Source organism: Pseudophryne corroboree, chromosome 1 (assembly GCF_028390025.1).
Source record: "Pseudophryne corroboree isolate aPseCor3 chromosome 1, aPseCor3.hap2, whole genome shotgun sequence".
Taxonomy (NCBI): Eukaryota; Metazoa; Chordata; class Amphibia; order Anura; family Myobatrachidae; genus Pseudophryne; species Pseudophryne corroboree.
Window position 1 is genome coordinate 852,137,133 of NC_086444.1, and position 144,179 is coordinate 852,281,311.

General features: G+C 43.0%; 2 protein-coding genes and 1 pseudogene across 3 annotated transcripts in view; 1 reads left to right on the forward strand and 2 right to left on the reverse strand.

Moving 5' to 3' along the window:
• Positions 1-25,840: 25,840 nt before the first annotated feature.
• Positions 25,841-112,767, reverse strand: FGF5 (fibroblast growth factor 5). 2 transcript variants are annotated; one of them, XM_063919958.1, is made up of 3 exons: positions 112,574-112,767; positions 83,843-83,946; positions 25,841-27,036 (listed from the first exon to the last, which is right to left on the reverse strand). In XM_063919958.1, exons 1-3 carry the CDS (start codon positions 112,590-112,592, stop codon positions 26,686-26,688), a joined length of 474 nt encoding a protein of 157 aa, XP_063776028.1. In that variant the 5' UTR covers positions 112,593-112,767; the 3' UTR covers positions 25,841-26,685. The 2 variants fall into 2 exon arrangements, with proteins under 2 accessions (XP_063776028.1, XP_063776027.1); XM_063919957.1 differs by lacking the exon at positions 112,574-112,767 and adding an exon at positions 111,147-111,973.
• Positions 105,130-105,248, forward strand: LOC134944840 (5S ribosomal RNA; annotated as a pseudogene).
• An 18,347-nt stretch (positions 112,768-131,114) lies between the features above and the next one.
• The window catches only part of LOC134913127 (uncharacterized), a 14,478-nt gene continuing 1,413 nt past the window's right edge, over positions 131,115-144,179 (reverse strand). Inside the window, exons 2-3 of the mRNA XM_063919959.1 lie at positions 134,931-135,066; positions 131,115-133,701 (exon numbers count right to left, since the gene is read on the reverse strand). Of these exons, the coding sequence (XP_063776029.1) occupies positions 132,841-133,701; positions 134,931-134,999 (930 nt within the window). The 5' untranslated portion in view covers positions 135,000-135,066 and the 3' untranslated portion in view covers positions 131,115-132,840. The remainder of the gene's footprint in view (positions 133,702-134,930; positions 135,067-144,179) is intronic.

Consider the following 144,179-nt stretch of genomic DNA (forward strand, 5'->3'; position numbering starts at 1 on the left):
TTAAGGGCGGACACCAGCACCAGTACCTGATTCACTTGCGGCGGGATGGACACGGTGGTCCACACAGCTGCGGGGATGACGTCGTTTTGTCCCATACGCTATTGGGACTTTCTCAAGAGATTCTGGTAAATTGGGCCTGCATATGCCTGAAGTACTATATTACATAAACTGCACTTTGTTTAGTCATTTATTTTTCATTTTAGGAACTCCTACTTTATTTTTGAGACCTAGAAGAGAGGACACATGATTGCTTTGCATTCATTTCATTTTGAAATGAATCCAATCTTCTTCCTTTTTCATTTTGTTTACTCTTTTCTTTGATATAAATTATCTTTTAAAATTAGCTATTATTTTTTTCTTAATTTTAAGATTTACAGTATGAGGACGTTTTTGTGAAATTAATGTCCACCCTGTTTACATCTGGGATTATTATTTGTTGTTTTAAATGTATAATTGATGCCACCAGATAATCTTTGTAAGTATGGATATTTACGCATTGCGGTGCCACTTTTCCTGTATTTTATTGTTTTCACAGGAATTTAGTAATGTTGTTAAAAAATTCTTTAACTTGAAGGGGCGTAGCTTGCTGGCCGAAGATGGCGGACGCATTGTGAGGGAGCTTCGCTCTGAGTCCCAGTGTCTTCCCACTTATCTCCATTGCATTAGTGTAGGTGAACCCGGCTGTGCCCGAACCTGCTCCCCCTCACCTCCGGGAGTCGGAGGGTGTTCGTGCGGCTCTCCTATCCTGCTGTTTGGCTCTGAACGAGGTGCGGCCTGCTCCACGAGACTTCTGGCATCCTAGGCCTCAAGGGTGACACCCGTTATGTGGTATCCGTTGGGAGACCTGGGAGCTGCTCCATACCCTGCTTCCCCTAAGGACGCTGATACTTACCTCTCTCTGCCTCCGGGAGCTGCCTGGTGAGCTGGGGAGCGTAGCCGTGTCATTTGGAGGTCCTGGTCTGCACGCTGCCTTCTCCGGGTGCTCTGGTGTGCCAAACCCTACATGTCTCTGGAGCAGTGTGGGGAACAGGTACCTGCTTTCAGTGGTCTGTAATCGGAGTGGCTGCCGAGACTGGTGGGATCCCTGCTGTTTACACAGGTACAACTCTCCCACTGGGAGGACTGCTTCACTGCGCTCTGTGCCTGGAAAAATAGACTGGGTGAATCCTGCTGCAGCACGGCTACGGAGGGCTATAGGAGAGGCCTTACTTTTTACTGCTACCACGCTTGCCTCTATCCCCTGTGCTCAGCAATTACTCAAGCACGCTTATTAAGCAGAATTTTATCTTTTTACATTTATGAAAGTGTCCCCTACACATCTCTGCCACTTTCATTTGCTGAAAATCCAGGAGGTTATATCATAGCTCTCACAAGGTCATCTCCTGTAAGAAGTGAACTTTTCTGTGATTAATATGTTTTGGTAACACACTTTGGGATCTGTCGTTTCTTCTCAGTATTTAGCTAAAAGACACAAGCTCAATGTCTATAGTATTCAGCTTCAGCATTTAATATAACCCTATTATAACCCCACCATTTCTGGGGGTTTTTGTTCATAATGCCTCTCGCTTATAGGGAGAGAAACCTCCATGGTAATTGCATAACCTATTTGTAGGAAGGAATCGCAGCACCGCTACCAACTGAATCAAGGGTGATTTATTTTTATATATATTTTATATATATTTTTCAGTTAAACTTTCTTTGTGTCAACCCAATTTGCACCACCTTTCCCTTCCTTTTCCTTGCAAAGGATATAGAACTGCCGTTCTTTGCTCACATATATGCTTTGATATTAGACACATATGGGTTGCAGTGATAAGAGCTGGTAGAATACTCACCATATATTTTATAAATATATATTTTCTCCATTTCTCTGTGACATAAATATCCGATACATCATTATATTTATGTGTTCGACACTACATGCATATGAGTTGTAATAGCAAGGGCTCTTAATTTCCTGCCACACACTTTTTACTGACAGGATTTATTTTTGACACGAGGACTTGAGACAGAGTATTCATTATCTGTTCTCCAGTACGCACTGTCTTGTCAACCATACATTGTTGCAAAATGGTGGACGCAAATATGTATCAAATCACATTAAGCACTGTTACTGCAGTCTTGAACAGTGGACTGGTGTAAAGGGTGACTGTATGTTACAAAAACTTAAAAATTCTAAATTTAACAATACACATTGTTGTTTTTCCCCCCACCTTCTCCAAGGTTTTCCCTTTTTCCCTTTTACCCTTTGAAATAATATAGGAATTAATACCCTGGAAAGGCACCTATCACACCGATTAGTGTTTTTTGCAGAAATAATAAGGGCCATTTAGGCTATAACGCTATAGGATTTATTACCACTCTATAATCTCCAAAGGGAGCATGACAGTAGCTAATCAGCACTGACAAATTCTAGCAATATTTCACTCAGCTTAATAGATTGTATTAATTATTTTTGCCTTTTAATTTAAGGACTTTGACACCATGTAGATATTCTAGTCCCACAGGCAATTTTCTCATTTTTTGCACTTTCAGGCTATCAGACGAAAAATTATGCCTGATTACTGTGATTTATTTTCAAAATATGGAAATAAAAGTTAAATTTTAATAAAGTACAATCAATTCAAAAAGAGTGCGCCACACACTAAGCCCATCTTTTATTGTTAGGCCCACTAGTGGCTTACACTAATAACCTCTAGACAAAACACTATAACCCATCTTAGTGGCGCACCTCCAACCTAAATTTATTTTACCAAGGACCTTCCTCGGTCCTGATTATAATTTTTTTCCTTGAATGGTTGGTTATATATTAATACCTCCAAATTAATTCCCTTACACCTGTGCAGTGTCCCTCGGACTTTGTGTCCTCTCCCCAAAAAATCATAATGCCTAAAGCCAGAAAGTCTGAGCCCCCTGCAGACCTCACCACGCTCATATCTAAAATGAAGTCTGAGCCGAACAAGCCTGCGTCTGTGTCCCAATCTGCTGCTGCTTCAGATTCGGAGGAGGAAATGCAGTCTTCTGATACATCCATGAAAGACTGTATAGCCTCCATCCTTGCTGAGATGAAATCTCTCAAAAAAGCCTTTCATTCTTAAATTCAAAAGGTTATAACATGCTTAAAAGAGGAGATCTCTGAATTAGGGACACACGGGAGTGACTCTCCTGTTTATGTGGTAGCTGCTTGGTGCAGCAATCTCATAAGAAGCGCCTGTTCTTCTTACCAAGGAGCTGAATTAGGGACACATACTAATGATATTGAGCAAAAAGTTGATGAGGTAATTAATTTCAGCATGAAATGGAATGATTGGTTTGTGTTATGCAGGAGGATATCCATTTACTATAAAACCAGCAGGAGGATATTAAAAATAGGGCCAGACTCAATAATCTGCACATTAAGAACATTCTGGAGACTGTTGAGCCAACTCAAATGGAGGACTTTGTTTCTTTCAGCACCTTTTGCCTGATCTTCCACCAGAACTTTTGCTACTAGATACGGCACATCGTTCTTTGAGGCAGAAGCCTTCATCTACATCTCCGCCGTGGTATTACGGTGCTATTATTATAAGACTAAGGATAAGCTCCTGGTGGCTGCCCTAGGAAAAGACATATGTCAGTTTGAATCATATAACCTGTTGGTATTCCAAGATTTGTCTCCTATCACTCTTAAAAGGCAATTTGACTTGAGAGAATATACCCAGATTCTTCGAGACAATCAAATTTGCTATGGGTGGGGTTACCCCTTTGCTCTGATTGTACAAATATATGGAAAGTGCTTGATGGGGAGATCTAAGGATGAGGCCAATCATCTCATTCGGAAGCTAAACCTCTCCCTCCCTGTGAAGATTCCATCTTCATCTTCACAAGCTGAGCCTACGTCTCAATGTTCCTCAGGGCCTTCTTTACTGCAAAGAGCCCCTTGATGCTTATGGTCAACAGTTCCTGTCCGCACCTCACCTGAGTGCAAAGTTGGCTTGACTTTCTCTTGTATTTCAACGGTCATAGGGTTTCTATTCTTTCTTTTTGTGTACTTATGTTTATCTTAGCTGAATCTTAGTATCTAGAGTCTGACTGTGTTTATCATGTTGAATATGTTATGTCAATTTTGCCTTAATATATCCCCTCAGGGGTTCCCTGTTACAATATTATGCCACCTAGAAGCGGTCTACACCATGCCCCCCACCGGGTCTTTACGGCCTGTCTTGAGCATCTGGGGAGTTCTTCCCCTTTAGTTTCCCCTTATGGGTGCTCAAATATGTTGACCCGCCCTACTTGGCTAATGGGCCTTTGTTTTTGTTTTCTTTTTTCTTTGCGCTTCTCTTCTTGTCTTCCTATCTCTCTGCTACTTACAATATTTTTTCGGTTTCCTCTTTCTTTTTCTTTTCTGTACTCTTCTTTGGAGGTCCATTGTGTGGAAGGGGAGGACCTTTCTCGCATATTACAAAATATATTGATATATCGACTAATATAAGCATGACCCATAGTTAGCAAGAAACGATGGGTCATGCAGCAAGTATAGTAGGGATGGTGGTAGTGAGATAAAAGGGGGTGGAGAAGGGGGGAGGGAAAGTTCAGCCAGTAAGGGTATTTACATGGGTTCTAATAAGGGTGTTAAGAAAGGTATTGCTAAAGCATTAAGTAATAACAATTATGTGTCATCATTACAGCCTATAGAAAATGTTGTACAGGACTTAAAGGAAAATACTTATGTCAGGGCGGTGAATTTAGACAGGAACATTGGGTTGACCAAAGAGAAAAGTAAGGTGGGAAATACTAAATACGGTGGGGTTGGAGAGGGAGCGATAAGGACAGTCTGTATCAGTAACTCTACGGATGCACTAGTTAACCAGGATGGGAAATCTTTAGGAAAACAAACAAATAAAGGAACCGATAAACTAAAATTTATGCTTGCAAACGCAAGAAGTACCGCAGGTAAAATGGGGGAATTGGAATTGTTAGCATCAAAGGCTGAGTATGACATTATAGGTATTACGGAAACATGGTGGGACGACTCTCACGACTGGGTTGCTAACTTGGAGGGGTATTCTCTTTTCAGGAGGGACAGGGCTAACAAAAGAGGAGGAGGTGTATGTCTTTATGTTAAACCATCACTTAAACCATACCTAAAGGAGGTTATCTATGAGGAGACTGGCGATAATGTGAAGTCACTATGGGTTGAAATCTCAAGTGGGGGAATTGATGCAAAAAAACTAGTCATAGGCATGTGCTACAAACAGCCGGATATTAGCATACAAAAGGAAGAACAACTATTGCAGCAAATCAAAATGGCTGCGGGTTTGGGGGACATCCTTGTGATTGGGGATTTTAATTACCCGTATATAAACTGGAGTAACGATTCATGTGCTAAAGCGAGGGGCAGCAGGTTCTTAAATATGTTTGGGGATCACTACTTGTCTCAAGTAGTCGAGGACCCAACTAGGGGTAAAACAACCCTGGATCTAGTAATTACTAATAATGTGGACATTATATCAAACACTAAAGTTGGGGAGACTTTGGGTAACAGTGATCACTATATGATCACATTCGACATCAGTTTCAGGAAACATAGCTACAGGGGTTCCACCAAAACTTTTAACTTTAGGAAGGCTAATTTCAGTATGCTTAGATGTGCACTTAATGACATAGAGTGGGAGGTTCTGTTTAATAACAAGAACACTTCGGAAATGTGGGATGTTTTAAAAGGGTTGCTGGATAGTAATATTCATAAATTTATTCCCATGGGCAGTAAACGCAGGAGTATTAAACTCAAACCGATGTGGCTTAACAAGAAGGTTAAGGCAGAAATGGATAAAAAAAGCGGGCTTTCAAATCATTTAAATCTAATGGAAAGGAGGAGTCTTTCAAGTATTACAAGGAGTGTAATAAGAAATGCAAAAAAGCAATAAGAGCAGCTAAAATGGAAAATGAAAAGCAAATCGCTATAGAGAGTAAAACCAATCCTAAAAAGTTTTTTAAATACATAAACGGTAAAAGGTTAAAAAAGGAGACTATAGGTCCATTAAAAGATGAATTAGGAGAATTGATAAATGATGATGAAATAAAAGCGGAAATACTGAACAAATTCTTTTCATCAGTATTCACCAGTGAAGAACTGATGGTGGGAGTAGAGCATAACAATTGTGACAGTAATGATTCATGGTTAGATACTTGTTTAAGCGAAGAAGTAGTCCGGGAGAGACTAAGCAAAATTAAGATTAATAAATCACCTGGCCCTAATGGACTTCACCCGAGGGTTCTTATGGAGCTTAGTTCACAACTAGCACAACCCCTATACTTGATTTTCAATAGTTCAATTAGATCAGGCATGGTACCGAAGGATTGGCGTATAGCTGAGGTAGTGCCATTATTTAAAAAGGGGTCCAAAAATCTTCCGGGAAACTACAGACCAGTTAGTTTAACATCTATAGTGGGGAAAATATTGGAAGGAATTCTAAGGGACGGCATACAGGAGTATCTACAGTCCGCTAGGATTATTAGCGAGAACCAGCATGGGTTTGTGAGGGACAGGTCATGTCAGACTAACTTAATTAGCTTCTACGAGGAAGTGAGCAATAATCTTGATCAAGGAAAAGCAGTGGATGTGGTCTTCCTAGATTTTGCAAAAGCCTTCGATACAGTTCCTCACAGGAGACTGATGATCAAATTAAAGGAGCTTGGCCTAGGAAAAACTATTTGCACATGGATAAGTAGCTGGCTGGATATCAGGTTACAGTGAGTAGTGGTCAACGGGAAGTTCTCAACCTGGTCCCCAGTAGTCAGCGGAATACCACAAGGGTCCGTACTCAGACCACTACTGTTCAACATATTTATCAATGACCTAGAAATAGGCCTGGAAAGCACAGTGTGAATCTTTGCAGATGATACTAAACTGTGTAAGGTAATTAATTCAGAATTGGATGTGGAGTCCTTGCAGAATGATCTATCTAAACTTGAACTCTGGGCGTCTAAATGGAAAATGAGGTTCAATACAGACAAATGCAAGGTTATGCATTTTGTGACTAAAAACAAACGTGCATCCTACATATTAAATGGGGAACGCCTAGGGGAAACAGAGTTGAAAAAAGATTTGGGGGTATTCATTGATAATAGACTTAATAACCATACACAATGTCAAAACGCAGTAAAGAAGGCAAGTAAGGTGCTAGCGTGCATTAAAAGGGGAATTGAGACGAGGGACTCGGATGTAATCATGCCACTGTATAAGGCAGAGGTTCTCAAACTCGGTCCTCGGGAGCCCACACAGTGCATGTTTTGCAGGTAACCCAGCAGGTGCATAGGTGTACTAATTACTCACTGACACATTTTAAAAGGTCCACAGGTGGAGCTAATTATTTCACTTGCGATTCTTTGAGGAGACCTGCAAAACATGCACTGTGTGGGCCCCCGAGGACCGAGTTTGAGAACCTCTGGTATAAGGCATTGGTACGTCCGCACCTGGAATATTGTGTTCAGTTTTGGGCACCATTGTATAAAAAGACATCAGTGAACTCAAAAGTGTTCAAAGGCGAGCTACTAAATTGATTAAAGGCCTAGAAGGTCTGGACTATAAGGAAAGACTTACTAGGCTGAATATGTATACACTAGAAAAGAGACGCCTAAGAGGAGATATTATTAATATCTTCAAATATGTAAAGGGACATCACAAAGAGTTATCAGAGGAATTATTTATTAAAAGAACACAGTTTAGGACACGTGGGCACTCACTGCGATTGGAGGAGAGAAAGTTCAGAACGCAACAGAGGGAGGGGTTCTTCACTGTTAGGGCAATCAGGATGTGGAATTCCCTGCCAGGGAAGGTGGTAATGGCGGACTTTGTAATTGGATTTAAAAATGGAATGGATAAATTTCTGAAGGAAAAAGCTATCCAAGGTTATGATACTTAAAATATCAACGTGGTTAATCCGGGGGTAACATGAGTTATAGTAGCTAACTAGTCATAAAACATTATTCAGCAAGTATGTAGAATCATCAGAACTTAAAACAGGTTGAACACGATGGGCAATTTGCCTCTATTCAACCTCAAATACTATGTTACTATGTTACTATAAGAACTTATAATGTTAAGGGGTTAAACAGTCCACAAAAAAGGACTAAATTATTTATCTTTTTAAAACAAGTAAAGGAGGACTTAGTGTTGTTACAAGAGACACATTTTAGGGGCTCTGCTCATCCTGAATTGCGTTCCAAGCGTTATCCTGTTGCTCTACATGCATGCGACCATATGCATAAAAAACGAGGTGTGGCTATATTAATAGCGGCCCATTTACAACTAGAGTCAGAAAAGATTCTGAGGGATAAAAGAGGTCAATTTCTTATAGTAGTGGGTAAACTAAATAATGTGTTCATTACCTTGGTCAATGTTTATACTCCAAATGTTAATCAAGTTTCCTTTTTTGCTTCTTTAGATTCTAAACTTTTGCAAAATAGGAAAGGTGAAGTCCTGATGGTAGGGGATTTTAATGCAATTCTTCATCATAGATTAGACCGCTCTCACTCCCTACCACCTTCTCAGACTCATAACAGTAATAGAAATTCTAAAGCTCGACTGTCCTTACTTAAGAACCATTTATTATTTGATTCCTGGAGAGTCTCTGAGGATTATACATTTTTCTCCCTAGTGCATAAACTCTATACTAGAATTGATATGATAATGAGTGGAAGAGATTTGACCTCTAAGATTCAAAAAATTTCCATACATCTGATATCCTGGTCAGATCACGCTCCAGTACCTTTAATAATGTCGGGTTTAGCTAGCAATTCTTCTCCACCGTCTATGTGCCTTAATGATGCTCTCCTTCAACAGAAGGATGTGGTAACCCAGATTACTCAGGTATTGACTGGTTATGTTGATATTAATCAGACCTCTGATGTAAGTGATATGTCACTTTGGGAAGCACACAAAGCGGTTTTAAGGAGTCACTTTATTCAGATTGCTTCGAGATTAACTAAAATACTGACTAAGGCGATTTTAGATTTGACTGAGCAACTCCATCACTTGGTATAAATCCATAAGTCATCTCTTGATCTACTTGATTTGGAACGTCTACTTAAGGTTAGGGGAGTACTGAATATTTTATTATCTCATAAAACTGAACAATGTCTCAGCGGCTTAACCAACTATATTATGAAAAAGGGGATAAGGCGGACAGAATTCTGGCAAGAAAATTGAGAGCTCAAATCTCTTCTAAGAATATTCTATCAATTAAAACTAACCAGGGAAAATTGACTTATGATCCTGATAGAATCCTTAAAGAATTTGAGGATTTTTATAAGACATTTGATATAATGCTGATATTAATGCGTCTCCCTCTTCGACATTATGTGATGGGATTGATTCTCTTCTTGCCAAGTGTAATTTGCCCAGATTGAATCCATCCTTGATAACTCAGCTAGGTTCAGACATAACTCTTAAGGAGTTGGAGGACCCCCTCAAACTCTAGAAGTCGGGTAAAGCCCCCGGGCCTGACGGCTTTTCTATATTATACTTTAAAAAATGTAAAACTCTTTTATTGCCCCATTTAAGTAAACTCTTTAATGAATTTCTTAACAGTAATCCCTTATCGTCATGCATGCTTGAGACTCGAATTGTCTTAATCCATAAACCTGGGAAGGACCCTAATGTGTGTTCAAGTTATCACCCTATCTTGCAATTTTAGCTATAAGATTGAACTCAGTCCTTCCACAACTGATCCATGCTGACCAGGTGGGCTTCATCCCAGGCCGACAAGCTAGAGACAACACTCGGAGAACAATTAACCTTCTTCATGTGATTAATAAACTCAGGCTGCCTTCAATTTTTCTGTCATTAGATGTAGGGAAGGCTTTTGATAAGATCTTATGGCCTTTTATGTTTGCCACTCTGCACAGGTTTGGCCTGGGAGGAAGCCTACTAACTGGTATTAGAGCATTGTATTCCAACCCTTTGGCGAGAGTTAGGGTAAATGGTAAGGATTCCAATTTGCTTCAAATACGTAACGGTACCCGATAGGGATGTCCTTTATCACCCCTAATATTTGCCATGACGATCGAGCCTCTGGCGTGTATGATACGCTCTAATGTTGACATTAAGGGAATTATAGTTGGAGATGCTGAAAATAAATTATTGTTATTCGCAGACGATGTCTTACTTACTCTTTCTTCCCCCCACATTTCTATTCCCAATTTGTTTCAAACTCTATCCTCTTGTTCCATCTACTCGGGTTATCAAATTAACTATGCCAAGTTAGAAGCTCTTCCATTGCATATCAGTGAGGACACTAGATCTTCCTTAGAAAAAATGTTTAATTTCACCTGGCGCACCAAGAAAATAAGGTACCTGCGCATTTACATTACACATTCTTATGGGTCTTTATATAATGGGAATTTTCCTGCTCTCTTTTATAATATTGAGACTGCTTTATGTATATGGAGAAACCAAACAATTACTTGGTTTGGTCGTATAGTTACGATCAAGATGAATGTTCTAGCCAGATTGTTGTATTTAATGCAAACTATTCCGGTTTGTATTTCCTCTGAGGTCATGAGCCGAATGCAGAAGCACATACTTAAATTAATTTGGTCTAACAAACCCCCTAGACTTAAGATTTCCATTTCAGTCAGGAATCCACTTAATGGAGGTAGAGGTCTAACTGATAGACGAAAATATTATCATACTTCTCCTGGTTTCTCTTCTAATCCCATCTAAAAATTAGCAGGAGGTACGGGCCTGCTCTCCTACTACTAAGTTTACTTACTCTGTGTGGTTCTTCTGCATTCGGTACTATGCTCTTTCTACACATCCGTCTCCTATTACCCCTATCTGCATTCACATTCTTAATTTCATTTACCCATACGTCCTAGGTTGGTCTTTAATTTTATTGAAGGTAACTCATGGCACTCCTTGGAGTCTCTTACTGCTGAATTTGGAATACCTATCTTTTTTGAATATTTGCAGCTTCCCTCTTTTTCAAATTCTTTGCCAAAATCGAAGGTTATCGTCAACTTACACCTCTTGAGAGATTATGTATTTACTCGCCAATACAGCAAGGTATTATATCAATACTCTATGGTTTATTACATTCATCAGATTCAAATAGCGTGCTTTCACATGAGCGTAAGTGGGAACTTGAGTTGAGCCCTCCGCCAGAGGAGGATGTATGGGAAATCATTAGACAGAATGTTGCACAGCCCTCCATCTCTTCTTTGATTAAGAAGAATTCATATAAAGTGTATACCAGATGGTATCTAGTTCAGCTGAGACTTAACAAGATTTTCCCTGCATCCTCCCCACTGTGCTGGAGAGACTGCGGTCAAATTGGTGATTTTATGCATATTTGGTGGAAATTTCCTAAAATTCGTCCTTTTTGGAATCAAATTGAATTCCTTATAGGGAAAATTCTTTTGACTTCTATTACTCTAGGCCCCTGGATGGCCTTACTGGGCTTATCATTATCTAATCTCACTACACACACAAATAAGCTGGTTCTTAAAATATTACATGCGGCCAGGTGCTCAGTGGCCAAATGTTGGAAGAGCCCTGAACCCCCACCTTTACATATGGTAATTTCTAAAATATGGTTTATTTCAACAATGGAGAAAATTACTGTATCTTTACATGATATATCTGATAAATATAATAAGGTTTGGGACCCAAGGTTTGTATACTCCAAGGTCCCTATTCCTAGGACTTTATCTGTTACTCTCTGAACATGGTTTGAAATATGTTTTTGTTGATTATGTTTGTTACTGTATATTTCCTTTTTTGAAGGAATGTAATGTACCCCTACTTCAACTGTTTACATATTTGCTAAGTAAGACCCTAAGAGATCAGGATAGTACCTCATCTGGTTGTACCAACTGCTTTCTCTTGGTGTCCTCAGTTTTATTAACCAATCATTTTGACTACACATGATGGATCTCCCCCCTTACTCCTTTCCTTTTTTTTTGTTTTTTTATTTTCTTTCCTCTTTTTCTTTCTTCCTCATTCTTAGTTCTTCTCGTGATGCTTTGTTTTGAGTCTTTACCTAATAAGTTTATATAGAAAAATTGCATTGAATGTGCATGATATATATATATTATTGGACCATTGTCCTGTGTATTCTCTGTTTTGGATATTTTTTTATATTCCTGTTTGTCTAATGCTAATGTTCGTTCTCAGCGGCCGGCGTCTCTTCTTCCTAACCGGAAGTGCATGAAACGCGTCGATACACGAAGTTCCCGTCACCGCGTCACCCGGAAGTGACGTCCCGCGGCGCCTCATCAACTTCCGGTTAGGAAGAAGAGACGCCGGCCGCTGAGAACGAACTGACCAGTGTGAGATCCACAGACCAGAGGACCCAGAGGTAGGATAGGGACAGCTAGTACACCTGCCGGGGACCTTGCTATTGTGCCTGGAGGGTCCACATTAAGCTGGAGATCGGGACTTTTTAAAATTTTCAAAAAAGAGCTTAAACATTACAGGGCACCTTGAGTTTACAACTAACCCACTGTGTTTAAACCTGTTTTTCTTTTTCAGCATTAGACAGTGACACATTATCAAGCGCTCCATATACACATTAAATATACTATTTATATCCAATGGAGCTGCTGGTTTTATAGCGCAGTACTTTTTCCCATATTCCTGTTTGTACCTGCTCATTCGGTGTACTGCAATAAAAACTAATTCTTGAAAAAAATAAAAAATTCTTTAACTTTCTGTGTTTTTCTCCAACTAATTCACACTGGAGTCTGTCGCCATAATATTTATTTTTAATACTGAAAAAGTATTTGTTAAAGCAACAGTCGCACACAGACACTTCAGTTTTATTTACTGGGTACAATGTAAAGCATGTTTCTGATTGATGGAAGGGTTATTATAGTGAGATATGTGCAGGAGGGACCATTGAACTGTGGATGTAATACACAGCACATGCACAACAAAAACCCATTACTTGTGGAAAACAGATATACATGTAACAAATCATACATAACTAGCAAATAAATGCCATAAATATGTAACATTTCAAAACTAGGGTAAAGTACGCCCCGTGCCAAATCAGCACACAATTGGCACAATTAGGAAACTATAAATACCATATGTGACATGGGGTCTACTACGCTTGCCCGGCTGTCGGGATCCCGGCGCCCAGCATACCAGCGCTGGGACCCTGACCGCCGGAATGCCGGCAGTGGGGCAAGTGCAAAAGAGCCCCTTGCGGTCTCACCGCACTCGCCACGCTGCGGGCATGGTGGCGCACCCAGATATTTATTCTCCCTCCAAGAGGTTGGGATCCCGGGGCCGGTATGCTGAGCATCGGGATTCCGACAGCCAGGATGTCGAGTGCCACCCCGTAACATGTATTAAACTTCAAGATGTACTTGTGTATTCAGTTCACTAAAGAAAGAAAAACAAAAGAAGTCTGGCATCATGAAACAGTAAATGTATTCCCCCTTTGGCATAGAAATGGTACAATCCACATATCAGTTACAGTTAGAATGTTATTTGACATTGTAGTCTATATGAATAAATTGGTCAGCAGGAAGGGCCACATTGTCTGACAGGACCTGTAGAGTACAAATTATCTGTCATTGTTTGCAGAGGGGTATTCAATTAGCTCCAACATTTTCGGAGCTATCGAATTCACCCCCCTGCGTATTCAATTGCGGGCCATTTTCGCCCATTTTTAAGGCATATTCTCCAATGCCTTTTCACTTCTTTTTTTGCTTAAAAATTTGCAAAAACAGCCAGCGTTTTTGCTGGGGCAGGTGTAAATACACGTGGATTCGCCGATCCACATGTGTTTTGCTCCTGCTGAATTTTTCGCCCAGTCAAAAAAACGTCCCTGCTATTGAATAGAACGAATGACCATTTGCCCCTAAAAAATAGCAAAAAGTGCAGACTTTTAGGCAAAAAAACTGGCCCTAATTGAATACACCCCTAAAGGAAGTAACTCAGTGGTGGGTAATCAGAGCACATGTGTATTCAGACGTATACAGTATTAACTACCTAGATTAAATATTATATTGGATATAGTTAATGACTTGAACTTATATGTTCATAATAGCGGAGTGTGTGGAAAAGAATATGAAACATAGCTGAGGTCTATTTGCAGGTGGGTGCATTTTTCATATCCCTCAGAAATACAGTTTCCAAGATATGAAACATCTCAACAATCCCACATCACAAATGCATGACATTTACACTCATACAGTAGTATAAATAGCAGAAAGTAATATGGAAAACCCATATTCTAGATTATCATAGCGCAGGGGATTATGCACAATTATGGGGATTTCAATTCAAAGTGAGTTGAACAGTTCAGGGATGACCCCAGCCTTAATGATCTAATCAGCCAATTGGCAGGGGTTTGGATTACATCATCCAAGGCATGATGCTCTGCTGATAAAATGTACGAGCACCTTTTGTTCTGGGTTCAAACTGAGGGATAAATGATGCATTGAAGTTTAAACTGCTTTTACCTGTATTTTCCTTACACTACTTCCAGACAGATTTTATGTGTGTTAATCTGTAAATTTTTGTCTTGATTTATTTTAAATTTACTTGCATGTATGTATGTATGTACTTTTGTAACCATTTTATTTGTAACATCCTTTTCTGAATAGCTAAAATTTTAAACATAATTCCAAAATTACACCGACCTTACTAGATATATTAGTCACATTTTCAACTGATATCTCTTGAAAATTGACTCATTCTTTATCATTCTCATCAACAGGGAAAATCATCTACTACTCTTCAGCAGAGTATTACAACCAAATGACTGCTTTGTGAAAATATATGTTTAGGTATATTGAAAATGAATGCTACAGATTATCTCTACTGATTGCACTGACATACTAGTTAGCTAATTGGGTGATAAGAATTCTAGCATTGCCATAGGCATAATGCATCTGCTTATGCACATGATGTGTTGTTTTGATAAATTGGAATTTTATCTCTTGAGTATAGGCATGAGTATAGGAATGAGGGCATGACTCTGTTAAACATTAGTTGGTTGGTATGATAGCTTGTTTTTTTTTTAAACTATTTTATTGCTAGCCATTGCTGGGGGAGGTTCATTGGAGTTTGGGTGTAATCATTGTTTTCACTTGTTTGGCAAATTATTTAAAAAGCATTAGAGAGGCTTGTGCTGAAATAGAGGCTTGTGGTGTCCATAAATTCTGAGCACATAAATTCAAAGGATAGCTAAAATTTTAAACATAGTTACGACATTAAACAGACGTTAAACCAAAGGAAAACAGAAGGAGAACATACTACCAACAATCTGGAATACTGAAGAACTGCTTTCAAACAAATGTGAGTCCACTTACTCTACACATCAAACTACTCCAGTCTGAGTAACCTGGACACTTATAACCTAAATCTGTGTTAGGAACGCTGCAAGATCTTTCAACTTGATCTACAACTACTCAAAATTATGTTTTTAGCTTACCAAAAACATCTGAATTCTCAACTGTACCAATGTGATTTTGCTTTAACATATGTTCTGCCTGAATTACCATTGCTTTTTCCCTACTCTCACAACCACTCTCAATTCTAGCAGTCTACTTTCAAGCTCAATTTATGCAATCTTATCTTTTTTACTTAAAATTTTACTTGTAACTCAATAACTGTCAACTAACATACACATTTACCAACACCGTACATTTACCTGAACTCCTGCAATTCTACTGCTCTGTCCATCATGGAGTCTCTACTCCTTTTTCCTCTCTCTCTCTCTCTCTCTCTATATATATATATATATATATATATATATTATTTCCCCCTTCCTTCTGCCTCGATCCATCCCCTCTAGTCTTCTACATCTCCTACTATCCCCCTCCTCTGCTTTCCTTCCCTTCCTTCCTTCCTGTCAACCCAACTTTCAGTACTTCTGCCCCGCCATGGTCCTACTACCCTACCACTCAGCCCAGTTCCCTCCTTCCATTCTCTGTCACTTCACCTCATCTCTATCTGCATCACACTGCATTCCCTTCCTGCCCTCCTCGTGCAGTTTCCCTTCCTAGCTTAGAAGCCCGCATCAACACTATGCCTACTATAGCCCTTCCATCTAAATTAATATTACCTCATTCCTACTTCAGGCCTGACATTTGCATCTCTCCCTCAAACTCACACCCCTATCCTGTGATCCTGTCTCCTATGAAATGCCAGATCTGCTTGTAACAAACAGGTCCCCACCCATGACCTTTTCATCTCCAACTCCTTGCATCTCTTGGCCATTACAGAAACCTGGATTATTCCCTATGGCACCACTTCTCCTGCTGCTCTTTCTGCTGGTGGCCTCACAGTCTCACATACACCCCAACCCAGGGGTCGTCAAGGTGGTGGTGCTGCTATCCTATTACCTTTTAGCTACTCCTACCAACTCATACCACCAGAATCATCCCTTACATTTTCTACATTTGAGGTCAATGCTATATGCCTCTTCCAAACTGTCCATCTTCGATTAGCTGTCAATTACCGTCCCCCCTGGCATTCCCTCCAAATTCTGTGACAACTTTGCTTCCTGGCTTCCTCACTTCTGACATTCCCTCCATTATCTTAGGTGACTTCAACATCCCATTGATATCCCCACAAAATCCCCTGCCTCTAAAATCCTTAACCTTACATCCTCTAGTGTAAATGGCGGCTTCTTAATTGCGAGGACGGCTAAGGCACTGACGCTGACTGCTTCAACAACCAGCTCCTGACAGTTGTCCTCTAAGTCTCCACCCTTTTGCAATGTCATTGGTGGGCAGTGAAAAGTTTCCATTCACAGCCTGGCCCCGTTCTCTGCACTGGCTCACTGGCCCCATTCTCTGCGGCAGGACACTCTTGGTGGGGAGGGTGGAGGTAGCTTCAACTGCTCCTTCAGCTTCCCGCTCCTCTCAAGGGTACCTCTGCTCTAGAAGCATGACAGGCGCTGGACTCTCTGCAGCAGGTAGTCGCTCTGCCTCTTCCTGGCTATGTCACTCCTTCTCACGATGACCTCAGCACCCACTTCACACCTAGGGCTCCTTCCTTCCCCTCCGTGGCAAGCCTCAGATAGGAAGAGCCTGACTGGTCAGGAGGAAAAGGGAGGAGTGGGGAAGAGACGGGATTGGGGCCCCTCCTCCGACCGGACTGCAGACTGCTTTGCTTCCACAGCAGCAGGCATCAGCAAGCTATACAATACCGGGACCGGGACGGATGGTCAGCAGGTGGCGCAGCAACGGCAGCATATAATGAGTTACTCTCATTCATTATAATGATGCTGGCTTTGGGCTCCTTTATTGCGCTGGGCCTGGGTGCTATGCACCATCTGCACTGGCGGTAGTTCCGCCTCTGCCCTTCACGGCTTCTATGATTATCGGCAGTCCCTACACTGCATGATAACAGTCCCCACTTGGGCCATGGGGGGATAGATTTATTACAGCGTCTAAAAATGAAAGTGCTGTTGCCCATAGCAACCACAAAGATTCTGTTAATCTGTTTATCCTTTTCAAAGATGCAATATAGAACTGATAGCTAGAATCTGATTGGTTGCTATGGGCAATTCCACTTTTTAGTTTTAAGAGCTTTAGTAAATCTACTTCCATGGTCTCTTGCACAGTGAAAAAAAAGGCATTTTATCCCTAATTGCTCATTTTAATACCATGTTTTGCTTCTTAGACATTCAGAAATGTGGAGAATTGCCATTAGATAGTTATGTAAAAAGATGCCTCATCTGACCTGACCTCCATCCAAAAGCTCCTGTGAAAAGATGGCTTTCTGCCATACCAATCTATGTGCAACAGCAGGAACAGCAGCTGGGTGACAACACAACAGGGAGCATTTGGTGCAGTGTCGTGGTTTTTGTTTGCTTAACCCATGACTTGAACAGTATACAGTATAAATTAAAGAAAAGTCCAAATATTAGCGAGTCTCACTTTTTATTACTGAAGGGACAACATTCCAAACTGAAAACCCTTTGTAACAATGTATTACATATCAATATGGCATTTCTGTTTGCTTCTCCTCTAATTTATAGAATTCATGTCTAAAAGGGTAATGTTTTATATTTTCTCTATGTGATTGAAGATTAAATGTATCCTAATGTGATTATACTGAGACATTGATACCGTTCATCTCACGTTGCATTCATAGGAAATAAACTTGAGTTGACATATAAAAACTACAGTACACTCTGGATTATGGGGGTCATTCCGAGTTGATCGCTAGCTGCCGTTGTTCGCAGCACAGCAATCAGTCTAAAAATCTGCATTTCTGTGCATGCGTATGTACCGCAATGCGCACATGCGATATACAGGTACAAAGTCCATTGTGGTTTTGCACAGGTTCTAGCGAAGCTTTCAGTCGCACGGCAGAACGCGGGAAGATTGACATGAAGTGGGCATTTCTGGGTGGCAACCGACCGTTTTTAGGGAGTGCTTAGAAAAACGCAGGCGTGTCGGGGAAAACGCAGGTGTGGCTGGGCGACCGCTGGGCGGGTGTGTGACGTCAAAAGCCGTCCCTCCATCGTTAGAATCAACGCACACAAAGAAAAACTACAGGGCTGGTCTTGTTTTGCACAAACTGATTTGGCAGCCGCCCTGCTGCACAAGCGTTTGCACTTCTGCAAAGCGAAAATACACTCCCCGGTGGGCGGCGACAATGCGTTTGCACGGCTGCTAAAAGTAGTTAGCGAGCGATCAACTCGGAATGACCCCCCCATGCTCAAGCCATTGGTACCCACTCTGCATATGGGTTCTATGCCTCTGTGCCTGTGTGCCCACTGAAACACTTCTAATTCATAATCTCAATTCTACATTGTTACGTTAAGTTCCAACGTAAATGTATTGAAATAGAGAGCAAGTATCTTCCTATATTTCAGGAAGCCTTGTACACTAATGTTTTATATATATTTACAAATGTTCATGAGGTGCTGCACTGCTGATACTTGCAATAATCACTTCTTAGACCAGAATATCGGTACAGCAGTCACTGAGAAGTGACTATTGCAAGTACAGTATCAGGAGTGCCGCACATCATGAACATTTGTATGTATACTTCTGTGAAGACACCCAATCCAGTATGTGTTAAGGGAGAGCTGGACTCATTTGGTATATATAGATATATATATATATATATATATATATATATAGGTAGCGGTTGCGGTCCGGCACTCAAAGTGGGGATACAGGTATACTTGCTGCGGTGCCCTCTGAGGATCTATAGCAAAATCCAATATAGTAGCAGAGGAATCAGCGGCACTCAGCAGACTTGTATGATTTGTCCCTGAAGATGGGGTGTAGTCCCCGAAACGGCGTAGGACCGTATTAAAGACTCTTTTACCTCAATACCAAGTCTGCTGAGTGCTGCTGATTCCTCTGCTACTATATATATATATATATATATATATATACACTGCTCAAAAAAATAAAGGGAACACTAAAATAACACATCCTAGATCTGAATGAATGAAATATTCTTATTAAATACTTTGTTCTTTACATAGTTGAATGTGCTGACAACAAAATCACACAAAAATGATCAATGGAAATCAAATGTATTAACCCATGGAGGTCTGGATTTGGAGTCACACTCAAAATTAAAGTGGAAAAACACACTACAGTCTGATCCAACTTTGATGTAATGTCTTTAAAACAAGTCAAAATGAGGCTCAGTAGTGTGTGTGGCCTCCACGTGCCTGTATGACCTCCCTACAACGTCTGGGCATGCTCCTGATGAGGTGGCGGATGGTCTACTGAGGGATCTCCTTCCAGACCTGGACTAAAGCATCCGCCAACTCCTGGACAGTCTGTGGTGCAACGTGGCGTTGGTGGATGGAGCGAGACATGATGTCCCAGATGTGCTCAATTGGATTCAGGTCTGGGGAACGGGCGGGCCAGTCCATAGCATCAATGCATTCATCTTGCAGGAACTGCTGACACACTCCAGCCACATGAGGTCTAGCATTGTCTTGCATTAGGAGGAACCCAGGGCCAACCGCACCAGCATATGGTCTCACAAGGGGTCTGAGGATCTCATCTCGGTACCTAATGGCAGTCAGGCTACCTCTGGCGAGCACATGGAGGGCTGTGCGGCCCCCCAAGGAAATGCCACCCCACACCATTACTGACCCACTGCCAAACCGGTCATGCTGGAGGATGTTGCAGGCAGCAGAATGTTCTCCTTGGCGTCTCCAGACTCTGTCACATCTGTCACATGTGCTCAGTGAGAACCTGCTTTCATCTGGCAAATTTGCCAATCTTGGTGTTATCTGGCAAATGCCAAACGTCCTGCACGGTGTTGGGCTGTAAGCACAATCCCCACCTGTGGACGTCGGGCCCTCATACCACCCTCATGGAGTCTGTTTCTGATCGTTTGAGTAGACACATGCACATTTGTGGCTTGCTGGAGGTCATTTTGCAGGGCTCTGGTAGTGCTCCTCCTGTTCCTCCTTGCACAAAGGCGGAGGTAGCGGTCCTGCTGCTGGGTTGTTGCCCTCCTACGGTCTCCTCCACGTCTTCTGATGTACTGGCCTGTCTCCTGGTAGCGCCTCCATGCTCTGGACACTACGCTGACAGACACAGCAAACCTTCTTGCCACAGCTCGCATTGATGTGCCATCCTGGATGAGCTGCACTACCTGAGCCACTTGTGTGGGTTGTAGACTCCGTACCATGCTAACACTAGAGTGAAAGCACCGCCAGCTTTCAAAAGTGACCAAAACATCAGCCAGAAAGCATAGGAGCTGAGAAGTGGTCTGTGGTCACCTCCTGCAGGACAACTCCTTTATTGGGGGTGTCTTGCTAATTGCCTATAATTTCCACCTGTTGTCTATTCCATTTGCACAATAGCATGTGAAATTGATTGTCAATCAGTGTTGCTTCCTAAGTGGAAAGTTTGATTTCACAGAAGTGTGATTGACTTGGAGTTACATTGTGTTGTTTAAGTGTTCCCTTTATTTTTTTGAGCAGTGTTTATATATATATATAAATATATATATATATATATATATATATAAACTGTATAAATTGCCTAAACATTTTGCAAAGATCATAGGACCATATAGGTCACTTTATATTTTAGGTACGTCATGGTTCCAGCAGTCTGTTTTAATGGGCCCAGCTTGTTGCTATAAGTGCCCAAGGGTGTAGCTACCATGGGTGCAGCGGGTGCTGTTGTTACAGGGCTCACACCAACCACATCCATGGCCCGCCTTCCTCCCTGCACCCAGTTACACATCACACTGTGGTCAGGCCCGACTACAGGGGGGGGGTCAAAGGGTACACCCTTCCCGTGCCCCGATGTCCAGAGGGACCCCACGGTTCACATGGGCACAAAACGGGACACCCACGCCTAAATATGATCTACATGCCGGCTGTGTGTCACCACGCAGCTAGCCCCAATAAAACAATGAAACTATATCCCCTTACCCCCATGACCCCCTCCCCGGCAACCCCTGTAACGCGATGCGTGCCATAGCAATGAATGACGCTGCCGTTGTGGTATATGTGACACTGCTGGTTCCTCTGCCCTTCTCCCTACCTCACTGCTGCCACAGCTGCCGAAGAGCAGAAGGAGCCACAGGTGAGATCATACTTACAGCACGACCTGGCTGCAGACACTTTCCCCACCACTGAGGCAGCCAAGTGCAGTAAGTGTGTAGGTGTGTGTGTGTGTGTTTAGGAGAGGTAAGGAGGGGGGGGGGGGGGGGCTGAGACCCACTATGGAATTATCTGACATGTACCCAGGCAATTTTATGACTGGACACCGGCATTTTTACAAAACCTTTAGGTGGGCCCAGAGACCTAAGTGTACCTGCCAGGTACCAGGAATTATGTTGCGGCCCTGACTGTGGCCCCCAATGCCTACTCTCCTCACTTCACCAAGGCAATATGTATCTGCTGCTTGAAGACAGGGCGGTTGGTGGCTGCCGCAGCTTGTCTGGGACCTCCTCCCGACTCCCCACACCCAATCACTCTGCAGAGTCCATCCCAGCTGCCTGCCCTACTGGGATGGACTGATTGTGTAAAATTCCCTGGAAGACGGAGCCAGATTTGACCAAACATGGAAGAAAGGGGCAGATGTATTAAGCCTGGAAAAGTGATAAAGCAGTGATAAAGAAGTGATAAGTGGAAGGTGATAACACACCAGCCAATCATTACGGGTTTGAAAAATGACAGTTAGGAGTTGACTGGCTGGTGCATTATCACCGTCCACTTGTCACTTCTTTATCACTTCTCCAGGCTTAATATATCTGCCCCAAAGAGTGGAAGAGAGCTTTGGAGCCCTGTACAATGGAGCTAATTCATGTTTGTATGCAATGGCCAATGGGGATAATTCAGAGTTGATCACAGCAGCAAATTTGTTAGCAGTTGGGCAAAACCATGGGGGTTATTCCGAGTTGTTCGCTCGTTGACGATTTTCGCAACGGATTGAATAAGGCAAAAATGTGCATGGTATGCAGCGCGCATGCGCTAAGTATTTTAGCACAAAACTTAGTAGATTTACTCACGTCCGAACAAAGAATTTTCATCGCTGAAGTGATCGGAGTGTGATTGACAGGAAGTGGGTGTTTCTGGGCGGAAACTGGCCGTTTTCTGGGAGTGTGCGGAAAAATGCAGGCGTGCCAGGATAAAAAGCGGGAGTGTCTGGAGAAACGGGGGAGTGGCTGGCCGAATGCAGGGCGTGTTTGTGACGTCAAACCAGGAACGAAATGGGCTGAGCTGATCTCAGTGTAGGAGTAAGTCTCGAGCTACTCAGAAACTGCTAAGAATTTTCTATTCGCAATTCTGCTAATCTTTCGTTCGCAATTCTGCTATGCTAAGATACACTCCCAGAGGGCGGCGGCCTAGCATGTGCAATGCTGCTAAAATCTGCTAGCGAGCAAACAACTCGGTATGAGGGCCCTTGTGCACTGCAGGTGTGGCAGATATAACATTTGCAGAGAGAGTTAGATTTGGGTGGGTTATTTTGTTTCTGTGCAGGGTAAATACTGGCTGCTTTATTTTTACACTGCAATTTAGTTTTCAGTTTGAACACACCCCACCCAAATCTAACTCTCTCTGCACATGTTGTATCTGCTCCCCCTGCAGTGCACATGGGCCCTCATTCCGAGTTGATCGGTCGCAAGGCGAATTTAGCAGAGTTACACACGCTAAGCCGCCGCCTACTGGGAGTGAATCTTAGCTTCTTAAAATTGCGACCGATGTATTCGCAATATTGCGATTACTAACTACTTAGCAGTTTCAGAGTAGCTCCAGACTTACTCTGCCTGTGCGATCAGTTCAGTGCTTGTCGTTCCTGGTTGACGTCACAAACACACCCAGCGTTCGCCCAGGCACTCCCACCGTTTCTCCGGCCACTCCTGCGTTTTTTCCGGAAACGGTAGCGTTTTCAGCCACACGCCCCTGAAACGCCGTGTTTCCGCCCAGTAACACACATTTCCTGTCAATCACATTACGATCGCCGGAGCGATGAAAAAGCCGTGAGTAAAATTACTTTCTACATAGTAAAGTTACTTGGCGCAGTCGCAGTGCGAACATTGCGCATGCGTACTAAGCGGATTTTCACTGCGATGCGATGAAAAATACCGAGCGAACAACTCGGAATGAGGGCCATGGTTTTGCCCAACTGCTAACAAATTTGCTGCTGCGATCAACTCTGATTTAGGCCCAATGTTCACACAATGGAACGATTATTGGCAAACTGCGCGTGTGCTGCGCATGCCTTGAGGTGTGGCACTGAGTCACAGAGTGATTGACAGGAATTGGCCGTTTGGTGGTGTTAACGGGTAGTTTAAGGGGAGTGGTTGGAAAAATGCAGGCGTATTATGGACATTTTCAAGGTGTCCATCTTCTGATGGCTGCGTGATTCCAAGTACAAATACATGGAGGTATATTTTCTAAACGTCGATTTTGGTTGTCAGTCGATTTGCAGTTGATTTTGTATGACAGATATTTACTAAAGTCAAAATCGACTCAAAAATTACTGAAATAGAACTTTACACTTGAATAGAACTACAATAGAACCTTCAATACTTTATCACAGCGTTCAATTCCTAACCCATATTTACTAATAGTCCATTTGAAAATCGACTCAAAATCGACCACAATCACCATTTTCAATGGAACTATCAGAAACAGTTCTATTTTATTTTAAATAATGTGGAATTGACTGAAACCCAAATATGTTTGGAAATACATGGGAGAGAAGCATGTGGGACACTCTGGCTGCATAAATCATGGCATTTAAAGGCACAACAATGATTTAAATAAATATTGGATATGCAAATTAGTACAAGAATGAAGGCTGGGTAATACAGTGCATGTGGCCAATATGAATACTTCTGTATAATTTTGCTGATTTTGGGTCGAATTTTGATCAATTTTTATACATTTTTGGTCGATTTCTGGTGAATAGAACACATTTAGAACTTCTAATGAACTTACATCACCCAGTGATTTTAAAATGGAACTCAAAATCGACTTTTCGTAAATGAGCTATTTGGAATAGAAACACTGTAGTAGATGTTGTGGGGATGTTGGTTCTATTCTGGTCGATTTTTTTTAAAAGACTCAAAAATCAACTTTTAGTAAATACACCCCATGGTGTCTGAGTCGCTTATGCTGTGGCTAGTCTGTGTAGCCATAGATCAAACCTTAGCTTCGATGTTCTCTATAATTGCTTATTGTTCGCTAATGTGTACACAATTGCGATTGAGTTGGTGGTGAGTCCGGGGGTGTCTCTTTTCATTCCTGGATGGCAGCTTCACTTGCTAACATTAGCAGCTCCATAGCCTAGAGCACAGGTTCTCAAACTCGGTCCTCAGGACCCCACACCATGCATGTTTTGCAGGTCTCCTCACAGAATCACAAGTGAAATAATTAGCTCCCCCTGTGGACCTTTTAAAATGTGTCAGTGAGTAATTAATACAGCTGTGCACCTGCTGGGTTACCTGCAAAACATGCACTGTGTGGGGTCCTGAGGACCGAGTTTGAGAACCTATGGCTTAGAGCAGAGGTTCTCAAACTCGGTCCTCGGGGGCACACACAGTGCATGTTTTGCAGGTCTCCTCACAGAATCGCAAGTGAAATAATTAGCTCCACCTGTGGACCTTTTAAAATGTGTCAGTGAGTAATTAATACAGCTGTGCACCTGCTGGGTTACCTGCAAAACATGCACTGTGTGGGGTCCTGAGGACCGAGTTTGAGAACCTATGGCTTAGAGAATCACAAATGCCATTACATTTACGTTCAAACATGAATTAGGTCCAAGTTGAAAACAAATTGTGGAAGCTGAGCCCAGGACTCGAGGGGGAAGAGGGGAGCCTTTGAAAACTCGGGACTATGAGATAGAGGGGCTTTGAAAATTTGGTACTATTGGCTTTAACAGTCTTGCTCTGTGGCCCGCTAACTTTCACTTATACCCCTGTAAATGTCCCTATTAGGATCTGCCATTGACTTTAAATTATTAATGAACTCTTAGATCATGACTTCATTGGAAAGGCTGACAGTGACAAACTTAACCAAGTTTTTTTTGTATTTTATTGTATTCCCATCATTAACTTCTTTAATAATTAGCCTGATTCAGATGTGGTTGGAGTTGATATCACTGCTGCTTCCTTGGAAGCAGAAGTGATAGCGCTGTATGGTAATGCAACAGGAGGCATCTATTACAAGCAGACACAATCCTGCTGCAGTAGTGATCTGACTTGCGTTCTAGGACACAGGCGGCATTTGATAACTGGACTCACCATCGAGCAGCTTGTGACATCCATGGAGTCACTCAGGCTGCCCATCGCAAAGGCCAGGAAATCTCCGTCCAGTGATAGAAATCCATGAGCTCTTTTCTCCCTCTAAACAGCGGCAACACACCTCAATTTTTACAAGTGGAGGCCGTCTGTGTTTTGCGCATCCCTGTAGCAATAGCTACGGGATCTGAATCACCTCCAATGTGTCAGTTGTGACTTGTCCCCTGTGGTATAAATTCCTGATAAAGGAATAGGTGGGACTATAGTGGCAAAGTGACCTTTTGCTACAGTACTAGTGCCTATTTCATGATGAATGTGTGTACTGATTGATCTGATCATGAATATACTAGTGTTGTGTACACAATGAGAAACAAACACTCTCACTTTTCACTACCAAATTTATTGCCAGTAGAAAAACCACTTATTGCAACAAATGTCATCTCCCAGCAATCCTGCTACAAGACTTAAATATTTCAATCATCCTGATTATTATGAGACTTTCATCGCAGAAATCTGTATAAACAAATATGTTGTGCTAATTTTAATAAGAGATATTTACTTGAGTCTAGTTGGATTTTTTGTGCAGCTTTGTTAATGATAAACAAATTATAATTTTACCAAATCTTTATTTCTTTTCTTTTCTTAAGTGTGCTATATGAAAGTAATGTGTATTTAGAGCATTTACCAATATTTTTAACTAAGAATTGTATATTAGGGCTGTAATAGTCAGTCTAACCTCCCTTGCACTGTTGCGATAAATATTACATTACCTTAAATTATCATATATGTACGGTCCACCACCTTATCAAACTTTAGTGCATTGCCCCTACTCAGTCAGCTCATACCCACCGTTATCATAAAAACAACCTTTCAATTAGCAATTACAAATGGAAATTCTCAGACCAATGACGGGCGGGGCACAACCCCTGTGCTGAGCTGTAGTACAAGCACACTAGCAATGTATCTCCATCATTAACAGCAAGTCATGTTTATCCAAAGCGGAACTTCAGTCTGTACCTAACAGGGCTGCTGTTTTTCTTAGGTGGAGGCCTCACTGGTTTGGGTTTAAAAGGTGCACGTGGTGTCTTTTTCTTTTCAGGGACTTTAACAGTGAAGGAGAGTTCAGGCGGCTCTATGTATTTGATCCTAGGGAGGAAGTGTGTTGATATGTGTTGAGGCTTCACTCGTGGGCTGGATCCTTTTTTGGCTTTGCCTCTTTTATTAAGTGCCACATACCACCTCCTGCCACTCTTTTCAGTTCTGTAGGTAGCTGAGGCATAGGTGTTGTAGCTGTTTTCCTGATACCTCTCCATAAACTTGCAGTCATCTGTAAATTTGGCCTGTAGAACAAAAGAAAACACAAATTACATGCAATTACAGCATCAAACAAATGAAATCTAAAGCCAGGTACACACTAATGATCTGCAATCTCACGATGACTACCAATACAATATATTAATATATTGGGTGGAATTCAAATATTTGAAAAGTCGGTTGGGTGTCTGTTTTTCCTTGTCTATTAGATAGGAAAAAACAGACTCCCAACTGACTTTTCAAGCATTTGAATCTCCCCCAATGTGTCCACGTACACACTGCATGTTCTTCCGTATAATGGCACAATGTGTATGGTTAATGTAATTGCACCGCATTTTACGTCACATTGATGAATTGCGTGGACATTCTACTTGATGGTCATGCAGAGTGGTTGCAGGTACCATGATTGCATGACAAATTGTGCAGCTTCGGTCTGTTCTAGCTATGGTGAATAAGAAGATGCACACTACCGTGACATTTAAGTGTGCCTCCTAACAGCCCCGATTTTGATGGGGCAGCCCCACTTTTCAGACACTGTCCTACCATCCCACATGCGGGCCATACTGTCACGCTGTGTGTGGGGAGGTTTGTGAGACCCCCTCTCACCAACTGCTCTGCTTATTATTATTATTACATTTTATTTATAGGGCGCCACAAGTGTTTCGCAGCGCCATACAAAGGACAGTACAGGGAGACAAAACATAGCATTACAGTAATTAAATAACAAAAATGGAGTGCAGGTAACAAAGAGCACCACAATTCTCAAAACATAATACAGCTTAGATGTAAGTAGCAAGGGAGTAATCATAGTACTACTTGGGGCTGGCGGCCATGGATAGAGAGGAGCCTTTACCAGTAGGAGAAAAACCAGGTAAAGATGGTCGCTGAGTGAAATGTGTCGAGAAGAGGGCTTAGACAACAATAGTGGGGAGGGGTGACAGACAGATGACATGAGGTGCAAGCAAGCAGGAGGAAGCCTGATGGCAGTATGCAAGCAAAGCAGAGATGTTCAAGGCATGGGGCAGGGGGATGGAGGAGCAGCATTGGAGGGGTACGCTTTGATAAATAGGTGGGTTTTTAGTGCCCGATTGAAGCTTTGCAAGGTCGGGGAGAGTCTAATGGAGCGGAGAGTCTTAGCAGAGCGAGTGGTGAATAGATGCCCAGCGCATGTACGCAGCATCTATTCACAGGAGAGATGAAAACATTTGGCATGTATTGCTGGAACGGCATTTGCTGTGAGACCACGCCTGCTGTAATAAGGCCATGCCCCTTTTTCGGGTAGAGGTTCCGAACTGCATCACCCTAAAGTTGGGAGGTATGTTTTAGCTAAATATGGCTCTATTTAGTGTAAACTGTTTTTTTTTTTTGTAGTTATTTCCCGAAGCCACAGTTTGTCTTTTTCAGCAATTTGAATGCCTGTTTAATTTCCACAAAAAGGCCTCTATTAATACATCCTGCCAGCAAATGAGATGGTGGAAATGTATTAAAAGGTATTATAGTATTTAATGTGAATGTGGATTAAGAGAGGAGAGGGCCCATGTGCAGGATCCGTGACAGGCACCCTCCTCTCTGATACTGGCCACAGCACTATAGACTATGGCTTTGTGCCAGAGCCTACTGCGCATACACAGGTCTCCGGGAACATGATGCCAGCTCCTTGTTCTTGGGTCAGCTCTATTGCTTATGCGCAAACCACTAGAAAATATCCGCAGCATCATTTTTCTGGTAATTTCTATATGCAGCTTCGGCCACCATGGGACTCTGGAGGGGCAAGTATAATTATATGGATGCAGGGTATGGAGTGTGGGCCCCCCTGGACACAGAGGCCTGTGTGTACTGCACACCCTGCACCCACTATAGATACGTTGATGATTTAATGTATGACAACCAATGCTTTAGCTGTTATTTTGATAATAATAGTGATAGCACCAGGGCTAGGTGGTTTGAGTCTTTTGGAGACTTTTTGTAATGTCGTATTTAGGACATATATTATTTTTCTGGATTGTCAGGGGATATGTTATATACTCGACTACAAGGGCTTTATAATATAATAGTCACTTAACGGTGTATAATATATTTGAAAATTGGGGAATATGTTATATGCAGCGTAGTTGGGACTTAAAATATGTCAGTCATTTAGGGGCTGTCTGATAGATCAATTTGGTCTATATAATATGAATTGAATTAGAACTACTGTATGCTTGTATAGTATGTTGGCCAGCTGGGGGCTTTATAATATAATATGCTGGGCAATTAAGGTATAAGTAACTTGCTAGACTATTGCAGCTGTATAATATATCAGTCATTTGGGAGGGGGGTGCTGTAAAAATGTAGGGAATTCAGTATGATGGACAAATGGTAGCCGGGGCGAGCGCAAAGAGTTCTTGTGGGATCACTGCGCTCACCACACTGCAAGCTTGGTGGCTCACTGCGCTTGCCACAGGTTCAATTCCCACTCTATGGGTGACACCCATAAGTGGGAATAGTTCTGTTGCGCCGGGATTCAGGCTTGTGACATTATCTATCGGCTGTCGGGATTCTGGCGTTGGTACCCTGACTGCCGGGATTCCAACAGCCGGCAAATTAAACACATCCTTGTTATATACGTGGTAATCTGACCTGCCACACAGTATGCTTTTGACATTTATCATCTCATCTTGCTGCATGCACTACTACAATGTGTGCACTATGGGGCTGATTCTGATATTAGAGCAAAGCCAAAAAAGCAACTGTGCACCTTGGACAAACCCTGTTAAACCATGTTGCCCTACAAGTATGGTAGATTTAAAATGTGCAGAGAGATTTAGATTCATGTCAATTGTAAACTACAGTGTATAAATGAAGGTGACCAGTATTTGTGGGCTACATGGAAAAGCAGGCATTTGCAGCAAGTTTGTGTTACGCACACCAGTGCTAACAGGAGTATACCGGTGTATGAACAGAGAGGGAAGCGAAGCAAACGAACTCACAGACAGTATAATATAACATACACAGGAGGTGATGGAATAACTAATAAACACAAAGTGAACGGAGAAGCCCAAAGGCTCAGGAATTGGGTGTCTCCCTAGTGTCAGGAATGCTCAGATGGAATAGAGCGGACAATGAAGCGATGTGTAGTGATTTAACATGTGGAGCACCTGAAATGATGTTGCTAAGAGCAACAGAAAAACCCCCAAAGGGTTACCAACGGGTGTGGGAGTAAACTCCTTGGTCAGAGATAGAAATATAGACACAAGGAGAGTATCCACAATCCTAACCCCCACTTGCAGGGCACAGGTTCAGCTTACTGCCACTAAACTGACACCTGGACGCCCTGCACAGTGAGGGAGGATTAAGCAAGCAGGTCTGAGAGTACAGCCGCAAACCTGCTGGGTTCACAGAATAGCAAAAGAACCCCAGCAGGTCAAACAACTGACTCCAGTCTTACTGCTAGGTCCGGATTGGCAGAATGAAGTACCGAATCCCAAGGCCTATTCGCAGTAAGCAACAAGTAAATACAAAGTCACACAGTACTAGCTAACTCTCTGGAACTGACTAACAAACAAAGATTCATCAGCATTTGCCTAGCCTGAGAGGATGGTTTATATAGCAGGTGCTGTCCACGCCCCACTCAGACCTCACAGACTGTGAGCACAAAACCAGCGCCGGATTCCCTGCCGTGCACAGAGCCTGTAACCACTACACAGTAAAAACCCGGACCGGAGTATCAGCTGCGCTCAGGTTACTTTGCTAACACTTGCCTCCCGGTTGCCATGGCGAAGTGGCAGCACAGAGCAGGAGATCCTAACAGTACCCCCCCTCTGACGAGGGGTCAAAGAACCCCTACCACCGGGTTTATCGGGGAACTGCGAGAAGAAAAAGCGTATCAGTCTGGGGGCATGAAGATCACAACTGCGCACCCACGACCGCTCCTCCGGGCCATACCCCTTCCAGTGCACCAAAAATGACAGCCGACCCCGAACCATCTTGGAGTCAAGAACCCTTTCAACCACAAACTCCCTCTGACCCCGTATCAGAAGAGGAGAAGGTCTTCCACTGGAAGAAGGATTACTAACCGCCAGTTTTAAAAGGGAACAATGAAATGTTTTATTGATACCCAATGAAAGGGGCAGATCTAACTGAAATGCCACCGGATTGATAACCCTGGTGATCTTATAAGGGCTGATGAACCGGGGGCCTAACTTATGAGATGGCTGTCTCAACTTCAAATTCTTGGTGGACAACCAGACGAAGTCTCCTAATTTGAAGCTGCAGGGTCTTCTCCGCTTATCAAAAACCCTTTTGGTCACTAATGACACAGACACAAGGGCTTTCTTCACTTTCCTCCAAATACCCCTAAGGACCGAAACAACAGAGGAACCACCAGGCGTGGAATCCAGGGGGTCAAAAGAATTGGCCTTAGGATGATGCCCATACACACAAAGGAAGGGAGAGATCCCTGTAGCAGAGTGAGCCGCGTTGTTATAGGCAAACTCCGCCATGGACAGATGAGCAACCCAGTCAGTATGACACTTGGAGACATAACACCTGAGGAACTGCTCCAAGGACTGGTTCACCCTCTCAGTCTGCCCATTAGACTGTGGATGGTAGCCTGACGACAAGCTCACAGAAATCTGGAGATCAGAACAAAATGCCCTCCAGAATTTGGCCACAAACTGGGATCCACGGTCAGAGACCACATCAAGTGGCAACCCGTGGAGGCGCACAACATGCTGCATAAATAACTCAGACAGGCATCTGGCCGATGGCAACCCAACCAGTGGAACGAAATGCGCCATCTTCGAAAACCTGTCAACGAGAACCCAAATGGCTGTCATCCCCGAGGATTTGGGCAAGTCCACCACAAAATCCATGGAAATGTGGGTCCATGGCTTAGACGGAATAGAGAGTGGATGTAATGGGCCGACAGGAACCCCTCTAGGAGTTTTATTTCGGGCACAAACGTCACAAGCCCGAACCCACTGATCCACATCCCTAGCCACCGAGGGCCACCACACCGCCCTAGACAGCAACTCCCGAGTTCTGGCAATACCCGGATGCCCTGCCGACCTCTTGGCATGGAATTCCAGGAACACTCGCTGTCTTAACCTAGGAGGCACAAACAAGAGACCTACCGGAAGGTCTGGAGGAGCCTGCTCCTGTGCTCTAAGGACTAATGACAAGAGGTCCTGGGTAATGCCCACTTTAATACATGATGGGGACACAATGGGCAATGGCTCCTCGGTGGTCTCTTGAACTGGAGCAAAAGTCCGCGAGAGCGCATCAGCCTTGATGTTTTTTGACCCAGGGCGATATGTTATCAAAAAATTAAAGCGAGCAAAAAACAAAGCCCATCGTGCCTGCCTGGCATTGAGCCGCTTCGCTGACTCTAAATATGCCAGATTCTTATGGTCGGTGAGAATTGAGACCACAAACTTAGCCCCCTCAAGACAGTGTCTTCACTCCCCGAGTGCATCCTTTATAGCCAACAATTCCCGGTTACCCACATCATAATTCATCTCGGCAGACGAAAATTTACGGGAAAAGTAAGCACAGGGATGAAGGCGATTATCAGACACCCCCATCTGAGAGAGCACTGCCCCAATACCTATCTCAGAGGCATCCACTTCTACCACAAAAGGACGCTCTGGATCTGGGTGTCGCAGCACCTTGGCCGAGACAAATGCCCTTTTGAGACGGGCAAAGGCCGCTTTGGCCTCACAAGACCAGTGAACAACATCCGCCCCTTTCTTAGTGAGTGCCACCAAGGGGGCCACTATAGACGAAAATCCAGCGATAAACCGTCTATAAAAATTCGCAAAGCCCAGAAAACGCTGAAGCGCCTTCAAACTAGTGGGCTGCACCCAATCCAGGACTGCCTGTACCTTAGAACCCTCCATTTGGATACCTTCTGAGGAGATAATATACCCTAGAAATGCAATTTGCTGGACTTCAAACTCGCACTTCTCCAGCTTCGCCCCAAGCTGGTGGTCTCTGAGTTTCTGGAGGACTAAGCGTACATGCTTCCGATGTTCCTCCAGGGAATGAGAGAAGATTAGGATGTCATCTAGATAAACAACTAAGAATCTATCCAAATATTCCCTGAGCACATCATTCATGAATTCCTGGAAGACTGCCGGGGCATTAGAGAGCCCAAAAGGCATCACCAAATATTCATAATGCTCTGATTGGGTATTAAAGGCAGTCTTCCATTCATCCCCCTCTCTTATTCGGATTAGATTGTAAGCACCGCGTAGGTCAATCTTAGAAAAAATGGTGGCAGTACGAAGCTGGTCAAACAAAACCGAAATGAGAGGCAGTGGGTACGAGTTTTTAATCGTGATACGGTTCAATTCCCTGAAGTCGATGCAGGGTCGCAATGAACCGTCCTTTTTACCCACGAAAAAGAACCCCGACCCAACTGGGGACTGTGAGGGTCTGATAAATCCCTTAGCCAAGTTCTCCTGAATGTACTCTGCCATAGCCTGAGTCTCAGGACGTGACAGGGAGTACAACCTGCTCTTGGGAAGCTTAGCATCCGGCAACAAATCAATGGCACAGTCATAGGGGCGATGGGGAGGTAGTACCTCCGCAACTTTTTTGGAGAACACATCCGCAAAATCTACATAACATCCTGGCAATCCTGGCAAACTTAGCTGCGAGAGCCTGACTGGAAGGCTCAAGCAACTCCTGAAACAATCACTACCCCAACTAAAAATCTCCCCAGAGACCCAGTCAAGTTGAGAGTTATGGGCCCTTAACCAGGGTAACCCCAAAACCAATGGGGCAAAAGAACAGACAGTCACATAAAAAGACAATTTTTCAGAGTGTGTGGCTCCAATAAACAAAGGAATTTGGCTGGTGCAGAAGGTAATTTTACCCTGGGACAATGGTTCCCCGTTTAACCCACAGATCTCAATCTCTGATGCCAAAGGTACTGAGGGAACAGAGTGTTCCAGGGCGAATTGACGGTCCATGAAAACCCCATCGGCCCCACTGTCAACAAAGGCCTCAGTCTTGACAGTTTGACCGAGGATCTCCAAAGTCACCGGAATGAGAAAAGTCTTTTTGGGAAATTCTGACTTCTGGCCTGACAGGATATTTCCCATCACCCTCAGGCCCTGAAGTTTTCCGGTTTTTCTGGGCATGATACTACAACATGACCTTTATTCCCACAGTACAAACACAAACCCTGCTGTCTCCTCCGCGTCTTCTCACGCGAGGAGAGGCGGGTAGCCCCAATCTGCATAGGCTCCTCGGAATATTCCTCAGAGTCTGAGGTTCCCTTGGGAAAAAAGGAAACTGCGGTCTCCCTTTCAAGCCTACGCTCTCTCAGCCGTCTATCCACCCGGATGGATAACTGCATGAGCTGATCTAAGCTATCAGGCGAGGGATATTGTACCAGTTGGTCCTTTATCTGGTCAGAAAGGCCCCTTCGGTACTGGTTTCTCAGGGCTGGGTCATTCCACTGGGTATCATGAGCCAACCTCCGAAACTCCGTACTATAAACCTCAGCTGGCCGTCGCCCTTGCATAAGAACCGTAATCAGAGCCTCGGCTGAAGCCATCTTGTCAGGGTCATCATACGAAATGACCAGTGCCGTAAAAAAAGCATCCTTGTAGCAAGGAAATCACCATGCCCACCCGCTGAATCTCCGACCCAGAAGACTGGGGCCTAAGCCTGAAATATAGCTTACAGCTTTCCTTGAAACAAAAGAACTGCGAGCGATCTCCAGAAAAACGATCCGGGAGATTTACTTTCGGCTCCTTAACCCCTGAACTTGCCGCTGCTGCTGCGGGAGCTCCGCTAGCGGCCTGCGGGGTGTTCATTTTAATGGACATCTCATTAAATTGTTGAGTCAGGACCTGCACCTGATCGACCACCTGTTGCAAAGTATTTTGAGGGGTATGCTCCATATTCCCACAAAATTTCAACAGGAGTAAGGCTGCTGAATATGTTACGCACACCAGTGCTAACAGGAGTATACCGGTGTATGAACAGAGAGGGAAGCGAAGCAAACGAACTCACAGACAGTATAACATAACATACACAGGAGGTGATGGAATAACTAATAAACACAAAGTGAACGGAGAAGCCCAAAGGCTTAGGAATTGGGTGTCTCCCTAGTGTCAGGAATGCTCAGATGGAATAGAGCGGACAATGAAGCGATGTGTAGTGATTTAACATGTGGAGCACCTGAAATGATGTTGCTAAGAGCAACAGAAAAACCCCCAAAGGGTTACCAACGGGTGTGGGAATAAACTCCTTGGTCAGAGATAGAAATATAGACACAAGGAGAGTATCCACAATCCTAACCCCCACTTGCAGGGCACCAGTTCAGCTTACTGCCACTAAACTGACACTTGGACGCCCTGCACAGTGAGGGAGGATTAAGCAAGCAGGTCTGAGAGTACAGCCGCAGACCTGCTGGGTTCACAGAATAGCAAAAGAACCCCAGCAGGTCAAACAACTGACTCCAGTCTTACTGCTAGGTCCGGATTGGCAGAATGAAGTACCGAATCCCAAGGCCTATTCGCAGTAAGCAACAAGTAAATACAAAGTCACACAGTACTAGCTAACTCTCTAGAACTGACTAACAAACAAAGATTCAGCAGCATTTGCCTAGCCTGAGAGGATGGTTTATATAGCAGGTGCTGTCCACGCCCCACTCAGACCTCACAGACTGTGAGCACAAAACCAGCGCCGGATTCCCTGCCGTGCACAGAGCCTGTAACCACTACACAGTAAAAACCCGGACCGGAGTATCAGCTGCGCTCAGGTTACTTCGCTAACACTTGCCTCCCGGTTGCCATGGCGACGTGGCAGCACAGAGCAGGAGATCCTAACCGTTTGTCCAGGTGCACACTTACTTGCCTTTTTTGTTTTGCTCACAACTCAGAATGAGCCACTACTGCATATTTACATTTTTATTTCTGTAAAATAGTCTATTAAACACACTGAAAAAACTAATTACGGGGATTTGTAAAATTCACTCTTATGCTATCACTACTTTTATCCCTCAGTTAGGCCAGAACTCACAAAACCACACACACGCACGCATGCATGTGCACACACACACTCTCACATACTCACTCGCTGACTCACTCACTCACTCACTCACTCACTCACTCACTCACACTTTATTTGATAATCACAACAACTGTAGTGTGTTTAGCACAAGATCATTGATAACAGTAATTAGAAATGGCAACAGAACCTGTCTTGTGCTCTTTTCACAGTTCAATACTATCTGCAAGTATTCCCCTGTACCTCTAGAACATACCATTGACTCATGATTTTTCTTGTAGTCCCCCGGTAAAGTGAGTGTATCTCCCACATCCTGGCTACTTCCTAGTGAAATGGGCAGGATAGGGAGGGGCAGGGGCAGGTCAATATGAGGCAAATAGTGTCATTTTGGCCCAACTTCTCGTCTAAAGCTGGTTTCACACCTGGCTGACTCATCGACCATTCATTGACTTATCTGATGATTGTTAAGTGCATACACACTTATCAATCATCCGCCCGATTTCTCATGCCTGATGTCATGACTGGGTGGTCATTTAAATGTGCCCGCCCAGTTAAGATGTCGGTCACTGGCAGTCCCTGCAGCAAGTGTACGGGCACTTGGAAGACCGCATGTACACACAGCCAGATGCACCAATATAACTGTAGATAGATTGGCTATTGGCTGTGCTGCAGGGCTGATACAATATGTTTGTGAACGACGGTGTTCACAGACATATTGGGTATATACAGTACAACTGCCTGTGGGCTCGTAATATATTGGCTGTTTGATTGGCCTATTTATTGCTCAGAGTGTACCCACGATTCACAGGATTATGCCCTGGTAGGGAAGTGGCTTAATGACACAAATCCCCAGGCCCCCATCAGTGACCAGCTGCAATTCGTCTTTGGGCTTCTCCCAGTGAGGAGCTAACAAAAGTAGGCAAGTATGGAACAAACCCATGTATGAAATAATGCACATTCATTACTCTGTAACTAGAGCTTTGTGCTTATATTACTTGCACATTATTGTACTTCCACAAGCATGCAAAAGCTGCATGTGGCTGCCAGGCCTTGTTGGGAAATGTAGTTTTAAAGTAGCTGTGACCACAGGGATGACATATTTGCTTCTCTGGTCCAGATACGTTTTCAGTCACCCTCTAAGCTTTTGTATTACACAATGTGGCAGGTGTACCACCTCAGTCAAACACTGGGAGTAATTCAGACCTGATTGCTGCTGTGCGTTAAGATCTGAACTGCGCCTGCGTATACACTGCAATGCATTGGCACGTTGGACGACTGCACTGGGCATCGGTGCCTAGCGATGGATGGTGCAAAAATATTGAACGCATGGGCGTTCGCAAGGTGATTGACAGGAAGAGGCCATTTATGGGTGGCAACTGACCGTTTTACAGGAGTGTCCGGAAAAACTCAGGCGGGACCAGGCGTTTTCAGGGAAGGTGTCTGACGTCAGCCTCGCCCCCGATCAGCTTGAAACATTCGCAGCGGCTGAGTAAGTCCTGGGCTAAGCAGAGACTGCACAAACTGATGTTTGTGCAGCTCTGCTACAAAAGCGATCGCACACCTGCACAGACCTTTTCCCCTCCCCCTGTAGGCGGCGACTATCTGATCGCAGGGCAGCAAAAAATGCAGCCCAGCGATCAGGTCTGAGAGGTCTATTTACTAAGCCTTTGATGGAGATAAAGTCACTGGAGACAAAGTACCAGCCAATTGGCTCCTAACTGCCATGCCAAATGTCCTTGACACTGTCCTCGGAGCAAGTGCTGTATTGTGCATGGGTCTGGTTATAGTGAATATGTGCCCCCTTTCTAGAGACAAGCAGCCCTGTGCAGAACAGCCCAATGTTGTGGGTTTCCCTGTTTTATTGGCAACTGTCCAGGATGTCCTAGCTTGGTCAAAGCTATTTCTTTAGCAAGGGATCTGGTCCCCATGCTTATTGTCACCCTTCTGTATTGGAAACCTGCCCTAAGCTATCAGCTTGTTATTCATTTGTGGTTGGTAAGTGGTGCTATGATGCTTTTATTTGGTTGATTTATATAACTATGTAAAGCTGATGCTGTTATCATCTTCATTAATTGCAGTACACCATTTTGTTTCAAAAACTGTGCAGAAAATGGGAAAACTGACTTAGATTCAAGATGATGCCCATGTTCGATACATACCCTAAAAGATAGCCCACCTCACCCATACCTCACTGGAGTATTCAGTTTTCCCATTTCCTGCACAGTTTTTGAAACAAAAGGGTATACTGCTACTCAGGGGCGTATCTACCCATTGGCCAGGATGGCACTCGCCAGGGGCGCCAGCCGAACAGGGAACGCTGCCCGATGGTGCCACCCTCGGCCAATGGGTGGAATCCCTTAAGCCATAGTGTCTGGCAATACCTGCTGTGCCGAGCTGCCTGTGCATTGCCTGGGATGGAAGGCGGAGGATCGCTCAGCAGGCAGGAGCTGGCGCCGGTGTCCGGCACCACAATGCACTATGGGGAAGAAACTGAAAATAAACTACAACTCCCAGCAACCCTTGCTGTCGTGAGCTCCCGGCGGCAAGGGCCGCTGGATGCTGTAGTTTATTTTCAGTTTCTTTACGTAGTTTGGTGAAGTGCCGGACACCAGCTCCTGCCTGCAGAGCGATCCTCCGCCCTCCATCCCAGGCAGCACGGCACAGCAGGTATTACCAGACATTACGGCTATCTACTGGGATGTTATGGGGTGGGGACTAGGACTATGTGCTGTGTAGGGAGGCTATGTATGTGCTGAGAGTGGGGGAGACTACTAGTATGTGCTAAGGGAAGACTACAGCTATGTGCTGGGAGGGGGGATGGAGACTATGCCTATGTGCTTGGGGAGGTGAGGGGCTATGGGGGTCATTCCGAGTTGATCGTAGCTGTGCTAAATTTAGCACAGCTACGATCAGGCACTCAGACATGCAGGGGTTAGTCCGCCCCGCATGTCAGTGCCACCTCCCCCCCACAGAAATGCAAAAGCATCGCACAGCGGCGATGCTTTTGCAACTCAGGAGTTACTCCCGGCCAGCGCAGCTCCTGCCGCTGGCCGGGAGAGCCTCTTCGCTGCCCCGGGTCGCAGCGGCTGCGTGTGACGTCATGCAGCCACCGCGGCCCGCCCCCCAACGGTCCGGTCACACCTGCATTGGCCAGACCACGCCCCCTAAACGGTGGCTTAACGCCGCTGTCCAGCCCCTTCCACCCAGCGACCGCCTCTGCCTCAGAGGCGATCGCTGGGCAACGACGGCCTTCGGCCATCTGGCATGCGCCGGCGCACTGTGCAGTTCCAACCCGATTGCTGCGCTGCGATAAACTGCAGCGAGCGATCGGGTCGGAATGACCCCCTATGTGCAGGGAGGGGGACTATGGATATCTATGCTAGCAGGGAACTATTGTTATGTGATGCAATGGAGGTGGGATTACTGTATGACTGTGTTGGGAGAGGTGGAGATTACGGCTATGTGCTGGGGGGCTACAGCTATGGCTTGGGGAGGTGGGGGCTATGGCTATTTACTGGGAGGGGACTATGGCTATGTGCTGGGAGGGGGTGGGGACTATGACTGTGGGGGCATATCTGGCACTGTGGGGGCTTATATAGCATTGTGGGGCATATGTGTATCTGGCACTGTGGGGGCATATGTGTATCTGGCAATGTGGGGGCATATCTGGCAACGTGGGGGCATATCTGGCAACATGGGGGCATATCTGACAACATGGGGGCATATCTGGCAATGTGGGGGGCATATCTGGCAACGTGGGGGCATATGTGTATCTGGCACTGTGGGGGCATATCTAGCACTGTGGGGGCATATCTGGCATTGTGGGGGCATATGTGTATCTGGCACTATTGAGGGCATATTTGTATCTGGCACTGCACTATTGGGGTCATGTGTATCACACCCCCAATTTCATTGGCCACGCCCCATGTGGCCACACCCATTTTTTTTGCTGTGCGCATACACACAGTACCACTAAGAATTTTTTTCTACTTGCACCACTGGGTAGTGCGCTGTACTGCACTTCTTTGCACTACTATTTAATTATACTACCTGGTCTTGGGTGGCATTGCCTCCTCAGCCAGGTCAGGCACTGCTGCGGTCTCCTCAGTGTTATAAGAATTACTATGTGGGCATAATGTGTAAAGGGAACTGCTACTGTGTGGGCATGATGTGTATAAGGGTTACCACTGTGTAGCATAATTTGAATTGGGGAAACTATTGTATGGTCATGCCCCTTTCCCACAAGATCATGTCCCTTTTTTGCACATGCACCTTCCCTATTTCAAATTTGGATGGCGCCAGTCCCTTACTTTGCCAGGGGCGCCCAGATACACCCCTGCTGCTACTTTTGAATCACCCTGTATATATTTTTACAGCAATGCTTATGGATGTTTTATATTTACATCTCCTTAGAAGCAAATGTGGTGCTGCATCAGGTCTAATTAGGAAACATCTGTAGAGGCTGTGCTGCACCTACGTTTTCATATTCTTCCTGTACTTACACATGAATGATACCGATCTGTTTTTCCAGACAATTGAAATTGTATCTGCAACTGATGTGAATATGTAAATATGATTTCACTTTCGGCTATGTGCATTGCACATCCCATGAAAAGACATACTTCTATTTCCAAGACAGTACCCTAGTGTGTTTTTGTGGCAAAGAATTTAGACTGTATGCGAATAAATAAAATCTCTGTAAAATGCTGTGTATTATGCTGGTGTTATACAAATTAAGGATAATAATTATATGTAAAATGCCAGTGGTAAAGTAAATGAGTGTAATAGGATGCTATCCAAAATAAGAGGAAAGAGATGAAATAATTTTATTTGAAGACTGACTCAATGAAGACTCTGCATCTCTACTTTGTTTTCTATGGTGTTATCTTTGAAATTTCCGTTAAAGAGTGTTGCACATTATGCTGGTATTTCTATTAGCAGGCTTTTTTACGATTTTTTTGCCCGTTGTTTGCTTTGTTTTTTTGGTGCAATTCAATTAATGCCCTTTTTGTGTAAAATTTACCTGTTTTTGTGTGAAAAGACACAGGATCCTGGATAATATCCCAGATCCATGTGATTTTGCAATTGTGTCCGTGAGAAAATGGCTGATAATGCCGGCTATCTGCGTCAACTGATTTACCCCTTCATCCCCAGGATCAATTAGCTGCAGTAATTTACCGCTGCTAATTGAATTCCTCCCTATGTATCATAAGGTATCATGGGCTACATATACATACACCATTACACGCTTTTCAAAGGGTATACAGTTCATTATCATATAGACTGACACACACGATTTGTACAGCTCCCAAGTATGTCACCTTTTAATATAAAGTTGTAGTTGTAGGATATATTTCTGCTCATTTTGCAGTGATTATGTAGTGCTAATTGCACAGGCATTCACACTAGCTCTAAGCTGTTTTTATTGGAAATACTGAGGCTCGTGCATTCTCTGAAGTGTAAGGGATACTCTCTCTAATTTGTGATCATTAAATGAGAAAATATAGCGTGCTTTGCAGACTCATCTGTATCATGTTGCTTTGCTCTGCATTCTGTGGCCCATGGCCAAAAGACATCTGCCTTCCAGTTTTTTGAACAATGATAATGTTCACATGTGACGACCTTCATCCTCTTCATTACAGACCCTCATTATAATTAAATCATTTAATACAAGTACCTTCAATTTGTTTGAAATTTTTGAATATTTATTATCAGTAATTGCAAAGAAACTACTGTATGCAAAGTTTGATTGTTATCATAGCTACATTTTTCTATGTGAAATAGAATATTACAGTCATCACAAAGACAAAGAAAACTCATTGTGCGTATTCCCACACTGCTAAATGGAAAATAAAACCTTAAAAAAACATAAATATAAAAAGAACATCCTTTACATATTGAACAGAATGAAATATAACTTAACTGTGCAAAAATCAATGGCTTGTAGTAAAAAAAAACAAAGCACTATCCAGAGAGGTCATGCGTAAACCTATCCCTCTAGCAATACAGTGTCAGCCCCCTCCCCGGTATCAGAATTACAATCATGCAAACCTCTAAGTTCCTATTCTTTTGAATTGCGACTAAGTGCTAAATAATGTGTTGTTATTAGGTCTGGGCATGCACAAATGGGTAAGGCCGTACATACACAGTAAACAATTTGGGTTTGTTCATTCTGTTCCTCATGCATTCTCTAACCAAAAGGCTGTAGCAAAGGTTTAGTTATGTTTGATTCATAAATCAACACCTCTGTTTGGTAACCCAGTAACTGGCAGTCATTAAGGAACCTGTAACTAACACGTCCTCATAGTCAGGGCCGGACTGCCCATCTGGCACTTTTGGCAAATGCCAGAAGGGCCGGTGAATAGAGAGCCACGAAGGCCACGTGCAGCGCAGCTCCCGGCTCTCTGATTCGTCCCCCGCTGCCTCCGCCACCGCCCATAGTGCCCCATTGCTTAGCAATATGGGGGGCGTGCCGCAAGTAGTGATGAGCGGATTCGGTTTTACTCGGTTTTACTCGGTTTTACTCGGTTCTCAAAACGGCATCTTATTGGCTCAGGGATGTCACGTGTTTTGGATAGCCAATAAGATGCCGTTTTGAGAACCGAGTAAAACCGAACCTCGCTCATCACTAGCCGCAAGTCCATGCACCCTGACCTCCCCAGATTTGTCACCTTCTGTATTGGTCCGTGTCACTGAATGCCTTCTGCCATTTCATCTTGGATGTCATCTCGCCACCTCAAACTAATATTTCCAAAACAGAATTAATTATATTTCCACCGGCCAATAGTAGTTACCAACCTGATATCTCTATCACTGTTGAGAACTCAGCAATCATCCCTACCCCACAAGCTCGCTCCATAGGTGTCATTCTTGACTCTGAACTGTCCTTTGTTCCCCACATTCAATCTGTCTCAAGATCATGTTACATACACCTAAGAAACATATCCAAAATACGACCATATCTTACACAAGACACAGCAAAAACTCTAATTCATGCTCTCATTATCTCCCGCATTGATTACTGTAATAGTCTCCTGACCGGTCTTCCCAAACGTAGGCTCTCACCACTACAATCCATTTTGAATGCAGCTGCGAGGCTAATCTTCCTCGCTAGATGTTCATCGTCTGCAGATCCACTGTCAGTCCCTCCATTGGATATCGGTATTCTACTGTATTAAATATAAAATACTTTTACTGACATACAAGGCTATTAACCAAACTGCACCAACATACATCTCTTCACTCATCTCAAAATATCTCCCTACCTGACCTCCACATGATCTGTGTCTCTCATCCACACGTATTACTTGTTCACATTCAAAATTACAGGACTTTATCTGGGTTTCACCCACTCTGTGGAATGCCCTTCCACGCACAATAAGACTCGCCTCTAGTCTCCAAACCTTTAAACGTTCCCTGAAAACTCACCTCTTCAGACAAGCCTATCAAATTCCAGACCCACCCACATAACCTTCAGTGCTTCCCTATCTAATTACATCCTCTCTGTACAGTATACATAACATCACATATCTTGTCTTTCTTTACTCTCATACCCTCCTGACACTTGGCCAACTTTGCGGGGTATCATCATACAACCCATTAAGAACCTAGTAATCTGGTGGACCATTATGCAATAGGTAGCATCTATCCTTGTGTATCAATGCCTATTTTCCTATAGATTGTAAGCTTGCGAGCAGGGCCTTCCTACCGCTATGTCTGTCTGTTTTTACCCAGTTTTGTTCTATTACTATTGTTCTAATTGTAAAGCGCAATGGAATATGCTGTGCTATATAAGAAATTGTTAATAAATAAATAATAAATAAAATAATTGCAGTGTCCGTGCACCCCTTGCAGGTGGCGCACGCAAGTATGCCAGGGCTGGAAAGAGGCCTCAGTCCGTCCCTGCTCACAGTGCATTTCAATGTGCATCTCTTTATCCCTTATGACATACATACATAAGCGTATGCCTGCATTACACTTTTGAGAACTGCCTCTGTAAAATCACTTGTTCTTTCTGGATTTTATGTCTATGTGGAAATATGGTGGCAAAAGTAAGATATTCACTTTCAGACCTGTCTGCGATCAAATTAGGACCATCTCATTCACTAATTCTAACTATTCCATTTTTCTCTGAAGGCAGTGGTGCTGGCAGCCTTGAGAAAGAGCTGTCTGAGCTCGAAATGCGTTGGCCTTCAGCGGGAGACATAGACCCCGTAGAACATTTATCAGACAATTGCGGAGCGTTTTCTAGTGGCGCGGGGGGTCCGAAGCCTCCATTACATTCTGCTCACTGACCATTTTCACAAGGTATAGTTATAACTTCAGTGGGGCAGATGTACAGAGCCTGGAGAAGTGATAAAGCAGTGATAAGTACAAGGTGATAACACACCAGCCAATCATTTAAGGGTTTGAAAAATGACAGGAGCTGATTGGCCAGTGCGTTATGACCTTGTACTTGTCACTGCTTTATCATTTCTCCAGGCTTAATACATCTGCCCAGTGGATTTTGAAATGAATTGTTGTTCCATTTATCACACTATTCTACGATTATCTCTCTGATGTACACGTTTAGAACCCATCATCATTTATATATGCTTGGAGATGCATTAGTTTTATTGAACGCCTTACTTTGTAAGCAGCACAACTTAGTAAGTTTTCCATTCTTATTGTGGCCATTACGTGGTTATTAATATAATATATCTGGATGGTATATCCATCCTTATTCTACCATACTGTATTTTTTGCATTTCTCCTTGTTTTATATGACTCTGTGAAGTTTTGAATCCTCCAGTGATGTTACTTTTCCATATTACATACATACATTCCATATTACTTTTCCATACATATTTGGACACTGACACAATTTTCCTAATTTTGGCTCGGTAACCTGCCACAATTGATATGAAATGAAACAATGGAGATGCAATTGAAGTGCAGACTTTCAGCTTTAATGCAAGGGTGACCCAGTGCCTTTGGAAGCCGTGCATGCCCATTCCATCACACTGCCTCCACTGTGTTTTTTACAAATTATGTGGTATGCTTCGGATCATGAGCCATTCCAAGCCTTCTCCATATGTTTTTTGTTCCCATCATTCTGGTACAGGTTGATCAATGTTTCATCTGTACAGAGATATATGTTCCAGAACTGTAATGGTTTTTTTTAGATGTCTAATCTGGCCTTTCTTTTCTTGAGGATTATGAATGGTTTGCACCTTGTGGTACGCATGGATAATAATATCCCTACCTACCTTCACTTGTTTGGATGTTGGGAAGTGTTTTTTCTTTACAAAGGAAATCCTACTATCATTCACCACCGTTGTCCAGGGCTTTTTGTGTTGCCAAGCTCAACACTACATTGTTTTTGCTCTCAGAATGTACCAAACTGTTGATTTGGCCACTGCTAAGGTTCCTGTTATCTCTCTGATGGACTTTTTTGTTTTTTTGGCCTAAGGATGTCCTCTTTCACTTGCTTTGAGAGCTTATTTGACAACTGTGGGTTCACAGCAAGCGCTTCCAAATACAAATGTCACACTGGGTATCAACTCTACAATTTTTGCTTGCTTTGATTTTTATAAATAAATAACAAATAAGTAGACCAGCCCTGTCTATGAAACAGCTTTTGAGTCAATTGTCCATTTACTTTTGGTCCCTTGAAAAAGAGGGGGCTACATATTAAACAGCTGCAGTTCCTAAACCCTTCTTCCAATTTAGATGAGAATACCCTCACATTAAAGCTGATAGGCTGCACTTTAAAACCATATTCATTATATAACTGTAACTTAAATTTGTTTTGGTAAACAGCTAAAATGACAAGTGTCAGTGTCCAAATTTATATGGACCTAATTATATAGCTATATAGATATAGATCAACACATTGTGGTTTGGCACTCTGGATGAAAAGATTGAAACAGGGATCCCTTCCTTGTAGGAAATATAAAGCATTTCGCTCTAATATGGAGCTAGAAAGCCCCTGGAGAAAGAAACAGGCTTCTCACTCCATGAATTTTGGCATAAAAAGTGTATTAAATATTACAGGTGCATAGTCAACATTTCAAGGTCACGCAGGACCTTTTCATCATGACATGCAACATATATATGTATATACGGTATGTATAAATATTTATCCAGTTTATCTCATAAAACTTAAGAGAATGCTATGTTAAATATTTCTGAAAATAATTTATCTCTTGATTTGATTTTATATCTCCATTCGGATATCTCCTGACAACTTACATAAAACAGAAGTTAAGTTCTAACACTGAGGTCAGCAACCACTGGTATGCAGAACAGTTTTAAGTGGAACTCGACAAGGTTCTAAAGATTTACCAGCTAGGACCAATCTGCAAGTTTCAAACTTAAATAGCAGTTTATTTATTCAGTTACATACAGCAAGCAATATTAATAAGCCTAAATAGAACGATTTACCTATAAGGTCAGTCATTGCTCTTGCCACCTACCACTAACGCTTTGATCCTATCAGTACCATTACTATCAATTAAACAACACACACACACACGCACGCACGCACACACACACACACACACACACACACACACACACACACACACACACACACACACACACACACACACTGGCACCCTGAGCTTAACCCAATTTTAGTAAGCATATAAACAGCAAGGGGAGAATTCTATTTATTCCTATTAGTTCCATTATTATTTCCATCCATTTGACAGGAACACAAAGATTAAAGTTTCAAAATGGCATGGGTTAAATTAAAGTAGATATGTCAAATGGGTTAATAGGAACATTATAAATTTATACTGAAGAGTTACGCTTTATATACCAACCTTAATAAAGACATACATCTTGGTATACAGCAACACCAACCACAATGTACTAAAATATCTACTACTGTAAAGATGTGATTATTAAAGAGCCAAACCTTTCCTAGAGCCTATTGATCCTTTGGCATTCTCAAAAAACAACATTATTCATTGTATTTGTTAAATTTTTTTAAATAAGTAAGATCAGAATTGTGAATGTAAATGTGGGTCGGTTTTTAATGAATGAAAAATAATTTATTTTATTTGCAATTAAAATGTTGATTTTGTATATCTTGCATATCTTTATTTTAAGACATTTTCCTTTCCATTGACACTGGGTAATCAGCACCAGGTTATGGAAATGTGTTCTTCAGCACAAACCCCCATCTACTCAGACACCCCAACTCTGAACTTTAGCAAAGTGTTAAATACATTTGTTCATGCGTACAGACTTACTGACTTATTTACATTAAATAATTATAGTTCTAAAATCTGTATTGGTATGAACAAAAAATAATATTTAGAACTTTTGTTCATATCAGTAAATACAAAGTAGTGAGATTTCAGATAGCAATTCAGAGTTTAAGGCTCATACACACGGTGAGATTCGGGCTATGCCTGATTCTCACCATGCGTCAGGGGCTAGGGCAGCATCGAAAGCATATAATGAGTGTGTTTGCAATACTGATTATGTGCGATTTTGGCTAAGTGTAAATTTTGACTTTCTCTTCTATAGAGATAGTCAAAATTGGCTTGCCTGCACAGTCTAGCTAGGCTTGCGATGCCGTCCGTGCGGGACCGCGCATTGGCATCGAATCGGGATCGCAAGGTGACTTTCACCTTGCGATCTGCACTAACTTTTCTTATGATTTTGACTATATAGTCAAAATCGTAAGAAAATATCTCACCGTATGTACACACCATTAGCTTCTATGTGTAGGAAAGAGTACATTTACAGTACAGTACAGTTAGGGGGCATTCATGTCTGTCTTATTATATGTACTTCTCTTATATGTGTCACTGTTTGTGGGGCCCATTCCTACCATATTCCCCAACCTGTGGGCAAGTGAGCATTATACCAGGGATATGAAAGACAAAAATAAACCGACACCTGTTCAGCAGCATAAATTCCATTGGCCCTCTGAGTAACATCAGCGCATTATAGGATTAGCTGTACTAAATGTATTTATTCTCTTTAAACATCCGTTTGGTTAAATTCAATTTCATTAAGGAAAAAGCATAAAATTGTCATAAAATACCAATATGCTTATCGGGATTAGGCAATGTGTCTTCACAGAGGGGGCTATGTAACTGGATCATAGGAAAGCGGAGAAAGTCTTTGAATTGGAGAAATGAGATGTTGTTTGAGAAGATGCAGATTTCAGTGATCAAAAGAATGAACCTATTTGTTATCCTGAATGGCTTAGGCACTGTATGTCTTAGGCACCATATTTTCTACGGTGACTGCATTGCTGTGCCAGTCACCATAGAAAATACGGATTACATCATATTTTCCACATTTTTCATGTTTAATAATTATTTAACAAGGGTATACAGAAGCCAAAACAGCAAAAAAACAGCTGTTCTTCATTAGAGAAATAATCTGCAAAATATTTTACACATAATAAGTGCTAAATATAAGCATAAGTGTCAGACTACTGTACTCCGCTTTACATTGTGTGATGGTACATTTCAAGTTTAATCATACAAGAAGACATATCATAGTGAAACATTTGTAAAAAGCGGCTACTCAGGTAACAAAAATCATTCAATGCATAGCAATCGATCTGTAGGCACACTTGCTTGGAAGAAATGTTTTGTGTGAATTTGTTGACTCACAATAAGGAGGACAGCTTTCATTGGCACATAAAGTTACTATCAGCTTTTTGACGTTTGCCAGATCACATCAGGGATCTATCCTTAAGTTGTGGAGTAGCTTCAGCTGTCTGTAGGCAAGCAGGAAGATAACATTTTACTTGTTAACACAACTGCAGTTGGTGTACGGAAAGCACTGCAATGCATTTTACCTTCATATTCCATATCTGAACATTTTATTTTGGGGTTTACTGTACCTGTCTTTTAACATTATAACAAAATATCTCTCATGAAACAGTTCTTTTTAATGTACCGTGTGGCTTGCTCTCCTCATACGAGGGATGTGCAATACGTTTCTGAATGTGCAGTGCATGCTGTAGGTAGAGTAGATACAATCTGATTTTCTTGTTGTGAACTTTAATTTCTGACTAAAGGTCTTGTGAAATTTGAAGGCACAGATCCGTATATAAGCAGCATTGCATACTGAAGCAGTAAGCATTTCCATTTCCTTCACAACCTCATTATGGAGCTCAACAGAGGCCACTGGAGAGCCATGATCTTCTATAATTACAAGAGTGGTCTGTGACAGGAGAGTTTTCACCACCTGCAAACTGCTTTTGGGGAGGAAGCACTGTCCTGGACCACCGTGTTTGCAGACATTCAGCGCGGGAGATGGTCCCTGGAAGACGAGGATTGCAGTGGCTGACATGTGTCCATCATTATAGAGGATAATATTACTGCTGTGTGGGCTATAGTTGAGGTGGATGCCAGAGTGACCATGTCTCAGTTAGAAGGAGATAGGGATCTCATTGGGATCCACCTGCTTGATACTCTATGAAAAGCTTGGTCTGAGCAAGGTTTTTGCATGCTGGATGTCCCATCAGCTGACTCAAGAGCAGAAGGAGGCTCAGGTGACTTGGTGCAGCAACATGCTGGCCAATTTTGATAGTGGTCACTCAAACTCTGTCTGGGACATAATCTGTGGCAATGAATCATGGATCTACAGTTCCGACCCCAAGACCAAACAACAATCACCCCAGTGGACCCCAATTGAAGGTGTGCTGCCATAAAAGTTCCAACGTGAGCCAAGCAGATGGTGGCTGTTTTTGTGGCCATGATTAGTCATGTAGCTACCATATGACTCATGTAGCAGTGCACCATCACTAGGGACTGGTACACCAACCAATGCCTGATCATGGTGCCCTTCTCCATCACAACAATGCCCCAGCCCAGAAGTAGGAGATTTTCTGGCCCATGATCGCATGGGTATAGCTTTGTCATCTGCCATACAATCAAGACCTGGCCCCCTGCGACTTCTTTGTGTTCCCACAAATCAAGTGCAAGATGTGTGGGATTTGTTACTGGAAGCTGCAGTGGAGACCACCATCCAGCATGTAGATTCCTGTTTCGGACTGGTCTAGCTGCTTCACCAAGTGGTCTGAGTACTTTGAAAGAATATAATTTTCACTTTGTTTGTAAATATATAATACTTATTGTGCATCCAGAAACTTATTGCACACCTCTCATACCTCTAATGGGAGGCAGTAAATTTACCTGCTGTCGGGATCCCGACTGTCAGGATACCAACGCCGGAAACCCAACACCCGGTGAAATACCGGCGGTTGGAATCCCGACAGCCGGCTGCAATCCCCACTTGGGTGGTGGTCCACGCCACCACCGCAGGAACTGATCCCGAAGCATGGCAATATCCCAGCTGTCGGGATAGCGGCATTGGTCTCCTGACCACCGGGATCCCAACAGCCGGGATATCATACTGATCCCCCTCCAATAGCCTCCTAGAGCTACCTGTGGCATCTAGAGCTTTGATATTTTTTTCCTAATCTCTTTGCTACTAGGGTTACTCTCCCATTGCTCTTAGTGTATAGCAGTGGTCTTGCTTTAATGTCACTTTGCTTTTTTGGGGGGTACAAAGATCCACAAGACCCATATTGAGTGAGAAAGGATTATTGCTGGATGTCTTTCATGTGTGCTTTAAATGCTTTCACCAACTTTTAAAGGACATGAGGAGAGAGTTGATACTCTAGACCAGTGGTTCTCAAGCTGTATGCCGTTGCACCCTGGGGTGCCTCAGGACACTTGCAGGAGTGGCTTGGATTGGTGGTCCAGGCCAATTAAAATTATTTATGGTTAATGTCATAGGCAAAACCAGTGCTGGTGGCTGTTAATCATAACATATGTGGACAAACAGAAGCAAATCTTATCTCTCACCACATAATCTAATGATGACATATAAACACAGTCTAATTAATTTAATATCATCTTCTAAATTTCTCATTAAGAAACTTTTGGACTAGGGGTGCCATGAAAAAAATCTGATCCTCTAGGGTGCAGTGATTCAAAAAAGTTTGGAAACCACTGGTCTAATCTGATCTTATTTAAGACATGATTTAAATAGTGGAAGACTTCTTCATACCAAATAATATGTATTTCCTTCCTGTACTCCAGTTTAGCAATGACATGTATTAGTAAATAAAAAAAGGAAACTTTACCAGGAGATTGAATGTATCTGCATTATACCTACAAACTATGGGGTACAGTTATTAAATTGCGGGTTTTAGAAGTAGAGATGTTGCCCATAGCAACCAATCAGATTCAAGCTATTATCTTCTACTAGGTGCTAAATAAACAAGTAGAGTATGATTGGTTGCTAAGGGCATCAAATGCACTTCTAAAAACCCACACTTTAGCAAATATACTCCTCTGTCTGCATAGTGTTTACAAGACTTGTTTATAAATAACATTACATATCATTTATTGGTAATAAAAATGAGGACAATTGCAAGGATTCATGAAACTCATAGAGTTAGCTGTTTAGAAATAATTAGACCATGAAATAACTTGCTGCCAAGCCAGAAAGAAGAACAGATGTCATGTTTGCTTTATCTTATTGTTTAGACCTACAATCATTAAATATTTGGGTCAAGTTTCTCAATTATTTGTGTTGCTTCTGATGAGCAGAGGAATTACACTTCTTAACCTTGGACTGTAACCTGTCTAATTGGAATCCACTTACAGCACTCTGCTTTCTGTGATAATTAACCAGAAGGTGGATGGTTTAATCTAATTTTATCTAGTGCCCTTGACATAAATCATTCTGCAAAATGCATAATTAAGTCTTTAAAGTATTCTTTCTGTAGATCACTGGTGGTTTAAAAGGATATCATTTTGTAGCTTAATGTACATATTGTTTCTTCTAAAAGGTAACATGTTCTAGGGCACATTCTGCGTCTGCATTTCCTAGAAGAATTATAGATACTATGGTTAATGCTGTTTATAATCCAATGTTAGTTTATTGGCATGCTTACTAATGATGACTATGAGTTGACACATTTCTAACAATTTTTTTTCTTATTTTATTTTATGAATTATTTCAGTGGTGGAGATTTAGTAAAGTGTAGAGAGAAGTAATTGTGGAGATTTATTAATGCTTTCAGAGAGATTTAGGGGTCTATTTACTAAGCCTTGGGTGTTGATAAAGTGGATGGAGATAAACTACCAGTCAGTCAGCTCCTATCTGCCATGTTAGAGGCTGTGTTTGAAAAATAACAGTTAGGAGCTGGTTGGTTGTGACTTTATCTCCATCTGCGGTTTAGTAAATAGACCCCAGAGACAGATAAAGTACCAACCAATCAGCTCCTGTTATTTTTCAAACAAAACCAGTAAAATGACAGTTAAGAGCTGATTGGTTGGTATCCCAATAATAATAATAATAATAATAATAATAATAATAATATCCCCCAATATCTCCAAAATGTGCTCAGTCTGAAAAGTTTTAAATTAGCAAAATTATTTTCCTCATATCTCCAAAAATTATTTCTAAAGATGCAGAATTGTTAGTCTCCAGTGATAAATATATATTGTGATGACATGCCCCTTTTATAGGCTATCATGCCTGCACAACACATGCAGTTTATTAAGTACTTTTAGAATTCCTATTGAACGTACTGGGGGAAAAATAAAAAAAAAACCTATATGCATTTCCATTTGAAAAGGCAAACACACAAACTGTCTCATAACACTTCCGATATAGGGGGTCAATGACGATTTTCGCAGCGATCAGGTTACTACTATGCATGTGTATGCACCGCAATGCGCACGCACGTCGTACGGGTACAAACAGCATCGCTGCTGGGCAATGCTTCTAGCGACTAATCCATTCGCACGGGTGATCGCAAGGAGATTGACAGAAAGAGGGAGTTTATGGGTATCAACTGACCGTTTCCTGAGAGTGGCAGGGAAAATGCAGGTGTGTCCAGGCGTTTGCAGGGCGGGCGTCTGATGTCAATTCCGGGACCGGACAGGCTGAAGTGATTACATGGGCTGAGTAAGTTCAGACCTACTCTGAAACTGCAAAAAAGTTTTTTGTCCCGCTCGGCTGCACACTTGCAAAGCGAAAATACACTCGCCTGTGGGCGGCGACTATGCGTTTGCACAGTTGCAAAAAGTAGCTAGCGAGTGATCAAATCGGAATGAGGGCCATAGTTGGAGAATAAGATGGCAACATCTAATGTGTGTAACTGTATCCCTGCATCCCTATCCATATACCTCTTTTTTATGGTTAGTACATTTACTTTCTTTTTCTACAAATAAATATATATTTGAAACTCGGTGGATTTGCCGGACTTTATTTGAATGAGTAATCATTAGCCACAGATACATTGTTTGTGCCCCAATAATATGTGTTTAAGTAGATTTTCTGTATCTGAAGTATACTTTCTGTTACATGAAAGGACATTTTTTTTTATAGCAGAAGAGACGCATGTTTGTGTACAAATACTGTAGTCAACTGTGAATCCTTTAAATGTTTCTTCTTCTTTTTTTTGTAAACTGTTGCTTCTATGCTGCATGAGCCCAGACATAGAATAGGGCAAGTCTGCCGCTTGTTTCCACCTGAATGCTAATCTCGGGAGAAGCAATCTGGACATTATGTAAGGTCATATATATGCATCACAGGATGTTATGCACCACATATGGCTGCTGAAAATCAATACTGATTCAAGTGCTCATACCACATGTTTCAGTTACATTACACTAGCTCTCAGACTCTAGCTAAGTAATCCTACGGTATGCGGTCAGTATATCCACAGTGTCTAGTTAGACAGTTACTACAGTAGGGCGACACCATATGGTCTACATGCATTAGGTCGACATGGTCAAAAGGTCGACATGGTCATTAGGTCGTCCTAGGAAATGTCGACAGTGCTTATTGTCAGCAGGTTCAAAAGGTCAACAGGTTCAAATGGTCAACATGCCAATGGTCGACACACTTATGGCCAACATGAGGTCTTTTTCCCTTTTTTCTACTTTTTCATACTTTTCCATTTACGTGGACTATGATTGGGAATAGTAACCTGTGCCGAGCGCAGCGGAGTTGGAGCAAGGCACTTTGCCTGAAGCATGGAGAGCAAAGCACGTGTTGAGACAACACAAATGACACACAAAAAATGCAAAAATGTTGTGTTGACCATTTTCCTGTGTTGACCATTTTCCAAGTCAACCTTTTCATGCGTCGACCTTTTGTACCTGTCATCCTTTTCCTGTGTCAGCCTTTCATAGGTCGACCTAATGACCATGTCAACCTTTTGTCCATGTCGACCATTTCACTGTCGAACAAATGGTTTTGACCTAACGATTGTAGCCCTTGTAACTGTAGCAGAGACGTCTGGTTGGCTGAGGCCGGCGAGGCAGAACCTTTCCTGTCATACTAACGTTTGCACCAGAGTTACCCCTATATAAAGTATATGAAAAATACAAAGAATATGTTAGAAATATCTTCTTTGCATTATTCGAATAATTTTTATAGTCAAAACTGTGGAGTAAAAAATCTAAGACAGATGAAGCACTGCCTCCCCTGCCTATCTTTTACTTTGGGTTTCATAGGGCTCCACGGGGAGAACATGGGGGGTAGTAGGTGGTGGATGAGGGTCCGGGCACCAAACAGTTAAGCCTTTTGGCTTCCCAGAATGCTCGGTTCCTCTCCCCTACAGCCCCCCCCCCCTCCATACTCAGGCAGGTCAGTTTTTTGTTGGTGCCAGAAGGAAAGCTGGTTGCACCTTTACAGGAGGCTGCTATAGCAGCCCTTTGCTTTCAAAATTATTATTATTTTTTTTCCCCTTTTCTGAGATTGTCTTTATCACTACAGCTCCATCACCCCCCGCTGGCGCCGAAACTCCTGCATGGCCAATGCCAAGATGGGTACTTGCGGCAGGGGCTGCACACCGTGTCTAGCACAGCTCACTGGGGATCCCAGGATTGCGTGGATGGCATATGGGGGCAGGTAAGAGGGTCCCATCTTAAAAGGACCCACATTTAAATTGCAGTCCGCTGCATGTCCAGGGAGACAGACTATGGCGCTGGCGTGGACACTGGCTCTGGTCAGGGATTCCACTAGACCACCGGGGCATATAAGGTACAGATTTTTAGTGTATACACTAAATTTATAAAAGCCTTTAGTACCTGGGGTGGAAGACCAGCAAGGAGGTGGCACTTAACCTGTAGCCCCCTCCCCCAGCTTTGGGTGTCAGTCTACTGCAGATTTCCTGCCCTTCAGCTGTAAACAACACTCCCGCCTTCCCTCAAAGACCAGGGAAGCCATCCTCAGCATGCAGCAAGCAAGGTCTCCGGGAATGCTGGGCTCAGTCTCCCTGTAAACATGTCTGTAAGGAGCCATGGTTTTTACAAACACTTATATCCTACCTAATTTTAAAAAAAGGCTGAGTAGTTGATTCAAGTGCCCATTGCAGTAATATTATTGTGTATTTATCTGCAGTGTATGTGACTTGTGCTAGTTCTGCTGTCTGATATATCTCTTTTTCTGATATATATATATATATATATATATATATATATATATATATAAAAAAAACTTTTTTTTGTCACATATTACACTGGGTTATACAGTTACTGTTGCCACAAAAGAGTGTGAGTGCAACACACAAATTTTGCAGTTATGTCTAACAAGGCAAAAGGTCGCAAACAGTCAGAAACCCCATTATTGCTTTCATGTAATATGTGCTTTTTGAGGTTATCTGCACAGGATGTTGTACAAGATGGGCTATGTGTTAATTGTGATACACCACCTATGGAACCTCCCTGGGCTTCCTTTACACAATTATTGGGTACTCTGGTGGACAGACATACGCCAGGCATGGGTCCCCCTAGGCCAGTACTAGCACCAGATACAAATCCACCCTGGGTGGAAACTCTGGTGTGTTCAGTTCAAAGTCTGGCACAGACATCTATAGTTTTACAAAAGATGCTGCCTGGGAACAAACAGCATTCTAGACTAACTAGAAATACACGTACTACATCTTCCTCTCAGTCCACTATTATATCAGACTCAAACAAGTCATCTGAGGAGGAAGGTGAAGAGAATATTCTCTATGTCACGGATTCATGTGTAACAGAGGAGGAGGCTTCTATTACTGTAGATGTACCGGCATTAATTGATGCATTTAAACAAATCCTTCAGCTAGCTGAGGATGAACCTGCGTCTGTCGCTAAGAAAACTTATGTATTTAAACGACAGAAAATAATCAAATTGTAATTTCTACATTCTGACCATCTGATGGAAAGTAAACAGGAACATTGGAACATCTCTGGTAAAAAGTTTCATCTGTCTACGCTAATCTCATCTTGCTATCCTATCCCTTCGGGGATTGTTCGAGGTGGGAGACTCCTCCTCCAGTGGATTCTCTTACCCAATGTTTGGTAAAGACATCTACTTTACCTGTCACTACCTTTAAAAGAAACCACAGATAGATGCTTTGAATATTGCCTCAAGTCTATCTTTTCACTGACGTGTGCTATAAATGGGCCTACAGAGACAGCCTCATGGGCAGCAAAAACTATTGTATCTTGGTTACAGGCAATACAGGAAGAATTGCCTGTAGATAATGATATATCAGAAGAGTGCAGAATTTATTTTGATTATATCAAGAAAGAAACTTCTTACATTGGTGAAGCGCTGTCCAATGCTGGTGTGTTAGCAGCAAAAGCATCGGCAATGTCAGTGCTGGCAAGACGCATTATCTGGTTATGCTCTTGGAGAGAGGATTTAGATTCCATGAAAACTCTGGAAGTACTACCCTTTCCACTAGATGTTCTGTGTTGAGAATGTCAAAGTCAAAAATATTACATAGAGAGACCATATAAACTGCACACATATAAGTCGCTATACTTGCAAATATGCGCAGCGAGCACAGCAATATATGGAAACACACGCATTTGCTCGGACATGGCACAGAGATGGATTCGGCACTTGTTTCATACAGTACATGGTTATAATAATGAACAGCACCAGACACCAAGGAGATTTAGAATTGGCTAATGAATTAATGTCATGGATGTGTATCATTCGAACCGAACCAGATAAACACATCATGTTTGGTATTGAAGCAAGCAGAATCAGGTGTGGGTTAGTTTGAGGCCTGTTGTGTTGTTGTGGGACATTGCAGCGGATAGATATGATTATATGTATAAAAGCTAAGATCATATTGTTAGAACAATATGATGCTCAAGACAACCTTTTACTAAGTTTTCAGGGCTGAACCTGATTAGCATATACAAAGAGAATGGTGACTCAGTACAAAGGAGAAAGAAAGACCCCTCCCCCAGGTACTGGTCAAACAGGAAGGTAGTGGTCAGGTGTGGCCTCAGAGAACAGATGTAATGTAGCTACACTCACAGACACACACACAGCTACCTGGCACCAAGCAGCATGGCGGCTGAATCCCCAGGACATCTTCCAAACTAAAGGCTAAGTATTGAACCTCACATGGCTAGATAAGGAAACAGATAGATTGCTTTCTGGTTTAAATAGGATATTGTAACTTGGTTGTGTGATTGTTGGGTGTTTGTGGATACTCTGTGAAGTCCGTGATGAATTGGAACAGTATACAATCTGTAGCATAATATTTGTGGTATTTGTTTGCCTATGGAGATTTAAAATAGATTGTGCTGGTTAGTTATAATATATATATCCTGTTAATCATAAATACCACCATGCAGTTACGTTTGTGTTAATTACATTGTGATCTGGTCTTGTGATGAATATGCTCTGGTTATTGAGATACTGAAGTTGTTTGGGATGTGAAATTATGAGATGGTTCTAGGAAGTTGGATTACATTGTGAAAGGTGTTTTAGATGGTTTGGAATTGTAAAATCAGAACATATGCATTGTTTTGAGGCTTGGACATTTTGGAAGAAAATGGAGTCTTGTGTTTTCTGCTATGTGATTGTGGTTTAGTATAGAGTGCCATGTGTTTGGACCTGCAAATCTAAAATGGCTGCTGCTGGATGTCTTCCCCTCCCCCTTTCAGGCATGTGGTGCAGTCTTTAGAATTATGGGAGGTTTCTCAAAATGGAGTCTAGCTTCCATCCCATGCTGTATTCAGCATTGACTAACTGCGCAGCGATTGTCTCTCACATGTGTAGTTTTATCTGCAACCATGTTGTCTCTTATTTAATGTTATCATTGTCTTACTGTGAGCCAATTTCTCTCATCTCTCTCCGTCTCTCTCTCTCTCTCTCTCTCTCTCTCTCTCTCTCTCTCTCTCTCTCCTCTTTTCTCTTATATCTCTCATAGTATTATAGTATTGTATTGTATTGCATTTAGGTCAGTGTAGTATTGTCTTTTTGTATTTATTGTTTAGTTCTGTGGTTAGGAAGTCTTTGTTATATTGTAGTGTATCATTTGTACTGTTATCCCCTTTTTACAAGTATATTAGATATAATACAGTTAATAGGCCTTGGAACCTAAACCAGTATCTGTGTATTTTCTATAGTGTTAAGTGTTCACTTGAGCGTCGGTGACGCTCAAGCAGCTTTGTAGTTAGTCAGGTTACACAAGGTTGCACTTACACCCTGTACTCACATTAAGGTATTCAGTGTATTTCATTGGTATAAGGTTTTATCATAAAGGTATAGTGTTGTGAGCGTCTGCATCGCTGGTGACCTCCTCGTGGTCTCGAGCGTAAGCTACGCCATAGCGAATCATTACCCTAGACATAACCAATAACGTGTCCTGTGATCGCTGGGCCGTGAGCGAACGTGACGCTTGAGCGTCTCGCCTACGGCTGAGCGATCGTTACGCAACTAGCGTACCATTACGGTACTTCTTAAGTAAACAGCGTACAGTGTTCTTAGCTTCATAAAGGGTTGTTATAAGGCAAAGGAATTTAGCATTGTCAATTGCGGGCTCGTCCTATACTTCTCATATCTGCACTAGGTAGATCAGCAGACATTATCCCTCCAGCAAAGGGTGGGAGGTTGTCTCACAGTGCTGACGGGATAAGCGTCTGCTTCGCTTAGATAAAGAGTGCTGAAGGAACCCGGTAACCGGAGGTAAGAACAGTACGCTATTGTCTTTGAAAATCTGGTTTTTATTTCAATTTGGTGCCAACTACACACTCAGGCCTAGAATAACTTTAGGAGTTTTGAATGATGACTTTCTTTGTGACAAGAGGCCGCATGGTCTGTCCACCATTTTGTGTGACCCTCATGGAGGTGGAAGGGGGAGGAGCAGCGGCCATTTTGGGAAGGTCAAAATTTTTTTTTTTTTTTCTGAGCGGCTGGTTTTCAGTTGACTCAGGAAACAATCAGCCATCCACTGTCAAAAAGAAATCATCATTTAATGAGGTTTTTTTTTTTATGCATTTATTTAATCTATATCATAGTCAATCATAAGTAATAGTGATTGGTACTTATATGTAATTTCATATGCGTGTGCTTACATCAATGTATGTTATTAGATTAAATTTAGAATTGCATTTTCATCTGTGTAAGTTTCACATCTCACATTCCTGTTTGCCAATTTTATAGTTGATAGAAAGTGCTAAAAAGAGATTTGCTGTTATTTCATAGTAGAGGTGATAGTTAAAGTATAGAACAAACACACGGTTTGTCTGAGATACAAGGCAGTCAGTGTGGATTGCGGTAGATGATCAGGGATCACCTACATTGATAAATAAATATATTGTGTTACGGTGGATCCTTTGCATTGCGTACACGTGTCGCTAACAAAGACTAGCGTACGCAATCCAAAAGGCAGACGCACGCAGCGTTCATTACGCAACGTAGCGTCCGGTTACGCCCACGAAGCTCAAGTTGTGATAAAGTGAAGTAACGCACAGCGGTAGATAACGCGAAGCGGTAAATAACGCAAATCTATTTTTAGAAAATCTGAAATTTAGTTTAACAGATCCTGCTCCTAATTGGTAACACTGTTGGGCTAAAGACAAATTTCTGCGCAGAAATAGATATAGAAACAAAAGTGTACATGTGTTGAGTGAGTGTGTTTTGTATACAAAAGTTTATATAACTTTAAGGTGGAACCAAAAGGAAAGCCGGGTACTCGTCAAGGGACATACGTGTAAGTGACATATACGGTGGCCAGGGAGGCATCCCTGGTTAAATAATATTTGAGCATTAGAGTATAGCGGACCATAAGGTAACAAGACCAGGAGGTCATAAGGTAACAAGACCAGGAGGTCATAAGGTAACAAGACCAGGAGGTCGTAAGGTAAAAGGTCCGCTATAAAAGTCCAGTGGTGTTGGTGCAGAACCCATATAGGCCATACAAGCTCTGGCTGAAGGAATCGCAGCCGGAAACATAGATTCCATTGATCTTTCGGTACATGACAAGTAGTGCTCGTATACTGAACGATTGGACCGCACGTTATTGTGTGCAGTAGTTAGTAATCTGACCTAATACCATTAGAGTAAAGTGGTCACAAACGCTATCTGTACATTCTGACGTGATTTGTGTAATTTTTTATTTTTGGAAGGGAAGTTCGCTGGTCACTCAGGAACTATCTAACAACCCCAACTTTACTGGAAAGAGTAAGTGTCCTGCGGGTAACCCTCATATGTTCCAGTAAACTAAAGGTTCACAGGGGCCCTAGGTTGGGTCCAGCAGCTCTGGCTACAGTGATTGCAGCACAGGCCAACGTGGGCGAGAAGTAAGTGGGGTACTTGATAAACCACCACCGCCGGCCTGCCCAAGGACATCTTGGTTTGTTTGTAAGGGTTCGCTGAAAGCCTTGATATTCAAGGAGGAATAGGCAACGCCTGCAGATTATGGGGGCCATTTGTTCAGGTAGGGGGCGATCAACCTCGGTTCGGGTTGATTCAGAGAACCGATCCATCGGGTCGGCACGATATGTGATGTGTAAGAAATATGGAAATCACGCTGAAGTTTTATGTGATGAATGGGAGAGAATGACTGTACAAGACAGGGACAAATTCCCAAGAATAGGTAGCTTCAGTCCAGTAGTGTTACAAAATTTAAGGAGGAGGATAAGTCTCATTGAACCAACGAAGAGACAAAATAAACATTATGAATATTTACAGTTATGGCAACAGGAAAGTGAATTACAAAAAGAGTCTATTGACTTTTCTGACTCTTATCTTGAGAGGAGAGATATGGCAGCAGGAGAGGAGTTGATTGCGGAGAGAAAAGCACAAAGGTGGAACAATAAAAACGCTCTTAGCAACTGTAATATAGATTATAAGGATAAGTGTAATAAATGTAACCATGATTATTGTAATACTGTTGAATGTACAACTATTAACCTGTGCAAGCTGCACCCCATGTCAAACCTCCCTCAGGAATACAAACAAGAAAGTGAGCCCAGAACGATGTCAGCACCTCTTCCAGAAGCCATCCTACAAGACATCCAGGTGGACACGACCAAATTGGTAAAGGCAATAATCAAACCCCCTAACGGAGGGTCAGGTGAGGTCGTGTCCACAGGTACGTACAATGTTTTATATCACGCACAAACAAATGTACCCCATATTATAAGACCAAAACAAGGTGATGTGATTGAGTTTAGTCCTGTCAGGGTGATCACAGTCCCCAATGGGAAGACTGACGATCAGGGAACCATTCCCGTCAAGGACAGTGCAATGCGCCATCCCTGGTCCCGAACAGAATTGAGATCAATCATGTCTGATTACCCAGATCCTAGGAAAGATCTAACTGTATGATCAAAGATTCACAGAAGGTATATCAACTCCCTAGACAACGACATAATCATGGTATCCAAGGAATCAGGTAGGTACAGGGAAAGCGGTTGATGGTGATGAGCATCCAAGCGTTTGAGGAGGCATCAAATCAACCAAAACCCCAGGCCATTGGCACATGGAGGAACTTAAGGATTTGTGATCTGTGCAAAAGAGAAGGGCATTGTGCTAGCAACTGTAATAACCCACATAAAGTTAGACCCCCTAGACCAAGAAATGAGCAAAATTACAATACACACCATTATAATCAAGGATCACATAGGCAGGAAAGGTGATTATTAGGAATGGAGGCAAGCCTGAAGTAACGGTTAATGAAGTGGGAGGTCATTCACTAAAGACACAGGAATGACCAGGTGAAAAGTTGTAAATGTATTTGTGAAAAATGTTTTTCTCTCCCTCTCTCTATCCCCATCTCTGACGATTATTGGTAAGAATTCAAACATTGCATATTCGCTTGGTCCTTGCAGAAGTCTACCAAACCCCAGCATGACCTATCCACCACAATGTATTCTGGCCAGATACAGACAGTGGAATAATGCAAGTGCTGGTGGGGAGGGACTGCTCAAGGAAACCATTAGACACGTAGATACGACAGCCAAATAGTCTGACAATGTTTTCTTAATGTTGACAATGTTTAAAAATGCTTTGTTTCTCTTCTCTTATTGATGGTTATTGTCGAGTTATGTAATGTATATATGCACATGAATTGTTCTCTATCTCTTTTGTTTTTATTTTCTCTCTCTTCTCACTCATGTTTCCATGATTTAAAGATGGTATGTCACCCCTCAGTTGGACCAATGGTAATGCCAGATTTTTGCTCCTTACAGAAAGATCGTCGGTTAGGAAGGAATATTGCATCACCAGAATGATCGTTTTTGAAGACTGAGAGACAACACCTTTGAGAGGACAGCAGAACAAGAAGAACAACAAGACGAGAGAACTTATTATCGTAACGAGTTCTCTCCCCCTCAAACTGATTTTCTTATGCCCCATTTACAAATTTCTTCTTTTCTCCTCCTGTAAGATGGACTTGCCCCAAGAGACTGTGATATGGATTTTTCCCGTTAACCATGATGTTGACCAGAGCAGTCTGTTTCGGTGAGAGTACCAGTGAGGTCGAGAAAGGATCCAGAAAGGTCCTGATGACTGAGACGGAGGTGTAAATTTCCAATAGCAACCCAATCACCAAGCAAAGGCGAGTACCGGGCACGATCTAACAACCATGTTATTTGTAAACAACTGTGATGGATTGTTAGCTGAAGAAAATTGTATCTGTAGGCTCTGTGATAATCTGGTTGAAGATGGATGCATAAAGAAATGCCAATCTAGTTTTAATATCCATATAGACCGGCATCCATTGAGTGACTATCACTCCTTAGTGGGTAACGTGTTAAACCAAACAGATTGTTGGGTATGCTCTCAAGTACCTCAGGGTCATAGTAAATCAGGGCTAGTACCATTTCCTTTAACGGTAGGGGAGGTACTTGAGCTAAAGGGTGGGAGACCGGTGGACCGGAGGTTTAACATCTCCAGCCCTCCTAGTTTGAAGCTCCACCAATACCATGTGGATAGGTCCCTCTTATGTTTTAACATCTCCAATCCCAGAAAACCGGGAAATTGGGAAGTGCCATGGAGCAACCTTACCATGACCTTTTCACACAGAGCAGATAGAATGCCTACAGATACAGAGCTCGTACGCCACATAGCCAGTAGAGGAAAATCTTTCCGGTATCGATATACCTTAGGAAATAGGATTACTAGAGTTGGAGAGGTATCACCAGGATACTGTGCACATATCGTACAAACTGATACGTGTATTAAGCAGATGGAAGAATTAGGGTCAGGAGATTTCACCTGGAAGGTTTGTAACATGGTCATGTCCTTCTCCGTCCCTTATGTTCTCCCCGATGACGCATATTTCATATGCGGGAGAAAGGCGTATGAGCGGCTTGCCCCAAACCCTGAAGGATTGTGTTGTATTGGAAAAGTACTACCTGAGGTAATGAGTCTAAGGAGTGAGGAAACCGTAATTAACCTGGATTTGATTTATGACCCAATGATAGAAACCAGAATGTGATGAAAATGCGATTATACGGTCCGTTTCTTTCACCTGTTTTTCTGCTTTTCTCCCAGATACAAAGACCCCCTTGGACGAGGAAGCTGACGAGACGAGATGTATACAGACAACAGACAAGCACCAAAGAAGAAGATTTGACAACTTTAAATATGGACACTTGATGAACTTTGCCATGGATCCCCAGTTTCCCTAGTATCTTTAAACTCACGCTAGCCCAACATTTTTGTAAATCTGATGGCTCAGACAAAGCTATTTGCTCATGCCTAAGGAGCAATACAGCGCAAAGAAGACGACTCTCAACAGATACCGAACACAACCTCAACGACAGATGTACATTTCCCTGACATAGAATATCATTGCATTCTCCATAAGTGTTCTTTATCTTCATCTCTACAACCCTCAGGTAATAACACACATAGTCGACAGGGAATACAGGCACAGATATCAGCAACCACATACCTCCCCCATTCATGTATCATCAACTAAAATGTGCTCCCCCATTTTGTTACAACCACAGCCGAAATGAGCTCGGTAAAGTTTGACAGCCCATCCACAGACCCTTAGTACGGGATAAGAAGGAATTCAAATGTATACTTCGCAATACCTCGAAGCTTGATGTACAACACGTACGGCACGATGATACATGACCCCCCCCAAACATGGATTCATACACACATGCTTCTGCTTTCTCACTAGGTCATACCCTCTTCACACCTTCTCCTCTCTCCTCCCTTACCCAACCATGGAAATGTATTAACCCCTGACATATATTTTTCTCTTTTTGAAATGTTTTAGGAAGTGGCAGTTATTGGTGACTGCCAAAGGGTGGACTGTCAAAGTCAAAAATATTACATAGAGAGACCATATAAACTGCACACATATAAGTCGCTATACTTGCAAATATGCGCAGCGAGCACAGCAATATATGGAAACACACGCATTTGCTCGGACATGGCACAGAGATGGATTCGGCACTTGTTTCATACAGTACATGGTTATAATAATGAACAGCACCAGACACCAAGGAGATTTAGAATTGGCTAATGAATTAATGTCATGGATGTGTATCATTCGAACCGAACCAGATAAACACATCATGTTTGGTATTGAAGCAAGCAGAATCAGGTGTGGGTTAGTTTGAGGCCTGTTGTGTTGTTGTGGGACATTGCAGCGGATAGATATGATTATATGTATAAAAGCTAAGATCATATTGTTAGAACAATATGATGCTCAAGACAACCTTTTACTAAGTTTTCAGGGCTGAACCTGATTAGCATATACAAAGAGAATGGTGACTCAGTACAAAGGAGAAAGAAAGACCCCTCCCCCAGGTACTGGTCAAACAGGAAGGTAGTGGTCAGGTGTGGCCTCAGAGAACAGATGTAATGTAGCTACACTCACAGACACACACACAGCTACCTGGCACCAAGCAGCATGGCGGCTGAATCCCCAGGACATCTTCCAAACTAAAGGCTAAGTATTGAACCTCACATGGCTAGATAAGGAAACAGATAGATTGCTTTCTGGTTTAAATAGGATATTGTAACTTGGTTGTGTGATTGTTGGGTGTTTGTGGATACTCTGTGAAGTCCGTGATGAATTGGAACAGTATACAATCTGTAGCATAATATTTGTGGTATTTGTTTGCCTATGGAGATTTAAAATAGATTGTGCTGGTTAGTTATAATATATATATCCTGTTAATCATAAATACCACCATGCAGTTACGTTTGTGTTAATTACATTGTGATCTGGTCTTGTGATGAATATGCTCTGGTTATTGAGATACTGAAGTTGTTTGGGATGTGAAATTATGAGATGGTTCTAGGAAGTTGGATTACATTGTGAAAGGTGTTTTAGATGGTTTGGAATTGTAAAATCAGAACATATGCATTGTTTTGAGGCTTGGACATTTTGGAAGAAAATGGAGTCTTGTGTTTTCTGCTATGTGATTGTGGTTTAGTATAGAGTGCCATGTGTTTGGACCTGCAAATCTAAAATGGCTGCTGCTGGATGTCTTCCCCTCCCCCTTTCAGGCATGTGGTGCAGTCTTTAGAATTATGGGAGGTTTCTCAAAATGGAGTCTAGCTTCCATCCCATGCTGTATTCAGCATTGACTAACTGCGCAGCGATTGTCTCTCACATGTGTAGTTTTATCTGCAACCATGTTGTCTCTTATTTAATGTTATCATTGTCTTACTGTGAGCCAATTTCTCTCATCTCTCTCCGTCTCTCTCTCTCTCTCTCTCTCTCTCTCTCTCTCTCTCTCTCTCTCTCTCTCTCTCTCTCTCTCTCCTCTTTTCTCTTATATCTCTCATAGTATTATAGTATTGTATTGTATTGCATTTAGGTCAGTGTAGTATTGTCTTTTTGTATTTATTGTTTAGTTCTGTGGTTAGGAAGTCTTTGTTATATTGTAGTGTATCATTTGTACTGTTATCCCCTTTTTACAAGTATATTAGATATAATACAGTTAATAGGCCTTGGAACCTAAACCAGTATCTGTGTATTTTCTATAGTGTTAAGTGTTCACTTGAGCGTCGGTGACGCTCAAGCAGCTTTGTAGTTAGTCAGGTTACACAAGGTTGCACTTACACCCTGTACTCACATTAAGGTATTCAGTGTATTTCATTGGTATAAGGTTTTATCATAAAGGTATAGTGTTGTGAGCGTCTGCATCGCTGGTGACCTCCTCGTGGTCTCGAGCGTAAGCTACGCCATAGCGAATCATTACCCTAGACATAACCAATAACGTGTCCTGTGATCGCTGGGCCGTGAGCGAACGTGACGCTTGAGCGTCTCGCCTACGGCTGAGCGATCGTTACGCAACTAGCGTACCATTACGGTACTTCTTAAGTAAACAGCGTACAGTGTTCTTAGCTTCATAAAGGGTTGTTATAAGGCAAAGGAATTTAGCATTGTCAAGAAGAACTATACAAAATAGTGGCATCCTTAGTGGCTGCCAAAACAGTTTTTCTCCATTCAACTACACTACGGCCTTAGAGCTCTAATTTCGTTCCTGTCATCCACAAGGAAAAGCCAAAGGACAATAAATTGCCTCAAGGTCTTTGATGCCCAAGACTAAGCAGCCATGGACAGCAATGCAACCCCCAACAAAACCTCACAAACCTACAGCCTGACGGGACTCCCCCTGGGGGACCTCAGGATGGGAGGCTGACTTCTTCACTTCGTACAAGTCTGGATCAAGACCACTTCCGACATATGGGTGCAAGAGGTAGTCTCTCACAGGTATGCCATCTCTTTCAAAGGACGTCCCCTTCAGCAGTTTGTCACATGAGTCTTACATAAGACACAGAAAGGCTCTGGCACTACAAAAAGGGGTTCAATCACTCCTCCAATCAGAAGTAATAGTGTCAGTTCCTCAGGTTAAAAAAAGAAGGGACTATTATGCAACCCTGTTCCTTGTACCAGAGCCGAATGGGGCATACAGGCCTATTCTCAATCTCAAATCTTTCAACAGATTTGTGAAAGTTTCAAGTTTTGCATGGAAATCCTACGCTCCATAATTCTAATATTTGAGCCTGGGGGTTTCATGGTGTCGTTGGACATACAAGATGCATATCTGCATATACCTATTGCATCTTTCGCATCAACAATAACTGAGGTTTGCGATCCTAAGCCAACACTATCAGTTCCAGGTGCTGCCGTTTGACCTGGCTACATCGCTTAGAATATTTACAAAAGTCATATCAGCACACCTGCGTAATCAGGATGTCCGGATACTTCCTTACCCGACGACATACTGCTCCTGGCCAAATTACAGGTGGTATTGCACAGCCAATACAGACAACGATAGCCTTCCTACACAGTCACGGATGGCTTATCAAATGGAAAAAGTAATTCCTCATACCGTCACAAAGGATGGTCTAGCCCTGCTAGACTCCCAAAATCAAAGACTGTTTCTACCAATGAACAAAATATCAAACTGAGGGACAAAATACAGCAGTTCCTTCACCGTCCTCAGGTGTCAATCCACTCAGATATGCGAGTCCTTGGCCTGAGGGTATCTGCGTTTGACATGGTAGAATTTGCCCAATTTCTCTCTTAATGCTAAAACAGCGTAACATTTGTGGTGACGCCAGCAGTGCACTGCTATCAAGATCTATGTCTCTATTGCGGTCATGCTACTTATAAAACAATGATGATGTCATGTCCAGTTAATTAGACATACTGTTGTAGATTCGCATTATGATCAAAGAATAATTAAAAGGCTCACATCACATGTTTTGGCTTAGACTGCCTACATTTCACAACATAAGGAAGGCAGTAAATATTGTTCCTCTTCAGCCTTTTACTGTGATCGTGTAAGCCTCATGGGTAGGATTAGTAATGGACAGGTGGCTGCAGAATCCATAGAAGGAAACTCACTGCATGACATTTGCCTTAAAAAAACAAATATATGATTTATAGTGACAAAAAGTGATACGGCAAATATGGAGGATTTAACTAGTATAAAATCAGCAAATGCCTAAATGTTTTTCCTGCTGTTAACCAGCACGCTCTGCAAAATTCTTTTCCTTATTGTAAACATTGCTCAGCATTATCTAGTAGGATCGGTCGTAAATCTACAGGTTGGTTCTGTACCCTATTCAGAAATATAAACAGCGGATGCAAAATCACAGACAGTTTCATTTAAATGCAATATTTAAAATCACATGTTTCACTTTTAAAAATAATGCATCCCACCCTAAGAAATAATAATATTCTTTGCTTAATGAATTCACTTTAGTGACAGCATCGCTATTCACTTTTTCTAAGTATATAAATAAAAGGAGTATTGTATACACACATACACAGCGTTAAAAAAACTGTGCCAAGTGTATTTAACAAATTTAATTAATTAATTCATTACTTTACAAATTACTTGCTAATAAAGCCAAACGTATTATTGTAGTTTTGAAAATATACTCACACTTCTATTTATAAAGTATGAAGATAACACTGAAAAATATAGTTATATGTAGATATAACCAATTAAGATTACAGCCGCAATAAACCTGTGTACACAAAAAGACTGTTTTCAAGACATATTTCAGTGTAAAACATTAAATCCCCAATACAAAACGATTGTCAATAACATAAGTAAAGCGGATCTCCTTTATTTTGCATTTTGCTAAATTCCTTCTCTCAAACTAATAGGGAGATTTATCAAACCTTGGGGAGAGATAAAGAGGAGAGAGATAAAACGCCAACCAATCAGCCCCTGTCAGTTTTCAAACTTAGGAATCTATTTGCTAAGCCTTGGATGGAGATAAAGTCGCTGGAGATAAAGTACCAACCAATCGGGTCCTAACTGCCATGTCACAGGCTGGGTTTAAAAAATGACAGGAGCCGATTGGCCGGTACTTTGGGGTACATTTACTAAGCAGTGATAAGAACGGAGAAGTGAGCCAGTGGAGAAATTGCCCCATCAACCAATCAGCAGCTCTGTATCATTTTATAGTATGCAAATTATAGATGTTACTTCAGTGCTGATTGGTTGCCATGGGCAACTTCTCCACTGGCTCACTTCTCCACTCTTATCACTGCTTAGTAAATGTACCCCTTTATCTCCAGCTGCTTTATCTCCATCCAAGGCTTAGTAAATAGACCCCTTAATGACTAGTACACCTTTAGTGCTTTTTCTTTCTTCCAAAAGATACAGTACTATTAATGCTTCAAGGATATGTAAATGTCTGTCTAAGTTGACTTTATTGGGAGTTGAAATGACTGGAACTACCAGGACTGGGGGATGTACAGGAATTTTTAATATGGCCTGCAGCCTTGCCACTCTCTCATGCATTGCCACTTCCTCTCCTACTTCATACAGACCCTTAGGGGTCTATTTACTAAGCCTTGTATGGAGATTTACTAAGCCTTGTATGGAGATAAAGTCGAAGGAGATAAAGTACCAGCCTATCGGCTCCTAACTGTCATTTCACAAGCTGTGTTGAAAATGACACTTAGGAGCTGATTGGCTGGTACTTTATCTCCATCAACTTTATCTCCATCCAAGGCTTAGTAAATGGATCCCTAAGCCTTGAATGGAGATAAAGTGGACGGAGATAAAGTACCAGCCAATCAGCTTCTTACTGCCATGTTACAGGCTGTGTTTGAAAACTGGCAGTTAGGAGCTGATTGGCTGGTACTTTATCTCCAGCCACTTAATCTCCATCCAAGGCTTAGTAAGTAGGCCCCACAGCCTGCTAAATGGCAGTTAGAAAGTCACAGTTTTATGGTTAATATGACCCCAAAATGCCTGTAAGACATACAGTATTTAGCAGTGAAATAGGTAATATATTATTTAAATAACTACTGTGATTTATTTTATTGTTTGAATTGTATCAATTAAATGCATCTGTAAAACATCCCTGCCACATGTTGACTAACAGAATGCATCATGGTTTAGAACCCTGTGGCTCTTAAGCTACAGTGCTACAACTCCCAGCATTCTGAAGCTTGCAGATCCATACAAGAAAGTAAGGACGTAGCTTCCATAGGTGCAAGGAGTGCTCAGAGCTGAGAGGGGATGACCTTCCCTGTCATAGTTACATGTGTTATATTCACCGTTGGGTGATACATAGGGGCCCTTGCTAATTTTTGCCTTGTGGCCTACAATATATCTAGTTATGCCCCTAGACCTGCTCATCGTAATATGGTACAAAATGAACTGGAGGGCATTATAATGTTACATAATGTGAACTGGGGAACTGTAATGTGACCCAATAAGAAGTTGAGGCACTCTAGTGTTACATAATATGAACTGGGGGACACTTTAATGTGAGATAAATTGAACTGGGGACACTGCAATGGGGCATAATAGGAACTGGAGACACAGTATGTCATAATGAGAATTGGGAGTACTGTGTTGCATAATGTGTACTGGTAGCCCTACAATGTGACATAATGTGGACTAGGGCACTACTATGGTTCATAAAATAAACCAGGGCACCACTATGGGGCATAACATTAACTAAGGCAATACCATGGCCAAGAAAATGAACTACAGTAGAGCACTATTATGGGGCATAATATTAACACTGCTGCTGAGAGATGGGACAGGACTCCCTTCAAACTATTGTCATGGGGCCCACAAAGTTCTGGCTATGCCACTGCAAGCAAGCGAACAACAAGTTGCCATCTGTTCTACACTTTCCTGGGTGCTCTCATACCCAACTCCTCTTCTTCAAGATTTGTTGCAAAGCGTGCTCACTGCTAGGCTGCAAGGAATGCTACCAATGCTGCACTGTGATATATGCTACTAATATACATGAGACCAAGAACAGATGGACAGAAGATTTGGTTACTTCCCATTTTTGAAATAAAGATGTATGTTTTGTTTAATTAACATATATTGATGTATGAGGTGTGGGTGTAATTATTTCTTACTTACTTAGAGGGAGATGTACCAAACCTTCCAAAGAGATAAAGTCTAGAGGTTGTCCACAACCAAACAGGTTCTGTCATTTTATAGACTGTGCTCGCTAAATGCTAGCTAGAAACTGACAACTTCTCCACTTTACCTCTCCCAAAGTTTTCTTACATCTCCCCCTTATTGTGGTAATTAGGGCAGGCTTGTCCATATGTAGGGGTCACTGTAATCAAAAGGTTTTCACCAGGGTCGGAGTGAGTCTCATACCTCCAAACTTTACAGGGTCCTGAAGAGGGACCCCATGCTGGGCGAAGCCGCGCCTGCTGATGAAAAGGGGTGTGGCTACATGAAATAGGTGTGGCTTAGTAGAAAGGGGGCTTGGCCTCACATGCGCACAGCGTCTATTCACCCTGCTCTGCAGCGAGTGCAAGAGCCTCCCAACTGTCCCCCTCCCCCCCGCAGGACACTGCTGCCCACGGGCGGGACAGCGGGACAGTCCCAAAAAAAGGGACTGTCCCGCGAAAATAGGGACAGTTGGGAGGTATGGCGTCTGCTTATCACCAAAAGAAGAATAACTCTGAAAAATGCATCCTTGTTAAACTTAATGCAGATGATGACTGCTGAATTTCTATATACTTCTAACATGCTACCTCCACACTTTCACCTGAGGGGCTGGAAAGTGGGTACTGGTGTGTGGTTTGGGGGAAGGGGGCTAGCAAGCTGAAGCCAGCACTGTGTTGATCATTTTGGTAGGTGGTTATAATTATAATGGAGGATACTATATTACTAATGTCCCTGTTGTAGTTAGAGGTTTAGAACCAGAGCAGACTATCTAGATCTGGAGCTGGTTATGGTTGGTTTCATTCACATACAGAAGTGCTACTACAATTACATTTTTATTTCTTTTAGTTCTCTGTATATGTTTTTATTTTATTTATGTGCAGAGAACTCATTCAAGCGTTCTGTAAAGTTTTTTTTAATTTTTTTTTTTTAATTTTCCAAAGAGCAGTTTGCTGTCACATAGTTTTCCCCTGGTAAGCAATGTGGATTTTACAAGATTTTTCCCACTGACAGTTCCAGCACAGCTATAATCTAAAGTAGCAACAGGGTGGTCTTTTTCATATTGTTTTACTGCAGCCCTGAAATGAGAATTTGCTCCATGGAACCAGACAGTGATAATGTGAGTAGAGATATAAGTAATCATACCTAACATCACATTTAAGGATCTGTAAAATTAAAATGTTAATATATGCACATATTTGCTCAAATGATCCTGCAGATATCAGGAAATCAATAGAGGTGTATCAAAACACTAACATGTCCATTGATTATGGTCATGTGTTAACTAAGATTTTCTATGGGATGCAGTTCATTTCCCGAATGACGGGATACCGGCAGTCGAAATACCAATGCTGGAATCCCGACAGCAGTGGAAATGCCGTGGTCAGAATCCTGACAGCAGCCCGGTATTCCCACTCGGGTGGTGGGTCCACCACCAGAGAGGGTATAGAATAGTTTGGCGAGCGAAGCTCACCACCTGGCCGAAGAGTGGCAAGAGCAGCGAGCCTGTGAGGGGAATTGCTGCCTCGATGTCGGGATTCTGGTTGTTGGGATTCTGGCAGTCGGGATTCTGGCTGTCGGGATTCCGGTGTTGGTCTCCTGACTGCCAGGAACCCAACCGTTGGGATTTCATGCTGGACCCTTTTCTATGGCTGCTAAACACAACAGTAAAAAAACTTTATTCATCCAATTTACTTAGATAATATCACCTGGGCAAATGAGTGATACACACCTCCATAACAATACTTATTGGCAGCTGTAAGAGTCCTTGAAGTCCCTGCACATTAATGACTCGGCTTTGTGGGTTCACACATGCGCATGATTGAAACCCTGGATCAGCAATAAGGGAATTGCAAGAGCACGTTAACAAGTGCGATCCTTCTTAAATACACTTCTCTATGCTTTGCTCATCAGAGAGACCTGACTACAGCTATCACTGGCTAGGGTGCTTTAGTAGATGGAGAAAAGCTCTATCTATCGTACCTACCTAGATTTCCTCTTTGGCATACAGAGGCATAAAAGTCATATTTTTTTCTTCTATTTTCGTTATTGAAAGATTTAGATGGTTAGGGCTGATGTGCCAGTGTTCAGGATGCCGGTGGTCAGAATACCGACCATGGCATCCTGATGGTTAGAATCCCGACAGGGGTCAGGTAATGTAAACGCTCCCCCCATCCCTCCCTTCTAGCAGCCTAAACCTAACCCTCCCCTCCGAAAGCCTAACACTAACCCTCCTCGATGGTACCTAAACCTAACCCTCCCCACCCCACAGCCTAATCCTAACCCTTTACTGGGGGTGCCTAAACCTAACCCCCCCTTTCCCCAGCCTAACCTTAACCTCCTCAACCTAACCCTAACCCTCCTCCATGGGCTAAACCTAACCTTTCCCCCGGCGCGCAGCTTACCTCTCCGGTGGACCGGCACACAGAAGTTCGTGATTCTGGTGGTCGGTATTATGGGTCTGGGATTGTGATCCTATTCGGGATGCCGGCAGCGGCACTCCGAGCAGTGTCGGTATTTGACTGTCAGGATCCCGACCGCTGGGATCCTGAACGGATCCCTTTTAGACATGTCACTGTTGCAAAGGCAAGTGGAACAAAATAGAACAACTTTAACTATAGTGTGTTAAAATGAACAACGACGTCACTGACTGAAAAACTTATTTCAAATTATGAACCAACTGAATATACAGATCTACATTTAAGCAAAACCATTGCTCACTTTAGTCTTACTCTGCTGATATCCCCTTTTACTATCACAACTAAAACTACACTTTTTGTAGTCAAAATCTGCGTAAACTGTTCAGGATTAGAAGATAAGTGGTAATGTCGCTACACAGGGTATAAGGCTTTGCAACTTTCGCGCTTCTCCCAAATCAATATTCAGTTGTTCTTTCATTTTGTACATAATAATCTGAGGGGAAATTCACTGAAGGGTGATTTTGGGTGATTTTAATGGATTTAAAATTTATTAAAATCAATATCAATCTATGTTGGGTTTCAGGGGTTTTGCTAACAGGTGATTTATTTGTATTCATTTTTAAACATTAATAAATGTGTGTTTTGGTCCTGGAAGTACAGCATAGATTTTGATAAATTTTCATTGATTTTAACCTTTAGTTAATTTCCCCCTTAGATTCAATTTATGCGGGTATATTTACTAAGTCTTGGAGAGAGATAAAGGGCTTTATATGCTAAGCCGTGGAGAGAGATAAAGTGAATGGAGATAAAGGGGATCTGGTCAGCATACCACAGGTCGGAATGACGGCAGTAAGAATACTGATGCTGGAATCCCGACACTGGTCAGAAGACTGACGTTGGGATCCCAACATGGATCAAAATGCCAACACTGGAATCCTGACTGCCGCATCCCGATCGTAAGTATGCCGGGGCAGTTTAGGGTTAGGCTGCAGGAAAAGGGGGTTAGGCTTAGGCACACTTGGGAGGGTTAGGCTGCGGGGGAAGGGAAAGGGTTAAGCTGTGGGAAGGAAAGGTTAGGGGGGATGGGGTTAGGGTTACACTACCTATCTACCTATCTACCAGGTGTCGGGATCCTGTGCGTCTGGATGCCGCTGTCAATATTCTGACCGCCGGCATCCCAAGCATCTGGATCTCGATTCCATCCCAGATAAAGTACCAGCCAACCAGTTTCTATCTGCCATGTTACAGGACTGCCCAGCATACTGACTGTGTCATCCACCGACTGTGACCACAAGTTAATTGTGGTCGAAGCAACTGTGGACGACCCCTTGCTTTTGCAGCCTGCCATAATTTTTTCCATCGGAGCTGCAGTGTGTGACATCATGTAGCCGCCACGAAAACAGCACTGACCTGCTCACGTTCGAAGCGACCTACCCTCGTAATGCTGCATCACTGGCTTGGTCGGGTGTGCATTCGTAGGACGGGACCTGTGTGCATGCTTTAGTGCTTTCTATGGCAAATTGTGGTTGCTGTGACCTGAATAAGGCCCTAAGGGGTCTATTTACTAAGCCTTGGATGGAGATAAAGCCGCTGGAGATAAAGTACCAGCCAAGCACCTCCTAACTACCATGTCACAGGCTGTGTTTGAAAAATGACAGTTAGGAGCTGATTGGCTGGTACTTTATCTCCAGCGACTTTATCTCCATCCAAGGCTTAGTACATAGACCCCTAAGTTTGAAAAATGACAGGAGCTGATTGGCCCGGGCCAAGCCCCTCTAACAAGCCCAGGCCCAGGTAATTAGTACCTCCCAATCTTGGCACACCTGGAGATAGTGTATCTGGCTGTGGCTGGGATGGGGTATTGATAGTGAATGTGAGCAAAGTGTGGCGGGGGGGGTGTGTGCACCAACAACTATCTTACCTCCGGGCTACTACTATAAACCTACACCCAGACTATCTCGGTGATCAGTGACTGTGCTGTATTATACTTGTGAAGAAGAGAAATACAGTTGTGGACATAGCCTTGACCTGCCCCTCGAGAATAGCATTAATGCGCTCCTATCAGTGTTACCCCTGCCCATATTCACAGGGGGGGCAAAATTAGCATTTAGACGCACAAGTGTGTAATAAAGGTTACAAAAATGTTCCCTTATTTTATCAGTAATCATGAAAATAATAATAATAATGAAAATAGGATTTGTGCCAAGTACGCCCACATACACATGAGTTAAATATGTTATTATTTTGCTACACCCAGTTCAGATATATGAAGTTTTGGGGAATGTTAATGAAATCCAGCTTTAAATTGCTGTGCCATAGACCCTGATGTTCACTGTCCAATCCAGTCCATGTTGGTGACTAGCACGGCCGATCACACCTAATCTCAAGCAAATGGTGCATGGGGAAACAGTTTCTCTGTAACATAAATTGTTATTTAACTTTTTGTTTATGTGACTTTTATACAGCATATTTACAAAAGACACATATAGTATTGTAACATATATTTACACATGTAGAGGGGATTATAATTTAGTAGGGGATTGCAATCTAGTGCATTTCTGGCCTCTTAACTGCAGGATCAGAAAACCAGTGGTTTGGAGTTTTAAAATGCAATGTGCAGTGATTTGCGGCACTTTTGAAAAGCTTCTAAAACAACCAGAAAATTGTTCCATCCTGCAAGATTGCTCAAACTGCATTCAGTTTTGGGTATCTGTATGGCCAGACAGTAATCCAGAAGCAGTTAAACATGTGTATGTAGCTGACTCTATACAATGTTTAATTAAGGAATACAAACAATCGATAAATGTATTTATTTATATGCTAATTATACTATACACTACACTTACTAAATGAAACTACTTGTACTGCACTACTGTTAATAGACCTGCATTAACTGTTGTAATATCAGTATTGTATTAGTCAGTTGTATTTGTTTTTTATTGCTAATATTTTGTATATATCTTTTACAGATTTGGGGGGGTATCCAATTATCTGCGATATCACGGTTTCATGATAATTTATTGCAAATGTGATAATTCGTATCCTATTAGCGGAGATAAGTTAGCGGCGATAAGTACCCATAGGGTTTATTCGGATTTCTCTTCACCAGCTCAGAGCAGGTGATAAGTAGTGCAAAATCCCTATTTTAATGTAAAAATAACGGGGTTTGGTTCGTAACCCCTTGGACACCTCCCTGAATGACTAATTAGGCACTTAGAAGTTTTTAATTATTTTGGGAGTAATCAGTCCGGTTCCATTTAAAAAAAAGAAAAAGTCCCCTAAAATGACCCAAATATATGCTTATGCCTGTTTTTATGTACCCCATATTTAATGAGAGCACTTATTTTGCAGAAAAAAATGCTTTCTATAATTTTTCAGCATTAAAAACAAAACAAAACATATAACAGCCATTTGACCTGATTTATGTACACAAATTATTGTGGCCACTAATAGACTTACTAATGTTTTCAGATATTAGTTTAGCATTTTGGGGGGTTCAGGCAGATTTCCCCACTTTTTCCTAAGCTTTTGCTGGCTAGAATTATTGCACGTATCCTGTTATCGCCTATTTGGAAAAGGATAGGTGCAATAAACGAGAGCGCGCAGGGTGCGATAACCCGAATTTTCAGGAGAAAGGTGCGAGCACATTAGCTGCGATCGCAGATCGCATTATCGCGGCTAATTGGATACCCTCCTCGGTGTGTATTCAAATATACAATATTATAAATGATGTATTATTATTTTTTATGCTCTGACGAATACACGCTCACAATTGGCTGCTTAGGCACAGAGGCAATCTCTGATAATTAACTAAGTAAAGTCATGTACAGGCCTATGGCTGAGACAAACCCGTGAATATATTGTATCCCCGGTATCAAGGATAATCCTTAACATAATTCAGATCTACCCCAGACAGCCTATCTGTCAATTAATGTTTATTATTGTTATTATTGTTACTGTTACACCAAACTACTTATATCTTTTTATTGTGATACTAATAAAATGTAATCAATTTTAATATTTTCCTCATTATTATTTTCTACTATCTCTATCAATTTTTCTAATTACCAAGAGTGCACCCACAAAAGAGTCTTCTTCTACCCTTCTTTGTCGACATAGTTCAATACTGACTCAGGGTGCACCACCAAAGAAAATATAGAATAGAAAACCTGATTTTCTTTATTCCTATCATCTCATTTTGGTATTTATAATTTAGTACTTCAATATTTCATTTAACCTGTGCGGTATACCCCCAGTGTGAACTTATTATTGAGCTTGTTTTCTTCTGCTACTTCTGCTAAAAAGGGCAGACTATAGGGGCCAAGTGGTTCTTATATGACATAAAATTCTACGTTACTCATATACTATTATTATTATTATTATTATTAATAACCAATTCAGTTAGCACAGGTTCTTTTCATAATTATTTTTGGGCATGCAGTTTCAGCAATCTCAGCATGGTCATAACTGTGGAGTTTGTATTTTCTCCCCGTGCTTGCATGGAATTACTCTAGGTTCTCTGGTTTCCTCCCAAAATCCCAAAATATATTTCTAAGTTACTTGCATCCCCAAAATATAAATTAAAAAAATAACCCTAGTGTGTAAGTGTGTGTATGTACATGGGCAGACTAAAAGGGCCAAGTGGTTCTTATCTGCCATCAAATTATATGTTTCTATGTAGTCTTGCCAGCCAGAGGCACTTTACTGGGAAATAATCGCTGTGTTGAGTTGTAGCAAGTTGTATTTGAAAATCACAGTTTTCTGATCCCTCTACTTGCTGTTGTGTGAATATAGGGCATGATTCATGTTTGTAAGGTATTACACAGCCACAAGGAAGCAGCTGTACAATTCAGTATCATTAAAATTCTATTGCAGCAGGATGCATATGTAGGAGATAGATGCCTCCTATTTGCATTAGTGAGGATCTGAGTGCTGTGTCTGAGGGCGCAGCCTCTGGTCACCACTGCAACCATCATTTGTGATTCCTAATGGTTTTAGGCACCAGCCAGCCTGCGTAAGCTGAAGCTAACTCAGGCTAGCCGTCGGAACTGGACACCCAGGTCCCGAAAGTCTGCGTCCAATGACATAGATCCTGGATCCGAGGATGATACACCCCCATTTTGAAGAACAGTGTTGAATGCCAATCACAGCACCATGTCAATCATGCTGCGACTGACAGGGGGCTGTGAGTGACATTGCAAGACCGATGCTGCACATGTGCAAACCCCCAAACCATTGGGTTTGTGTACAAATATGAATTAGGCTCATAAGGGCCCTACCCACTGGCAGATAACACTGCATGATATGTACGTTCTCGTTCATTAAAGAACGAGAACTCATTCATATCATGCAGTGAGTAGGCACCAATGATGATTGATGCGCAGCCCAGCACTCGATCATCGTTGGTGCCCCGTCGCTTATGCATGCAGGCCAATATGGACAATCTTGTCCATATTAGCATGCATTGCTATGGCACCGAGTAACGTGGGGACTGAAGAAACTTCACTCCCCCCCGTCACCGGGTCGCCCGTCGGCCATATCCGCCATCGGGGCAGCTCGGCGGCGGATCGCCGAGTCTGTAGGGGACAATAGTCCTGGTGTGCCATCTGATTGGTATCCTCGTATTACTGTAGTGATACCGGCACTGAAGATTGTAAGTGCAAGGAAGAGTGCCCATTTGTTTTGTAAGCATCATACAGCAGGGACGTGCAGTCAGGGGAGGCAGGGGAGGCAGTGCCTCCCCTGTCATTAATGATTAAAAGAATATAAAGAAGATACTTATGACACATATTCTGTATCTGCTGTAGCCTTTATATTATTTTAATAATTTCTACTTTATTAAAAATGGTTCTGAATTTGTTTTAGAGGCACCGCTCTCGGTGCCTCCAGCTAACAATGTTAAGGAGACGGAAGTGGGGGGCGGGGCTGAGAATCAGGCAGTAAAAGCCCATTAAAAAAATCCCTATAGGCGGCACCTACTGGAAGTGCCGCTTTCACACACCCCTGATGATTGGGCAGTGGCGGTGCCCCCACCCCTGTCATCTCCCCTATCCCCATCTCCCAGCAACTCACAGCTACAGGGAGTGCAGTCCTCCATACGGGGAAAGTAGGGAAGTAGGGCAGCGCAGTAGGAGAGGTGCAGTGCAGGGATGATTCTGTCGTCCCCAGGATAAGGCAGCAGCACTCCCAGCAGCGGCGGTACAGAGGAGAGCGCTGCTGCTGGAGGCGGAGTCTGGAGAGAATCATCCCTGACTCCAGCAGGCTGATCCACCGGCGGCCGCGGCGCTTCAAGCTCCTCTACTCCGGAGGCGCCAACGACAGGGCTGTGTAGCAGACACTGAGGGATGGCGACGAGGATCGAAATACTACTGCGGGAGAGTCAGGACTCTGGAGCTGGACTGTAATAAGCCTGCACTGAGGTCAGTCAGGGTGGAGGGAGGGGAGCGGCGGGGGGGGGGGGGGGGGGGTTGGCTTGGAAGGGGACAGGAGAGAGCCGTGGTCACCAAGCTGGGGGAGCTGTTGCATGTATTTTATAAGGTGGGAGTGAGAGGTACATTAAATATATAAAGGGTGGTAGGGAGAGGAGTTACTAAATATTTAGTGGGTCGGAGGATCATTAAATATTTAAGGGATGAGGATGAGGGGGGACACTAAATATATAAGGGGTGAGGGCAGCGCCATAACTAGGTATATGCAGAAGGGGCATTGTCCACAGCGCACACCTAGTTAGAGCGCATATTCCCCCTGCGTTCCCACTGCCCGTCCCTGAGGAGGCTCACTGACCGGTGGATGGCTGTAAACAGCCGGGTGATTAGGCGGGTGGTGGCAGCCGGTCGTGGTCGCCGGCGGTGGTCGCCGGCGGTGGTCGGTGATTAGGTGCCTGTACCTGAGGAGGCTCACTCGGTGGCGGTCGGTGATCGGGTGCCCGTCCCTGAGGAGGCTCACTGATCGGCGGATGACTGTAAACAGCCGGGTGATTGGGCGGCGGTCGCGGTGTGGAAGTGTCAGTATCTCCGCCACACGGCTTCCGGTGCCACCCTAATGTCTGCCCTCATCACAGCACCACCGTGCCGGCTGACATGGTCCAGCTGGAGGGATGGCGGGCTTGAAGGCCTCTCCCAGAGACGCAAGTCTCTGTGCGGAGATAGGGGCACCATGCATGTATACTGTATGTGAGGTTAGAGCAGAGCTACAAGAGTGTATACTAAGAGGGCTCTGAGAAGTGAGGTTTTCCATGCTTGAGCACAGGTGAATCCGTGGACGCTGTCTGCCGTAATGTGTAAAAAGGGGGGCGCTGTCTGCCGTAATGTGTAATAAGGGGACGCTGTCTGCCATAATGTGTAAAAAGGGAGACACTGTCTACCGTAATGTGTAAAAAGGGGACGCTCTCTGCCGTAATGTGTAAAAAGGGGACGCTGTTTGCAGTAATGTGTAAAAAGGGGATGCTGTCTGCCGTAATGTGTAAAAAGAGGACGCTGTCTGCCATAATGTGTAAAAAGGGGGACGCTGTCTGCCGTAATGTGTAATAAGGGGACGCTGTCTGCCGTAATGTGTAAAAAGAGGACGCTGTCTGCCATAATGTGTGAAAAGGGGGACGCTGTCTGCCGTAATGTATAAAAAGGGGACGCTGTCTGCCATAATGTGTAAAAAGGGGATGTTGTCTGCCGTAATGTGTAATAAGAGGACGCTGTCTGCCATAATGTGTAAAAAGGGGGACGCTGTCTGCCGTAATATGTAAAAAAGGTACGCTGTCTGCCGTAATGTGTAAAAAGGGGGATGCTGTCTGCCGTAATATGTAAAAAGGGGACGCTGTCTGCCGTAATGTCTAAAAAGGGGACGCTGTCTGCCTTAATGTGTAAAAAGAAGACGCTGTCTGCCGTTATGTGTCAAGTCCTGTGCTATAGGACTAAACGCGTTGAGGCTGGAACTTGCTGCTTAACCCTGAACCTCCCAGAGTGGACAGATAAGCTTATTTTACTTGTATTTCCTGTACGTTTGCTACCTGCATTTGCTTCAGGATTTTACTTCTATTTGTCATACTCTTGTTATCAGATCAGGAGTTAATGTTTTATCCTTCTTTCCCTGAGTGGACAGATAATCTGTTTTTATATAATTATCTTGTACGTTTGCTACCTACATTCGCTTCAGGATTGCTATTAAATTGTTTTTTATTTAATTATTACATTATCTCATTCAATGTCTGGGACCAGCAAGGTTCCTAATTGAGAAATATCTGGTTTATGCAGTACACACTATGGAGGTCATTCCGAGTTGTTCGCTCGCAAGCGGATTTTAGCAGATTTGCTCATGCTAAGCCGCCGCCTACTGGGAGTGAATCTTAGCATCTTAAAATTGCGAACGAAGTATTCGCAATATTGCGTTTACACACCTCGTAGCAGTTTCTGAGTAGCTTCAGACTTACTCGGCATCTGCGATCAGTTCAGTGCTTGTCGTTCCTGGTTTGACGTCACAAACACACCCAGCGTTCGCCCAGACACTCCTCCGTTTCTCCGGCCACTCCTGCGTTTTTTCCGGAAACGGTAGCGTTTTTTCCCACACGCCCATAAAACGGCCTGTTTCCGCCCAGTAACACCCATTTCCTGTCAATCACATTACGATTGCCAGAACGATGAAAAAGTCGTGAGTAAAATTCCTAACTGCATAGCAAATTTACTTGGCGCAGTCGCAGTGCGGACATTACGCATGCGCATTAAGCGGAAAATCGCTGCGATGCGAAGATTTTTACCGAGCGAACAACTCGGAATGAGGGCCTATGTTTCTTTTTCTTCTTTAATTTACATGCATCAAAGTGTCATCAGAATTGAAGACGTTTAGAGAGATAAGTTGTTCTCTGAAATATCTATATTATTTCACGTCTCACATGGTGAATTATCACGCATTTAACCATTTGTATGCCAAAAACACCAGTAAGCGCTCTTGTGCACTTCATTTTGTATATATATATATATATATATATATATATAGGACTTGCACAGGGGGCGGAGGCATGGTGGGCACATCCAGAGACACGGTACTGACATGAGGTACAGGACCCAATGTCTGAAGTGCCTCGGGCCCCCTGAAGGCTTAATCCAGGCCTAGGGCAGCGATCTTCTCTCCTCTCTTGCTCCGGCTCCTGCACCCTGCGGTGTACTCACCGGCCAACGCAGGCCGCGCAGCACTGTAGAAGTGGAACTGCTGGAGGACGATCAGCCCCGCCATAGGGAGCAGGTTTGTTAATTACTCTCTATTATCGGCGTGGCCGCGGCTGGCTGTGATTTATGGGGGAGATTGGCGGGAACTTTATTTTGACATGGGTCTAAGCTCACCCATGCTGTACTGGGGACCCAAGGCTGTAATGTGTAATATATGTTGTATGCTGTATGCATACTGCTGACAAAGTGGGACAGTAATGTGTTCTGCCTAGTATCACCCTCTACTGTCACCCACAGCTGTTACCAACTGCTGGCACCCTCTCCCTGTCACCCACTGTTGTCACCCTCTCCCTGTCACTCACAGCTGGTACAGACTACTGGCACCCTCTTCCTGTCACCAGCTTCCTGGCATCACCCTCTCCCTGTCACCCACAGCTGGCACTCTCTAACTGTTACTCACTGCGGTCACCCTCTTCCTGTCACCAGCTCCCTGGCATCACCCACTGCTGTCACCCTGTCACCCACTGCTGTCATACTCTCCCTGGCGTCACCCTCTCCCTTTCATCCACTGTATCTCCCCTCTTGTTGTGAGACCACACCCTCACTGCAAAAGCACAACCAGTTTTCTGGGAGCATGTGTGCCTTCGGCGCATGCAGGGATAGTGACGGTAGCGGGCATCGGCAGGACTCGGCTGACATTATGGCTGCAGTGCCTCACCAGCCACTGACCTCACCGCACGCCACTGTCATACAGTATATTTCACATATAAAAATGTAAATAATTATAAACAATATGTGTATATATATATATATATATATATATATAAAATCTACACACACTCAACACACACACACACACACACACACACACACACACACACACACACACACACACACACACACACACGTTCATCACATTTGTTTGGTCAGTATATTTATATAGCTTATATAACATGGAGTATGATAGATTCAGTTTTCATATTGATGTATAAAACACATGTGAAATAAATATTTACATTATTTAGTAGGATAATTAAGGAGACAAGTGTGCAACTTCATTAAACTGATACTTTCACAAAGTATTTTGTTACTTACAGTTGCATGAAGTTTTCCCTTTCTTGACATGGCCAGAAATAAGTTGCTGAAAACTCCTCTTATTCCCACAATCCCCTGAGACACAGCAAATATTTCTAAAATACCTGGAACGACAGAAATCCCAAAATAAAACAGAGCCTTGGAAAGATATGAAGAAAAAAGAATAACAACTCTCCTTTTCAATGGCTGTATGTATCTATCTGTCTTTCAAGAACCCTGTGTAAATCCATCACCCGTTTTATTAGCACTCACTTGAAACTGAAGACCACTGAAGTGTCTGGAGGTCTTGCTGGAAGCTTCATCTATAGCTGTGTCGGCGGCTAAACCAGGACATTTTTTGCAATACCCTATACAATTGAGTGCTGGGTACAGCTCCCAGCATTTGGGCTATAAAAATGCTTCCTTTTAAAAGGGGGGCATTTATCATAGATTGCATATTCAATGCTATATGGGCAGGATCTTACCGCCCAAGATCGCATTGCAATATGATATCTCATTGGACTGATGTATTAATCAGCACCCGGATAAGGGCTCCGAGGCGATGAGTATAAAAATAAACCCTGAATAAATCTTCCCACACCCCAACGAGGAACTATATCGTCCATATTTGTAAGCTAATGCAAGGGTTTTTTGGAGGAAATTAAACTGTCATGGATTATTTTATCAAACCATTTACACTTATGATATTGAGACCTACTGTCAACTGTCTCCCTTTTCTCCTAACTTACTCTATGTTTATCCCTATTTTTTATATATGGAATGTTAGAAGAAATCTTGGCTGCCTTTGTTACAAGAGTCACATTAACTGATTATCCGATTTCACAATTAAATACAATGGAGGCAGTAATTTTTTTTTTTTTGTGTACATGCTTTCTCCAAAAATTCTTGCGTATTCTTGTTCTGGTTTATTAAGCGTATTCATGGGGTGATTTTAATATTGTGGTACATGATAGGACATGCAAAGTCAAGTCATAACATCAAGTTCCTACTCACTGTTTCCCACTCCTTAAGTAATGTTTAGCCCCTAATTACCCCTATCTCAGGGGATTTACACAAGTCATTAATATGGCCAGTCAGCTCCTCCAATAAAAAAGGAACATTAGCAAAATATGCTACAACAGGCACGATTTTGACAAATTAATGCACAAATATACCCATATAATATTTAAAATGCACAAAAAGTGGTACTACATCACACAAGAAGACAATGTATTTACTCTATTTCACTGTATATGATCTATTGATGTATGTGTGATGAAGTGGGACTGGGCACATCATCATTTTTATCTGGAGTGGATCAGATTTTTTTGTTATCTTAACAACTGCTCCGCTCCCAAAAATGCGAATGCCTTCCATTTTGTACTGTCTCTATGTAATTTTGCTATATATAAAATAATAAGTAATGTAGTAAAAGTTGGATGATGTGATAATGACTTTTGTGGGCAAAGTTTACATCCAACTGCTAGTGACAACTGTAGAGCACTTTGTGCATATACTAAAGTTACTCTATTAAACAAAACATATACTTATTATAACATACTGAATTATTATGCTCATGTTCAAATTTCTCTCAAATTGCACATCCACTAGATATCAACTAGATGTATCCCCAGTAATATTTGGACTTGTTACACATATTAAGATTAACCAGTAATAAAACAGCCCTTAAAGCCTACAAAGCATTTATTAGTGTATTTGCAAATCTATATTAAATCCACAGCAACCAATAAGAAATTAGCTTTTATCTGTCTTCTTCAAGTTAGTCACTGAAAACAAATGTCTAATTGATTGCTATGAGGTTAGTGGACAGCATCACTCATTTGAGTACTGTTAACAAGTACAGTAACCTTCTGTCCCTTACTTGCTCTGGCACTTTAATGACTGTGGAGAAAGGAAACAGATTCATAAGACATTTTTGATGGAAATGGATTTACTGAGGCATTAAGACCCTTTACCAAGATGGCCGCCAACAATGCTACTGCGCATGCATGGTGCCATCTTGCCACTGTGTTTGAGAGTCAAAGTACCAGTAGCACATTTATAATAGGCACAAGGTGTGCAGTGCATGTGAGTCCAGGTGGCCCACACCACACACACTGCACCCATTTCTTGAATACTTATCCCTCCAGAGTCTCGCATCAGCGGCAGCAAATCACCAAGGGAAAATGGGGCATTGGCCATTTTCCTGGCCTTTCCTGGCACAACAGACTCTAACTAAGCACTAGGGTCTCACAGAGTCTACTGTGCTGCCGGCTAGAGAGGAGGAAGTCCAGATGTAGACTGCACACGGGCCCCCTCTTCTCTTAATACACCCCTGCACAGTACTACACGGATATGTAGTTCTCGTCTCCAGTGAGTCATTACAATTATTCTGCTGTTACCACTAGTGATGAGCGGGTTCGGTTACTCGGAATCCGAACCCCCCCGAACGTCACCCTTTTTTACACGGGTCCGAGCAGACTCGGATCCTCCCGCTTTGCTCGGTTAACCCGAGCGCGCCTGAACGTCATCATCCCGCGGTCGGATTCTCGCGAGATTCATATTCTATATAAGGAGCCGCGCGTCGCCGCCATTTTTCACTCGTGCATTGGAGATGATCGTGAGAGGACGTGGCTGGCGTCCTCTCAGTTTCTATGTTCAGTGTGTTGCAAAAATCTGTGATCAGTGTGCTGCAAATATCTGTGCTCAGTGTGCTGCAAATATCTGTGCTCAGTGTGCTGCAAATATCTACGTTCTCTGCCTGAAAAACGCTCCATATCTGTGCTCAGTGTGCTGCAAATATCTGTGCTCAGTGTGCTAATTGCTTTATTGTGGGGACTGGGGACCAGCAGTATTATATAGTAGGAGGACAGTGCAGAGTTTTGCTGACCAGTGACCACCAGTATTATACGTTCTCTGCCTGAAAAACGCTCCATATCTGTGCTGCATTGTAGTATATAGTAGGAGGACAGTGCAGAATTTTGATGACCACCAGAATATATATAGCAGTACGGTACAGTAGTCCACTGCTCTACCTCTGTGTCGTCAAGTATACTATCCCATCCATACCTGTGGTGCATTTAAGTTTTGCACAGTATATATATAGTAGGAGGACAGTGCATAATTTTGCTGACCACCAGTATATAATATATAGCAGTACAGTACAGTAGGCCACTGCTCTACCTACCTCTGTGTCGTCAAGTATACTATCCATCCATACCTGTGGTGCAATTAAGTTTTGCACAGTATATATATAGTAGGAGGACAGTGCATAATTTTGCTGACACCAGTATATAATATATAACAGTACGGTACAGTAGGCCACTGCTCTACCTACCTCTGTGTCGTCAAGAATACTTTCCCATCCATACCTGTGGTGCATTTAAGTTTTGCACAGTATATATATAGTAGGAGGACAGTGCATAATTTTGCTGACCACCAGTATATAATATATAGCAGTACGGTACAGTAGTCCACTGCTCTACCTACCTCTGTGTCGTCAAGTATACTATCCATCCATACCTGTGGTGCATTTAAGTTTTGCACAGTATATATATAGTAGGAGGACAGTGCATAATTTTGCTGACCACCAGTATATAATATATAGCAGTACGGTACAGTAGTCCACTGCTCTACCTACCTCTGTGTCGTCAAGTATACTATCCCATCAATACCTGTGGTGCATTTAAGTTTTGCACAGTATATATATAGTAGGAGGACAGTGCATAATTTTGCTGACCACCAGTATATAATATATAGCAGTACGGTACAGTAGGCCACTGCTTTACCTACCTCTGTGTCGTCAAGTATACTATCCATCCATACCTGTGGTGCATTTCAGTTGTGCGCAGTATATATGGTAGTAGGCCATTGCTATTGATATATTACTGGCATATAATTCCACACATTAAAAAATGGAGAACAAAAATGTGTAGGGTAAAATAGGGAAAGATCAAGATCCACTTCCACCTCGTGCTGAAGCTGCTGCCAATAGTCATGGCCGAGACGATGAAATGCCATCAACGTCGTCTGCCAAGGCTGATGCCCAATGTCATAGTAGAGAGCATGTAAAATCCCAAAAAATAAAGCTCAGTAAAATGACCCAAAAATATAAATCAAAATCGTCTGAGGAGAAGCGTAAACTTGCCAATGTGCCATTTACGACACGGAGTGGCAAGGAACGGCTGAGGGCCTGGCCTATGTTCATGGCTAGTGGTTCAGCTTCACATGAGGATGGAAGCACTCATCCTCCTGCTAGAAAACTTAAAAGAGTTAAGATGGCAAAAGCACAGCAAAGAACTGTGCGTTCTTCTAAATCACAAATCCCCAAGGAGAGTCCAATTGTGTGGGTTGCGATGCCTGACCTTCCCAACACTGGACGGGAAGAGGTGGCGCCTTCCACCATTTGCACGCGCCCTGCAAGTGCTGGAAGGAGCGCCCGCAGTCCAGTTCCTGATAGTCAAATTGAAGATGTCACTGTTGAAGTACACCAGGATGAGGATATGGGTGTTGCTGGCGCTGGGGAGGAAATTGATAAGGAGGATTCTGATGGTGAGGTAGTTTGTTTAAGTCAGGCACCCGGGGAGACACCTGTTGTCCATGGGACAAATATGGCCATTGACATGCCTGGTCAAAATACAAAAAAAATCAGCTCTTCGGTGTGGAATTATTTCAACAGAAATGCGGACAACTGGCGTCAAGCCGTGTGTTGCCTTTGTCAAGCTGTAATAAGTAGGGGTTAGGATGTTAACCAACTAGGAATATCCTCCCTTATATGTCACCTGGAGCGCATTCATCAGAAGTCATTGACAAGTTCAAAAACTTTGGGTGACAGGGAAGCAGTCCACTGACAACTAAATCCCTTCCTCTTGTAACCAAGCTCCTGCAAACCACACCACCAACTCCCTAAGTGTCAATTTCCTCCTTAGACAGGAACGCCAATAGTCCTGCAGGCCATGTCACTGTCAAGTCTGACGAGTCCTCTCCTGCCTGGGATTCCTCCGATGCATCCTTGAGTGTAACGCCTACTGCTGCTGGCGCTGCTGTTGTTGCTGCTGGGAGTCGATCATCATCCCAGAGGGGAAGTCGGAAGACCACTTGTACTACTTCCAGTAAGCAATTGACTGTCCAACAGTCCTTTGCGAGGAAGATGAAATATCACAGCAGTCATCCTGCTGCAAAGCGGATAACTCAGGTCTTGTCAGCCTGGGTGGTGAGAAACGTGTTTCCGGTATCCACCGTTAATTCACAGGGAACTAGAGAATTGATTGAGGTACTGTGTCCCCGGTACCAAATACCATCTAGGTTCCATTTCTCAAGGCAGGCGATACCGAAAATGTACACAGACCTCAGAAAAAGAGTCACCAGTGTCCTAAAAAATGCAGTTGTACCCAATGTCCACTTAACCACGGACATGTGGACAAGTGGACCAGGGCAGACTCAGGACTATATGACTGTGACAGCCCACTGGGTAGATGTATTGCCTCCCGCAGCAAGAACAGCAGCGGCGGCACCAGTAGCACCATCTCGCAAATGCCAACTCGTTCCTAGGCAGGCTACGCTTTGTATCACCGCTTGCCAGAAGAGGCACACAGCTGACAACCTCTTACGGAAACTGAGGAACATCATCGCAGAATGGCTCACCCCAATTGGACTCTACTGGGGATTTGTGACATCGGACAACGCCACCAATATTGTGCGTGCATTACATGTGGGCAAATTCCAGCACGTCCCATGTTTTGCACATACATTGAATTTGGTGGTGCAGAATTATTTAAAAAATGACAGGGGCGTGCAAGAGATGCTGTCGGTGGCCCGAAGAATTGCGGGCCACTTTCGGCATTCAGCCACCGCGTGCCGAAGACTGGAGCATCAGCAAACACTCCTCAACCTGCCCTGCCATCATCTGAAGCAAGAGGTGGTAACGAGGTGGAATTCAACCCTCTATATGCTTCAGAGGATGGAGGAGCAGCAAAAGGCCATTCAAGCCTATACAGCTACCTATGATATAGGCAATGGAGGGGGAATGCATCTGACTCAAGCGCAGTGGAGAATGATTTCAACGTTGTGCAAGGTTCTGCAACCCTTTGAACTTGCCACACGTGAAGTCAGTTCAGACACTGCCAGCCTGAGTCAGGTCATTCCCCTCATCAGGCTTTTGCAGAAGAAGCTGGAGACATTGAAGGAGGAGCTAAAACAGAGCGATTCCGCTAGGCATGTGGGACTTGTGGATGGAGCCCTTAATTCGCTTAACCAGGATTCACGGGTGGTCAATCTGTTGAAATCAGAGCACTACATTTTGGCCACCGTGCTCGATCCTAGATTTAAAACCTACGTTGTATCTCTCTTTCCGGCAGACACAAGTCTGCAGAGGTTCAAAGACCTGCTGGTGAGAAAATGGTCAAGTCAAGCGGAACGTGACCTGTCAACAGCTCCTCCTTCACATTCTCCCGCAACTGGGGCTGCGAGGAAAAGGCTAAGAATTCCGAGCCCACCCGCTGGCGGTGATGCAGGGCAGTCTGGAGTGAGTGCTGACATCTGGTCCGGACTGAAGGACCTGCCAACGATTACTGACATGTCGTCTACTGTCACTGCATATGATTCTGTCACCATTGAAAGAATGGTGGAGGATTATATGAGTGACCGCATCCAAGTAGGCACGTCAGACAGTCCGTACGTATACTGGCAGGAAAAAGAGGCAATTTGGAGGCCCTTGCACAAACTGGCTTTATTTTACCTAAGTTGCCCCCCCTCCAGTGTGTACTCCGAAAGAGTGTTTAGAGCAGCCGCTCACCTTGTCAGCAATCGGCGTACGAGGTTACTTCCACAAAATGTGGAGAAGATGATGTTCATCAAAATGAATTATAATCAATTCCTCCGTTAAGACATTCACTATCAATTGCCTCCAGAAAGTACACAGGGACCTGAGATGGTGGATTCCAGTGGGGACGAATTAATAATCTGTGAGGAGGGGGATGTACACAGTGAAAGGGGTGAGGAATCGGACGATGAGGAGGAGGTGGACATCTTGCCTCTGTAGAGCCAGTTTGTGCAAGGAGAGATTGATTGCTTCATTTTTGGTGGGGGCCCAAACCAACCAGTCACTTCAGTCACAGTTGTGTGGCAGACCCTGTCGCTGAAATGATGGGTTTGTTAAAGTGTGCATGTCCTGTTTATACAACATAAGGGTGGGTGGGAGGGCCCAAGGACAATTCCATCTTGCACCTCTTTTTTCTTTCATTTTTCTTTGCATCATGTGCTGTTTGGGGACTTTTTTTTGAAGTGCCATCCTGTCTGACTCTGCAGTGCCACTCCTAGATGGGCCAGGTGTTTGTGTCGGCCACTTGGGTCGCTTAGCTTACTCACACAGCTACCTCATTGCGCCTCTTTTTTTCTTTGCATCATGTGCTGTTTGGGGACTATTTCTTTGAAGTGCCATCCTGTCTGACACTGCAGTGCCACTCCTAGATGGGCCAGGTGTTTGTGTCGGCCACTTGGGTCGCTTAGCTTAGTCACACAGCTACCTCATTGCGCCTCTTTTTTTCTTTGCATCATGTGCTGTTTGGGGACTATTTTTTTAATCTGCCATCCTGTCTGACACTGCAGTGCCACTCCTAGATGGGCCAGGTGTTTGTGTCGGCCACTTGGGTCGCTTAGCTTAGTCATCCAGCGACCTCGGTGCACATTTTAGGACTAAAAATAATATTGTGAGGTGTTCAGAATAGACTGGAAATGAGTGTAAATTATGGTTATTGAGGTTAATAATACTATGGGATCAAAATGACCCCCAAATTCTATGATTTAAGCTGTTTTTGAGGGTTTTTTGTAAAAAAAAAAACACTTGAATACAAAACACACCCGAATCCGACAACAATTTTCAGGGAGGTTTTGCCAAAACGCATCCGAATCCAAAACACGGCCGCGGAACCGAATCCAAAACCAAAACACAAAACCCGAAAAATTTCCAGTGCACATCACTAGTTACCACTGCATACCGTATCATTGACTGGATGGCCCTCTATATGTTCCGCTCGATCTGCACTATCTGCTGTGATTACTTTGAGTATGGCTGTACTTAGTCACACCGCAATACACCTGAACTCCTGGTTAAGTCTTCCTGCATGACCTACTTTGTATGCTGATTCCGCTGATGTCTACTACTAGCCAACGTGTATACCACAAAGAGTATACACATATCAACAATTTTAGTAATTAAATAATAAAGATGATCCTATTGTAGCTGTTGGGGAATCGATTGAAAAAAATAATAATAAAATATTCCTTTTTGTGCTTCAAAATATGCACGCAAATGAAAAAATATTGTGTAAGGGCATCCTGAAATAATAAAAGCATTAAAAATGGAGAATATGGTCCAAAGATGCAGCATCAGTGGTGATGGCCGGAGCCCTCAGCCAGTCTCTATAAGCTGAAGCTTATTCAGACTGACTATCGGAGCCCCTCTGCCAGGTCCAGGAAGTCTGGGCCTGGCACTCCTGTAAAACAGGGCGACACACCCATGTTTTGTAGAATGATCCCAGTCGCCACCCCCCAATCATGATACAACTAAGAGGGGACTGCGATCGGTCATGTGTGTCTCATTCTGCACTTGCGTAGTTCCCCAATCTCCGGGTTTGTGCATAAAGTATCTGGTCTGCGCACTTATCGAAATCAGACCCTCTGTGAGGAGATATGTAAAACATGAACTGTTTGGTGTCCTGAGGACTGATTTTGAGAACCTATGATCTACTGTACTAGTAGTGAGTGGTGATAAGAAATAGGGCATACTGCAGAGCCGGCCATAGGCATAGGCAAACTAGGCAAATGCCTAGGGCATTTGGTATGCCTAGGGGCATCAGCAGCTTATGCTGATTAAAATGATATGCAGCATGTCTATATTCTGTGTGTAGCATTTCATATGCAGATATAGCCACAGTCTCACACAGAATATAGGCATGCTGCATATCATTTTAATCAGCAGAAGCTGCTTGTGCATCCTAGCCACTTAGAAATGCAAATAAGATGCATTTTCATAAAAAAAGGTGCCTGGCATTAGCATTGAGGCAAGATTTATGAGGACACATCTGTATCCAAGCAGAAGCAGAGGTGTTAGCGGCCGTGTGAGTGCTGTGTGTGAGTGGGTTGGTTGTGCAGTAGTGTTCGGCATATGTGTAAGGGGCATTATTTGTGTCATGTGTAAGAATGCATTATTACTGTACAGTAAATGTGTAAGGGGCACTATGTGTTTCATTACGTGTATAAGGGCATTAATAATGTGCGGCATATGTGTAAGGGACATTATGTGTATAAGAGCATTAATAAATGTCATAATGTGTAAGGTGCATTATGTTTATAAGGATATTAATAATGTGTGTCATATGTGCAAGGGGCAAAACTGTGTGGTATTATGTGTATAAATGCATTACTAAATGTGGCATTATGTGTATAAGGTGCTCTAATGTGTGGCGTAATGTATAGAAAGGGCACTACTGTGTGGTCTAATGTGAATAAAGAGCAATATGGTGTAGTATAATGTAGTGATGTGCACCGGACATTTTTCGGCTTTTGTGTTTTGGTTTTGGATTCGGTTCCGCGGCCGTGTTTTGGATTCGGACGCGTTTTGGCAAAACCTCACCGAAAATTTTTTGTCGGATTCGGGTGTTTTTTTCAAAAAACCCTAAAAAACAGCTTAAATCATAGAATTTGGGGGTCATTTTGATCCCACAGTATTATTAACCTCAATAACCATAATTTCCACTCATTTCCAGTCTATTCTGAACACCTCACACCTAATAATATTATTTTTAGTCCTAAAATTTGCACCAAGGTCGCTGGATGGCTAAGCTAAGCGACACAAGTTGCCGACACAAACACCTGGCCCATCTAGGAGTGGCACTGCAGTGTCAGTCAGGATGGCACTTCAAAAAAATAGTCCCCAAACAGCACATGATGCAAAGAAAAAAAGAGGTGCAATGAGGTAGCTGTGAGACTAAGCTAAGCGACCCAAGTGGCCGACACAAACACCTGGCCCATCTAGGAGTGGCACTGCAGTGTCAGGCAGGATGGCACTTCAAAAAAATAGTCCCCAAACAGCACATGATGCAAAGAAAAAAAGAGGCGCATTGAGGTAGCTGTGTGACTAAGCTAAGCGACCCAAGTGGCCGACACAAACACCTGGCCCATCTAGGAGTGGCACTGCAGAGTCAGGCAGGATGGCACTTCAAAAAAATAGTCCCCTAACAGCACATGATGCAAAGAAAAAAAGAGGCGCAATGAGGTAGCTGTGTGACTAAGCTAAGCGACCCAAGTGGCCGACACAAACACCTGGCCCATCTAGGAGTAGCACTGCAGTGTCAGACAGGATGGCACTTCAAAAAAACTGTCCCCAAACAGCACATTATGCAAAGAAAAATGAAAGAAAAAAGAGGTGCAAGATGGAATTGTCCTTGGGCCCTCCCACCCACCCTTATGTTGTATAAACAGGACATGCACACTTTAACGAACCCATAATTTCAGCGACAGGGTCTGCCACACGACTGTGACTGAAATGACTGGTTGGTTTGGGCCCCCACCTAAAAAGAAGCAATCAATCTCTCCTTGCACAAACTGGCTCTACAGAGGCAAGATGTCCACCTCATCATCATCCTCCGATTCCTCATCCCTTTCACTGTGTACATCCCCCTCCTCACAGATTATTAATTCGTCCCCACTGGAATCCACCATCTCAGATCTCTGTGTACTTTCTGGAGGCAATTGCTAGTGAATGTCTCCATGGAGGAATTGATTATAATTCATTTTGATGAACATCATCTTCTCCACATTTTCTGGAAGTAACCTCGTACGCCGATTGCTGACAAGGTGAGCGGCTGTACTAAACACTCTTTCGGAGTACACACTGGAGGGAGGGCAACTTAGGTAAAATAAAGCCAGTTTGTGCAAGGGCCTCCAAATTGTCTCTTTTTCCTGCCAGTATACGTATGGACTGTCTGACGTGCCTACTTAGATGCGGCCACTCATATAATCCTCCACCATTCTTTCAATGGTGACAGAATCATATGCAGTGACAGTAGACGACATGTCAGTAATCGTTGCCAGGTCCTTCAGTCCGGACCAGATGTCAGCACTAGCTCCAGACTGCCCTGCATCACCGCCAGCGGGTGGGCTCGGAATTCTTAGCCTTTTCCTCGCACCCCCAGTTGCGGGAGAATGTGAAGGAGGAGCTGTTGACGGGTCACGTTCCGCTTGACTTGACAATTTTCTCACCAGTAGGTCTTTGAACCTCTGCAGACTTGTGTCTGCCGGAAAGAGAGATACAACGTAGGTTTTAAATCTAGGATCGAGCACGGTGGCCAAAATGTAGTGCTCTGATTTCAACAGATTGACCACCCGTGAATCCTGGTTAAGCGAATTAAGGGCTCCATCCACAAGTCCCACATGCCTAGCGGAATCGCTCTGTTTTAGCTCCTCCTTCAATGTCTCCAGCTTCTTCTGCAAAAGCCTGATGAGGGGAATGACCTGACTCAGGCTGGCAGTGTCTGAACTGACTTCACGTGTGGCAAGTTCAAAGGGTTGCAGAACCTTGCACAACGTTGAAATCATTCTCCACTGCGCTTGAGTCAGGTGCATTCCCCCTCCTTTGCCTATATCGTGGGCAGATGTATAGGCTTGAATGGCCTTTTGCTGCTCCTCCATCCTCTGAAGCATATAGAGGGTTGAATTCTACCTCGTTACCACCTCTTGCTTCAGATGATGGCAGGGCAGGTTCAGGAATGTTTGGTGGTGCTCCAGTCTTCGGCACGCGGTGGCTGAATGCAGAAAGTGGCCCGCAATTCTTCGGGCCACCGACAGCATCTCTTGCACGCCCCTGTCGTTTTTTAAATAATTCTGCACCACCAAATTCAATGTATGTGCAAAACATGGGACGTGCTGGAATTTGCCCAGATGTAATGCACGCACAATATTGCTGGCGTTGTCCAATGTCACAAATCCCCAGGAGAGTCCAATTGGGGTAAGCCATTCTGCGATGATGTTCCTCAGTTTCCGTAAGAGGTTGTCAGCTGTGTGCCTCTTATGGAAAGCGGTGATACATAGCGTAGCCTGCCTAGGAACGAGTTGGCTTTTGCGAGATGCTGCTACTGGTGCCGCCGCTGCTGTTCTTGCTGCGGGAGGCAATTCATCTACCCAGTGGGCTGTCACAGTCATATAGTCCTGAGTCTGCCCTGCTCCACTTGTCCACATGTCCGTGGTTAAGTGGACATTGGGTACAACTGCATTTTTTAAGACACTGGTGACTCTTTTTCTGACATCTGTGTACATTTTCGGTATCGCCTGCCTTGAGAAATGGAACCTAGATGGTATTTGGTACCGGGGACACAGTACCTCAATCAAGTCTCTAGTTGCCTCTGAATTAACGATGTATACCGGAACCACGTTTCTCACCACCCAGGCTGATAAGACCTGAGTTATCCGCTTTACAGCAGGATGACTGCTGTGATATTTCATCTTCCTCGCAAAGGACTGTTGGACAGTCAATTGCTTACTGGAAGTAGTACAAGTGGTCTTCCGACTTCCCCTCTGGGATGACGATCGACTCCCAGCAGCAACAACAGCAGCGCCAGCAGCAGTAGGCGTTACACTCAAGGATGCATCGGAGGAATCCCAGGCAGGAGAGGACTCGTCAGACTTGCCAGTGACATGGCCTGCAGGACTATTGGCTTTCCTGTGTAAGGAGGAAATTGACACTGAGGGAGTTGGTGGTGTGGTTTGCAGGAGCTTGGTTACAAGAGGAAGGGATTTAGTGGTCAGTGGACTGCTTCCGCTGTCATCCAAAGTTTTTGAACTTGTCACTGACTTATTATGAATGCGCTGCAGGTGACGTATAAGGGAGGATGTTCCGAGGTGGTTAACTTCCTTACCCCTACTTATTACAGCTTGACAAATTCAACACACGGCTTGACACCTGTTGTCCGCATTTGTGTTGAAATAATTCCACACCGAAGAGCTGATTTTTTTTGTATTTTGACCAGGCATGTCAATGGCCATATTCGTCCCACGGACAACAGGTGTCTCCCCGGGTGCCTGACTTAAACAAACCACCTCACCATCAGAATCCTCCTTGTCAATTTCCTCCCCAGCGCCAGCAACACCCATATCCTCATCCTGGTGTACTTCAACACTGACATCTTCAATTTGACTATCAGGAACTGGACTGCGGGCGCTCCTTCCAGCACTTGCAGGGGGTGTGCAAATGGTGGAAGGCGCAAGCTCTTCCCGTCCAGTGTTGGGAAGGTCAGGCATCGCAACCGACACAATTGGACTCTCCTTGGGGATTTGTGATTTAGAAGACCGCACAGTTCTTTGCTGTGCTTTTGCCAGCTTAAGTCTTTTCATTTTTCTAGCGAGAGGATGGGTGCTTCCATCCTCATGTGAAGCTGAACCACTAGCCATGAACATAGGCCAGGGCCTCAGCCGTTCCTTGCCACTCCGTGTCGTAAATGGTATATTGGCAAGTTTACGCTTCTCATCAGACGCTTTCAATTTTGATTTTTGGGTCATTTTACTGAACTTTTGTTTTTTGGATTTTACATGCTCTCTACTATGACATTGGGCATTGGCCTTGGCAGACGACGTTGATGGCATTTCATCGTCTCGGCCATGACTAGTGGCAGCAGCTTCAGCACGAGGTGGAAGTGGATCTTGATCTTTCCCTATTTTACCCTCCACATTTTTGTTCTCCATTTTTTAATGTGTGGAATTATATGCCAGTATCAATAGCAATGGCCTACTACTATATATACTGCGCACAACTGAAATGCACCACAGGTATAGAATGTAGATGGATAGTATACTTGACGACACAGAGGTAGGTACAGCAGTGGCCTTCCGTACCGTACTGCTATATATACTGGTGGTCACTGTGTCAGCAAACTGCAAAACTAAAATGCACCACAGGTATAGAATGTAGATGGATAGTATACTTGACGACACAGAGGTAGGTACAGCAGTGGCCTTCCGTACCGTACTGCTATATATACTGGTGGTCACTGTCAGCAAACTGCAAAACTAAAATGCACCACAGGTATAGAATGTAGATGGATAGTATACTTGACGACACAGAGGTAGGTACAGCAGTGGCCTTCCGTACCGTACTGCTATATATACTGGTGGTCACTGTGTAAGCAAACTGCAAAACTAAAATGCACCACAGGTATAGAATGTAGATGGATAGTATACTTGACGATACAGAGGTAGGTACAGCAGTGGCCTTCCGTACCGTACTGCTATATATACTGGTGGTCACTGTGTCAGCAAACTGCACAACTGAAATGCACCACAGGTATAGAATCTAGATGGATAGTATACTTGACGACACAGAGGTAGGTACAGCAGTGGCCTTCCGTACCGTACTGCTATATATACTGGTGGTCACTGTGTCAGCAAACTGCACAACTGAAATGCACCACAGGTATAGAATCTAGATGGATAGTATACTTGACGACACAGAGGTAGGTACAGCAGTGGCCTTCCGTACCGTACTGCTATATATATACTGGTGGTCACTGTCAGCAAACTGCAAAACTAAAATGCACCACAGGTATAGCATGTAGATGGATAGTATACTTGACGACACAGAGGTAGGTACAGCAGTGGCCTTCCGTACCGTACTGCTATATATACTGGTGGTCACTGTGTCAGCAAACTGCACAACTAAAATGCACCACAGGTATAGAATGTAGATGGATAGTATACTTGACGACACAGAGGTAGGTACAGCAGTGGCCTTCCGTACCGTACTGCTATATATACTGGTGGTCACTGTGTCAGCAAACTGCACAACTGAAATGCACCACAGGTATAGAATCTAGATGGACAGTATACTTGACGACACAGAGGTAGGTACAGCAGTGGCCTTCCGTACCGTACTGCTATATATACTGGTGGTCACTGTGTCAGCAAACTGCACAACTGAAATGCACCACAGGTATAGAATCTAGATGGATAGTATACTTGACGACACAGAGGTAGGTACAGCAGTGGCCTACTGTACCGTAATGCTATATATTATATACTGGTGGTCAGCAAACTGTGCAAAACTGAAATGCACCACAGGTATGGATGGATAGTATACTTGACGACACAGAGGTAGGTACAGCAGTAGCCTACTGTACCGTAATGCTATATATTATATACTGGTGGTCAGCAAACTGTGCAAAACGTAAATGCACCACAGGTATGGATGGATAGTATACTTGACGACACAGAGGTAGGTACAGCAGTGGCCTTCTGTACCGTGCTCCTATATATTATATACTGGTGGTCAGCAAAACTCTGCACTGTACTCCTACTATATACTACACAATGCAGCACAGATATGGAGTGTTTTTCAGGCAGACAACGTATACTGGTGGTCACTGGTCAGCAAAACTCTGCACTGTACTCCTGCTATATAATATTATACTGGTGGTCCCCAGTCCCCACAATAAAGCAGTGTGAGCACAGATATATGCAGCACACTGAGCACAGATATGGAGTATTTTTCAGGCAGACAACGTATACTGGTGGTCACTGTCAGCAAAACTCTGCACTGTACTCCTCCTATATAATACAGCTGCTCCCCAGTCCCCACAATTAAGCAGTGTGAGCACAGATATATGCAGCACACTGAGCACAGATAAGGAGCGTTTTTTTCAGGCAGAGAACGGATAAAACTGGTGGTCACTGATCAGCAAAACTCTGCACTGTACTCCTCCTATATTATTAATATACAGCTGCTCCCCAGTCCCCACAATTAAGATATAAGCAAGCACAAATATTTGCATCAACAATGAATAAACGGAGAGGACGCCAGCCACGTCCTCTCCCTAACATTTCCAATGCACGAGTGAAAATGGCGGCGACGCGCGGCTGCTTATATAGAATCCGAATCTCGCGAGAATCCGACAGCGGGATGATGACGTTTGGGCGCGCTCGGGTAAACCGAGCCATACGGGAAAATCCGAGTATGCCTCGGACCCGTGTAAAATGGGTGAAGTTCGGGGGGGTTCGGTTTCCGAGGAACCGAACCCACTCATCACTAGTATAATGTGAATAAGGAGCAATTCAGTGTGGGGTAATGTGAATAAGCGGCACTACTATGAGGAATAACGTATATAAGGTATAGTGGTACTAGTGTGATGTAACGTGAATTAGGGACACTATCGCATGATATAACGTGAATAAAGTTGCACTATTGTGTGGCGTCATTTGAATTGGGGATACTATTGTGTGGCCATGCCCCTTGCCAGCAAAAACACACCCCTTTTTGGGCTGTGCGCTGAATGTGCACACTGTTCCTATTTAAAATATAGGGGGTAGGAAAACTTAAAATAAGGACTGCTATGGGTCAGGGGTGATGGTGCTGGGAAAGGGTTGCACTGTCGGAGGCGGAACTAGTGGTGGTGCTAAGGGGCACCAGGCAAAATCTTGCCTAGGGCATCATATTGGTTAGGGCCGGCTCTGGCATACTGCATTCTAAAATTTGAAATGTACTGTTAAAATTTTATAGTGCAAGGTGGAAACAGCAATAACTCTCGACTGCCCCATCTTTAATGCATTCTTCATGTATGTATTTACTGTATGTGTAAAAAGCACAATAACAGCATATCGGCATTAACAAGCCCTATTACTAAAGCATGGGTCAGTTGTAACAAGTGAATTCATGTCTTTCTGTGAGCCGTGTATGAGTTAGTGTCATGGAATAGATACAGTTTCATTATACAGTTCTGTTTTCATTTTCATACTCATCATCTTTTAACGGAGAGTATTGTGTTTTAGATGTGATGACAGTGGTATTCCATACTTTAAAGGTTCTGCAATTGAAAATGGTGATAGATTTATTGTATCATTTATTGGAGACATTGAAAGGAATGTAGATGAAGTGGATTTTGTTCTGCTATTTGAAACTCACCAACAGCTAACTGTGGGAAATATTAAATAACCTGTGATGCTATGGGTAGTTTATTTATATAATCATATTTAGTTGCTTGTTATACAATGAAGACAGTAAGGTTTTCATCTCCACCTTAAAAAATAAAACACAAAGGGTGTATCGGTGCCATATATATATATATATATATATATATATAAGGAAGTCAAAGAAAAAAGAAATCTAAGAATGAAATATACATATAAATAAAAATAATGGACCGTGTGACCTTAAATATTAATTCAAAAAACATAACATAAAAGAAATAATAAAGATAATGAGCATATAGATCTAAGATATTCACATATCAAATGCACAGTTGGAACATTAGACTTTCCAATTGAAGGCAAATGATTGTATATTGTAGACAGCATCACATGCTAGCTTTTTATAAGTAGGCTTGGCAACTTCTGCAGAGTTTCTAGTTGAAACAGGCCAAAAATGCCTTTGAGATTTGGGGCATAAATATTACAGCTGGAGCAATAAAAGCGGGGAGGCTATTGGCTTCCACGTACTGCCCATGGAAATCCCGTACTCACATTACAGCTATTAAGAACAGTCTTACCTACACTCCTGCCACAGATTCAAAGCATATCTTGGACTTGTCCAAAGACTATTTTGATAACCTTTATCAAGGGCAGCCAGTGGACCCTGAAGCTCAGAAGTGTACTGTATATAACAGGTGGCTCTACTCCCTCAGCTGCCTCAATCCTAATGTGAGAAGTTGGCCAGCAACATTACCTTACAGGAAACCCCTCAAGTGTTTGAAGACTTCAGAAAGCCCCAGGCCCATATGGTTTATCATGTGATTACTATTAAATCCTTCATGATATCATCCTTCAGGCTTTACAGGAATTATATGACACAATTTATAGGTCCTTACCTTCTTATCATACCTTTACTGAGTTGCATATGATTTTGTTCCCTAAACCTTGTAAGGAATCCCAGCTGCTTGGGTCTTTTAGATCTACAACACTGTTAAGAACTGACTTCAAAATCTTGTCAATAGTTATAGCCAAACACCTGCAGGCCATTTTGCCGAGCCTGTTTGAGGGTTACCAGTTGGCTTATGTGGCTGGTCATCAATTGGTGAAGGAAATTGAGTTACTGAGTCTAGACATCGACTAGGCATTCCACCCAGTGCTCTACATATACAACCACGGTTGCACACAGAATATAGGCATGCCGTATATCATTTTAATCAACAAAAACTGCTTGTGTGTCCTATTCACATCGTTTTGCCAATAAGATGCATTTTAATGGCATGGCATAACTGGAAGAGCAGTGTAACATGCTGGGAGGCTAGATGTAAGTGGACACATCTCTAGTGCCTGTTTATAAGAGTGAAGAAACACCAATAGGCATTGATCAGGCATAAAGGATTAGTTTAACTTTGAGTCAGTATAGAGGTCTGCTCTATGTATCAAGTCCTGTATATACTTTAGAATTCCAGCATGGCTGTACAATTTTAAATTAGGCAGGTTAACTCCACCATTAGCCCGGGTTTGGTCATGGTGGAGCTTCAGCAAACAAATTTGAGAATGTTTACTTTTCCAAATAAAGTCCCAAAATGTTTTACAAGACTTCTCATCCATCTTAAATAATAATATTGGCAACATTTGTAAAGGGTGGAAAAGCTCATGGAAGGAGATCATTTTTAATAAATGTATCCTTCCTAAGTAGGACAACATTAGATGATGCCATTGGGACATTTCTCATATCAAGATCATTTGATCCTGAATATGTTGTGGTAGAGCAATTCCTAAGTATTTAAGAGAGGTAGTAGCCCACATAGAAGAGGAGGGAACACCCCAGTGTGGCCTTACTGTTGGTCCCAAATACATGGCCTCAGATGTATCAGGCTTAATGCTAAACCCAGAGACTTTAGCATAATCTGACATTTTATCATAAATCTTGGGCAAGGACTGCTCTGGATCCGAAATACATATGTAAAGTCCTGAATTTTACATTTTTGAGGACACACAGAAATACCTTTAAAGTCCTACTAGGAATGGAAAATATGCAATAATGGGTCCAGGCCAGTGACATCTGGTGAGGTGAGGGAGGTGAGGCAGAGCCTTTCCTTTCACACTAACACATACGCCAGAGTTTTGACTATATAAAGTATATGAAAAATGCAAAGAATATATTAGAAATATCTTCTATCTATTATTTTAATCCTTTTTATAGTTAGAACTCTGGAGCAAAAAGTCTATGACAGGTGAGGCAGTGCCTCCACTGCCTATCTTTTCCACACGTCTCTGATGAACATTTTGGGGCACATATTGTGTGTAAATCTGGCTCTGGTACTAGCCAGTGCCTCCTGAGCCATTTACCTCACCACACGTCCCTGGTTCATGGCTATATTGAGTAGCGTTGGTTACAGAGGGCAGCCCTGTTGAGTACCCCCTGCCATTGTAATATGGGAGTAACATGTACTGTACCATAAATTATCAGGGTAGTAGTCAGGAAACAGTATAAAAAGTGGAAGAAGTCAGAAAAAGGCCTACCAAAATCATGCATTTCAAAGATTTTAAGCAAATTACCCCAAGATACTGTGTCAAGTGCCTTTTCCGCATCCAAGCTTAACAGCGTGGCCACTGAAGAAGGTTGTGAAGTTGAGTGGGATAAAATAGGTGCCAGGGCCATCCTGACCCCTTTCACCAAGGACCTACTGTGTGTGAACCACAACTGGTGATTTGGTAAAATACAAGGTAAGAATACTTAAAGATGTTATTTTTGTCAGTATTTTAAAATGCCGGTTTAAGAGTGTAATAGGCATGTATGATGTAACCAATTCAAGGTCCTTAGACAGTTTAGACTGTTTTACTTGCTTCAGGTTTTACCAAAGCATATAATAGACCCACACCACACACCCTGCACCCATTCAAAATACTTACCTCCCCATTGGTGCTGCAGGTATCACCGGGAACATAGAGAAAGTGCTATGCTTCCATAGATCTGTGTTGCAGATATTATTGGAAACATGAATCAGGTGCCATGATTCCATAGAGCTGTGCATACGCTCTACAAAAATCACTGGTACAATGGTGGCTGTACCATTTTCATGGAGATCAGTGCATGCGCAGAACAATCCAGGTATTTGCCAGGAGTCTGCAAAGGAAAATGCCAGTGATTTTCACACAGCAGCTGCATCGAAAGACACAGCTTCTGTGTGTTCTGCGTCCATCTCTGAATCAGACCCTAAGGGGTCTATTTACTAAGCCTTGGAGTGACATAAAGTAGACGGAGATAAAGAACCAGCCAACCAGCTCCTAACTGTCATTTTTTAAACACACCCTGTAACATGGTTAATTGACTGGTACTTTATCTCTCTCTACTTTATTGTTATATTATATTATATTATATTATATATTATACTGACAATTAAAACAATCACGGATCTGCCTATTAAGGCTGCAGCTGGTTACCGCCAGAAGGGTGTTTTATATTATTGGCACCCATGATCACTATTATGATTGTTTGTCAACAGTATTCTAATATCCAGTCACTATAGTCGATTTAATTATAGTGTTATCATCTTGTGACCGCAGTTCCTCATTGGGAGAGGATAATTGTCATTTTTTGCCACGTTGCTCAACGGAGTGTATGCATATATATGTACTCTATGACCAGTATATTTATTCTGGCCACAGTATCGTTTTCCTTTTTCTGCTTATACGGTGGGGGTATATATATAGCTCCCCTTACAGTTGCAATCTTTTATTAGGAGAGGAGAAACTACCAGTGCTATATATATCTCTTAATTCATTAATTTATTGGTACATCTCATCCGTAGACTATCATTGGATATCCATAGCTTATCAAATATATTGTGCATAAATGTTTATTCATTTGCAAAAAAACCTGTACCTTTGGAAGCTTATGAGGTCCTCAATCCTCCCCTATTTACAATTATTTGGTACAGTACCTGACATCCTCATCATCACCTGATACTTACAGCTAATTATCATTTTGTACACAGACCGCAGTTCCTCATTGGGAGAGGATAATTGTCCTTTTTTTGTCACGTTGCTCAACGGAGTGTATGCATATATATGTACTCTATGTTCAGTATATTTTGTACACAGATTTCAATTTACATGTAGAGACCTTCATAATTGAATGTTCCCTTGTACAAAATCTCACAGCCCACCTGTCTCTGTGTTTTTCTCACTTTCACTATCTTTCGGGACTCTCACCATTGATTCAGGGTTTTCCCTGTCTAACGATGGCAGCAGATCCCCCTTCCTAGCTCTCCTCCCAGGGCCCCATACTATCTCTCATCACTCAAGAATATTCGTGAACTCTCATCAGTGATTCTAGAGCACAAGATTATCTGTACTTTTTCTACTATCATACCACACTGGAAACGCCCGAACCCATCCAATCTTGGAAGCTAATCAGTGTTGGGCTGAGTCAGTACACAAGTAGGAGACTTTTGAGGAATACTCAGTGTAGTAGAAATTTTCGGGCGTTCATGCTCCATGTCTAACGCTGACAGCAGATTCATCTTTTGTATCATATTCTCCCCTTTTCCTCTCCTCCAAGACAATCAGTAGGTCTAATCTGATATACCATTTTTTGATAGCTGCACTGAGAATTGTCCCTTTGCCACTAATTGCAACAATTGTAACTCTTGTACAGCTCATATCATATCTCTCTCCCGCAGGCAGATCTTGGAGTTAAATTTGTGGATTTACTGTTTATTGTAGACTTGATTCAACCTAGACAGCTCACAATTATTATCCAATATATATTGGCATTATTGACTTATTCTGTGTGTTTTTTCTCTCTTTTTTTATGTGTCCAACTACTTTATGTTTTATCTTATGACACGAATAAAAACTCAATGATTTTTTAACTATCTTATTCTCAATACTTTAAAATCATTTAAGAGTGCACCCACAAAAGAGTCTTCTTTTCTCCTTTGTTGACAGATGTTCTCACACTATGCACACTCTTAAACTGAGTGAAAGAGAGTCGTTCAGACCTTGGTTGTGTCTCCAGATGAAGGGGTGTAATTTAGTAGTAATGAAGTGTTTACTCTTGCAGTACAGAAAGGGTTTGTCCAAGGAACTGCAGGCAATGCAGAGTTGTTCGTACACATGTATACCAACCCCTGATGAAGATTTAACAATGAAATGTGTAGTATTGCCTCCCACATGACATTGCATTTGGCTTTGGAGTTCTTCACTCTTCACTCTGCTATTTACTATTAGCTGTACTGCCACTCCTGTCATTCATTGATCCGCCTGGGTCCCGTCCCCTAATCTGTGCTCACTGGCCACCAGCCTCCTCTCCTCCACTAATTTATTAGTGAATCAATAGGAATCAATGAATAGTGATTAACATATAATAAGTACTATCAAAAAAATAATAAAAAAAATATTAACAAATGTATAGTCTCCCTAATCCTAACGGTGTGTGATTTATAATACTTCCAGTGTTTAACTTTTTTTTTTATCTTTGTGTAAGACCCTTATGGGATACCCTCTCCCCAAGTCTTCTGAAGGGAAACCTTGACCAACCCAGGAGTGAAAGGAGGTAGCCCTAAGTCTTGTGGCAGAGGGGAACCTGGTCCTTTCTGTCTGTCCAGTCCACCCTTTCTGTCAGCTTTGACCGTTTCAGAATATGAAGCATTTTACATATTTGCAGAATGGCAAAAATGTATAGTTCGTACTTCGTAGGGGGGCACCAAACACCCTTGCACTGACCGTAGGTGCTAGGGCGTATAAAAATGAAAACATCTGGGGAACTTTGTAGTATAAGAAAAGTCTGGGAGAGAGCATAGTGGAAGCCAAATCGAAAAATCAGTTAAGAGAGCGCAGCATTAAATGATCTCTCCTCATAGAACACTAATAATTTTTTGGGGTGAGGGGGGGAGAGGCTAGGTGGGATATTACACAGTATATTATATACATTAAATAAGGACCAAAAATCCTGAAAGATTCTTTAAGCTTTTTAACTTATCTGCAGCAAAGTGTAGAAAATATTTCAGCACTGTTTATCTGTACATAGAGATATGCTGGCTGTCTATAAGGTATGTTGTAGTGACTCCGTCAAGGGCAAAGTGTTTGGAACTCTTTCAAAATGACTGTAACATTATAATTAGTATGACCATTCTATGCTTTATCTGACTATACGGCCATGCAGTAAATGTAATTTGGTGAAATGCACCTGTTAAATGCACATTCTAAATTCTCAAAATTGTTCCATCAACATAAACACAAGTTCCCATGTCTCAATGGCCTGTCAGACATGTCAATTACAGGTTCCAACTAAAATAATACTGTTACCACCCAATGTTTATACTGAAAGCATATACTTCAGCAATAATACAAGCCTATGGCTAATTACAGTACAGGCCTTTGATTTTTATTAAAAACACAAAAATAATAGCATAACAAAAGAAAACCTTTCAAATATTGAAAAAAAAAACACTAGTAGTTGTGTTACATCTCACTGTAAGCACATATTTCAATGTTTACAATAATTTAAGTGACTACGTTTTCTTCATAACCATATGTAATGTAATATGTACATTATTACGTCTTTATTTGTTTTCTTAGTTGTATGCATGTGTAGGCAGCCAGCTGGGCATGACCATTTGACTTCTGTTTGCTCATAGTATGTTACAAGAGAAACTTTTGCTGAAATATAACTACTAAAGAGCTGATGCCTTTTCCTCCACATCTCTAAGTACAAATTTATATGAAATTTTCAAATGAGTGACTGTGTCTTTTACCCTTATTTATTGGCAGCACTGTGCGTCATGGCAGAAGATATAGCAGGCCCCCAGGTAAGTACATTATTTGGAAGTATCTGGTATTGTTGTATCCTGCTTACAGATCTTAACACTAATTCAGAGATATGCAGAATGATATCATTACTTTCGATTCTACTGCAACTTACTATGGCAACTTCAGCACTGACGAACACAGAGCAAGAAACTATGGGGGTAATTCAGACCTGATCGTAGCAGAAAATTTGTTAGCAGTTGGGTAAAACCATGTGCACTGCAGGTGTGGCAGATATAACACTTGCAGTTAGATTTGGGTGGATTATTTTGTTTCTGTGCAGGGTAAATGCTGTCTGATTTATTTTTACACTGCAATCTATATTTCAGATTGAACACACCCCACCCAAATCTAACTCTCTCTGCACATGTTATATATTGCCCCCCCCCCACCCCTCCTGCAATGCACATGGTTTTGCTCAACTGCTAACAAATGTGCTGCTACGATCAGGTCTGAATTACCCCCTATAGTCGTAAATAAAAACCAGCAGTTAATTAAAATACTTCGATCCAAGTTTGACCCTATCTGATAATATTAAAGGTCAAAAGCAGATGCAATAATGCCTTCACGTTGGACTAAGGAATGCTCAGAAAAGTTCTCAGAATCAAATTCTACATCTGTAACTTTTTATAAACTTAACAATTACTATCAATATATCCTTATTATCAGTTTCCAAAACTGTACTCATAAAAAAAATGCTACGTAGTATTTATTTTCTGAGGACTTGTACAGACAATCCTAAATGTGCCATGTTCACTTCCTAAACCTTAGTAATAACAATAATGTATAAAAAACAATGTACACAAATTGATTTTTATACACACTCTTGGATGTGTGTCTCTTTTGCGTCAGTTTCAATGTTGACTGCGGCATTCACAAGCATTAATCATCTCTACAATATAATGTCTTTCTGAGACAATGCTCCATAACGCCATAGTATATTTTGCTGCAGGGGACCTCTCAGAACACACTTTGAATGCTCTGTTAAAAGCGAGAACTCAGTACAAGGTTTTCTCTACGCTTTTAACAGGTGTGGTTTTTAATGGCTATGTACAAGCCCTACAAATATTTTTGAGATGTAGTTAGTGATAAAAGTAACTACAGGTTGTCTGCTACATTTCATTATATTTTTTGAACACTATACATTTTAGCCCAATGGTCATATAACTAAATGAAAATATATATGAAAGTACATATCATACACAACATTTACAATATTATTACAACAAATTAAAAGTACTCATTTTTTCATATAGAAACTATTAGAAATAAATGTACTCTGTATTTATTATACTGTAGTTGACAAATAACATTGTACTATAACATATTGCTATAAGTGCTGTATAGTGCTATAATAAGTTATAACTGGTCACTTATTAGATCATCACACTTATATTTTGTACATTAGATATTATTATATACCTAAACTTGGAATTTAATTTAGACATTGACCCCCTCAGCTTGTCCCATTGTTTTATAGTATAAAATGCTTATTTAATGCAAAACCTTGAAATATGGTTAGTGCTATATTTAAAATAAATAATAGAAATAATTTCTTCAAAGCAAGATATGTGAGGGGGTACACATGCATCGTATGCAACCACAAAGAGACAGAACCCTATATTAGAGTGTATATATATATATATATATATATATATATATTTATTTATTAGCCCATGTTAAAATAAATGATTCATGTAAATGTATTTCATTATCTTTTTTTTTTTTTTTTGGTGTACTGTAGCTTTAAAGGACACTATGCTCATGCAATTTCCTAATACAATAACCAATATTCAATAAATGGTACTTAAATATAATCTAAATACATATGTGAAACAAAAAATGTAGTTACAGATAGAGCTGTACTGTGGAGATTGAGTGGGAATGGGAATTCCATAACTCTCTAAAAATGTATGCCAAACCCTTCTGTCCTGCACACAATCCTTAGTTCTGTAGCAAAACTTCTCTAGGATGGGGCTGACAACTAAGAAAGTCACATTTATCTTAACTGAATAATATTTAAGTTCCTAATCCATTGGAAAACATTGCATTTCACAGTCTGAGAGTGCAGAAGCTATCAAAGCAGGACTACTTACTGAAATGTGGAGAAACGATATTACCTTGCTAATGTGTAATACTCCTTTATATAATGCAAGTTAACTTCTGTAGCACACCAAGGACCATTAAGACATATGAGTATTAATAGGGAACATTCTACAGCTACTCTATATGGTAAATAAAACCATATATCGTTGCCAAAGGTACCATGTGAGGCACAAACATGTATGGGAGAGAAAGCACTGTGGAACCACACAACAAATGCAATGTTGTGCTTGTGTGTCCAGTACAGAGAGGTAGTGTGATGGATCCGGTCAGACACTATTAATGCCCTCACAAGTGCAATCTAGTATATAATTTACTTTGCTGTCTGCTGCTTTCCTTTAGAATTGTTAGGAAGCGAGTTTAATAATTAATAATACGCTTTTAAACTTTATGCTTGATATAGACAAAGTAAAAGGATGTTCGTTGTTTTTATTGTTATTATTTTGTGTAATTGTACGTTAGAGCTCAAACTTATCAGCACACTTACCGGATATAAACAACTTACGGAAACTTTTCAGAACTTTAGAAAGAAGTAACTTTTGTATTCAGAAAGTCACCAATGATGGAATGTACTGAATATATAATGCTCTCCTGTACTGGGGAATGTCCCGTACTATAAAATATTTACAGTTTACATATCTATCTATCTATCTATCTATCTATCTATCTATCTATCTATCTATCTATCTATCTATCTATCTATATTATAGAATATATAATGATCACCCGTACTGGAGAATATACCGTACTATAAAATATTTACAGTTTATATATATATTAGTTACAGAATATATAATGATCTCCCGCACTGGAGACTCTCCCGTCCTATAAAATATTTACAGTGTATGGGGTATATCCCGTACTGTATAACAGTTATAGTGTATAGACATCTAATTCAACACGTACAGTAAGTACACTGATTGCCCATGTCATTTTATAAATTACCCGCACATCATAGCGTGAACAATTCATGCAACCACCGCGTACTGTACATATAGCTTGTTCATCATTAGTACATGTCAGTTAGAGTATATACATTATCTCTCTCTCTCTCTCTCTCTCTCACTCTAGCTATCTATCTATACACAATGTAATGTTCATACGTGTTAATATATATATATATTTATATATATATATATGTAAATATTTCAATAAATAAGCATACTGTATGTGTGTGTTTCCATATACGCCCAGATACTGTACATCTGTGATCTTTTATTATATTTTTCTATAATGTGTATCAATTACAATGCTCTTAAACATTGTTTCCTTAGCGAGAACTGGCATTGACAAATCAGTAGGACAATTACAGACATATCCGATACCTGTTACTTTGTATTTTAGGAACCTGTGTGTTCTGACCTTTCTGTTAAAGCAGATACAGTATGTGATACTGTTTGGCTTCTATCCCCAGTATCATACATAACAAGGGAGGAAAGTCTACAGTAAATGAGCAACTTACTTAAATGATTGGCTTCGTGGGAGCCATTGACTTTGCCATCCGGGTAGATCTGGAGATGAAACCCAATGCCTACTGTGCAGTACAGGCTGCCAGTCCTGCGCCCTGCTGTCCTCCACAGGGAGCCACTGATCTCTGCTCCCAGTGAAGTTGCTGCTGCTGATGAGGAAGAAGAAGAAGGAGAGGAGGATATGCTACTTCTGCTACCACTGGATCCCCTGGCAAGCTGCCCCTTGGGTTTCCTCAGCTTGGGTGCTGCTGCCACTGACTCCCAGGCGTTGGATGTGCAGAGGAACAGTAATGTGATAGAACAGAATGAAGATAATCTCATGCTTCCAATGGGGAATAGCCCAAAAGCATTTTGCTGCCCCAGTGGCTCTGCAGCAGCAGCCAGCCAGCCAGTCAGTGGCTATTTAGCAATATGCCTGCAGCCTGGTGTGTGCGTGTAGAGATGGTAGACATTGCTCAGTGCTAGTGAGAGAGCCAACCTGAGCCCTGGCACTGCCTAGGAGATATTTATATCACTGGTGATCTCACAGCTAGGATGACAGCCTGCAGCCTGCAGACCAGGAAGGCTCCTTCCCACGATGTTGCTCTGCTCTCTGCCTGAGGTCTCCTAAGAAGTATGAAGTGGTTTCCTCAAGTTGGGTCCCTCTGCAGAGCGCCGGCGGGGCGTGTGGGGGGTGTAGTGCCACCCCTGGGGGATCCTAGAAACTCCATAGATCACATGGAGTTGGATCCCAGCTGGACACAGATGTCTTACATCTCTCCATAAAGGGATATGTGCTGGGCGATTCCAAAATGGACAACCCGAGTGGTTTCCTGCAGAACCCCAGGAGACGGCGCTGCTGGCAGATCTATGCGCTGCATTAGACCTCATACACTTTGCCTCTGACGATCAATGGGGGAAGCTGTTAGCGGAGCAGCTTGTGCGCATCCTAAACGGCCAGGCAAGGCTTCCTAGCTGTCATTCGGTCCCCTGACTTCGCCTTTTACCGGCGATCAGTGTACTGCTCCGCAAGCATTGCTCCCATGCTGTCATAATTAATTGCCGAGCTCTACTCGTCTTAATTATATAGCTGCCATGTATTTGTCATTTCCGAGCAATCTGCCGGCAGTGTCCACTGCAAACCTTTCCTGTATTGTGTATAAATAGCTCTTACGTGGAAACACACACAAAATATTCCTGTTCTATTCAAGACAATTGGATGTGACTCGTGTGCACTATGTAGTGTAGGACATGGTGCAGCGTATCTGCTTAACCCCTTCGGAGTCCATCAACCCTAGGCAAGAACTACAATACAAGTATAGTAAGAGGTTGTGCAATGTCTTATTTTTGTCAACAAGATTTGCCCTGTTCTTGTGTGTGTGTGTGTGTGTGTGTGTATAAATAAATAAATGTGTATTTTAATTATAACTTATATACCTACATTCATTTATGCTGCTCATCTGTAAATCACCCTCAATGCCTTACAGGTCTCTCCTCTCTGATCTTCACTGTAATGGTTTAAATGAAATGTGCAGAACGAATGAAGTGCAGCCTTCCCTCCCAGCAGCTCCTGAGCCATGTAAGGATCCACAATGAATGATTGATGACAAACCGCACTGGACTCATCCTTAAGAAACCTGAGAGTAAAGAATACCCCTTCTATCCAAAAAATCCATCTGTCTTTTAGCAAATAAACCAGCATTCTTCAGATGCTTAAGCAAATAAATGTTTAAAGATTTTATGCTGCCACTGTAACAAAACATCTGAATACAAATGTATAGGTATGTGCTGTAAGTATTCCATTTCTAAGTGACACTCACCCACTAGAGTCAATTACATGAGAAACTGTACCTGTAGGCTGATTCGTCACAAAACTACTGCAAAATTGTGGAAGTTTTGTAATGCTCTTGTTTTTTTCGTGTTAAAAAAATAATGATTATAAACTATTTTACCAATCTTTAAGCCCAGGCTTATGTGACTATGGGGGTCATTCCGAGTTGTTCGCTCGTTGCCGATTTTCGCAACAGAGTGATTAAGGCGAAAATGCACATGTGCATGGAACGCAGTGCGCATGCGCTAAGTATTTTAGCACAAAACTTAGTAAATTTACTCACGTCCGAACGAAGAATTGCCATAGTTGAAGTGATCGTAGTGTGATTGACAGGAAGTGGGTGTTTCTGGGCGGAAACTGGCCGTTTTCTGGGAGTGTGCGGAAAACCGCAGGCGTGCCAGGATAAAACGCGGGAGTGTCTGGAGAAACAGGGGAGTGGCTGGCCGAACGCAGGGCGTGTTTGTGACGTCAAACCAGGAATGAAACGGGCTGAGCTGATCGCAGTGTAGGAGTAAGTCTCGAGCTACTCAGAAACTGCTAAGAATTTTCTAATCGCAATTCTGCTAATCTTTCGTTCGCAATTCTGCTAAGCTAAGATACACTGCCAGAGGGCGGCGGCCTAGCATGTGCAATGCTGCTAAAATCTGCTAGCGAGCGAACAACTCAGAATGAACCCCTATGTTTTAGTAGTTACAGCTAGTGCTACTGTAGCAAGAGAGACACACAACTAAGGGTCCACACCTGCCAGGGTAGTCAGAACAGAGCTGGATTCCTTAGCCAATGTCAAGCCAACACAACCACCACACTACAGCAAAAAAGGCATCCATCCCCCATAACTAACCAATCAGTACTGATAGGACTAGGGATCAACCTAACACCCCATGGCTTTGGATGTACATGTAATTGTAGGAAATAATACTTTGCTTGGGAACTACAGATCACAGCCAGCACTGTCATGCCCAATTTTAATGGCTTACAGGGAATACTCGCATGTGGATAACCATAAAGCCAATAAGAACAGCAGTGTCTCCTTAAGAAAATACTGTATATTGTAACAATTTATTGAAATTACACCCCAACCACATCTCTATTTTACCATTTAATATGTACAAAAATCAGGGGCGGACTCATTGGAAAACATATGGAGGTTTTTTGGTTGTCCAGGAACCCCCTCCTCCCAACCAGTGGCTGAAATTATGACCACAATAGCAATAGTATATAGTATTATTGTTAGAGCTGCTGCCACAGTATGCAGTATAATGGAAAGAGTTTGCTGTGTGTATTGATCCGAACATTTAATCAGTGCACTGTACCAGCGAGACCAGAGAGTAGCTGCCAGCAAGAAGAGACAGGAGCCATACCATGAAGTGTGAGAATGTGTGCTTAGAAAGCTCAGTTCTGTCTCCTATATTATTTGTGTATATTTATTACAAGAAGTTTAACCTTTTCCTGACCACTTGTTTATTTGAATTAAATGTTTGAAACAGCTTATAATATAGACCATCTATAGTTTTAATTATTCATATTATATTCCATGCACTATTCACTGTATAACAAAGAGCAATGTGCAGATTTAGGTCCATGGTTGGTGCTAGGTTCTTCTGCCAGTCCCCCAGGCTCCTAGGCTTGCCCCAGTGCTCCATAGAGCAGGATATTGTGGATTGCATGTGGAAACCCCCTTCTACAGAGAGATGGGCTGGCCAGGCAATACAGACTCCTGGTGCGCTGGTCGGCTGCCCGGCATATGAAGATATTGGCTTGCCAAGCTGCACATCCTCTAGGAGCTATGCTTGGCCACTTAGCATACAGAGATATGGGGCTGTACCACAAGTCCACTCCCTGTGAGCTGTGACTGCACCCCGTGTTCACAAGAGTGCACACCTTAGGCATGCATGGTCACATAAATGCCAGTGCTGTAATACAGCCCCAGTCCATCCCTGACAAAAATCTAATCAAGTTACATCTACATCCAGGCTTGGTAAAATAACAACCATACTAACAATGCACATCTTGTCCCTAAGGGACCCCATTGCGTATGACAGGTTTAGAGCTGGTCATTACCATTGAAATGAATGGGCGCTCTCTGCTTGGGGTATGGGCAACCTGACAACCAGATAGTGATACATACCATATCCCACATGTAAAACATTGTACAATTCTTGGAAGCCAATCTGACAGTGAGAATTGTTTCATGTTTACAAAATTTAAAACAATTGACAATTTTTGGGGCATATTTTTTAAATATTAGCCAGTTAAGTGGTTAAACCTAACCTGATTCCCACCATATATGTATTGGAGTCCTCATAGATGCATTACACCACCAATAGATGGTTGGCATTAGAGGCGGAAGTGCCAGAAACAATGGAGCCGGCTTCCTCCGGGCTCCGGCCCTGAAGGGGGCACCTCTACTCAGGGCCGGGTTAAGGTCCACATGGGCCTGGGACTGAAAATGATCAAGGGCCTAGTGTGAGACGTTGAGTAGGTGTGGCTAATGATGTGTGGGTGTGGCCAGGGACTAATGGGCATGTACACTCCCTACACTATAAGCCCCACTGTCTCCCAAAATATGTAAAAGTAGAAAAACAGCATCACTTTGCGAGAAAATTAGAAATATAATTTAAATTCTTATAATTTATGACAGCCATGAAACCAGCTGGGTAGTTAATCCTCAGCATGCTGTCATGGTGATGGGCCTATTTTTATCTGGGGCCTGGAGCTCCATCCGCCCCATTATTAATCTGGCCCTGCTTCTACTCTATTGTCTGTCACTCCATGTTCTGACCTGCATTTGCTGCTGTGACATAAGGGCTGAATGGAGGTGCATTAGCGGCACTCCGCCCCATGACGTGGCCAGGGCGGTGGGTGCAGAATCAAAATCAGGTGCCTGCGTGTGGGGACAGCAGCATCCAGAAGGGAGCAGGTGTCTTGCAAGCTGTGGCTGTCACCCATGCTACTGTAGAAATATCATTCTATATACTAACAGTGCTGTCAGTTTCTACAATCTGGTAGGAACACACTTTAGTTGTATTGGAATTTACATGTTAGTCTATGTGTATTTTTAAGATGATATTTCATATTTGTGGTTACAGAGTGATACATACCCAAAAGATTAGCACTGAGGCTAATTGTTGTTTCAGGGAGGGCCGAATGCTAAGGGGCTTATTTATTAAGTAATATTTGTAGGAAAGGTTTTGATATATCCCGTTGACCCTGATTTTCTTATTGCCTTAATAAGCTCTGATTCACCTCTGTGAAATAATGACTGGCACTGAAAATGGATAAATAATTGAGACTCATTTTGAGGTCTTATGTCACACACAGGCATTTCTAGGCACACTCCACGCAAAATAATAAAAATCTTCACAAAGACAAAAGTAACTTATAAAATAAACTGTCACATTGTCCTCATACTCTAGAGATTGGATTAAGGTTAAACTAAGCAGCTTTTTAGGAGAAATACAGAAACGTTGTTTGAAAGGGAGGTTATAAAGACATACTGTAGGAGGTTGCACTTGAGGTGATGTACAGTATACACTTTTCACTATGTGCTTCTAAGTTTTTTTTTCCCATTTTGTCTCTCTGTTTATTAAGTTTTTACAGTCCCAAGAATAGAAAATTGGTGTATACTGAGCAGGCCATTGAGGTAGACCAGTGCTTAACTAATACTAACTGTTGAGGTGGACATAAGGCAGGCTTCATATTTTACCCCCACAATGTAAACTGGATCTACTATCATGCAGCACATTTACTGTACTAACAGAGCCACCTTCATTTACCTGTACATCTCCATGACCTGGCATCCAATTGCTGAATACCTTACTGCAGGATCCTTTCAGGATACCGGCGTTCGTCATCCTGGCTGTCGGAATACAAATTTCAAAATACTGACACTGCTCAGAATGCTGACTTTGTCATCCCAACATGGATAGAAATGCCAGCACTGGGATCTCGAATGCCAGAATCTCGAACGACCTCTGCCGGAACTCCATAGTGGTAAGCCGTGGGGGGGGGCGGTCTTAGGTTTAGACTGCAGGGGGAGGGTTAGGGTTAGGCTGCAGAGAAGGTAGGGTTAGGGTAAGACTACAGGGAGGGGGGTTAGGATTAGGCACCGCCCAGGAGGGAGGATTAGGTTTAGGCTGCAGGAAGGGGGGTTGGGTGTAGGCACCACTGGGGAGGTTTAGGGATAGGCTGTGGGGGAAGGGGGGGGGGGGGGGGGTTAGGGTTAGACTGCAGGAAAGTAGGGTTAGGGTGGTAAACAGGGAGTACCTGACCCCTGCTGGAATTTTCTGCATCGGGATGCCGGTGTTGGTAATATGACCGCCGGCATCCCGTCAGCCGGGATATCCTATGTATCCTTTTACTGCTGCTATATAGTTATAACACAGAATTTTTCTCAGAATTTCTCTGCATGTAAAGATAAGTCAACAAGCCTGGAGCCAGCATTACATGTTATCAACTTTTTATATTTCTAGTTCAACTTTTATATATCTAGTTCAGCCTTTTTTCTGATGCAGCTGAAAACTTGTGCAGAGTATATAAGCTACTATAAAGCTGCTATTGTATATAGTGCAGTATAGAAAGGTGCAGTCTACCTGGCACCTTTCTATCTGGATTGTTTCCACCAATTGCATGGTGTCTATCTGGAACAAATCTGCTATAGAGAGAGAATTATCAAAGCTTGGAGAGAGATAAAAGGGAGAGAGATAAAGTACTGACCAATCCGCTATTGTAATTTTTTCACAACGCAATTTTAAAATAACAGAAGCTGATTGGTCAGTACTTTCTCTCTCTCCAAGCTTTGATAAATATCCCCCATTGTGTGCAAAAACTATTTACTTATTTCAACTACAAAATAACATGTAGCAATACATCCTTTGTATCATTTAAGACTGACACAATAAATCATTTTCATATTTTCTTAGGACTTTCAAGCAAAAATGATCCAGGTGTGATTGACAGATATGTGTATCCTGTAGCAGGCATGACATAATTACTTTATTGCACTTGATTGATTTCCATCATGTAGTTTTTTATATTTTTCTGACTGAAAAATTGAGTTTATAAAAAAAATGAGTATCTAATAATTTTCAGTAATAAATCAGTGATGGAAAGGGGGGGGGGGGGGGGGGAGGTCAATGGCCTCTGTAAGACACACACCTGGGGCAGGAACTGTGTCAATCTGGAATACGCTGTGCAGACACTCTGCGGTCAATGTCGTAAGTCAGCGGTTCCCAAACTTTTCTGAATCATGGCACCCTAGAGTATCAGAATTTTTTCATGGCACCCCTAGGTCAAAAGTTTCTTATTGAGAATTTTAGAAAATAACAAGTAAATGATGTTTATGTGTTTCCTTAGTTTCTTTAGTGTGGTGCGTGACAATTTCTGCTTCTGTTTGTCCTCATATTTTATAATTAGCAGCCACAAGCACTGGTTTTGTCTATGACTTTGACCAAAAATAGTTTAAATTGGTCCTGGACCACCATTCCAAGGCACCCCTGTTAGTGTCCTGAGGCACCCAAGGGTGCCACGGCACACAGTTTGGGAACCACTGAAAGATGCCAGTTAACTAAACTGAGATTCGGGTAATGAAGGGGTAAATCAAGGGTAATGTAGGGGTTAATCAAGGGTAGGCAATGAGCTATTAACTAAGGAAGCCTTCAATTTATCTCAAGCTCAAGCTTCTAAGATAACAATGGTGGCCTTGGAAAGGAAAGCTTGTGAGGGCTTGGCATTCAAGAGTAACCAGTACAGATCCTGAGCAGACAAGGAACCGGACATATTGAGCTCAATTATAACACAGAGTTTGGGGAAATCAGAAGAGATACATCTATAGCTTGGTTCAGGAGATATGCTTTTTGATATAGCTCCATATATGGGAAAGTTAAACCTCCCCTGAGTGAGGACATAGTATATCAGGACAACCATACCTTTTTCCTTTCCAAATATAAGTTCCTATTACTTATTAAGGAAGGAAAGTAGCAACCCAACAACAACAACAACAACAACAACAACAACAACAACAACAATAAGACCTCATGGAACATCCAGTCTTTGGCTGAGGCTAATAATTTACTTAACAATGGTTAAGAGTTACAAGTCAGAATTTCTCCATCATTAGATTAAATTTGTATATCTAAATAGCTCAAATTCTACGACTACTACATGTATTGGTAGGTTTAACAAACAGACAACAAAAATTCTGGGATTACATTAACCGGTAAAGCTTCTTTTTTTCTTTTAAATTGGTGTTTAACCTACAGTATAGCAAGAAACACAAGAATATTTTTTCAAAACAACATGGTCAGTGATATACTGTAGATCAATGAATAGTCTGCGAAAATACAGAGCACGCACATAATGAGTAATAAGACTCTTGATTTTGTCCATGAGCCTTATCTATACTGCCAGTGGTTCTATGGCCAAACCAAAAATTAGGGATGAAGCGGTACAAACCTTGTTTATGCCTTTAATAATAGGAAATAATGAAGCTAAAATTAGGAATTGAGAACTAAGATGGAGTCTAGGAAATAAACATACAACAAATAAACAGCGCTTAGTGATGAATATTCACTACCAAAGGTAGATATTAAAAAACAAATTTAATAAAAAGATAATGTAATACAATAGACTTCTAAGGACATACATAAAACCACCTCATTAAATGGGTATTCACAACAGCATGCATGCAAATGTCCGTTCCTCATATAATACCTCCTTGTCCGCCAAAGTGCAAAGTCCTCACAAGTCCAGAGTCCTCACAAGAGCTGTGACACTTGAAAGTACGCTCCAAGGACCTTTGAAAAAGCAGCCAGGAGCAGCGAAATGCGTTAGGCTACTGCACACCCCATTGGGAAACTGAAACAGCACTTTCCAGACCAACCTCCTGCAATGGGACACCGATCTTTTAAAACTTGCCTACCGGTCCTTGGAGTGTACTTTCAAGTGTCACAGCTCTTGTGAGGACTCTGGACGCAGAATTTCCAGCAAATTGCATTCCTCCGGTGACTCAGGTGCCTATATTCCAGGATTACAAATTAAAACCGGGACTTTGCACTTTGGCGGTCAAGGAGGTATTATATGAGGAACGGACATTTGCATACATGCTGTTGTGAATACCCATTTAATGAGGTGGTTTTATGTATGTCCTTAGAAGTCTATTTTATTACATTATCTTTTTATTAAATTTGTTTTTTAATATCTACCTTTGGTAGTGAATATTCATCACTAAGCGCTGTTTATTTGTTGTATGTTTGTATTTTGATACCTGGGGACTAACTATCCCTTTATTAACAGCAGCTTGACTATTTAGCAGCTGATGACAAAAGCACCGTTTGTTATATACTTCGGTATATTATCTTCTTGGAGTCTAGGAAATCAGACATTTCACATGGTGAAGTCAGAGGGTGTGTGTGGAGGGTTTGGCCCGCACCAGGGTGACACCAAAATGCTGCATTCTCTGCAGTGAAAGAGCGGGGTGTTGCAGTGTGACATTCTCCTGCACCACCCAGCTCCTGTCATAGAGGAGGAGCCGACACTGCAGGCATTGGTCTCTGGGGGCAGCAGTCCAGCATCTCCGGGGATGCTGGGCTGCCCCCGGAGTGATGTCATCGGGATTCCCGCTGAGGCCACATCCTTTCATTTAGGCCACGTCCTTTTTGCCGTGCTCTCACTGGGTGTCACCAGACCAGGTAGATACCTCTGAGTCACAAACCTGCCCAGGAAGGATCTCTTTTATGTAGCCCCAGTGTAGAATATCAAAGGCCTTTTTCCATGTCTAGTAGGAGTAAAATAAGTGGTGTAGGAAAATTATGTGTGGCTATTGTAACACTGTAGGGGTGCAAGGCGCCTCTTCCTGGGGAATATGGCAGCACGCAGCAGCTGAGGAACAACACAAGTCCAGTGTCTGGTACAACTGGCCCCGGCCAGTTTTATTGAAACAGAAAATAAAACAAACACCAAAAGAAAATACCTTGCCTGTCCGGCACTAACTAAACACAAGATGGTCCTAACTATCACTAAACAAAACACAGAGTTCTCCAGTAAACACTGTATAGCTCACTTGTATCAGGAAGCGTGTTTCTCTCACACAGATCCCTCCAGTCTTCCCAGGCAGACTCTCTTACTAATCAGGCTAGCAGCCCTATAACACTCTTACACAGCTGAATCCCTGATTAGCCCTCTGTGAGGCCAAAGACCCGAACTGGGCCCAATGTCTAGAACTCGCCTTATCTTTCTCTCAGAGCCTTTACCCAGCTTTTACGACAAACTGAAAAGGTTCTGACAAAACAAAAGCATTTTTTCCTAGAAGTTTCCATTTTCTAAAACATGTAAGACAAGAACCTGGGACAAACATACCTGCCCTCAAACACTATCCCAGTGTTTTTGTCACATATCCCCCTCTCCTGTTTCGACCTAGGGGCCGGAACACTTGTAGCCCCCAAACAGAAGATGCGAGACAATGCATCTGCGTTGGCCAATTGTGTTCCCGGTCTATGTTCAACAGTAAACTTAAAATCCTGCAACGCTAGAAACCATCTAGTTACCCGAGCATTCTTGCCTCTATTTACATACATCCATTTTAAAGGGGCATGATCCGTCACTAGTCTGAATTGTCTACCCAAGAGGTAATATCTCAAGGTATCTAGTGCCCACTTCAAGGCCAAAGCCTCCTTTTCCACAATGGCATACCTTTTTTCATGCTCATTGAGTTTCCTACTCAAATAAATGATAGGGTGTTCGTCCCCATCTCTGGTTTGGGACAGCACAGCACCTATCCCTACCTCTGAGGCATCTGTCTGTACCACAAATTCTTTTGAAAAATCTGGTGTTATCAACACCGGTTGTGAACACAAAGCCACTTTTAACGCTTGGAACGCCTTTTCTGCATCAGGGTTCCATTTCACCATATTTGACTTCCCTTTGGTAAGGTCTGACAACGGCACCGCTGTGGTCGCAAAATTGGGAATAAACCGTCTATAGTACCCAGTAATTCCACAAAAAGCCCTTACCTGTTTTTTATTCACTGGACGAGGCCAGTTTTGAATAGCATCAACTTTATTCAATTGGGGCCTAATCAGACCTCTGCCTATGGTAAAGCCCAAGTATTTGACCTCCTCCATTGCGAGGCAGCACTTCTTTGGGTTAGCAGTTAACCCTGCCTCTCTGATTGAGTCCAGTACTGCTTGTACTTTAACCAAATGGGACCCCCAGTCTGTACTGTGAATTACCACATCATCCAAATAGGCAGCTGCATATTTTCTATGGGGCCTCAAAATTTTATCCATCGCCCGTGGAAAGGTTGCTGGAGCCCCATGCAACCCAAAGGGTAACATCTTATACTGGTACAGCCCCTCCGGAACCGAAAAGGCTGTTTTTTCTTTGGCGCTATCAGATAAAGGTATTTGCCAGTAACCTTTGGTCAGGTCCAATGTGGTGAGAAACCTGGCTGTTCCCAGCCTTTCTACAAGCTCATCCACACGGGGCATGGGGTATGCGTCAAACTTGGACACCTCATTTAACTTACGAAAGTCATTACAGAAGCGTATGCTACCGTCGGGCTTCAGGATGAGCACTATGGGACTGGACCACTCACTGTTAGACTCCTCTATGACTCCAAGTTCTAACATGGTTTTAACTTCTTTAGAAATAGCTTCTCGCTGAGCTTCAGGAATCCTATATGGCTTTAAATGAACCCTGACCCCTGGTTCTGTGACAATGTCATGTTTTATTATGGTCGTTCGGCCAGGCAGCTCTGAAAATATCTCCCTATTTTGGATGAGAAATTCTTTAACCTGATTGTTCTGATCAGCTGATAATGTCTCTGACACCTTCACTGCGGGAAGCAACCGGGGTGAAGACACCGAAGGACAAGGCTCCGCTGACAGAGACAACCTATCTTTCCAGGGCTTGATTAAGTTAACATGGTAGATCTGTTCGGGTTTTCTCTTTCCCGGCTGGTATACTTTGTAATTAACCTCATTCACTTTTTCCCTAATCTCAAATGGACCCTGCCATTTAGCTAGGAATTTGCTTTCCACAGTGGGTACCAAAACAAGAACTCTATCTCCAGGAGCAAATTCCCGTATCTTGGCACTCCGGTTATAGACCCTCTGTTGAGCACTTTGGGCCTGTTCCATGTGCTCTCTGACAACAGGTACCACCGCTGCAATCCTATCCTGCATTTGTGTTACATGCTCAATAACGCTTCTATAAGGAGTGGGCTGTCCTTCCCACGTCTCTTTGGCAATATCCAACAGCCCTCTGGGGTGTCTACCATACAACAAATCAAATGGAGAAAACCCCGTAGAGGACTGAGGAACTTCTCTGATGGCCATTAACAAGTAGGGCAACAAACAATCCCAGTTTTTCCCATCTCTCTCAACAACCTTTTTTAACATACTTTTTAATGTTTTATTAAACCTTTCCACCAACCCGTCAGTTTGGGGATGGTAGATGGACGTCCTGAGGTGAGTGACCTTAAATAATTTGCACAATTCTTTCATGATCCTTGACATAAATGGAGTACCTTGGTCAGTCAAAATTTCTTTTGATATTCCCACTCTACTAAATACCTGCACCAGCTCCCTAGCTATCGCCTTGGTTGTGATAGTGCGTAAAGGGACAGCCTCAGGATATCGAGTGGCATAGTCCATAATTACCAGGATATACTGATGGCCCCGAGCAGACTTTAACAAGGGCCCCACGAGATCCATGGCTATTCTGTCAAACGGGACCTCTATAATAGGCATGGGAACTAGTGGGCTCCTGAAATGCGGTCTAGGGGCATGATACTGGCATTCAGGACAGGAAGAACAATATTCAGACACTTCTTTATAAACCCCTGGCCAAAAGAACCTTTGTAAAACTCTTTCAGTGGTTTTTTCTGCCCCTAGATGTCCTGCGGTAACGTGACTATGAGTTAAATCTAGTACCGTTCTCCGATAAGGCTGGGGAACTACCAGCTGTTCCACCACATCCTCACCCCTTTTGACAATGTGGTACAAGAGCTCATTACAGATGGCCATGTGGGGATACGTAACCCTGTCACCTGGTACCACAGGTTCCCCATTAACAATCTTAACATTCTCTCTAGCCTTTATTAAGGTAGGATCCTTTAACTGTTCAGACGCAAACAGATCCTTCTTTACCTCCAGGTCAGGCACGCTTTCAGTTCTAACTACTATGTCTTTGTTCCCAGCAAGAGGGTCCTCACTGGACTCCCCATCTGTCACTTCCCCAGCCAAACTAGCAAAAGGCAAAGGGCCAGAAAGTTCCGAAGACCCACGTACATCCATAAAATCACCGGTATTATCAACTGGCTTTTTACTTCTCACATCTGTTGATAACCGTGATTCCCACAGTTTCCAAAAATGAGGAAAATCCCTCCCTATTATGGCCTCATGCACCAAGGTGGGGACCAGTCCCACTTTAACCATTGCTGACCCACAACAAGTTTCTATATTCACCTCAGCAGTGACATAATGTTGGGTATCCCCATGTATGCAAGTTACCCCAATAGGTATTTGCTGGACCTTTAAGGGGTTCACTAACCCAGCTTTCACGAGGGTAACTAAACTTCCTGAATCTAGCAAGGCCTCTACCCGGTTACCCTCTAAGAACACATCACACATTTGTTTTTCCAGCTCAGGTGAAGGTACCACAGTACAGGCTAACCTAGCAAAGAAAGACATTCTGCGACATTCAAAGGCAGCATCACATTGCATGGGTTCTTGCGTGACTGGGCAATTGGCAATAACATGACCTGGCATACCACACCTAAAACATTTAACCACACGATTATCAACCCGTTTGGGCAGCATAGACCGTTCTAGCCCCATTGGCCTGTCTCCAGGGCCTGTCTCCAGTAAACACTTTACAGTCTCTCCAGCCTTGCGTTCTCTTAACCGCCCAGCAACGTTTTCCCACGGAACAGTCTTACCAGTCTTTACTGAAGGGCGCTGTCGAGGATCTATGGGTTGCTGGGTGGTCATCAGTAGTTCCTCTGCTGCCAAATATCTCTCTACCATGTCCACTAATTGGTCAGCAGTACCCGGGTTTCCATGGCTCACCCACTTGCGCAGGACCATGGGCAAAGATCTCAAGTAGCGGTCCATGACGACTCTTTCCACCATCTGGGGACCAGTTAATGTCTCTGGCTGTAGCCATTTTTTTGTTAGCTGAATAAGGTCGTGCATCTGGGAGCGCGGAGGCTTCTCCATGGCGTACACCCAACGGTGCACCCGTTGTGCTCGTACTGACAGCGTGACTCCCAGGCGGGTCAGGATCTCAGTCTTTAGTTTGTCATAGTCCCGAGCCTCAGCAGGGCTTAAATCAAAGTAAGCTTTTTGGGGCTCACCTGACAGGAAAGGTGCCAGCAGACTGGCCCACTGTGCTTTCGGCCAGTTCTCACGCTCGGCAGTCCTTTCAAACGTGGTCAGATAGGCCTCCACATCATCAGCCTCTGTCATTTTCTGCAGGAAGTGACTGGCCCGTATAGAACTAGAGCTGGTTGGAGCACTGACGGCCACATCTCCAACCCGAGCTGCAAGTCTCTGCACCACTTCTGCTAAGGCCTCTCTATCCTGACGCTGTTGCCTGTAAAGTTCATCAACAACTGCCTGCTGTTGTCTCTTATTTTCCTCCATTGCCACCTGCTGCTGTCTTCTATTTTCCTCCATTGCCACCTGCTGTTGTCTGTTGGCCTCCTGCTGTAGTCTCCAATTTTCCTCCATTGCCACCTGCTGCTGTCTGTTGGCCTCCTGCTGAGCCGCTGTAGCTTGCAGCAAGGCTTTAAGCAGATCCTCCATGTCGACAGATTTTTCAGGCGGCTTGGTAGCTGCTTTCACCCAGGACATATATCAAACCCTCAGGGGTGAGTCTCAGTAACTTCCCACTGGGCTGTATCTGCATAAACCACCGTTTTCTGCAGGCCTCACAAAGCTGCTGCTTTCACTTATGCGCAGAACGGCGTGCTCGCATTCTCCACCAAGTTGTAACACTGTAGGGGTGCAAGGCGCCTCTTCCTGGGGAATATGGCAGCACGCAGCAGCTGAGGAACAACACAAGTCCAGTGTCTGGTACAACTGGCCCCGGACAGTTTTATTGAAACAGAAAATAAAACAAACACCAAAAGAAAATACCTTGCCTGTCCGGCACTAACTAAACACAAGATGGTCCTAACTATCACTAAACAAAACACAGAGTTCTCCAGTAAACACTGTATAGCTCACTTGTATCAGGAAGCGTGTTTCTCTCACACAGATCCCTCCAGTCTTCCCAGGCAGACTCTCTTACTAATCAGGCTAGCAGCCCTATAACACTCTTACACAGCTGAATCCCTGATTAGCCCTCTGTGAGGCCAAAGACCCGAACTGGGCCCAATGTCTAGAACTCGCCTTATCTTTCTCTCAGAGCCTTTACCCAGCTTTTACGACAAACTGAAAAGGTTCTGACAAAACAAAAGCATTTTTTCCTAGAAGTTTCCATTTTCTAAAACATGTAAGACAAGAACCTGGGACAAACATACCTGCCCTCAAACACTATCCCAGTGTTCTTGTCACACTATCAAGAACTAAAATGCAAAATGTGAAATACTCTCTTAGAATTATAAGTGCAAAATCCAAACTGGTACCAAGTACAAATCCAAACTGGTATTTTTGAACCAAGTTTAGGATTTGCAGACCAAGCCTATTTGTCACCTTCTTTGTGTAAATCTTTATGTTTAGATTTAGTGAATCAATTGGTCAGTAATTCTGGGACAAGGAAGGATCTTTCCCAGTTTACGAAATTATAGGATTTGAGCAACCAACATTTCCTTTGGAAATTAATGATTATTTGATGATTCATTAGATTAATGAATTAATTAAAACTGAGATCGACTCCTTTTAAAATACTTATCTCTGGGAAGAAATGTTATTGCACAGTGGACTTTATCTTCTGTCAATGGATTCTATCATGGTTGGTGACATGATCTAAATTTGAGGAGGTACAGGTTGGTTAAAAAGTTAGCACTATCCATGGAAGATGGCTATAGTGTGTTGGAGTTGGTAGCTAAATTATATGGGTTTAATATTTATCAAAGGCATTGGCAATATCCATAGTTCACCCCAAATTAGTAAAATAGACCTCTGATTCTGTCTTTCACTTGTTTTCCCTTAACTTTACATGCCAATAATCTGTAGGCTTATTCCCGGCAACATAGAAATGTTGCAGACTAAATATATTTTTTGGAACATATGGTTTAGTTCCTATTACTTTATTATCCAGAGTCATCCTGTAATTTTGATTGGATTTACTCAGCCTAGCAGCCATTTCAGTGGCTGTACACCGGACAACTGCCTTGAGCATACATATACTGTAGAGCAGGGGTGGGGAACCTTTTCTCTACCAAGGGCCATTTGGATATTTATAAAATCCTTCAGGGGCCATACAAAAATTATCCACTTAAAAATTAGCCTGCCCCCAGTAGTTATGCCCAGTAGATATGCCTCCAGTAGTTATGCCCCAAGTCAGTAGCTATGCCCCCAGTCAATAGTTATGCCCCCAACAGATATACCCTCAGTCAGTTGTTATGCCCCAGTACATATGCCCCCAGTCACTTGTTATGCTTCATTAGATATGCCCCCAGTCAGTTGTTATGCCCCATTAAATATGCCCCATTAGATATGCCCTCTAGTAGCACCGTTTACACACACACATTAAAAGAAAAAAACACCACAATACTCACCAGCCCCGCTCCTGCTTCCAGACTGTTGCCCTCCGCTTGTCCGTCTGCTCCTCAGAACTATGGGAGAGACGTCATGACATCTCTCCCATAGCACTGCACAGCCGCACACGCACACTGCCAGAGCCGGAAGCCAGAGCTCAGGAGTGAGCTCCTGCCTCCGGCTGCTGCTGAGGGGAAGAAGCCGGGCACCCGCTAGTAACAAAATCTCAGCAGGCGCCCGACATCTCCACGGTTAGGTGAGCCAGGCCGGGCCGGATCAAGTGGCTCTGCAGGCCTTATACGGCCCGCAGGCCTGAGGTTCCCCACCCCTGCTGTAGAGCATGACCATGAACATGTAAGAAAGTGTACTCTCACATCATTGTGTGCGTTGTCTACCACATCTCGAGCAGGTCATACTTCAGCATGGGAACATGGGAAGCTGGGAGTCTTAGATGCATCATCGCTTGGAGAGTGATAAAATGGAGAGAGAAAAACTACCAGCCAATCAGCTCCTAACTGCCCTGTTTACAGGAGCTGGCTGGGTGGTACTTTCTCTCTCTCGATTTTATGACTCTCCAAGCGATGATGCATCTAGCCCTTAGTCTTGTGTTGTAGGAAGAGATTTGTCAATCCTGGCGTCCAGGAGTGTTGTATAATGTTAGAAGCATATAGAGAGACTATGGTAGTTAGTTTACCATTTAAAGTGCTCACAAGAAGTTTTTTAAATTCTAAAACCAAACTCATTGTCTTTCCCCTCTAAAATTTGAATACAAATGTGCCTTAAAAAAACTTGATGTATTGCTGCATTTTGCTGTGAAGGGATGGGGCTTAGCCATGAAGCAGCAGCGCCCCACCCCCAAAGTGACATGCAGTGTCTCCTCTCTGGGCTTCCCCAGAGAGGAGACCATAAAAGTAGGTAAGTATGACAAAGGTGCTTTTGTCAATTAAGATGGTATCAGAAAGGTAGAGGAAAATTTCTGGGCATTGCTGGGCAGTGACTGGGAGGTTGCTAGAAATTAATTTAATTAAATGACGGCCCATTCAGTGAGCATGTTATGGGAGTGTTGCTGTGGTCCTAATTCAGACCTGATCATAGCTATGGTAAAATTAGCACATATATGATCAGTCACACAGACATGTGGGGGGACACCCAGCACAGGGCTAGTCCACAGGGCCGGTTCTAGATATTGTGGTGCCCAGGGCGAAAGTTTCCTGTGGTGCCCCCCCCAGGTAAAATACAGTTGGTGCACGACGAGGGCATGTGTCCCAAAACAGGGGCGTGGCTTCTTCATAGATAAGGGCGTGGCTTCTTCATAGGGAAAGGGCGTGCCCACAGTTATCCCCCTGTACTTGTGCCCCGCTGTAGCTGTGCCCCAGTAGTTGTGCCCCCAGTAGCTGTACCCCCAGCAGCTGTGCCCCCAGTTAATTTTCCCCCAGTAGCTGTTCCCCCTGTAGCAGTGCCTCCTTTAGTAGTGCCCCCTGTAGTTGTGCCCCTTGTAGCTGTGCCCCCAGTAGCAGTGCCCCCTCTAGTAGTGCCCCCTCCAGTAGCTGTGTCCCCAGTTGATTTGCACCCTGTAGCAGTGACCCCAGTATGTGCCCCCTGTAGCTGTGCCCCCAGTTGATTTGCCCCCAGTAGCTGTTCCCCCTGTAGCAGTGCCCCCAGTATGGGCCCCCAGTAGCTGTGCTCCTTGTATTTGTGCCCCCTGTAGTAGTGCCCCCAGTATGTGCCAACTTTAGTAGCGCCGCTTTGAAACCCTAAAAACCCCCACAATACTTACCAGCCTTGCTTCTGCTTCTGGGCCGCTGCTGCTGCTGTCTCCGGGCGCCGGCTCCTCTCTATGGGAGAGACGTCATGATGTCTCTCCCATAGCAGCACCGCACTGACACTAGGGGTCAATTTTGGCCTCTAGCGTCAGTCAGCGACACCGGCTGCAACGTGCGCACACACGACGATTGCTACAGCCGGGAGACGGGGAGGGAGGGAGGATTATTAGTAGCGGCTCTTGCCACAGCGGCGGCGGCGCCGTCAGGGTAGCAGCGCCCCAGGCAAAAAGCCTGCTTGCCCGTGGCAAGAGCCGCTACTGCTAGTCCACCCCGCATGTCAGTCCCGACCCCCCCGCACTAGTACAAAAGCATTGCACAGCGGCAGTGCTTTTGTACTTTAGGAGTAGCTCCCTACCAGCGCAGCTCTGCGCGCTGGCAGGGAGCTACGTGTCGCTGTGAGGGTCGCAGCCACCGTGGCCCGCCCCCTCCCACCCAGCGACCGCCTCTGCCTGTCATTCAGACAGAGGCGATCACAGGGCTGAGGCGGCCGCCGGCTGTCTGGCATGCGCCGGCGCATGCGCAGTTCAGACCTGATTGGCTGCTGTGCGAAAACGCACAGCAGCGATCAGGTCTGAATTAGGGCCTGTGTTCCCTGATGCACAGCTGCAAGCATAGGAGGCCAGATGAAGAAACTGATCCTGCCGTAAGGCTGGTGAAAGTTTCCATAGTGCGACTGATGGTGGCATCTAAGGATGTAACAGTTGGCGTTACGGAATGCATGGATGCTAAAAGTGTGCATCTCAGTCCTTGCATATCGATCACATAGATGTAGACAAGGGAAACACTTTATAGCAGCATTCGCAGAAACACACAGATGAGCAACCTCCAGTAGACACTGCTGCATTTACTTTTGCGTGCAGCTCCGAATCAAGCCACAGGGTTTTAATCTGGGGGTCAGTAAACCTGAAACCCCAAGGTTACATAATATTATATATAAGCTGCTTAGGTCAGTTTAGAAAATAGCAAATACACAAACAGCAGCAAAACAAACTAATGGATATCTCACTGCCTACAAGCTGCTACTGATAAATGTAAACCAAGAAAAATAAATGTGAACCAAGAAAGCATTGAGAAAGAAAGTACACAAATGCAGCCAGAATAGTGTTAAAATAGTACATAGTATACTGGCGAATTAGAACTAGAATAAGAAATAATAAGATTTTAAACCTACCGGTAAATCTTTTTCTCGTAGTCCGTAGAGGATGCTGGGACTCCGTAAGGACCATGGGGATAGACGGGCTCCGCAGGAGACATGGGCACTTTAAGAAAGACTTTGACTCTGGGTGTGCACTGGCTCATCCCTCTATGCCCCTCCTCCAGACCTCAGTTAGAGAAACTGTGCCCAGAGGAGATGGACAGTACGAGGAAAGGATTTTTGTTAATCCAAGGGCAAGATTCATACCAGCCACACCAATCACACGTGTAACTTGTGATATACTACCCAGTTAACAGTATGAAAAACAACCTAGCATCAGTCCAAGACGGATGAAACTATAACATAACCCTTATGTAAGCAATAACTATATACAAGTCTTGCAGAAGTAGTCCGCACTTGGGACGGGCGCCCAGCATCCTCTATGGACTACGAGAAAAAGATTTACCGGTAGGTTTTGTCTTGCTGTATAGAACTAGGGTGTGTGAGATTGCTCAATACATTCTGCGCTCACTGTTGCCCAGAACAGGCTTACACTTTAATGCAGCAAAACAAACAACACTTTTATGTCTCAATAGTAAATAATTTATTAGTTCTTATAGTATTTTCGTCAGGTATTAATACATAATCATAAATATAGGTATAATATCAAGAAACTACATCAATATCTTACCGAATATTGTAGCATCACTTGAGCACTCTGGATCGGGGAATCTCAGGACGATCGTCTCAAGGGGAAATTCGGTATTCACACGCAGCACGTCTGCTAGCGTCTCAGGTGGATTCCGAAATTCCGCTAACATTCCCCGTCCTTTATACAAAACTAAAAACACAATCTATCCATATGTGGGTACATTCCGGGGGTTCTGAAACATCTTATCTAACTGAAAATGACAACATGAGTCCTTGTCTATAACAAATTGAAAATAACAACACAAGTCCTTGTCTATAACAAACTGAAAATAACAACACGAGTCCTTGTCTATTCTAAGAATCCTTCTTCTAGCATGAGACAAACACTCTTACTATTCTCTTGTCATTATGTGGCATAGTTACTGCGGCACAAAATGGAAGTCAGTCAGAAAACCCCACTCTCACCCTTTCATATCACACTCGTATCACAAACGGCCCTTGACTGATTCCAATTATAACGCATAACTTGCCATTACAACCTTTTGTCGTTTACAACATATGCGGTAAAATACCACACAGTTCCAAATAGATAAAATTATTATTATACACAGTATGAGAACAGGATGTATCAGAAAATTTAGCATATTGGATGCAGACGGAGAATATCCAGTAAACAAGTCCCACCAATGATGAGAAGTTGCATCCTGGACATCAGAACCAATTTTCTGTAATTTATCAGCAATTATTGTTGTTGTCACTTGATGAGTTACAATAGATTGATTTAGATATTTGATATGATCTTCAATAACTTTGGATTGTTTCATAATTGTATGTAGTTTATCTAACTTCAAATCCCATTGGGGAATACTTAAATTTTGTGGACTCCAATATTTTGTAACATGTTCTTCACGGTCAGCATACAATATAAATGTCTCATTTTCCCAGGTTAAGGAACTAACATTACTAATACATCCGGAAAATGGAACTACCATTCCAGGTATGGCTGGTGTATCAGTTACCAAACATACTTCTTGTGGGGCTACCTCCATCATCATTGTATATGACAAAGGTAAAACTATCCATTTACATAAATTTACTCCATTCTCTAATAAGCAAGGTTCATAAACTGCAGATTGTACTCTACATATCTTGCCTTGTAAAGTGGGTGTACAAATACTCAAATCATGAGTTCTATTATTCTCATCTATATATTCTCCTTTCATAGTGGGGAACCAATACCATTCTCCACCAGATGGTCCTAACAACAAAGGCATTACAATATATTTACACATTTGAATAACTTTGGTTACATTATACATAGTTAAAATACCTTGGCATATGGTGTCATTACAAATCATTTTAGCAGCTTCCAAGTGTATCCAAGCGTCCCTGGACACACTTGTATTAAAAATTGTTCTCCATACTTGTTCATTTCCGGTCATTAGCATAGTTTGCATAACGCCTTTTTGTTGTTGCTCATACATAGTCTGTAGTGTACAGACGGTCCAATTTATAAATTTAGTAATGTTGGTATCAAATCCAACAGCAAAATCATTACTAGCATTAATTAGCTGGTTCATTAAAGTATCTATTCCAGCCGATATTTTTGCTGGCCTCAAAAATAGTAGGCATCCATTTTGCTTGTAATGTAAGTCCGTCATTTAATTTACTACCGGCGCTATGCATCCTATTGGCTAATGTTTCAATATCTATCCCATTTAATACTCCTGTTAGAGTCCCATATCCTCCCAACAATGTATCATACCAGGCACGTCGTTGCCGGGATATACATTGTCTATTATTGGGAGGGAACACAACTTGTGTGACTAACACAGTCTTTTGAGCTTGTGTACCTACATTTTCACATGTAGATGGTAATCTTTTAACATGTCCAATATCGATTCGTGATGCATTGATATCAATAAACATTAAATCTTGTGCCCACCACGTTCGATTTTTTATTTCAGTAGCATTATGACATACCAAAATTAAAACGTCTTTTACAGCTAACCGAAATGTGGTTGCTCCTTGTTTAGAACAATTCTTATATTCTTTATTCTTCTCTTCTTTAGGGAGAAATCGGAACCTATAAGGTTTGGAGCAGCAACTTATATTTACTGCAGCATTAATTGTGATATTGCCTTCTGACTGATGTAAGGCAAATGTAGGTCGATATCTGTTTCTTTGTGGATCAGGCGGTCCAGCCCACATCGTTCCTGGAATTGTTATATTTACTATATTAGTACAGCGCTGATTGGCCTGACAAGTGAAATTATCTTGGGTTCTTGGTATGGTGGCATTGTTCCATCCCGACCGTACAGTATGTAACTCTCGTTTCTCTATCTTCAATCCAGGTGTCCATGTACTAGAGGGGACGACCAATAATACAATTCCAAGGATTCCAAGACTGAGCCTCACGACAATCTATAAGGTACAAAATCAGTGTAAGTTACTCTCGCAAATAACATTTTTCTTGAGGTACATATTCCCATTTCTCTTGTCCTGGTTTCATTATTAAGAGTACTCTGTCTTTTCCCACAGCTATAACCTCAGCCGGTTCAGGCGGCCCTTGAGGCTTCTGTACCCAGACTTTAGCTCCTACATTCACAGTGTTAGATGAAACAAAACCTTTGTCTCCTCGAACAGTAAGTTCGGTTGGAGCTTCTCCCAATTGGATAGGCTCTATCAAAATGGGTATTATTAACAATTGTGCCACTCGGTCCCCTTCACAGATTACGCAGGGGTCTGGGCTCAAATTCATCACAACTATTTTAATTTCTCCTTGATAGTCGGGGTCAATTACTCCTCCTATCACTATTATTCTGTTCTTGGCCATACTAGAACGGGTTGACAACTGTCCATAATGATTAGAAGGCATTTTGCAACCTATCCCAGTAGGTATAACCTTAATCCCATAAGGAACAATAACATCAGGGTTTATAGCATACATGTCCAACCCTGCCGACATGGGCGTAGCTCTGTACGGTTCTATCGCCTTTTCGTGAATTTTCCAATAAATAAGGCTTTCTACTTTATGTGCTGCCTTGATTGATAAATTGGGGGTCAACATCCTCATCAGAGGAGTTGTGGATTCTGTCAATGGTCGGTTATTTATTATCTGTAAAGCTTCTGAGATATTATCTCTCCATTGCCCAAACTTATCAGATCCATTAACTTTTTTCAGAGTGGATTTTAATAATCCATTAATTCTTTCTATTAACCCTGCCGCTTTCGGGTAATAAGGTATGTGGTACAACCACTCAATATTATGCTCAAGAGCATAATTTTTTACTTGTTGTCCTGTAAAATGGCTACCATTGTCTGTTTGAATCTGTAAGGGCATACCATAATATTGTACTATAATCTCAAGTGTCCTAATAGTACTCCATTGTGTAGCAGTCTTACAGGGGAAAGCTACCATTAATCCTGAGTATGTATCTACTGCTGTACATGCAAATTTACACCCTCAACTTTCTGGCAGGGGTCCAATAAAGTCCATCTGCCAGATTTGTCCAGGTAACTTACCTCTTCCAATATGACCCATTACAGTATGGGGCACTTCCCTCTTTTGGGAGTGTTGACACAAGGGACACCGTAAAATCACAGATTTCACAATGTCCAATGTGAGGGGAATACCCCTTTCTTGCACCCACCTGTAAGTTGCCTTTTCTCCCAGATGTCCACTCTTTTGGTGTGCCCAAAGGGCTGTACCCTGTAACCATGATTCCAATTCCTTCGTATCTCCTGCCACTGGCTCCTGAGATGACTTAGCAATGGCGGCTTGTGCATCTGCTTGTGAATTAAACAAACGTTCAAGTGAGTCTACTGGTACATGTGCATCAACATGGAATACAGTTACTTTTGTTTGTTTAGTGATAACGTCAATGTCCTCCCAGACTTCCTTTCCCCATAACTCTTTCCCATGAATTTTCCAATCATGTTTCTTCCAGCTCATCATCCATGTGGCTAATCCATTGGCTACTGACCATGAATCAGTATAAATATTACATTCACCTCCAATTTCCTGTCTAAGGGCCAAATATACTGCAAATAATTCGGCATATTGGCTACTCTTTCCTTCCCCTTCTATTTCTAATGTCTTAGACATGCGGGGATTAAACGCAACTGATCTCCACTTCCTTCTTCCCGCAACATAATGTGCAGATCCATCTGTAAACCATGTGTGACATTGAGATTTGTTGCTTAACTCAGAATAAGGTTTACCCCATTTTACTGGTGATTCTTCTAGCTGTTCTTTAGGAGAAGCTGTACTCACTCCATCTACTGGAATATCTGCAATTTTTTCATGTAAGGATGCCACACCTCCCTCTCCCTGTTTTGCCCTTTCTGAAATATACCATTTCCATTTTATAATACTCTGTTCTTGGGCATGGCCTATCCTATTTGACTTTGGATTAGACATTATCCATTGCATAATTGGTATGCGTGGTCTCATCAATACAGAGTGTCCTATTGTTAACTGTTCAGTATCCACTAATGCCCAATAGCAAGCTAGTAACTGTTGCTCCAAAGGAGTGTACTTCTCTCCTGCATCGGGTAATTTTCTGTTCCAAAATCCTAGTGGCACTCTCTTGCCACTTTGCTTTTGCCACAGTGACCAAGTAGCATATTGTTCTTGTGCTGATACATGTAATTCTACCTCTCCATCTTCCATGGGCCACAAATCTACTGCTTGTTGAATTGCTTGCTTGGCATCTTCAAATGCCTGTTGCTGTTCCTCCCCCCAAGTAAATGCATATTTCTTGCGTGTCACCTTTTGCAAGGGGGAAAGTAACTGTCCTAAATGAGGAATATGATGCCTCCAAAAGCCAAACAGCCCAATATAAGATTGGGTTTCTTGTTTGTTTTTGGGGGTAGGGAAATCTAGGATCTTCTGCCTGGCTTTAGGGAGGATTTCCCTATGTCCTTTATTCCACTGTATCCCCAAAAACTTCACCGCTTGTGCAGGTCCCTGCACCTTGGCGGGATTAATCTCCCACCCTTTATTTTTCATGTGTTTTATTAACAAGTCTAATTGTTCTTTGACCTGTTCTTCAGTATTTCCTTGAATCATTATATCATCGATATAATGTGATATCTGCATATTAGCTGGTAACTTGAATTCATCTAAATGTTCCCCTACTACTCTCTGGCAGATTGTGGGACTGTGTATCCATCCCTGCGGTAATCGGCAAAAAGTGTACTGCCTACCCATCCAAGAGAAGGCAAACTGGTCTTGTGCCCTCTCTTCTATAGGTATTGTAAAGAACGCATTGGCCAGATCTAGTACAACATACCAGGTCCCTGGATGCACCTGTATTTGTTCTATAATAGTTATTGTGTCCGGTACCGCGGCTGTCAATGGGGGTGTATATTTATTCAGTTCTCTATAATCCACAGTCATGCGCCAGGAGCCATCGCTCTTTTTCACTGGCCATATCGGATTATTCCAAGCAGTAGTGGTATATCGTACCACCCCTGTATCCATTAATTCTTTAATGGTTTCGCTTATTTCTTGATGGTCCCCAGGTATCCGATATTGTTTCATTGCAATTAATTTAGTTGCAGGTGGGACATGTACTGGGGGCATTTTTACTTTTCCCACCACAATAGGTCTGGCCTGAATACAATTACTTCTGACTCCAAAACTAAATTTTCCTGTATCTAAATAAAGGGTCAGTCCTTTTAAAACATCAATGCCTATAATATATTCTCTAATGGGTACTGTTAGTACTCGGCATTTCTTAATAGGTAAATTTCCTATTTTTAGAGGTATTTCCACCTGTACCCCTTCAGTTACTCGACCCCCCAACCGTGCAATTTTAATTCGGGGTCCTTTAAATCTATTGGGATTTCCATATATTAGGGTAGCCTCCGCCCCTGTGTCAATTAACGCGGGGACCTCTTGTACATTGCCCCGTGACCAATGGATTCCTAATTTGACATAAGGTCTCTCATCATGACGAATCCATACAGGGGCTTGGCTGGCTACCTATGCATCACCCTCTGAATCTTCCTGTTCCTCGGGAGGAGCAGTAGGCTTTTAAACGTGTTGCTACTTTAGCGGCAATATCCTCCCAGGGATATAATTTTTCAAACATCTCCCAGTCAGGCAATTTTCCTCCCTTAATTGCTTTTCTTGATCCCTAAATTCTTTTACCTTTTTCTCACTGGTATTCCCTGCAAAAGCAATTTTCTTGCCTGACAAAATTTTTTGCTTATACAATTTCCATAAATAGGGAGTATCTTTCCCATCTATGGTTTCTTTATCTATTCCTGCTTTCAAAAGAGCTTGGAACATTTCCCGTCTGGATACTCTATTATCTGCATTGCCGGTTTGTCTGTATCCCTGTTCTCCACTCCCTCCTCTAGTGTTTGACTCTGCTCTATCCCTATTCCATTCTCCCATGTCCTGTAATTCCCGCATCTTATCGATTACATCTTCCCATCTTTGATCTGTCATAGAAATTAATAATGTCAGAACCACTGGCTTATATGCAGGGGGAGCTGTCTTCACGAGCCTAGCCCGAGCTGCTACTGAAACCCTTCCTTGTAAATATTCAGCTGCTTCTTCTAAAAGCACAGCGGCTTTCATAGCCTCTTCCTTACATCGTTGAACACACTCTCTGAGGGTTGTCCATGGTTTGTCAGAGGTAGGTATCTCATCAGTGTACCGGGAATTTACCCCGTATGCAACCACTGTTAAGAGATTAGTTTGTACTTGAGCATTACCCTCTCTGGCGAACCATAACTGTGCGTCCCTCATAATTGTCCTATCTTTGGATAGAGTTCCAAATTTTGCAACATCTTGTCTATCTACATCCACCCCTCCAGCGCCATCCTCTACCAAACGGACCAGCCAGGTAAGGACGCCTTCCCCGGGGCGTTGTGAAAATTTGGTCAATAGTTCCATAACTTCATTTTGAGTGAAATCTTTTAGTATCATTTTCTCTTTGAGGACTGCCTGCCCTCCACCTTCTGCAACCTTAGTTAATTGCCTGCGCGAGACAGGACAAGCATTTGCCCCAGTAGGGTCAATGACAGGATTGGGAGGATCCCATCCCCCCTTGTCCTCTTCCTCCTCCTCACTACTACTATCCTATACATCACCATCCCATGTATCGGGATCCCATTGAAGATCGGCAGAAGCAATAATTGCTCGTACTTTTCAGGGGGTGTTTACCCTTCCCTTTCTTTTTTTATATTTGTTCTGGGCTACTTTAACAGCAGCCTTCTCGGCAACAATCTGATATTTCTGGGCTTTTTCTGATAACATCTGATTGCTGCACTGTAACAATCCTATCTTTCCTTGTTGTTCAATTACTGTTTGTTCTATATCTAAATAACGTGATTGTAACTGCTCATATCTTTGGTGCATTTTACGGTATGCTGATACTAGTATCCAGCACCGTCTTCCCAGTGCCATTACATCACCTGCCTTGGCAGGGACCCCCTCGAGTACCTGTACAACATCGAGGGGTTCTGCATTCTTGAGTCTACCTGTTAGGCGCCGGGGTCCGCTCGGCCGTGCGGCCCGGCGCCTAGCAACCAGGGACGCCGGGCGCGTTCAGCCGCTGGCTCCCTGGCAACGCTGAGACGCCGGGCGCACGGAGCCGCCTCTGGCCTTAGCAACGGGGACGCCACGTGCAGCCGCGTTCCCCGTTGCTGGGTCTATCCTCATTGCCCTGATTATGTGCTGGCCGTGCAGCATGCAAGCTGCACGGCATTTCTTTTGATTGTCCTGTCTGGATCTTGATTGGAGGATGCCTGAATAAAGGCATCCTCAGGACTTCCTACAGACGCCGGTGATAGTTTCCTGTTTGCCTTGTCTGCTGCAGAGAGTTCCCAGTCCCGGTCTATTCGGTTGTTCCTGTCCTCAAGAGATCCTGTACTCGGAAGTTACCATCTGTTCCTGGAGTCTGACCGAGCACCTTTAACATCTGGTGGTGTTCGTGAGTCGCGGCACAGCCGTGTGTTGCGGCTTGTCCGCTACTGTTTATTATTTTGTTTATATTGTGTTCTGGAGTTTTGCGGAGGATTCCGCTTCCACAGATCCACTCTGGTGTCCAGCGGTGCCGGATAGGAGTGTCGGATCAGTGGATCTTTGGTTGTCCTTTTCCCTGGCGGCTAGTCCGCACATACCTTTTGGTTTAGTTAGTCAGCTTGTAACCCCTGGCCGTGTTGCTTAGTCAGAGGGCCCCTTGTTATCACCCTGTCTCGGACTTCCCCTTGTCTCCCATTAAGACCTGCGGGGGCATCGGGGTTGGGCAGACATAATCCGCCCTTCGAACGCGGCTGCCATGGGCTCAAGCAACCATAGTCTCGCAGGGGATTGCTGATAACACGGGCGAGACAACGGAGTTAGGGCGCCAGGGGTTACTAGGCCTTCCAGCTCCCACAACCAGCTTATTTTCCTGAACTCAGATCCCTGTCATAAGATCTCCTCCGGTCTGGAGTTCAGGAATCATAACATTATCACCGGCCCGACAAAAGAAAAAATTTGAACAAGAGTTAATTTTTTCACTTATTCAGTTGGGAGAATTTTGTCGGCCTCATGAATCCCACCGGGGTTGGTCCAAATCCTGGCCAGTTTCTAGTTAGTCAGATTCAGGAACTTACTCAGATGGTTCAGGATCTGTCCCTCCGGGTGAGCTCACAGGAAGATCTGTTACGGACCTCCCCGAGGGTCGTCCCTGAACCAAAAATGCATCTGCCTGACCGTTTTTCGGGGGATAGAAAGCAGTTTTTTAATTTTAAAGAATCTTGCAAACTGTATTTTCGTTTAAGACCAGTTACCTCAGGTACAGAGGCTCAGCGGGTTGGGATTATTATTTCTCTGCTTCAGGGGGATCCTCAGACCTGGGCTTTTGGTTTAAAGACAGACGATCCGGCCTTATCGTCTGTAGACGCCTTTTTAAAATCTTTAGGGCTATTGTATGACGACCCTGATAGAGAGGCATCCGCAGAAAGTCAGTTGCGTACTCTTAGACAGGGTAGGAATCCCGCAGAGAATTATTGTACGGAGTTTCGCCGTTGGTCGAACGACTGTGGCTGGAATGACCCAGCCCTGCGCAGTCAGTTTCGCCTCGGCTTATCTGAATCTATAAAAGACAGTCTCCTCCAGTATCCCGCTCCTGCGACCCTCGATAACCTCATGGAGCTCTCTATTAAGATAGATCGTCGGCTCAGAGAGCGGAGGGCTGAAAAAGGGGCATCTGTCGGGTCCTCTTCCTGGGTTCCTTCCATTCCTGTAGACATAGAGGAGCCTATGCAGATAGGTCTCTCCAAATTGTCTCCGGAAGAAAGAACCAGGAGGCAAAATTCTGGTCTGTGTTTATACTGCGGAGGTAAGGGACATTTTGCCCGTAGTTGTCCAAACAAGTCGGGAAACTTCCTGACCAAGTGAATTGTGAGGGGGTTCAATTTGGTCTGCAGCTCATCTCCTCAAATAATTCACTGTTGGTTCCTGTTAAAGTTTCCTATGGCAGCCTCTGTTCCTCGGTCTCTGCTTTTGTGGACAGTGGAGCTGCAGGAAACTTTATGGATTTAACATGGGCCAAGGCCTTAGGTATTCCTCAGCTAACCTTGAATAGGTGTATCACCATGCATGGTTTAGACGGGAGTCCCTTGTCCAATGGGGTTATTTCTCTATGTACACCTCCAGTTTTGCTCTCGGTGGGAGCTTTGCATTCTGAAAAGATTGAGTTTTTCCTTACCCATTGTCCAGCAGTTCCTGTGGTTCTGGGTCACCCTTGGCTGGCCTTTCATAATCCCATCATAGATTGGCAGTCCGGGGAGATCCTACAATGGGGTACCATCTGTGATAAAGAATGTATTACGCTTCCTATCCGAGTAGCTGCCGCCGGTTCCGCACATATTCCTGGGGAATACCAGGATTTTGTTGATGTGTTTTCCAAGGGCAATGCAGATATTTTGCCTCCCCATAGGCCTTATGATTGTACCATTGAGTTAATTCCTGGTGCCACGTTGCCTAAAGGAAGGTTATATGCATTATCTGGTCCTGAGACTGTGGCCATGAATGAGTATGTGAAAGAAAGCCTTGGGAAAGGGTTTATCAGGCCATCTAAATCCCCTTTAAGTGCAGGGTTCTTCTTCGTAGAGAAGAAGGACGGTTCACTCAGACCCTGCATTGACTTTAGAGCTCTGAATAAAATCTCAGTAAAGAATACTAACCCTCTGCCGCTGATCTCTGTCATCTTTGATCAGCTACGTTCGGCTGTTATTTTCTCTAAGATTGATCTGAGAGGAGCATATAACCTCATCAGAATCAAGTCAGGGGATGAGTGGAAAACGGCATTTAGTACTCAGTCAGGCCACTATGAGTATCTGGTCATGCCATTCGGCCTATCTAATGCTCCGGCAGTTTTCCAGGATCTCATTAATGATGTGCTCCGTGAGTTTCTGGGAAGATTCGTCGTGGTCTATTTAGACGATATTTTGATATATTCTGAATCCGTGGAACAGCATGTTACCCAGGTGCGTCAGGTGCTAAAGAAATTACGTGAAAATCACTTATATGCCAAACTGGAGAAGTGTGAATTTCATGTCACAGAAGTATCCTTTTTAGGGTACATTATTTCCCCTCGGGGATTCCGAATGGAACCAAAAAAGCTCCAGGCCATCCTTAGTTGGGCGCAACCCACCAATTTAAAAGCAATTCAGCGCTTTTTAGGGTTTGCAAACTACTATAGAAGATTTATTCACTCTTTCTCTGACCTAGTAGCTCCTATTGTGGCACTTACTAAGAAGGGAGCAGATCCTACCAATTGGTCATGTGAAGCTGAGTTATCTTTTCAGGCCTTAAAACAAGCCTTTGTCTCAGCCCCTGTCCTTAGACATCCCAACCCAGAATTACCTTTCATTGTTGAGGTTGATGCCTCGGAGGTTGGAGTAGGGGCTATCCTGTCTCAGAAGGATCCAGATTCCCTTGAATTACATCCTTGTGCCTTTATGTCCAGGAAATTCTCATCTGCAGAATCCAACTACGACGTTGGTAACCGGGAATTGCTGGCTATTAAATGGGCTTTCGAGGAGTGGAGACATTGGCTTGAAGGAGCGACCCATACCATTTCAGTTTTGACTGATCACAAAAATCTTCAATACATTGAATCGGCTAAACGACTGAATGCCCGACAGGCTCGTTGGGCTTTATTTTTTACTCGTTTCAAATTCATTATCACCTTCAGACCAGGTTCCAAGAATACCAAGGCAGATGCCCTGTCACGCAGTTTCCTTCCGGTTCAAGACAACAGTCCTGTTACTCCCATACTTCCGTCTTCAGTCATTCAGGCAGGTCTCACACAGGATGTATTTTCCCAATTAAAGCTGCTTCAACATCAAGCTCCTGGAAATACTCCTGCTGGTCGTCTTTTTGTCCCTGAATTTTTGAGAGCAACTGTTTTGGCAGAGTTTCATGATAGCAAAGTTGCCGGGCATCCTGGAATCGCCAAGACTTTGGAATTGGTATCCCGCTCAGTATGGTGGCCTGGTCTTTCCAAAGACATTAAAGAGTTTGTTTTTTCGTGTCAGGTCTGTGCACAGCATAAAATTCCTCGTTCTTTGCCTATTGGTCAACTTATGCCCTTGAATGTTCCCCTTAGGCCATGGTCGCATATCTCCGTGGATTTTGTGGTGGACCTCCCTCTGTCAGCAGGATGCCGAGTCATATGGGTAGTGGTGGACCGTTTCAGCAAAATGGCCCATTTCATTGCTCTTCCCCGATTGCCATCTGCCCAGGGATTGGCAGTCCTGTTCCTCCGTCATGTTTTCAGACTCCATGGGTTACCCACCGATATTGTTTCTGACAGGGGTCCACAATTCATTGCGCAATTTTGGAAATCTTTTTGTGCTTCGTTAAAGATGAAATTATCATTAACCTCCGGCTATCATCCACAATCCAATGGACAGACTGAGCGAGTTAACCAATCTCTAAAACAATATTTGCGTTTGTACTCGGCCAAACTCCAAAATGACTGGTCTGAGTTTCTTCCATTGGCGGAGTTTGCTTATAATAATGCCTGTCATTCCTCCACCAATGTGTCTCCATTTTTTGCAGTTTTTGGTTTCCACCCCAGAGCTAATTCATTTTTTCAACATTCCTCTGTCTCCTCTCTGGCCCTGACCTCTCATCTTAAACTTATTTGGAAAAAAGTGCACCTGGCTCTCAGAAAAGCAGCCTTCCGGGAAAAGAAATTTTCTGACAGGCTCCGGCGGCCGTGCACTTTTAAAGTAGGAGACAGGGTGTGGTTGTCGACTCGCAACATCAAACTTCGACAAACTTCAGCCAGATTGGGTCCTAGATTTATTGGACCATTTCTCATTATCAAAAAAGTCAATCCAGTTGCTTTCCGGTTACGTTTACCAAAAACTTTACGGATCGGAAATACCTTCCATTGCTCATTGCTTAAACCATATGTTTCGTCCAGCAGATTTCCTCGTAAAAAATCTCAGGGGAGATCACCAGTTAATGTACAGGGTCAGCAAGAGTTCTTGGTTGAGAAGGTTCTCGATTCCAAGTTGTCCCGGGGTCGGCTTTATTTTTTGGTGCATTGGAGAGGTTATGGGCCAGAGGAAAGGTCGTGGGTCCTGGATGAAGACCTTCATGCCCCGAGGCTGAAAAGGGCATTTTTTCATGAATTTCCTCGGAAACCTGGCTTTGGGGGTTCCTTGACCCCTCCTCAAGGGGGGGGTACTGTTAGGCGCCGGGGTCCGCTCGGCCGTGCGGCCCGGCGCCTAGCAACCAGGGACGCCGGGCGCGTTCAGCCGCCGGCTCCCTGGCAACGCTGAGACGCCGGGCGCACGGAGCCGCCTCTGGCCTTAGCAACGGGGACGCCACGTGCAGCCGCGTTCCCCGTTGCTGGGTCTATCCTCATTGCCCTGAT

Excerpts from the sequence above, each read along its gene's own strand:
- FGF5 (XM_063919957.1), bottom strand. The coding sequence starts at position 111,474 with ATGAGATTATCTTCATTCTGTTCTATCACATTACTGTTCCTCTGCACA. Across the intron at positions 83,947-111,146 it reads CCACGAAGCCAATCATTTAA|GTATTTTAGAAATATTTGCT; the intron begins GTAAGTTGCTCA and ends CTGTCGTTCCAG. Across the intron at positions 27,037-83,842 it reads AGGGAAAACTTCATGCAACT|GCCAAATTTACAGATGACTG; the intron begins GTAAGTAACAAA and ends TTTGTTCTACAG.